General features: G+C 39.6%; 11 protein-coding genes and 1 long non-coding RNA gene across 19 annotated transcripts in view; 9 read left to right on the top strand and 3 right to left on the bottom strand.

The window, feature by feature from the left end:
* Positions 1-7,439, top strand: part of nectin4b (nectin cell adhesion molecule 4b) — a 21,137-nt gene extending 13,698 nt beyond the window's left edge. For 2 of the 3 annotated variants that reach the window (XM_049598146.1, XM_049598145.1), the window contains exons 5-11: positions 605-722; positions 2,367-2,518; positions 2,870-3,035; positions 3,329-3,404; positions 3,678-3,737; positions 4,770-4,970; positions 6,144-7,439. In XM_049598146.1, the coding sequence (XP_049454103.1) occupies positions 605-722; positions 2,367-2,518; positions 2,870-3,035; positions 3,329-3,404; positions 3,678-3,737; positions 4,770-4,970; positions 6,144-6,410 (1,040 nt within the window). In that variant the 3' untranslated portion in view covers positions 6,411-7,439. The remainder of the gene's footprint in view (positions 1-604; positions 723-2,366; positions 2,519-2,869; positions 3,036-3,328; positions 3,405-3,677; positions 3,738-4,769; positions 4,971-6,143) is intronic. The other variant, XM_049598147.1, reaches the window with a different exon arrangement.
* Positions 7,440-9,213: 1,774 nt separating this feature from the next.
* On the bottom strand, positions 9,214-12,707 carry LOC125902051 (zinc finger and SCAN domain-containing protein 5A). Its single transcript, XM_049598148.1, has 2 exons — positions 12,230-12,707; positions 9,214-10,640 (listed from the first exon to the last, which is right to left on the bottom strand). The coding sequence occupies exons 1-2, from the start codon at positions 12,510-12,512 to the stop codon at positions 9,721-9,723; spliced, it is 1,203 nt and encodes a 400-aa protein (XP_049454105.1). The 5' UTR covers positions 12,513-12,707; the 3' UTR covers positions 9,214-9,720.
* A 2,216-nt stretch (positions 12,708-14,923) lies between these two features.
* tesk2 (testis associated actin remodelling kinase 2) lies at positions 14,924-46,457 on the top strand. Its single transcript, XM_049598009.1, has 13 exons — positions 14,924-15,320; positions 18,499-18,936; positions 19,557-19,676; positions 26,012-26,133; positions 29,719-29,767; positions 35,449-35,595; positions 36,929-37,011; positions 38,844-38,928; positions 39,705-39,788; positions 40,751-40,837; positions 42,828-42,966; positions 44,772-45,305; positions 45,600-46,457. The coding sequence occupies exons 2-13, from the start codon at positions 18,814-18,816 to the stop codon at positions 45,902-45,904; spliced, it is 1,878 nt and encodes a 625-aa protein (XP_049453966.1). The 5' UTR covers positions 14,924-15,320; positions 18,499-18,813; the 3' UTR covers positions 45,905-46,457.
* Positions 46,458-48,216: 1,759 nt separating this feature from the next.
* Positions 48,217-53,213, bottom strand: si:ch211-155e24.3 (uncharacterized protein LOC100150696 homolog). Its single transcript, XM_049598010.1, has 4 exons — positions 52,662-53,213; positions 52,452-52,561; positions 51,930-52,023; positions 48,217-51,410 (listed from the first exon to the last, which is right to left on the bottom strand). Exons 1-4 carry the CDS (start codon positions 52,873-52,875, stop codon positions 50,467-50,469), a joined length of 1,362 nt encoding a protein of 453 aa, XP_049453967.1. The 5' UTR covers positions 52,876-53,213; the 3' UTR covers positions 48,217-50,466.
* A 1,715-nt stretch (positions 53,214-54,928) lies between these two features.
* si:dkeyp-68b7.12 (uncharacterized) lies at positions 54,929-67,064 on the top strand. Its single transcript, XM_049598621.1, has 14 exons — positions 54,929-55,224; positions 55,790-56,168; positions 57,873-57,975; positions 58,087-58,231; positions 58,424-58,506; positions 59,055-59,162; positions 60,053-60,171; positions 60,273-60,447; positions 60,741-60,838; positions 61,020-61,091; positions 61,567-62,301; positions 62,407-62,594; positions 62,711-63,303; positions 64,786-67,064. Exons 2-14 carry the CDS (start codon positions 56,081-56,083, stop codon positions 66,254-66,256), a joined length of 3,978 nt encoding a protein of 1,325 aa, XP_049454578.1. The 5' UTR covers positions 54,929-55,224; positions 55,790-56,080; the 3' UTR covers positions 66,257-67,064.
* Positions 67,065-67,753: 689 nt separating this feature from the next.
* LOC125901944 (zinc finger protein 568-like) lies at positions 67,754-71,796 on the top strand. 2 transcript variants are annotated; one of them, XM_049597986.1, is made up of 2 exons: positions 67,754-68,128; positions 69,575-71,796. In XM_049597986.1, exons 1-2 carry the CDS (start codon positions 67,858-67,860, stop codon positions 70,570-70,572), a joined length of 1,269 nt encoding a protein of 422 aa, XP_049453943.1. In that variant the 5' UTR covers positions 67,754-67,857; the 3' UTR covers positions 70,573-71,796. The 2 variants fall into 2 exon arrangements, with proteins under 2 accessions (XP_049453943.1, XP_049453942.1); XM_049597985.1 differs by having other exon boundaries at positions 69,569-71,796.
* Positions 71,797-72,790: 994 nt separating this feature from the next.
* On the top strand, positions 72,791-83,393 carry LOC125902494 (zinc finger protein 181-like). Its single transcript, XM_049598876.1, has 4 exons — positions 72,791-73,221; positions 76,190-76,783; positions 77,876-78,631; positions 79,655-83,393. The coding sequence occupies exons 1-4, from the start codon at positions 72,984-72,986 to the stop codon at positions 80,452-80,454; spliced, it is 2,388 nt and encodes a 795-aa protein (XP_049454833.1). The 5' UTR covers positions 72,791-72,983; the 3' UTR covers positions 80,455-83,393.
* Positions 83,394-84,119: 726 nt separating this feature from the next.
* Positions 84,120-89,482, top strand: LOC125902703 (RB-associated KRAB zinc finger protein-like). The gene is made up of 4 exons (XM_049599242.1): positions 84,120-84,479; positions 84,718-84,779; positions 87,052-87,145; positions 87,245-89,482. The coding sequence occupies exons 1-4, from the start codon at positions 84,272-84,274 to the stop codon at positions 88,300-88,302; spliced, it is 1,422 nt and encodes a 473-aa protein (XP_049455199.1). The 5' UTR covers positions 84,120-84,271; the 3' UTR covers positions 88,303-89,482.
* Positions 89,483-91,879: 2,397 nt separating this feature from the next.
* pnp5b (purine nucleoside phosphorylase 5b) lies at positions 91,880-99,578 on the bottom strand. Its single transcript, XM_049598707.1, has 6 exons — positions 99,419-99,578; positions 96,458-96,627; positions 96,213-96,316; positions 95,455-95,630; positions 94,390-94,580; positions 91,880-92,951 (listed from the first exon to the last, which is right to left on the bottom strand). The coding sequence occupies exons 1-6, from the start codon at positions 99,436-99,438 to the stop codon at positions 92,731-92,733; spliced, it is 882 nt and encodes a 293-aa protein (XP_049454664.1). The 5' UTR covers positions 99,439-99,578; the 3' UTR covers positions 91,880-92,730.
* A 497-nt stretch (positions 99,579-100,075) lies between these two features.
* On the top strand, positions 100,076-109,297 carry LOC125902398 (uncharacterized). Its single transcript, XR_007451091.1, has 4 exons — positions 100,076-100,233; positions 105,614-105,681; positions 106,212-106,364; positions 109,059-109,297. It is a non-coding gene; the product is annotated as an uncharacterized LOC125902398 (long non-coding RNA).
* A 410-nt stretch (positions 109,298-109,707) lies between these two features.
* Positions 109,708-124,759, top strand: LOC125902543 (ATP-sensitive inward rectifier potassium channel 10-like). 3 transcript variants are annotated; one of them, XM_049598985.1, is made up of 6 exons: positions 109,708-110,390; positions 117,746-118,091; positions 120,076-120,287; positions 120,585-120,716; positions 120,858-121,035; positions 122,660-124,754. In XM_049598985.1, exons 2-6 carry the CDS (start codon positions 117,746-117,748, stop codon positions 123,052-123,054), a joined length of 1,263 nt encoding a protein of 420 aa, XP_049454942.1. In that variant the 5' UTR covers positions 109,708-110,390; the 3' UTR covers positions 123,055-124,754. The 3 variants fall into 3 exon arrangements, with proteins under 3 accessions (XP_049454942.1, XP_049454944.1, XP_049454943.1); XM_049598987.1 differs by lacking the exon at positions 109,708-110,390 and adding an exon at positions 111,038-111,582 and having other exon boundaries at positions 122,660-124,759; XM_049598986.1 differs by lacking the exon at positions 109,708-110,390 and adding an exon at positions 112,846-112,929 and having other exon boundaries at positions 122,660-124,759.
* A 645-nt stretch (positions 124,760-125,404) lies between these two features.
* On the top strand, positions 125,405-137,876 carry LOC125902416 (CD48 antigen-like). 3 transcript variants are annotated; one of them, XM_049598737.1, is made up of 6 exons: positions 125,405-125,586; positions 126,469-126,780; positions 126,854-127,141; positions 127,778-127,897; positions 128,574-128,617; positions 137,573-137,876. In XM_049598737.1, exons 1-6 carry the CDS (start codon positions 125,532-125,534, stop codon positions 137,753-137,755), a joined length of 1,002 nt encoding a protein of 333 aa, XP_049454694.1. In that variant the 5' UTR covers positions 125,405-125,531; the 3' UTR covers positions 137,756-137,876. The 3 variants fall into 3 exon arrangements, with proteins under 3 accessions (XP_049454694.1, XP_049454695.1, XP_049454693.1); XM_049598736.1 differs by lacking the exon at positions 137,573-137,876 and adding an exon at positions 130,210-131,299 and having other exon boundaries at positions 125,409-125,586; XM_049598738.1 differs by lacking the exons at positions 128,574-128,617; positions 137,573-137,876 and adding an exon at positions 130,210-130,399.
* The last annotated feature ends 4,375 nt before the right edge of the window (positions 137,877-142,251 follow it).

Below are 142,251 nucleotides of genomic sequence, written 5' to 3'. Positions count from 1 at the left end.
ATTGCCTGAGCAGAAGGAGAGGATTTGTCTGGCAGTGCAGACCAGCAGTCAGACATCAGATAATACCTGGGATTGTCAAATTCAGATGGAAAGACTCTGCTGTCGTCAGCAACATGCAAAACACTTGACTCAGAAATAACATAATTCCAGTTGTGTCATTGGATTGGCATACTGCACCAGAACAGAACACACCTAATTATTTCGCAATATACTGACTGTTATAGATAAAATAGCATTACATTCTATGCATAAGGACTCAAAACACAAAGTTTACTATTTAGACTTGACTCTGGACTTCATAGTTAGATCTTGAGACTTCTTTGTTTCTTGCGAAACAGTAATTTTGTCGCAATGCTGCAGACTTATCAGTGTGAGAATGATGAGTAGTGCTGAAACAACTGTTTTAATTCTGATGTAACTCTATTTTTGGATAAATAATGACAAAAACAGCCTCATCTGTGTTTATAGCATGAACAGATTTCTTTAAAAGGCCATCTCAGTTGATAAAAGTACTAACATACAAGGTTTTCTCTTTGCTCTGCCATGCAGCATATAGGTACATATTTTGTGTCAGTCTGTGCTTATATCTGTGTTTCTGTGTCAGACCCCCCAGATGCCACCATCTCTGCTGGTACAGGGGACTGGTTTGTGGGTCTGGAGAAAGCTGAGCTGGTCTGCAACAGCGGAGGACACCCCAAACCTCAGAATGTCACCTGGACACGGTACCGTCACCAGCCTGTCTGCTGCTCATACATATCTACAGTTTACCTCTGTCTGACTGCCGGCAAGAATGTGACAATTACATGTTAATTCCCCCCACTGTGATGCTATTTGCACTGCTAAATTGCTCTTTACATGGCACTGGAATGTGACTCAAAACATACATAAGCCACAAATGTGCATACACATGGACTTACACACATGCAAACAACAAAGAAGTGTGCTTGAACCTACAGGAGGACGCCTTTCTTTCCCGGCTCAGTTCATGGTGGAATAAAAGCTGTGGTGTCGTGTTGCGCAATTCGAAGTCAGAAAAAGAGTGAGGGAGATATTTTCACACGAGGGAGGGAGCATGCGGTGTGAGGAAGAGCAGGAGACACATGCTAAGCACTTAATCATAGTGCCATGCTTTAAATATCACTCTAATGCCTGGTAAAACACAGGGTCTGTACTTAAATTAGAGACACTGTACCAGCCATTACAGCTACGACTGAGCACACAATGATCAAATATTGTGTGCTGAGTGAAAAAATACTTAAGCTGTGAGGCAATCTTGAAATATTGAGATTATTGTGGATTGAATCCTTTCAACCCCGCAGACCGTTCGGCGCGTTCATCAGGACAAACTGATACTGTGTGGACAAGCAGATGCTTCATAAAGAAGATAAAGAGATACTTCAACATTATTAAAAATGCACACATTTACCTTATTGTGAAGAACTGGATGAGTAGATCTGTTAAATGTGAAGTGACAGCCAATAGCAGTTTATTTTAGCTTAGCATAAAGACTGGAAACAGGGGAACAGTTCGCCTAGCTCTGCCCAGAGGTTACAAAATATGCATACCTGCATCTCATTGCATTGATATTGTTATGATTCCCCCGTAAAGATGCAATCGATTTAGTTTGCGAGCCAACAAAACAGATTACAATCTTTTTGGCTGCTAAAGGTAGAGCACTCACTTCATCTGTATCATTTTCAACCATCTACTCTGTGTCAGATGCAATCTCCACCTGCCACTCGATTATAAAGGGCTGGGTTGAGCAGCTAGGTGGGGTTTTGAGAAAAGAAATCTGAGCTGGCTCCAGGTTGGGGGTTAAAGCAGCAGTTAAATAGCTGCTGCAGCAGCACAGTGAAACCAAGGGCAACATGACCCCTCTCAGTGGACCCGATCAGAAACTGGCTCTCCATTGTGTGGCCTGTGATGTCTTCAGCTGCACAGTGTGGGACTTGCCGGACTTGCTTAAATCCCCCAAACCTGGTATTTATTTGGTCTATTCAGATCAATGGGCGCCAGTTGTAAGCCCAGCAGGTTTGTGATTCAGGTGCACGCGAATTGGTGGTTACACTCTGCGGTGAACCTGATCCTGTGTGGTGTTTATTTTAGCTGAAAGACTTCCTTGATGCAAGCCAGTTGCTGCATTTCATAGTGCTGTTGTAGTTCAGATATGACACCTGTGTGTTTCCTCCTCTGGTACGTCAGCAGAAATAGTTTGAACTGGAATACAGGTTTGAACTATGTTCACTTTAGTCACCAAAATGAGTCACAGATGTTTTTCAGGCAGTGAGTCACAGGTTTCTGTACGGTTCACCTCTGTGAAACATCATTGTCAATTAATGGAGACCCTTTCCTCTGATTATCCACAGGAAAGGAGGGGCTTTGCCTGATGGGACGTCTGTGGTTGGAGGAAAACTAATTTTTGGGCGGGCCCTTCGCCTGAATGACAGTGGGGTCTACGAGTGTGTGGTCAAGAACAACGTGGGAGTAGGAAAAACAGACTACACGTTGACAGTAACAGGTATGTGCATATCAGCCTTGTCAGTGGTCAAGATCATGTAGGAATAAAATAAGAAGCTGTCCTGCTGCTGTATGTTGGTATTGTAAAAGGAAGAAATGAGAGGACAGATACTTGGAATCATGAGACAAGTTGAGTTTTAAACAAAATACTGAGCAAATTATCATTTTGATTTGGAGTAATTGTGCAATTTTGCTGCCCCCTTGTGATGGATAGAAGGCATGAACAGATGCTATGTAAATCAGTCAGGATCAAAACCAAAAAGAGCTGTAGCCACTGTAGTTTGTTGCTGTGTTAATGTGTTTGCATGAGAGAGAGTCATCAGATGTCTTCCTGTCCCCATCTGTCATCCAGAGACATCTCAACGCAAGGGCGAGTCCAACATGGACAACCTGATGCTGATCATTATTGGTGCTGCAGCTGGGACTTTGGTCCTGATCCTGGTCATGGTCGTCCTGCTGGTCAACCGCCACCATCGTCGGAAAAACAAAAAACTTGAGATGGAGCTCAGTGAAAAAACGTAAGCTGACCCACATTTTCCTGAAAAAGCCATGTGGAGAGAAACTGGAAAAGACTTTCATTTATTGCCCCAATGTTGACAACAGCTGGACTGTGAATGCTTTTGTTGTAAAGTGGTATTTCACTTCACTGGCCAAATGACCATCAATCAATAACTCCTTGTGTGTGTTACATTCAAGGTAACACATGGTGAGTAATTGATACACAAATGGTCATTTGGCAGGTGAAGTTTTCCTTTAAACCAGCCTATTTTGTAAAACTGAAATCCTCCTAATGCGCTGTCTTTTTTCGCAGGGAAGAAATTCAAAGTTTCTCCAGACAAGCCTCCTTCAGGAGACTAAACTCTGTCAGCACAGACCCCAGAGTGCAGGTACAGACACACACAGACACACAACTTGCAGGGTTCAGAGAAACCAGGTCGACACACCCGCCCCGCCCCGCCCGAGTGTCGCCGGGTGGAGCGGCTGGCAAGACAGCAGCCTTGTCTGCTGTGGAGGCCGATGATTACAGGCTGCTGAAGCTTCAAACAAATAACATGCAGTGTTCATATACACTTATTTTTGATATCTCATTCTGGGTGAATCATTTTATATTCATCTTTTGTGTTCATGTTCACTAACTTTACTTTCTTTATTTCTTACAGCCTGAAGATTATGCTCTGCTCAGAGTAGACAGCCGAATGAAAAACAGTGAAATCTCTCTGGTGAGTTTCTCACCTTAACGTTTAACTTCTTATTCAAGCAAACATGTAAAAAAAATTGGCTGACTCTAACCTCTGAAATGTGAAGATATGATATTTTATATATATAAATATCATTGGGCTTCAGAATGATAATCAATCAAAAGAGGCAATGTGAAGAGTTTCGGAAAACTATAATAGGAATTTCTATCTATTTTATGACATTTAAGAGAATATATAATAGTTAATTAGCCTGAACAACAATCAAGATATTATTTAACCATGAAAATATTAGTTAGTATATATAGATAGTTAGTTGCAGCCCTTCTACCATGATTATTGAATCTAATTGCTGATCAAGAAGATCACTCCAATGTGGTATTAGAGGGTTTTGCTCAATGAACACAACGAATTCAAGAGAAACACACATGTAACTTAATAGTCTGGATTTAATGACAACATTAAGTCCCATTAAAAAACAGAATTTAGGTTTAAGGGCTTTTCCGTCTGACAGTAAGAAATATTGGAGGCAAATTATTACTATGATTATTTCAATTTCAAATGAATTTACATTTCAAATATACACCCAAAATGCAAAAAGTGACATCAGTTTCTGTTTTTCACCAGCCATCTTAACTCCATCACAACTAGAGCTGCAATGACTAATTGAGTAACTGTCATCTACTGTATTTACTTCATTGCCAACCAATATTATAATCAATTAATCTGTTTGAGTCATTTTTTAAGAAAGAAAGTCACAATTCTCTGATTCCAGCTTCTTAAACGTGACTGTTTTCTGGTTTCTTTGCTCCTCTTCGACAGTAAACTGAATATGAGTTGTGGACAAAGGAAATACATTTAAGGATGTCATCTTGGACTTTGGAAAACAGTGATGGATATTATTCAGCATTTTATGACATTTTATAGACCAAACAATTAATTGAGAGAAAAATTGACAGATTAATTGACAATTAAAATAATAAGAGAAGAGTCCTTTAAGTGAACAGACAGCTCTTATCATTGTTGTAAATGTTTGGGTCACCTCCCCACCTGCAGGAACGGCCCAGCTACAAAGGCAGTCAGTCTACGCTAGGCGGGAAATGGGGGCCACCAGGAGGGGTGGAGGTGGACGAACTGGGACGTCCTGTTGTCTGGCACGACAGCAGAGAGAGCCGCAGAGGAGCGGAGATGGATGGAGAGAAGGAGGAGCGCAGGAGGAGGGTGGAGTCATACCTGAAGAGTAGCAACATGTCACTGGTATGTGTCAGCTTCTCAGAGATTAGGTTGAAATGCGTTTAGTTTCGTTTGTAATGTGTCATACGGTATCGTGTTTTATTTAGTTAATCTGCATCACTGTCAGACAGTGGAGACAGAACAAAGGACTATAAACAGAAACTGGAAAGACGCCATGATACAATTATAGTAAATGCATTGTTACCTGTTGTTGTGCATATTAACTACCTGAATCATTCCTTTCATTAAAACAGTTTTTACAGGAAATGTTAACTCTACAGGGTTGCATTCTACACTGCTAAAATATAGAAAACTTTTCCTTCCTGTTTTTTAAGTGGAACTAGTATTGACCAACCTGTTACAAAATGATGATGCTATTGCTATAGCAGAGAATAAAGCACTCTGCATGTCCTCTTTGTGTAATTCTTACCACATTAAAGGTACAATTCACCCCAAAATAAAAGACATATTTTTCCTTTTAACCGTAGTGCTGTTTATCAATCTAGATTATTTTGGTGTGAGTTGCCGAGTGTTGAAGACATCAATCAGCCTTAAAGATGTCTGCTGTCTCTCCAGTATAATGGAACTAGGTGGCACTCGGCTTGTGGTGCTCAAGCCGGGGGGGCGGGGGACGACTCAACAGCAATGTCACTTTCCAGAAATCATGACCCCGTTACTCGAGATAGTCCACAGACCTTGTTGTGAGCAGTTTCATGTAGGAACTATTTTCTTTCTACCCAACTACATCCTCCAACTGCATCACTGCGCAGAGAGTTTGGGGTCAACTGCCCTTAAAGTGACTGCTGCTTCAAACAGTATTGTGTTTTTTTACCTGTCTGCTTCAGTTTTTTAATCTGAATACATTCATTTCCACTTCCACCCAACAAGCAGACATACCGCATCTTAAAAGCTGTTGCAAAATGTAGTGCAAATTTGGGTTATGTCTTATTGAACCAAAGCGTTTTCAGTTTGAACACACCATCTTATTTTGAATTTAGGAGCAGGCGTTTTCAGCCTATTTTGCACCATCAGTGACAGTGATTTTTTTTTTTTTAGTCTAAACAAGGACTTTCAGATCTTGCCCCATTTTGATTTGTAAATAGTAACAGAGGTGTAAAAAACAATCTATATCCAGCACTATTATTAGCAATTTTCTATCAGAAAAATAGTAATGTGTGTTTATGCTGTTTATACCAGGACTCAGGTTTGCCCTCTTCCCTGGTTCCCCTGAAGGCCCAGCAGGACGAAGGCGTTGGGCCCAGAGATCCAGAACTAGGCCACCTTAGAGAGGGAGACTCCCCACGTGGAGAGTCGGGAGCAGAGGGACACGAGGACGACGAGGACAGCAGCTCCTACCAGATCTCGGAGGCACTCACCAATCACTTCTACTACAGTAATGGGATCCTCAGGCCCAGGCCGCACTCCAATGCCATTCTGCTGCACCCCAGAGGACAGGTCATCTAGACCACAGACTTTTATTCAAAACATGACAGGAGATAAAGCCTGCCTGCGTTGAAAATGATATTCTTTTTTTAATAGGATGTTTGTTTAGTGCACAGTGACTGCAGTGGGTAATTAGCCCAAGAACAATCAAAACTTTTATTTTTTACCTCTAGCTTATGAGTTTTTTGCCTTTATCCCAACCCTTTGACAATTGGGAAGTCTTTAAATATTTTTTTGGCATTCTATGCCTTTAATAGACAGCCAACAGTCAAGAAACAACAGGAAGTGAGGGGAGAGAGATGATGAATGACATGCAGTGAACGTCCCCAGCGGGCCACAGACATTGTGGTTCACAGCCATCAGGGTGCCCTATCATTAGGAGGTTTCTGATTCTTAATATTTCAGTCATTCCTTGAATGTGCAAGGAATAAAGGTTCCTGTTACACAATGTTTACTGTATTATCTGCAGCCCTGAAATTCTGCATCCACTGCTTTAGCCTGATGAATCCTGACTGTTAACTTAGGGCGCCTTGTTTACATCAAAAACATTCAGGGAGGAACATATGGATAAAGACACAATTTTCTAAGCTCCAAATGCCTGGTGAAGTTTAAGGTTAAACTGTACATAAATCTTTGATACTTTCTGCTTGGATGCACCTGTGGAAAAGATGTTAGTGTATTTGTTAATGTATGTATGTATGTATTATAATATATATAAGGAAGAGCGATAAGGAGATTGTGTGTGTTTATCATTGTGCCAGTAACAGGCACCTGCAGCTACAAAAAGGTAAAAAACGCAGAGGACCTGAGCACAGACAAAGTTAACTGGTGGATGTTCATTAACACATGCAGCAAACTTGTATCTATGACCAGAGCATAGCAATGAACAGATGGGATGAAACTTGTAGAGGATGAACTGTAAAGCAACATCTTGTATTGATGAAAAATCAAAAAGTTGTGTAAATTGTTTTATATTGAGTGTTTTTCTAGGAAAGTGAAAAACTGACATGTACATATTCAAACGTTTATTCATAAAAGTACAGCATATGAGTCATTGTTTTTTAGTATAACCTGGGACAGTTAAGTTTGTTTCACCTCATACATGAGGATCAAGGGCATCGCTGATCTCAGCTACTGCAGTAATGTAGCACTTGTGTAAGACTTGCATTAGATGACCTGGTTTATCCCTGTTCTGACTCCCTGGATACAAGTAGAAAAAGAAGAGTGGATTTTTACAGGGTGGCTTAATGTACTGGGTCTGACAGGGTTATGAGCTCAGTTATCTTGAGAAACTTTGTATTTAACAATTGGTTCTGTCATTTCGGGTAATTTGCTTATTCACTTTCTTGTCGAGAGTTACAGCCTTTACATACTCTGCAAAAACAGAGAAATTTGTTCTCTCTCACAGGGCTCAAAGAAAAGAATTACATAATTCGTTTCTTGCAGCCCTGGTTTGGGAGTTCTTGCAGCTTGTTCTTGACACATCATCTGGGCAGAACTTTTTTTCTTGTGTGATGTCCAAGAACTATTGTGTGATTGGTCAGAAATTTGAAGTGGGCATAGTTAATGCGGAAAAGCATATGTGATGTATGCTGGAGTGGGAAGGGCCTATGAGGACGTCCCAGGAGTTCTGCACTTGAGTTTCTCGTGAAGTATGAAATGTCCTGGCCAGAAAGAACTTTGTACTTGTTCTTGCCACCTCGAGAAAAAGAACAAATTTCTCTGTTCTTGCAGAGTATGTACAGGCTTTAGATGAAAAGAACGATGCCCTGTCCACGTCCGAGAGAGGTAACTATCTTCTCATTTAGCTCTCTTCAAGAAAGCAAGTAAGATCATTTCCCAAAATGTCAAACTAATCCTGTAAAGGAAAACTTCAAAATGATCATTTGTATATCAGTTAGGCTACTCACTGTGTTACCTTTAATTCATGAAGAAAACTTACTTTCTCATGCATGCCTTCACTGTGAACGTAGAATCCAAAAAAGGCATCAATCTTCATGAATTGAAGTAAACAGGGACCACGTTTAACAGCAAAACTAAACCTAAACATCAGTTTACAAACTCACACAAATCAGTATAATCCAAGTCTCATTTATCTGGTCTTATGCTCAGTATTTCCGTAACTCAAGCATTTTTGCGAAAACATGATTCAAAACACATCAGTACAGTCTCATACACGGCTGAGTAGCGTGACTGGGCACATGCATGCTGTTCATAGGTGAAAGTGTTTTATATTTATTCCGTGAAAACGCTTGTGTTTGGGAAACACTGAACATACGACTGAATAAATGAGACTGATTAAACTGCAAGAGTTGTATGTGAGTTTGTAAATGGCTGTTTTGATGTGGTTTTGCTGTTGTTAAATATGGTCCCTGTTTACTTAAGTTGATGAAAAGTGTTTTTTGGATTCCTCGTGGACGCATGCTATAAAACAAAGTTTCTGTCAACACAGAGAGTAACTAATATAAAAATGGTCATTTTGCGAGTGTAGTATACTTTTACGATGCTGCTCCAATACTCAGAGCAGACACTTGGGGTGGACACCTAAGACTGCCTACAAGAAGACCTACATCTCTCAGCATGCTATGGAGCACCTGCAGGTCTGATTAGGAAGTCTCCTATCTGAATCAACTGACCTGTAAACTCCAAAATGGCAGCTCTAATAAAATGATGCAAGGTTGCGTTCTTAAAATGCAAAGATGAGGAGTGAGTGCTTTGTTTTCTGTCTTTGTTAGCCTTGGATAAATATGACTTTCCTTTACAAAAGGAGTCTCACAATTGACATTAATGAAATGTACCTGACCACACTTACATTAATCCCTGTTTCGGCAGCATTACAAAGAAAACACTCAATTCTGTCATGGTCATCGTGTCATGGCAACTGTTGATAACACAGTCTAGGCTGCTCTATTTGCTCAGATTTCACTGTGAGCCTGAAAATGGAATGTGGATGGGAAAATGGAAATGCTAAGGGGTATCAGAGGGTCTACAGTCATCATACACACAGAGGTTTGCTTTGGGGTTTGTGTCCTCATGTATAACCTGTAAAAGTAAATACTCAGCTATGTCACTGGGGCTGGATGTCCCCAAATTTTTTTTAATAAATCTGTTAACTGGCTGGGTTTACAAACAGCACATAAATACCAAAATTAGTTCTTACAGTCCAAGCTATGTCAAACTTAGAATTTACCCACCCCCTCAAAAAAGAAGTGCACAGTAAAATCAGTCAGCTACATCACTTTCCAGTAATATCAAAATACAAAGAGAATTTGTTAATTTATCTAGCCACACAGATATTTCTAGCTTTTCTCACTCTTCCAAAGCTACTGAATCAAACTGCATTTTGGGATAGAGCCTCTTTGTGAGTCCGTTGGTGAGTGCGAAGGTTGCTCCTCTGAGAAAAACTTTTGCCACATATGTCACATGTGTACGGTTTCTCTCCTGTGTGAATTCGCTGGTGAATCTCCAGATGGCTGACGCGATCAAAGCTTTTGCCGCAGAATGGGCAGATATACCATTTCTCTTTAATACGGCGACTTGCTATCGTTTTATGCAACTCAGGGTCATTTAAAAGAAAGAATCTGCTGTCTGGGTTAAACGCTGACGTGTTTTTCATTTGAGGCTGTTTCTCTGACAGGAATCTGATGGACACTCCTCTCTCTGGGTGATTTATTGCTTCTATAGGCTGACTTGTCTGAGCGTGGCTAGAACTCACAGGAGTCCTTGATTTACTTGATGCACCTTGTCCATTATCCCTCATAAACCTGTCAGGGTATGCTGTCTCTGGTGAATTATCAAAAAGGTCCAAAGCGTTCTGAATGAGCAGGATCTCCGAGTCCAGATTTTGTGACAGCTGCTTCGGTTCAAAAAAGCAGTCCGAGTCATCAGCAGTGTCGCTGTCTCCCACTGACACTGACGACCACTGCTGGCTCTCTTGTTCTACCACAACCTCGTCAGGTTGGACGCTCAGTTCCATCTCACAGTGACCTGCTCCGTCGTTACCACTGGCATCGGAGTCCACTATCTGCTCCACGATCTGAACGTCGTCCTCGTCCTCTAGCTTGACTATTAAGTCCTCATCATCATCATCTCTGCAGTCACTTTCACAGATGTCAGACTTGAGCTGCTCGCATTGTTTCTCCTCTGTCTGTGATGGTGGTGGTGGTGGTGTTCTGTGATTCGCTGAGGTGTCCGCTTTCTCTCTGACGTTCTGCTCAGGTGACAACGTTTGGACTGAATCTATAATCGGCCCTGAAACAACACAGCAGGGTCATTATTTACATGTACTCAGATCCAAATGGTGGTTTGTACGGGCTTTAATGACAATCACCATTTTTATGAACGAGATTTCCAAGCTTACAAGTCAACATAGAACACGTTATACTGGTACAAACGGGCCAGTGTTCCGCCTGAGACACATGTCGAACACAGTGAACCTGCACCACAAACAGGGGTTGCTGGTGGATCCTTACCAACAGGGCTCCAACTATTCATTTTCATTATTCATTAGTCTATTGATTATTTCCCTGAGTCAATGTGAAAAATGTGAGTGAAAAATACTCACGTTGACATATATAAAGTGCTTATTTTGTCTGTCTGACAGTCCAAAAACCCAAAACTATTCAGTTCACAAAATCCTCATGTCTGAGTATAAAATATTTTTTAAAATGTAACTTTTTTTTTTTGATTAATAACTCAGACAATTTTCTAAATTGTTGTTGAGCAATTTTCTGTCATATGACTGGCTATTTACTATATAACTGGCTAATTTTTCAGCACTATACGAGCATTCAAAAAGTAGCCTCCAAGGTTGAGTTAAAACACTAATAATATTCTTAGATATCATAAAGTATAAATATGAGTTGATGTTACTGAGAGAATTTTGGAAGTTCTTTAGAAACATTTGTAGAGGTTTAAAATTAAAATTGTTGTTGTGGATGTCTAGTGTAGCGGCATCTGTTTGATAGTTGAGTGATATTTCAAGCTTAAATACCAACAGACGATAGCAATATATAATAAACACCAATCATTCTTTGATTTTGGCCTCTCAAATATGTGGATTTGCTGCTTTCCTTTGTAATATGTAGGCTATTAGTAAAGTAAATATCTGGGTATTGGACTGTTGATTGGATCAAAAAAGCAATTTGATAGTGCCACTCAATTTTTTTTTACCACACACATAACATATTTATTGATAAACTAATGAGCAGATGAACTGACAATGAAAATTACTGTTACTTACAGCCCTAGCCTATTTATCTACAATATTATTTAACAGAGAAAAGGAGAAAATCATCACATTCGAGTAGCTGGAACCAGAAAGGCCAATCCCTGCATCTCAGAGGAAAATACTGTGGTTTTTACTTAATTACATTGATTTTACAGCTTTAGTTACTAGTTACGTTGCATATCCACACTATTAAAACAGAATATTAACTATCTAATAAACTATTACGTATAATTATAGATTAAATTACCCATCACTATATAAAGTAGATTCAACCAGCTGCAACATAAAGGTGATGTGCATCAATAAATACAATCTAACAGAAACACAATAAAGATTATTCTGAAGTAGCTTATTTTGCATGATGAGCACTTTTACTTTTGGTGATTTAAGTATACTTTTATAAGATTTTGAATGCAGGAGCTTAGCTTGTAATAGAGTATTTTTATTCTGTAGTATTACTACTTTAACTTTAGTAAAGGATCTGAATACTTCTTCCAACACTGGTGTATAATGTTACACTGTTGCATGTAAAATGTTTTACCTGCCGTGATTAAGTTTAAAATATAATGGTTAATATAGTGTACTGTCTAGTCAGTGTGGTCATCCTTACCATCGCCGGTGGGCGGCAGCAGCTTGTTCTGCTGCTCTCTCTTGGAGGAAGATGATGAAGACAGATTTGTAGTCTGAGCCTGAGACATGACCGTTAACCGCTCGGTTTCCATCAACACCAACTTCCTGTTCAGGGCTTCAATCTCGCTCTCTCTCCGGCGGAGCTCGACCTGAACCAGGGCGAAGCCGTCCTCCCACAGTTTGCTGATTTCCACCACGGCAGCTTTAGCTAGCATTTCCATGATCGAGGTTAACTTGCTCTGGAAAGCCACACAGTTGGCCATGTTGGCCCGGGTCAGCAGCTCCGCTAGCTGTGGCGACGCGAGAGGACTGTAAACTAACTTTCTATTTGCAACAAATCACACGACAGTCACTGTTTCGTCCGGTGTAGTTTTACATTACGGTGTAAGTACTGTTTGGGGCGAAAAACATGGAAGTGTAATACAATAGCAACAGGAAACGCTGGTGGTCATGTGACAGAGGAGGTACGGTGCTCATAGAAGGACAAAATTCATCAGCGGGGACCGTACATTGAAGAACCTCCTCCTCATCTAGCTTTTGTCTGCAGTGCAATAATTAACAATAAACAACTGGTTTATAACGAACAGTTCGTCAATAATTAGGCTAAAACACCAGTAACTGACATTTGGGCTATAATTATATGTATGCCTACAGTTTAGCAGTGTTTAAGGAAATGTGTATTATATTTTTCAAGAAAGATAACATACTTCTTTAACTTAATCTCCATAACTGAGACTTTCAGAGTCTCAGTTATTCTAAAACTATTCTTATTTAATAATGAGAGCACATCATTTTATTTCCACGCTGCCTTTTCTTTTTAATTTATGTCTTTTAATCTTTCATATTACTTTTGGGTATTTTATTTCCATTTAACTTGCATTATTCCATTTGTCTGTTCAACATGAGTTTTGAACACATGCACATAGACAATCTTAAACTATTTGTGCATGTGCATAAACAACACACTGTAACATTTATTTATGTGTGATATTAATGCACTTTTTAAAACTGTGTTCTTTATCATATTTTGACAGCTTATATATCAGTTAAGTATCAGCTGTGTTTTTCATAGGAGAAACTATAATTGTTGGCAACTTTGAATCACTATAACTACATTGTAGTGTGTTATAAACAATTTATGAAGTGTTTCTGTAGGGTACTGCTTTTAAATCTAAATAGGGGATTAAAGTCAAGTGTTACAGTTTTGGGTAATCTGATGTAACAAATGTTAACTTACTTATGAATACAGACCATGTAATGTAAATTGTGTTACATTGCTGTTTCCAAGGTCAAAAAGGAACTTGACACAGTGCCACAAATTCAGGTAATATGCAGGTTGAGTTGATGGTTGTTATTGTACTTCATTGCTGCAAATTTTTAACATTAGACCCCCCCCCACTTCACCCTACTTTGTTGATATTTGTCATTTGATGTTTGCAACTGGACACTGGACAGCAAAGAACACCTGCACCAAATTATCGCGTGACACATGCATGAAACATTTAAGAACACTTGTGGATGGACGTATCTAACAGTGCTGCCTAATTTTGTCCACTAGGCGGTGCTCTATTTCCATGAGAGAATAAAAGCTAAGGTCAAAGCACCTACCCTTGTAGAAAAAAATCTATTAAATTAGATCTGTTTGGTAATCTATGATGCTACAGTTTGTTATTGTAACTTTTATTTGCTAATTGTGTACCAGATTTTGATTATGACCCCATGAAATGCATCTTAGGTCTATAAATAGGCCCATTAATGAATAAAATAGATCACATGTCTATATATGTATTTTTTAATCGGCCAATTATTTCCCCAAATACTGTATTGCACTTGTATTAATATTGTATTACAAGTCACTCTCAAAAGTTGCCACATTTTAAAACAGTGGCCATCTGTTAACGTGATCTTTACACTGAAAAAAAAAAATAGATAGATTAATAAAAAAGCAATAAAAAGACTAATTTGTTGCACATCAAAGAGCTTTTTAAAGACACAATGAAGATGGAAACAAAAGCAGTGGTGGCTGATGTTGCATTTGTTAAGTAAAACAGCTGAGAAAGTTTGCCACAAGAGTATCTGAGCTACTTAAAGCTTTAGTCATGTGTGAAAATGTATTTTTGAGCGACTAAATGTTGAAAACGAAGAATATTGCATTCAGTATTTAACTTTTTTAAATTTAGTTTAGCATTCCTCAATGTAATTTGTATCAGTATTGTTTTTATGTATTTATTGTGTTTGCTGCTTTTGGCTCTTCTCTTTATTTACTCTTTATTTACCTTCTTTAATGTTGTTGTATGCCTCCTTTTCTCCTTATATAGCACTTTAAACTTCATATATGTGAGAGACGTGCAAATAAACTTGTACTTGAAAACTCAGTTATGATCATAGTTGATGATTCCTCTTTCTGTCCCTTGAATTTTCCTTATCAGAAATTCGAACACCTCCCATATGTACGAATAAATCAACTTTTTTTAAATATAATTTCATGTTTCAGTTGATTTTACAGTACTTTAAACTTGTATTTTGTTTATTTTATTTATTATTATTATTATTAGGTATCCCTCTGTGTGAACTGTTTGGGAGTTTAACAGGCGCGCGCACGCACAAAGATACCTGGCCATTGGTTGATTTAGCTGTCGATCAAATGTGGGCGGGGCTAGTGGGAGTACTCGGCTGAGAGCGAAGAGACGACGGAGCTGTCAAACAGCAACAATCGCCTGAAATATCATCTCGGGCGGTACTACAAACATCGTACTTTGCTCTATTGTGAGAACAAGGACGACAGAAGCAGACTTCGAGTTCACTTTGAACACTCAGCCTTTGGGAATTTGGACTTTTAAACCGTCCGCGACGAAAAACTTCCTGTTTTATGTGTGTTGGTGGATGTCAAGCTAATGTTTGTTAGCTCTTCGCTTAGCTCGAGTTTTATTGACAAACTAGCCAGTCAGCTAGTCACAGAGGAGCTGCGTTACCAACTTTGCTGTCTTGTAGTTTTCGATAAATGCTACCCGGGAAAGGCATGGAGCCCAGCTTGAAGTGTCCCTACAAATATCTCCATGAATTAACAACAGGTAAGTTTAGACAGCTAAACTTTATCAAGGAGTAGAAGATAATACTGACTGTTGCTGCTGTGGTTTGTTTACATTGACTGTCTGGTGTTGACCCAGCTATTCTCTTCATCTGACCACCTCTACTTAATATGATTTGTTGTATCAAGCTGTCTTGGCAGCACTGACTCATTAATTGTCTTTGGTATCCAGATAATGGACAGGTTTTTTTCCCTGCCCTATGGACTTGTTCATTACTCTAAACCCTTGAAGAATGACAGGTATGCAGCAGCTCATATATCGTTGCAGTTAAGCACAATAGATGGTAGTCAGATAAGAGGCTTCTATTCACTTTTGTTGAATGTGACCTTGCTCAGATACTCGAAAAAAGATTGCTCTTTTAGTGAACAGAGAACTCTCAACCTTCCCTGTCGCTCACAAGAGCAGATTAGTAAAACACTGACATTTATTTTGAGAGTATTTCATGAATAGTTTATTGAAATGATCAGTAGATGTTCTCATGTTTTAATCAGTGTGATTATTTCTTGTTGTTTTCTTTTTGTCATGGAGGTATACATACACAGTCATACACAAATGATTGTCTCTCACATACATTCACACACTCCCCTCTAATACCTCTTGCCCTTCAGAGACACTCTAACCCCGTTGCTGCAACCTATCATTATAACATCACTTACGTTTTGATTTATTGCTGACATTTTCTATTAGTCTGTAATCCACCGGGACACAGCTGGATAGTGTTCAGTCCCCCAAACTACTGTTAAAACATTTGGCCCGAGGCTGCTTTGGAGATGTCCCATCTGTTTTGGAGTAGCTACAAGCCACATTTTACAGACCGAAAAAAGAGCCGGCTTTTAAAATTCCACCCTTTTCCATGCAGAGTCCCTTTGCTGTGGTGTCTTAAATGCATGCCCTGTGGATATGTAGGCAACAGGGTATAGTTTAGAAACAAATATAGTAATGCACACTGGTGGCTTGCCTATTTTTTCTCTAATCACTTGCATCAAGAGGATTTCCTGCAGCATAGGTCACTGAGGGTCATCATACTGCTGAATATTACAGGATTTTTTAGTGTAATAAATTTGTTTTATGTTATGTGCCTTTGGTTGTCTTCATTGTAGATTGGACTGATGTGAGTTGCTGTCTGTTTTTAATGTTCACTGTTGAAGTGGGTGTAAAACTTCCTCTTGGTGGTCAGCATACTGCAGTATGCTAGAAGATCATCCTGAATAAAGTTTTACCCACCCGCAGTGTCTTGTAGAAAAACACAAAGTTCTGCATTTTTATTTGTGTGCATCATTTGCATGATTGAAATTCTAGTAAGCGTAGGAAGTTTGTGTTTAGTCAGAATCGGCTGCCTTGACCACTGATGTGGGTGTGAGGGGACAGAAGCTCTTTTCTGTTGCTGCTGCTTGGAGTTGTGCATCATGAGTGAATATATATCTTACTTACTGACCTATTCTCGTCTACTCAGATACATTGACATTGATGAAATGTGTGTCTCTGTTCCTGCTCTTATATAGCTAGTGAAAAGAGAAAGAATAGCCTAAGCCTGGCACTTGTTTTGGCTTACATTTTTCTTGGCTCTGGCACTCTTATTTCTGCCGTACCATTTCAGCAAGGCAGAAAATGAGGTGTCATTGGAGAGAAAAAGGAAAGTGGAGGATGAAAAGCCTTTTAAGGATGTGGCTGGGACAGAGAATGATGTCAGAAGTTGTCCAGTAGGTCTACAGTTACTCTCTGGTCTAGTGTCTGTGATGTAATGCTAACGGACCAAAGCAGAATCTGGCTGTGTCACCTCAATGCTGTTTTTAGCATCTGATCTAGATCTAGACCTCTTCTTGGCCTGTCATTGACCTTTGTGTTTCTGCTTCAGTTTGATGTAAGCTGGTTGAGTTTATTTCTTTTAAAATTTGCCATGATTCCTCCCCATTTATTGGAACATGTTCTACTGAACTATTACAATTACAATTATTACAGTTACGTGTGTACGCACATGATTACACCTGGCATAGTATATATATATATATATATATATATATATTATATATATACATATATGTACATGCTGCAATGTGTTAATGCTGTGCACTGGGACAGAGATCTCAGAGAATACCATGGCAGACTTTGTAGTATTAAAAGCGATAGTGTGAACTCTTTTTTTTTTTATGATATGCACAAGCTCATTGCGGGACATGGATACTTAAAGGAATAGTTCAACCACAAAGGGAAACATAATCATTGTTTACTTTCTTTCCTGCATTTCCACGTTAGTGCAACTCTTTGTCACCCTTCTTTAACACAACTGAAGTGAATGAGAAGCTGCAACTTTAGTGAAAACGCCTGTCATAATTTTCATAAATCCCAGAGTGACATCTGCAAAGTCTTATTTTGTCTAACCAAAGATCCAAACCCTGCTGATTTTCAATTTATCATAGCGTGAGAAATAACTTAAATGATTAATTCATAATCAGAATAGCTGACAATTAATTTTCTGTCAGTCTGCTGATCCATTACTGGTGCACCCAGGAGTTTTCTCATGAATAAACTAAAGTTATGCTCACATCCAGTGTTATACACCAAAGTTGAGTTTTACTCCACTTTTAAATCAAGTATTGGAAAAATATTCACAACAAGACTCAACATGTTTTATTAGCCAAAGAGATCTTTCTTTCTTTCTCTTCTTGGAACAAAGTGTTCTTAAAAGTAAGATATGAAAGCCACATTGTTTATGTGTGTAAAGACCTTTAGCCACAGACTTCCTTTCCTGTTGCCCTTTGTACCCTGCTGATTTTGTTTTGGATGGCAGAAAGGTCCAGGACCTGAGCTATTCCTTGGCTACCCTCCCATAATTGGACAATCAGCCCCTATTACAGCCATTACATTTGGGCCTGTTGAGCAATGGTGGCTTGTCTCATCCATCCTAAGGCAAGTCTCAGTTTACAGCCACAGCTGCAATAGCCGAACCTTTAAGGAAATCATAGCATGGCAGCTTTTGTTGAAAGTGTGAATGTGAATATAATGTGATTTGCCTCGCCATTCTTTTACAGTAGGATTCACAAGAATATGTTACCTTTTAGGCATAACAATGAATCTGTGAACAGAACCCATCTGCCATTATATCATGTCAATATAAAACCACAGACATACCTTACAATAATTTTTCTCTTTACTTTCCTAGGTCTCCATGGGCTAACTATACATCTGTCAGACATGTGAAAACCCTGGTGGACTCCCCAGTCACAAGCAGTCAGGAACTGGACTATTAGGAAACATCTTGGATCCAGCCAGGGTGTGTCACCAGGGGTGCCCTAAACCAGATTTTACACTGAAGTCTATGTGTGTGAAATATTTTCTCCCAGGACACAATCTGACTACATCCTGGGCTGCCGTGGAACCCCTTGGCACCATTAAAACATTCTAGTCCTCTTGTCATGTGGGTACATTACAGAAAAAGGTCCATATTACCCTCACTGGTATCATCTTTAACATCACCATGGATCGGAATAAACGCAACTCAATCGCTGGGTTTCCTACACGACCGGAGCGTAACAATGAGGACAGAGATGGTATCGGAGGGGTAGGGGTCTGCGAGATGGGAATGGGCCCGCCTTCACAGGTCAGTCATTCTTTATTTTTATGTGTAGGATGCATTTCACTTGTGCAAACCATATGTAATAATGTACAAACTTCTGTGCATGTATTAAATAGCTAAAAAAAAAGTATTGATAATGTATTGTTATAACTTTCTAGCTTTGGATAGATTGATAATGTAAAAACAGATAATGCAGAGTTCTGATACACACACACATTGGGCCTATTATAATTATGATTTAGACTGATCCGACCAAGTAGGACTGAGTCGGTTCAAGGCTGGGTCAGTTGCTGACAGTCTGGAGATAAAATCAGTCACACAGTGTCTGAGGTTTGAGGATTCTTATTATTCACCATGTTCTAATGCTGTTTTGAGTTTTGAGGGGTCTGCATGGTTGCCTAGAGAATTCAGTGTGCGCTCCTCTTTGTCTGTCTGGACTGAGAAATTCAGTGTATGTTAGTGTAATCACTTTTTATCTCTAGTTTCTAGTCTTTTAGTCCCTTTCCCACTTAAGAGCTACAACACTGTCTCTATCTGTCATTTTTCTGCACAAACGACAAGTCTTTGCAGCAGTCATACAGCATGCCCATCTGATAAAGTCTTCATCTTAATGTCTTGATACCATCTATTTCTGCCTTCTCCAGGTGGGCAGGGTGTGGCCATCGTCCTACAGAGCCCTCATAAGTGCCTTCTCCTGTCTTACACGTCTTGATGACTTCACCTGTGAGTGGATTGGCTCTGGATTCTTCTCTGATGTCTTCAAGGTGGGTGGAGATCTGTGATCACAATTTTTTCTCCTCTCTTACCTGGGTTTTCCTCAGTTTGTCCTTGATTTCCTTGTCTTTCCTTGCTTGACTTCATCTTTTGCTGCTTTCCATTCCTTTGATTGGCTAGATCTTATTTTCTATTCATGCCTCAACCCATCCATGCACCCAGGGTGGTTTATAATTTGTGAGACAATTACTCACACCGATTAACCTCGGGGGTTTTTTCTCTGCTACATGACACAAGTCATGCTAGTGCACTGGCCAAGAGGATTAACAGTCATAGAAATAAAAGGGAACTTGTGGTGCATGGCCTTCCCAAGTAAATGACATTTATACGAGATTAAACTGTTAAACACCAAAGTCATTTTCAGTTTATCTTGTCAAGTCTTTTCCAGACATTTAAGGTCAAGTTAGACTGCAGTCACTTCAAAGACACAACTTAAACACATAGTTGTTAACACTGTTACTCTTGTTTCCTCACCCTCCAGGCATGTGAATGGGAGTCACACAAGCACGGTTGGCATTATAAGTATGGTTGGTTAGGTTTTGTGAAGCCTTTCCTTTTAACAAGCATCAGCAGATAAATTTAATTTCCTGTATTTCTTCTTGTTCGATGTAATAACAAGGCTGCTATGACTGTGTGAAATTTTGGCATGGCTTAGTTTGGCTTAGATAAGCAGTGCGAAAGGACTGCTCAGCTCGGAAAGGAACTGAGTTGCACTCGTGTGAAATAAACAATCACGGCCTTGTTATACTGATAGCATTTGAATTTTAAGTCGGATTGTTGTGACTCCTGGATCAGATGTTTTTTTGCAATAGCTTTTGTGTGTATGTAGGTGTGTATGTAGGTGTGTGTGAGTGTCTCCTATACACGAAGGGGAATCGTCTGATTAATTAAAATAATGGCCTAGAAGATTTGAGTGACATTAAGCCAGGCTCAGTTTCTTTCCACATTATTTGTTGTATCAGATTACATTTTAATATACAAGGGTTTCTATTTTTCTTGTCACTCCCTGTGTGTTAAAATTTCCATGAGGTCGAAACTCTATATCTTTGTTACAGATCTCTATTGGATTGGTGATCTGCTTTGAAATTCAATTTCCATTGTGTCTCTCTGTCAGGCTACAGCTTGGGGTTGGGCTGATTGATTGTACTGTTGATGGTGTCTGACAGCTATTGGTGATATTAGAGTCTTGCACATTTGGTTAGGTATAGCCAATCTTAAAGATCTTTATTGGAGGAGATGGTGACATATTTTAAATGGTTTTTATCAGCCATATTAAGCCTATATTAAGTCACTTGTTTATTGTAACCAATGTGTTATGCATATGCCAGCTGTCAAAAACACCCCATTGTGGGATTTGTAAACACTGGAGCTTATTCATAACACACAGACCTGCGAGTGAGTGAACTGAAGAGTGGCACACATAAACAGCAGCCAGCAGTTTTAATTAACAATATCCACATTTACAGCATGTATCAGTGAGTGAAACTCTTTGGATTAAACAACAGTCACTGTGCCATTGTGCTGCTGTTTTAAAACCGCATTTAAACTTTAGTATTTTGAGAGTAAATGTCCAAATATTGTCTTCACCTTTCTATCTAAAATACAAAAAACCATTACTCTATACCTTTTTAAACACTGTTGGACATACGCTATACAAAACACGTTAATAAACTATACCAAACAAGACAAACCATTTATTGTTAGGAGAGGAAATAAGGATGGGAATAGAGAACTGATTCCTGTTGAATACTGATTCTAAATTGTCCGATCCATCTGAATTGTATAGCTCCAAGCTTATTAATTGTTTTTCTGACAGTTTGGCAAAACATTGATGTCAACTCATGCGTCCACACTGCTGAACACTTGCAACAAGAAGTAGTAAGAGCAGAGAGGAAGAAACGGTCTAAAGCGTGGCTATATTTTGCAACGAAAAATGACAACAGTGCTGCCGTACAGTGTGACTTATAGTGCAATTAATGAAGTTACCACAGTGGCACATGTGCGATACAGCTTTGTGCTGCCTGTGTGTGACATTTCATCAATTCTTGTTCATTAAAGGAACATTGTGGTGCCATCTGTAAATTGTCTATCATTTATTTTGTCATGTTAAAGCTATGTGTGCATCGTACAGCTCTGTTGTTCAAGAAATCGTATGCTAATCAGAAGTGACGGGGAAAAAATGGTCTTTTTCTTAATCTAATGGACCACTTAAGTGCATATTTTGACTACCTAAGCCAAATTAGACTATAATAAATATTTTATGAATGATTTAAACCTCCAGCACACATAATCAAACTAAACAACACCTTTTTTTTGTGGACCAGGCTTCCTGTGTGCAGTTTATTATAAGTACCACCTTAGCCTTTAGTTGAGTAATGGAAATATCTGTTAATACTTCTTTTCTGTAAGAGAGAGGAATGCATAGGTAAACAGAGAGAGAAGAGGAAATGGAGCAGAATGATGAAAAGCTTAGAGTCAAGAAGGATGACAGAAAGGGACAGAAACAAAAAGGCGGTGAAATTAATGGTGACAGAGGTTGAGGCTAAGAGGAGGAGGAACCAGAGGGGAAAAAGCCTCTGATGTTGGAGAGCTGGGGTGGCAAGACTGTTGAAGGGGATGAAAAATGAGGGTTGAAAGGAAGTTTTAGGAGTTTACGGAGTACAGTTCAGGAGAAGATTGGATATAGAGGTTTTCTAGAGCTTGGGTTAGGGGGAGAAGGAGAGAAGGGGGACGAGGGTTGGTGGACAGGGACAATGTGGGAGTATGTTTTCCAGAAATGTGCAGGAGATATTAAAGAAGTGGAGGACCATAGAGCAGAAAGACAGAGGATGAGAGGAGAAAGAGAAGAACTTGGGGTCGACTACTGGGGAAGAAGAGGATTAGGGACGACAGTTTGTTGGAGGCCACAGTGAGGAGAAGAAAGAGGGGGATTGGGAATATATGCAGATGGGGGGATGTGAAGAGTGAGGAATGGGGGGTCGGGGGAGGATAGACGGATGTGGGGGAGGAGGCCTGCAGAGGAGTGGCCATCTGTTGTTTCTGCTGTCCTGCGGTGGAGAATGTCGGCTCTTACAGCCAGGCCCCTTCCTTTGAACTTGAACAGAGCAATTTTTGTGTCAGTATCTATGAGACAGAGAGAGAAGAATACACAGAGAAACCCTATAATCTGAATCCAAATCCATGAGCTGTTTTTCTTTTCCTGCTATACATTATATAGATAATATTGAGAACTTTAGACTTCACAGAGATGTCTCCAAATACCCAATTTGCAGTATAGCAACAGTTTTGTCCATTAACTTTCAGTGTTATTATCCACCAGTGCACTGTGGCTGGGATGATGGAAGAGAGCCATTGTTAGAAGATGATATGAAGCCGCCTACTGTTGCAGTAAACATGATTAGGCAGTGGTGGAATGTAACTGAGTACATTTACTCAGTACTGTGCTTAAGTACAAATTTATGCTTGAGTATTTACATTTTATGCAACTTTATTCTTCTGCTCCACTCAGAGGCAAATATTGTACTTTTTACTTCTCTGCAATTATCTGATAGCTTAAGTTATTTTTCACATCACAGTTTTTCGTATGCTTCCTGTCAGTGTAAATGTGTAAACAATATATCTCCAAATGTCCTGATTTAGAATTTGATTGTTTCTGATAAACTGAACTGTAGTTGGTATAACACCAGATATAATAGTAACAGGGACTGACAGGGACCATTTTATCACACAATGATTACTCTTACTTTTGATGCATTGTACATTTTGCTGATAATACTTACACTTTTACTTAAGAGATACTTTGCTGATTGTCAAACACATTCGTTAGCTCCTCTTCATCTTACCAGCGCCCAGATCTCCGTGCTCATCTCTCAGCTCATTGCACCATCCAGTAGATTTTCACTGGCTCTATGGCTCATGCTATGGCCGTTGCCACCACTGACACAGAGACTATGGAAGCAGACCAAACTCTGATCAAATGATGAAGCTATGCAGTGCTGATCAAATATAAACCAAGATTTGTTACTGCAGTGACTTTTTCTTGCCTAAAATGTTGTCAGAAATGTGTTTAAGCTTTTGATTTAACTGTAATTCGAGATTGCTTGTTACCATCCGGCCGGCATATTGTTTCCTATGGAAAAACGCCCCAGCTCGCATTGCGTCACACATGAGCTGGAGTGTTCACTGGTCCCGTGCAGCACAGTGCATTCTGGTATTGTAGAATTTCTGCCTCTTGAGCAAAAGCAAATGCCACAGCTCTTTTACTTTGTTTTCTCTGGTCATATAGCACTAATTTCAACGTATTTTATTAAGGATATTTCTACTACACAGACAGTCTAGTGTTGTGAAAAGACCATCTTTTCAGCAGTGAAACACTTCTTTAAGTAAGGTATTGAATGCAGGGCTTTTACTTGTTAACAAGTATTAAACAGTGTGATATTAGTACTTTTATTTCAGTGAACAATCTGATTACTTCCTCTTGCCCTGCTCTCTGGTTACATAGATGAACGTTTTCAGGATGTTCTTTGCCTGAATTGCTCTTCTGAGAGAGCAGTTTGCAGTGATCACCCAAGGAAAATGTGGCCTGTCCAAATTATCTTCCACCATTTTTGTTAAGGATACATATTGAATCATGTCTAATCATATATTATCATTTTTGTTTTCCACAACTAAGTGCACATTAAAAGCATTGACACGTCCTGTTTAATACATCACGTCTGGTGTGGTTTAAAATAGTCATGGCAATGATGTATAATGTCATGAGTGCTGTTGCATAGTTGGGATCATAGCTGTCATACCAATGTGACAGTAAGCAGCTCTGTTTTGCATGATATGTGTGATGCTTCAGGATTATTTTCTGTACTGCAGTTCCTGTCTTGAGCTCTTGATAATGTTTGAAAAGGCTCTTTGTTGCTAAAGGCTCTCCACGTAGTCACAGTATCAATTTAGCCTCCTTAGACTACTGCTTTAAAACCTGCATCATAGTCTAATTATGTTTCTGCTGTCAGGAAGTGAGTTAGCAAGTGTTTGCAACAGCGCAGTCATCTGATGTGCTGCCTTCTGTGGTTTGCAGGTTGATATTTCCTATTAGCATGCATATGAGTATATTCAGAAGAAACCAAATTCTTGGTAATTAGTGCGCTGCGTTGCGGTGTATCTGAAACCTGTAGTGTGAATGACCATTTTACTATTTAACTAACCTTAGATAACTGCCTGTTTAAATGATATGGGCAATGAATAGACATGCAACACTGGGCACTCTGTCTTTAACAGTAACCAGCAGAGGAAAAACTCAATTGTATCTGCTTCATTAGAGAGATTAAATGTTTTAAGTACTCTCTCAGAGGCTTTGCACCCTATTAAATGGACTTATTTTTGGAAGCAAATGTTAGTGTGTTCTTCTAATTAAAATCTTTGAATGTCAAATACACTCTTGAACACATAACACTGCCAGTCTTATGCAAAAGGGATCTAAAGGGCATGTTAGGTTTATTTTTTATTTTTTACGTATGTTCACTACATGCTGCCATTAATACATGATTTTTGAATTTTTTGTTTTGTCCCAGTTTTTTCGGTTTTGTCTATTAAGGCTTAATCTTGAGACTCATTAGCAGAATGCCACCTTCTGTTCATAGAACTGGTCGATACTTTGAATTTACTGCAGCCAGGCAATGTTTACATCTACTACATCGACTTTTTGTAATATCAGTGATCCTTATTATAATTTAGTGACAGTTGGGAAACGAAACAATTTCACTTCCCTTGTTGTAGCCACATGTGAAACTTCAGCAGGAATGGCTTTGGCGTTGTCTTCATGCTGTGACCTGTCTAGAGTGTTTGCCTGCCTTCCACCCAAGGCATGCTGGGATAGGCTCCAGCCACCCATGGATAGATGGATGGATGGTGATGCCACTGCTATCCAACAGCTTAATGGAAACTAAAATCCCAATGCGCGATAATACAAAATTGATTGTGCAGCTCTGGATTGACACATCTACTTTGTCATGGCTGGTCACCAGTGACTGACCTCATTTCAGTTCTCGTTTATGAGCTGCCTTCCTTTTGTGCTTCCTCTGTTTTTCTGCTGCACAAGCCAGATATTTGTTTTAGTATCCATCACAGAAAAGCAATATTTCAAACTGTTCAAGGCTTACCTGTAGTGACCCAAGCTGAACATTATTGTGTTGATTTAAAGTGTTATACAGCCCCAGTTTTACAGCTATCAGAATATTAATATAGAGCAAATTTTGGGATTTAGCCTTTGTTTAGTTGTATTTGAATGCATTTGCAAAATGCTGAAATGTGGCATTATTTGACTTTTTTACAGGTACGTCATCGAGCTTCAGACCAAGTTATGGCACTAAAGATGAACAAGCGCAGCAGCAACAGAGCTAACATGTTGAGAGAGGTTCAACTAATGAACCGGCTTTCCCACGCACACATTCTCAGGTAGGTAACTGAATGTTTATTAACTAAAAAATTTCAGCTGGATTTAAAAAATGTGTTAGTTTCTTCTCATTTTTGAACTGAGCTTGCTCAGAAGGAAAGGATCCTCACCATCCAATTTAAAAACCATATGAATGCAGCTTATAAAACAAAGCAAACAAATACTGTGATTATTTTCCTCTTTGTTCTACTTGATTATTGCATTATCACGTAATATCTGCTACTTTGTGAAATGTGATGGCGTAAGACAGTGATTATTGGTAGTGATTTCCTCTGAGCATTTTTAAAGGTCTAATCCAAAAGGCCTGTTACGTATCATCTGATTGTAACAGATTCAGCAACAAGATGCCAGTAATAATTTGGAATGAGCTCGCTTTGATAAATTCACAGTAGGCTTATTTTAAGGCTTAACAGTGTAGGTTACTCAATAACTGCTAATAATAAATAAAGAGGAAATCCTATTTTTTCCACACATCTGACGTTACACATTACCTTAGCTATGTCTTTTAACACCTGCCACTTTCGGTTATTACATATATAAATTATACCGTCTGCTTCTACTTTGGCCTCAGTGTTCTCTCAGTTGCACATGAGTCTGTGGTTGTGACCTGTTTCCTTTGGGGTTGGCTCGAAACTGTGTCAAACACAGAGCCTATTAACAATGGATTTTCTAAACTGCCAGCTCCTGTTAGAGCTGCAGCAGCTGCCTAGAGGCAAAAAGCGAGGAGGACCCTTTCTGTCACAAGGGAACAGGACAAGGCTATGAACAATCAGGTTAATTTTGTAGAGATTTCCGGTCAACGGTTGGCCAGATTAAATGTGCAAAGCATGATACTGTGACGGCCCTTTACACCTGGCTCTGTGGTCCTGAAGTGACACTTTTTTGTCTATTGTGTGTTCCCTCTATATCTCTGTGACTAAAACAGAAACTATCAGCAGTAAACAGTTGTCAGAGGAGCTGAACAAAGTATTTTTGCAAGCTGACCAGCCACAATTAATTGGTGGCTGTGACTGTTATATGTATGAAGTGAACAATACTTGCCTCTGACATTGTAAGCTTTAAATACAGTCAAAACTGTGTTTTCCAGAGTGCATAATCGTATGAACAAGCCTTTTGATGCAGTAACATGTACATACACAAAGTAAAGGACATATTTGGGTCTCTATTTGAATCCTTGTCTTGATTTGTTTTTGGTCTGGTGAGAATGTAAAATGACTTGTCCGTCACCTTATTATTTTTTACAAGAGCTGAGCACAGTACCCCTGTTCTTAAGTCATTACACATGCTACTAGTTATTTATAGAGAAGGTTTTAAAGAGCTGCTGCTAGTTTGGAAGTTAACAGCCTTGGATCCAAATTCATGTTAGATATGTTTGAGAAATATAAACCCAGTAGGTCTCTTATATCTTTAGGAAACAGTCAGCTAGTAGTGTGTTGAGTCAGAACCAAACGCAGTGAAGCTGCTTTTAGCTACATTGCTGCTCACAGACTTCCTGATGATCTTAACTGCGCCCCAACTTTAGCCACTTAAAACTCTAAATTAAAAATTCCCCTGTTCCTCTGTGGCCGTAATTTATTAATTTGTACTGCGTTTTATGTCCTTCATTGAATTCAGGGCAACTTATTGCATTTTATATTTATTGTTTATTTAAATTATCTTGTAATGCATTTTTCCCCTTATGTAAAGCACTTTGAACTGCCTCTGCATTTACAAGGTGTTATACAAATAAACATGCCTTGCCTTGCATTTTATGACAGGAAAAGGAAAAGTCTGTGGACTAAATAAAACTTTATAGCAATGAGAATTCAAATGGCTACGAAACCCCAGAATAGTATTGTTGTTGAATTTTTGTAGTAAACACTTTCTGTCAAGTTCACATTCTGCTCTGGGCTCCTGGGTGGGAGAGTGTGTGTGTTTATGAACATGCACATACATGCATAAATGTGTGTGTGTGTGTGTGTGTGTGTGTGTGTGTGTGTACTTGTACATACACACATGCAGTATCTTTTACAATGCCATCTTTGTTGAGCCTAGTGGATTGTGTGTGTGTGTCTGTGTGTTAACAAGCAGACACTGAGGGGCTCATTGTTAGCTAAAACCCAACAAGGACCCACAAAGTTGACCTTTTCATTGCGTTCAGAATTACGAGGCCTTCAACGCTGCGCGAGAACAAAGTTGGTTCACATGTTGCTCTGCACACACACATTGTTTCACTTTAGTTAAAGGGGAACGCTGTCCTTTCTGGGTTAAGGATATTTTCCAACCTCTCGGGCTTATGACGATTCTTAAAGGTAGACTATGCAGGAACAGACTATGAAGGAATCGTCCTTCACCCCAGATTCAATCTCATTTTGGAACAAGCTTTGTCCACTTTCCACTTCCTATTGGATATGTGCTATTGGCTACCTTATATAAAGTTCTGACCTGCCTGCTGTTTCTGGCTGGGGGCTACATGCCCAGTGATGTCCGGAACACAAGATAACAAGAAAAAAAACAAACAAGAAAATACAGGCAGAGGACAGGGTCCCTGCAGATAATCACATTGCCACACTCTTACAGTGGTTATAAGTGATTGAGAGGGATTATCTTCTTAAGAGTCCACACATTGTTTTTTAGGAAATATACCTTAATATGCCTTTTACGGGGTTTCCATGGTCATGGAAAAACCTGGAAAACTCATGGAATTTTTGCTGTGTAATGACATTGTTACAGTAATCCTCTGTGAATAAACTTTTATGTAGAGTAACATAACTGCAAATTTATTTTTTGAGGCTGTCGATGTATCGTAGCTCTAATATGCGTCGATATGTGACAATGTTTTGTTTACCATCACGTACATTTCTTCATTTTCTTCCCGTGTTCTGTCTCTCCTCCATGTATGCCAGCTAGTTGAAATTATGTCGAGTATGAATCTGATATGTTTATAAAATGCAGGGAAGAAAAACAAAATCCTGGAAAAGTTTAGAAATTTTGTCGATAAAAATGTGTTGGGAACCCTGCTTTTGAAAATACAACCAAAAAGTTAAAATAATGCATAATCATCAAGCTAAACAAGTATTTTTTTCTCTAATATACTGTGGGGACATCCAATGTGTCAAACTGTGGAGAAACACACACAAGTAAAAGAGCAATGTGATATATTCTGCTTTTGTTTATGAAGAATGTAGATGGTGATAGGCTCAGTAGAGGGAGAAATTGATGGAATGCAGGTGAAGTAACCGAGCTGTTATTATCCCCCTGTTAACAGACAGTCTCGCTGTAATTACTCGTCTGGTCTTGCCCACTGGAATCTTAATCTCTTCTCAGCTATTCTTCCTGCTTTCTCTGTTTGCTTACAGAGGAGAAGGTCATGCAAGTGTTTTGTTTTGATATTTCTACATTATTTTCATTATATGGCCCCACAGAGCAAGTGTGTGAACTAAGAGAAACTAAAAGCCATAAGTCCTGGCTTTTCTCCCAACTTTTAGAAAGTGAAAATAAGTGAGACATGTCTGTGTGTCAGCCTCAACACTCAGTTTCTAAAGAAATGTCCTGATGCTATCTCAGAACTTAAGAGAACTTCTTGCATGTCTTTTGCGGTTTTGCAGGTTCAAGGGAGTGTGTGTCCATGAGGGCCAGCTCCATGCTCTGACAGAGGTAGGAAAACACACCATTTCACATTAATGTTTGGGTACTTACCAATCATATCTGAGATCAAAGTGCCTCTGCTAATGAAAGGTAGTGTACTGCTCTGCCTATGTTCTAGTGCTCCCTGTGAACTGACACACCCATATGTTTGTATACATTCCTACTATTTTCAGGTGAACATCATGTCATCTAGGAGCACAACATATAAGCACACTAGTCTGTAATTGTAGAAAACCAAAAGAACTGAATGTTCTTAGGCGGTTTGTGTATGTGTGTTAGAGAGGGGGGGGGGGGTAATTTGAAAGCAAGCAGGTAATAAAATCCTCCAGAGATGCTCGATGTTGGAACATACACCATTAGGGTTACAGGTAAGGTAAGTTTGTGTTTGTGATAATCATTTATTAGTCACAGAATGTGCTTGATAAGCAGAGGGTAATGTCTAAGTCTCCTTATTTGGAAGAGAAAGGAGATGTACAAGGTGCAAATACAAAGACTTAGTTTTGGTTTTCTAAAAGACACTGAGCCAACGTGAAGCAGATGCACTTTGACAGAATGTGAAAGAGGATATTTATGGTGGCTCTTGTGTGGATATTACTGTACACTGAGCCTCTGTCAGGATTTCTGCAACAACTAATATGAAATTTCTGCTTCTCCTTCTTGCAATATAGTAAACCATAATATTTCTTTTGGACCATTGGTCAAACAAAAAAATGATATGAAGGCATCACTTCGAACTTAGATCGTATTTCAACAATTATTTTCTGCCTCTTTATGGACCAAGAGATTCATTGAATAAATTATCAGCAGGTGACTAAAAGCTGCAGCTCTAATTTCTTGCTATGTTCACTTGCTGTTGATGCACAAATTCAGCTTTGTTGAGGGACGGTTACATGACTGTGTTCATTTGATGTCCTGAGCTGTGGAATGACATTTCTATGTCCTGTGGGCATTGTATTTCTACACAAAGTGCACAAAACTGCATATTTTACAACAGATGCACACATGTACATACATCCAACAGTTTAACCATGGGCTTAAGATGCATCCATACTAACACGTTTGTGCATGTTAATGTGGGCAGAATGTACAAAACAGACAATTCATCCCACTCTGAAGAAAGCATACACTGTTAAAAGATGCTTCCAGGCGCACGCACATGTACGTGATTACACTGTTACATTGCACAGTGAATGTGCTTATTGTACCCTTGACAAACACAGACAAACACCAATTTTCTGCAGTTGCATGAGAGAACACTTGCCTGGGTCCAGACCTCTGAATCCACCCACTCCACCAAGCTGGCTTATTTGTCTGGCATCGCAACATTAAACGCAGGTTTCTCAAATGACAGTCCATCAATCCAGTGAGAGTTGTGGGGGGCCTCACAGTGAGCCAATCAGCACGACATGTGGGACTAACGCTGTTGTCAGGCGGTTGTCAAGCACTGTCAAGCTGTGTGCTAGTGAGGAATAGTAACAACCATGAGGATGGTAGAAGACAAGATAGACACTGCTACAGACAGCCATGTCTTCACAATATTACCTGACATTGTAGTTTGCTTTTACTTCAGTCCGCTCCAGTCTTAAAACCCCAGCAAAACCAGTATGTTGGCATGGCTACGCATCAGCGCCGACCTAAAATGACATTAGCTTCAGGTTGTTACGTTGGTCTCAACCAGTGATGGGCTAGGGGAGATTGAATCCCCCCACAGATATCAGTTAGAGTGGAGCTAATGTCAGATTGAAGATGGAAACGGAGTGAAACGAGTTACTATTTTGTCTGATATCAGGCAAAGAGAACACATCTCACAGATGACACATGTACACACACACACACACACACACACACACACTTATGCTTCATCCTAAACTGTAGTTGCAAAGTGAACCCATGCGTTGTAAGACACACATATGAATATACATACACACACCGCGGTAGGTCTTGTTTTCCTGCTGCAGGGTAAACAGATCCTGTTGTGTCATGTCAGGACCAAACTGAACGCTCTGACCCGTGTAGCATGCTCATGCTGTTTTGTTACCTGACCCTCACGATGAGGCCGTACTCAGAGGAAATGGAGAATTAAGTTACTGTATGTGTATGTATGTAATGATGTTAATTCAATTCAATTCAATTCAAAGAACTTTATTTTTTTGTTAGGAACTTCGTCTGAGAAGAGCAACAGTGCATATTAAACAAAATAAATACAAATAGATAAATACAAATGTTAACATTAAGAACAGACAAAGTATTGGACAATAATGGATATCTGCCTTCTGCAAGCAGCCAAAAGCAGTTCATTAAGTTGTCAGCTGAGTGGTGTTCGGTCCGATTTTAGTTTTATTGGTCAGCTCAGATTCAGATGTCTCAGACTGTTGAGGGCTGAGATGTGTCAGTTTTCTTTTTACAGTGTCAAACCTTTACCTCACTTGCTTTGACGGTCACTATTTTTCCCCACATAACTGTAAATTACTCCTGTGATTTTAATATTTATTGTTTTTTTCTTTTTTGATGTGTTTGAAAACACTAAATGAAATGTTAATGTAAATGATGCCGCTTTTTATAATGTGATGAGACACTATAAATGATTTGATGCATTTTGTGGCACCCTTTGCCCATCTTCAAGGCGCCCTAGGATGTGGCGGTACCCACTTTGGGACCCACTGATCTAGAGCACTGAGCCTTGTTTTGTCTCTGCTGAATCTAATGCATCTCATAGGAAATGCTCCTGCAAAGATAATCTGGGCTAATGGTAATTCATGACCCATGGCAGGATTATACTGCCGTTTGAAGCTGCTCCCAGCAGCAAACAAGGATCCTTTTGTTTAATTCCAGGGTTTTTAACCTGAAACACAGACAGTGTAGCAGAGCAATTTCCACAACAGTATGTTTCTCATTTCCTTTGCGCTCCATGTTATACACGATTGTGGTGAGACACATATATCTCATACATGAACTATGTCAAGTAGTTACTTTTGTATATCAGTAACTTTACAAATAGGATAAAGCAAATTCCAGGAAAAAATACCATGCCTGAATAAGAGGATTTTTTTGAGTGCGACTTTACTTCCATTCAGCTACTTTTAGTTGACACAGCAGGTGCGCTCTTCCACTAAACCACATGATTTGCATTTTGGACCAGGCACACTCTGCACTTGCTGCATATTCTGTCAGTGTGAGAATAAAATGGGTGCTCTCTAGATTTTAAATGAGATGATAAAGAGATGAAGTTGGATTAGTGTGAGTTTTAATTGTCTCCAGGGGAGTTTTCCCCTGTTGTATCCCTCTCAACCTGGCAGACAACAGATGTTGAACTCTGTGGCTACTGAGGAATCTGTTGGACAAATACTGTAATCCTCTGATGACTTGAATTGGTGTGTGTGTGTGTGTGTGTGTGTGTGTGATGATTGTATAAGACTGCACAGAGTGTTTTGGGGCGCGTTAAAGCATTGCTTTATCTTTTATTTCATGACTCCTTAAATTTCATGACTCCTTAGACCTTTTTGGCCTTTTAAAATAATAGCAACTGTGCAAGTTCAGAGCCCTGACAGACAATTTTGTTCAAACTGTTGATTAGGAAATAAAATAAAAAACACAGACAACAGATTGTTCATGTCTGGTAGAATATTTTAATGAATGTTTCACGGTGTGGGATCCTAGGATAGTGAATTACTTTAAATTTAGTCCTGGGCTGACAAAAAATTGTCCAGCAACACTGTTGCAGGTCTAAATGTTGCAGGATGTAGATCATACGTTACACAGTAATTCCTCCTCATACCTCTTATCTTCATGAGGCAACATTCTAGTTTATTATTATAGAGATATTTACTGTATCGGTAGCAAACAGTTTGTATAGATCACACGGTCAAAAAAAAATCCCCAAAATTTCCAAAAATGAGGTGACATTAGGGCTGGCATGATATCAGATTTTCAGTACACAATTATTGTGGTCAAAAGAGTACGCAATTACGCCATAATTGCGATAGCTATAGTAAATGTAAAAAATAATCATATTAATGCTATCAGTTAAATTCATCTTTAACTTTGTCTGTTGTGTGTTTTGTCTCTTTTTTTTTGACAACTACACACAAAATACAAGTGTAGGGGCGTGGAGAGATGGTCTGTAACCGTACAAAAGTTTATAAAGAGCACATTTACTTAATGGATAGTGAAAAGGCAACCAGATGGTGTTTGGAGAGGGAGACTAAGCAAAAACGGTAAGAAATGCAAATTATTTAAGAGGGGCTGGATTATTTACATGATTTTATCATGTGTGTGTTATTAACATGATATCAAGATTTCATTTCAAAACATCACATTTATCATCAATACCAGTATATAGCAACACCCCTAGGTGACATACCTACATCTACTTCTGAGCTTACTGTATCACAGTTAGTGTAACTTGGTTGACAAAGCAGGTTTTACATATGAGCTTTAATGCAATGTGAATCTATTTAGAATCAAGTCAGTGATATGCATGTTGATTTTCTGTCGTTTTATACTTTAAATTCAGTACCAAATAACCTTGTTAAAGACACCACTGATTAAAAGCGCAATTTATTTAGCATCTTTTGATGTTGTAATTGTCCTTTAGAGGCTGGACCATTATGGCAATTAAGATTTGAGTGGTCTAGAGAGGTGGTGTGATAAGGGATGTGACCCTGCATTCAGCTGGAAAAATCACACACAGCTCATTGAGATATTGAGTATTAAAATTGTCTTGGTCAGGTTATATTGCTATCATTCATACATAGTTTTACATTCACTGTAAAAATATAATAAGATTATCAGAAAATTAGGATTAATCTGACCAGAAGCCCAGTTTAATAAATCGTGTGAAGAAGTAGTGACCTCCTCCCCTTGCCATTGGCCCCCTGTGTCCTAATTCTGTGCCTGTCAGTCATAACGATAACCAGACCATCTCTTTATCCCATCTCAGCTCTATCTAGTTAACCACTGTTGTTCGTGATATGTTGACATGGGATTAGTGTGTCTGTGTGTTTGCATGCAAGCAGCGAGGTCAGACAAGTTATTCTGGATCAAAGCTGACAGACAGAATGAAGGACCCTGGCCACTTTTAAACCCACTGAGCTGATTTGTCCTCTTGGCTGCCCACTCTTCGGCGCGATCAGGCGGTCCACATTCATGCATGTAGGAAACTAGCAGTTCTGCCTGCCAGATTTTATTCAGCCAATTGCTCGATACACCAGCTAGCCCCCAGGCCGGCAGGCCGGCCGTCTGTAACCCAAGCAGTCCACCAATCAGTCATCCACTCTGGGAGCCAGCTGGATAGGCAGTTGGTCTGTGTAATGTGTCAGTATCTTTATGTAGTTTGAGTGTGTCACCAGGTGACCAATGGATTTGCAAGCTAACTAACCAGTCTGTTGTTTCTGTCATAGGGAACATGGAGTGTTATATTGCTATGTATGGAGTATTATATTCACTACGTGTCACATTTAATTCCTGTGAAAAATCATTTGACATCTCCCCAGCTCGCTGATAACATGCTGTCAGAAATTAAATTTAAAACAATTTGTTAAATCCATTTGTTGGCCTAGCACCTTTTTTTTAATTATTAGAAATTGAAAACTGAAATTGTATATTATATATTCTAGTAAAATGAAATACTTTGTGCTCCTTTTCTTGTGTGACGAAGTTTCAATAATGTGTCTCTCTTTGTCTTTCTCCAGTACATCAATGGTGGAAACCTGGAGCAGCTTCTAGACAGCAACAAACACCTGAGTTGGCCCACAAGGGTGAAACTGGCCTGTGAGATCGCTAGCGGTCTGGCTTACTTGCACTCCAAAGGCATATTCCACCGGGACCTCACCTCCAAGGTTAGCTAGACAGGCTAATTGCTTGTTAAGAGGAGAAAACAATGCCAAAAATAGAACTGTAGGCCCTCTCGTGTCCCCAGGACAACACAGAAACATTTCCTGTAGCATCATATATATATTTATAACCTTTGTACATAAAACATGTGTGTTAGATCTAGGAGACAAATGTTAAAGATGTTGGGTCTTAATACACTTATGTGCTCAGACTTTTACTTTACAGACCTGTTAACCTCTCTGTAAAGAACACAGTGTCTGTGTCACATGTGATAATCTGTAGCAGGCACCTTCTAGTTTTCCGACTTGACCCAGAGCCTGTTGGCATGGAGCTGGCAGGGAACGAGGACAGTATGCACCCTGCTGTAAACTCGTATCCATTACCTGTATAAGCTTATAGTTGTTCATTAGTGGGAGAATAAAAAAGTGGACAGAGAAATATAGAGAAGCTTTAGTGAAACCTGTTTTAGTAGACAATAGCTTTGCAGTTTACCCTGAGGCTTAAATGGTGCGGTCATAGCGTCTCAGATCATAGTACCTCAAATTAATGCAAAGTCCATTTGCCTATGACTCACACATCAGTCATGAAACTCAATGGACAAAGCAACATTCTCTTCTTGTTTATTCTAATTATTGCTATGTACTTGTTCCAAGCACTCTCTTCCAGCTGTAACTTCATCCTGTTTTGGAGATTATGCTTTGTTTTTATAGAGCTACATTTCAGTCTAACCTTCCATTCTAAAGGAGTTATAAGCCATAAATAAACAAAGTACGAGACAGGCCCAGGACACAGAGACATAAAGGGCAATGTGACAGTTTAAGGCGTATGTAAACTAACTCACTTTACACATTAAATATGTACTGTGCATTGATGTACACTGAAGCAGCATAGTGCAGTGTGCTAACCCAAGTAGAATGACATGTATGAATGAATTGTGAGTATATAAAACATTAAGCTGAACCTCTTGTTGCATGATGTAATGAATGTAATTTTGTCAGAAGTGCATGTACTATTTTCTGCAGTACAATCACAAAGCTGCTTGGGTAATATTAAAGACTGTTGCAACAAGCACAAAGAGTAAATTTATAGATGGTTCTGTTTAAGGTGAAGAGGAAGAGTCCAAACTTCATAGCAGTGCATATTGAAATAGCCTATTAATACCCATTTTGAAATGTACAGAGAATGAGAATGTAAATTATACTGAAGGCCCAAGTTCATTAAGGAAGAGGTTTGGCTGATAACGTCATGCTGTAAAAATGCTTTTTTTAAATACCTCAGTGTCACTGCTTCCTCAATTACACATGATAAATATCTGATAATGTTCTTCTGTGTTCACAGAACTGTCTGATCAAATGTGATGACTATGGCTACACAGCAGTGGTAGGAGACTTTGGCCTGGCGGAAAAGATCCCCACCAATCTGTAAGGAGTTCTCCACTCATTACTGCTCTACATATATGTACCCAGTCCCAGATGATTATACGGAATTACAAAAGGATTTTAATCAAAGAAAGAAACCTTTAGGAAGCTCATTTTGATTATTCTGATTGCTAGTGAGAGTAATTCCCTAAACTCTGTTGACACACACTTGTAACGAATGCCTGCAGGTGAGCTCACCGCATCTTTGGCTGTGGCTGGTTAATGTAAAACTCACCATGCGCAGGAAAGTTCCCACAAAACTCTTGTGTAGTGCGACATACATGGCGGTGATGCGCTTAATCAGCATGGTGTGAACTCATTTGGCAAGCACTTAAATGCAACATAATGTTTTATGTAAAAGTCCCGCACTCTTGCTTTAATTAATTATTGATTACTTTTGATATTAACATTGAATATAATGAATATGGAGTGTGAAAGGGGCTTTCATCCGTCTCTTGATTAAGGGAACTTAAGGGGCCTTTGTGGCACAGTAACTCTGTGGTTGAGTCTCAGCTGTTCTCATCTGCTCCTGTAGCCGGTTGTTTGTTCATCTGTTAGCAGTAACAATTTTATAGTCTGGTGATGTGGTGGTAAAGTAGCTGTGTACTTTGAGCTTATTTGGGTGTTTTCTCTGCCCCCTACTGACCAAAAACTTCATGAGGTGTCATCAGAAAAAGTTTTTGCAGCTCCAAAACAAAAATATTTACATGGTAACTCTAATATTTTGGAATATGTGACATTGAATGGGTCAGTGTATTTGTTAAAGTAGTTTTTTTTTTTTTTTTTAACCTATTTTAGTAAATTAATTATTCACCATTAGGCCCTGTTTTTGTTAACTGTCGCTGCACTCGCCTCATTTTACACCAGAAGTTAATCTTTGTATTGACACTTTGGAAACCGGTCAAGCTATAAAGTATCACATCTGGTGCAAGTTATTTATAAAAAGGGAGAAGATGTCCAAATGTCCACGCCTGCTCTTCACTACAATGTTTTTATTCTTTTCTGTTTTTCCTATTACAGCTATTTGTAACTCACTTAAGTGTGTGCCTCCTCCTCATACCAGGCGCAGGGTTATTTATTAACACATGTGTCTGGCACTGACATTAAGAGCATGCTGTACAGTTCACATTCTCAACTTTAGTGTTTTGATAACAGGAGGATACTATCAGTGCAGGGTTTTGGTTTTTAATGCGACAGTAGCACAGTGACGGAGGCAGGTTGTTTTCTCTGCCATGAAATGCCTTCAGGGGCACAGTTGATGTGACTTTGACAAATGATAATTTCTGCAATCTTGTGTTATAATTCTGTAACCACAAAGATCAGAGATACAAAATTTGGTCCAACTTCACCCAATCTAAATCTAAATAAAGTGAAAGCTACTGAATTTGAATGATCAGAGAGCAAAGTTCATTATACAGGCTATCTAACATGATTTTTTAAACTGATTGAAAGGTAAGACAGCAGTCATTCTCACTTTAAAACTGCATTTATTTGTTAACTGGAGGGTACACAGAGACCAGAGGGTAATTTGAGTGAAAAAAAAACAGGGCGCAAGGAGCTTATCGGCTTCGTTTATCTAGAAGGTTGTTCATATTACCGTTACAGACACAGGCCGAAGAAATTGTTTTACACCCTCCAACGAATGCACTAAACAAACTGACACTGAGTCTGCTCTGCCCACATGATTTTATTACACTGTTCGACTAGCACACACAAATTGGCACCAATTTTAGCACAAATTACTTCCTTGTTATAAAGGACCAGATACATCAACATGTACATAATCTGTGTGTGTGTGTGTGTGTGTGTGTGTGTGTGTGGTTTTTTTTGTGCAGTGCTGAGGTAGAGAAACTGTCCGTGGTTGGTTCTCCTTTCTGGATGGCTCCAGAGGTGCTGAGAGATGAGCCCTACAACGAGAAGGTAAAGTCACTAACTTTGACCTCTAACTTTAAGTAGCAAGTAGTAATATAAACTGAGATGACATGGAAAATCAAATAAGATTACGTTAAATGACTTTGATTAAACTTAAACCCCTGGATGGATCATAAAAGCAGCAAAAAACAATATGTATATCAAAACAAAACACTAATGATGCATAGTGAAAGAATGAGTTGGGAAGAAGATGCATGGTTTTCACTGAACATTGAATTTCTGGGGAATTGTTTAAGTTTATTTACTTTATTAATCCCCCTGAGGGGAAATTCAATGTTTTCACTCTTGCTTGTCAATTACACACAGGTCTGAAAGACACACACATGCACAAACAGGACCAAAACATGCACAAAGTGGAGAGATGTCAGAGTGAGGGGGCTGCCCTTGGTGAGGCGCCCCGAGCGGCTGGGGGGTTTGGTGCCTTGCCCTTGAGCAAAGCACCAAACCCCCCGAGCGGCTGGGGGGTTTGGTGCCTTGCTCAAGGGCACCTTGGCAGTGCCCAGGAGGTGAACTGGCACCTCTCCAGCCACCAGTCCACGTTCCATATTTTGGTCTGGACGGGGACTCGAATAGGCGACCCTTCGGTTCTATGGACTGAGCTACTGCCGCCCCCAGTATCCCCCCACTGTGGGGGATTTTAGAGTTATATTTCAGGCAGGAAGTCCACAAATGTGTCAATTTATAATAAACCAGACAGATTGCCATTACTGAAAAAACAAATCTTTGGTGTTTGCTCGTCTTTATGTGTGTCTGTGTGTTTTCAGGCCGACGTATTCTCCTACGGTATAATCCTGTGTGAGATCATTGCGAGGGTGCAGGCTGACCCTGACTTCCTTCCCCGCACAGAGGTGAATGCACATCTACTTCTCACCTCTTTTCCACCCTTTAACCTCGTATCACTCCATCTTCCTGTTTACTTTGTACACCGGTTAATCTGTTGGTGTCCCATAATTAACGCTCTGTTTATACTGTGTTGCATTCACATGACTCATACAGACCTAAGAGTGAGTGCTCAAGTCTGCATTTTACTTTTGCAAATGGAAAACGTTAATGGAACTGGAACCATCAGCCAATTTTATTGACTAATTATAGCTCATAAGATGTAGTATATGAAGGTATTTGTGTAAATGTCATCCACCAGACAGTAGTTTGTGTTTTAAATTTTAAATGTGTTGGTCAGTACATTTTGTACCTAAATTCAAAGGATCATTATTAATTTTTTTTATACATTTATTTTAAAAATGAAAATGAGTTATTGTGGAAGACGCAAAGGTGTTTTTTTGATATGGGTACTGGCCACAATAGTCCAGTTTTGGCTAGGCTCAACTATTGTGTAGTTTTAAGTCAACTTTCTGATTAGATTTGTCGACATGCTCCTAATATGAGATAAATGTTATGTTTTCTTATTCAATATGCAATGAAAGGGCATCTTAAATTAAGTGTAGAGTACCTTTAACACAGTGGAATGCAGCTCTTTACCCCAAACACTTTGTTTTTTGTCTTCAATTTAATTCTTAACATATTGTAAAAATATTTTAGCTTTTTTCTATCACACATCCTGTGTTATTTAAGATATCAGTGGACTGAAAGAGCCAAAACACAAACTTATCATTCAGCAGGACCGTGCCAGACGGATTAGTTTGACATGAAGCTGGTTTTGGCAGAAGCATTGCAGTATGTCAAACATCTGATGAAGCTCTGTCTTTTTCTGTCTTTATCCCACTTTTAGAAAGGTAAATAAGAGTTTCCTGTTTAACATTCATATATCCAAAATCTCTCTGTCTCTCTGTCTTCTCTCCCTCCTGAGCAGAACTTTGGCCTGGACTATCACACGTTCCAGCACATGGTTGGAGACTGTCCGCCTGACTTCCTCCAGCTGGCTTTCAACTGCTGCAACGTGAGTCCACCACACTCCTGTCCAATCGGTTTGTCATAGTCTCTGTCAATTAAGACATTACAATTTTGTAACAAGCCATGAATCTGCTGAAGTTAGTGTCAGGTGTTTGTGTTTGGTCATGTTTAAAGGAATACTTCACCCTCCAAATGACCATTTGTGTGTGCTACCTTGTGTTTGTGAGGAAAACTTTGTTTTTCTTGTAAGCCTAGGGTGAACAACAAATCCAAAAATGGAGAAAATTCTTGATGACTTTGAGTCAAAGAGGTCTGTGATTAACAACAGCAAAACTATATTAACACATTGGTTTCTCCCAACTTGTGCAGTGTAATACAAATCTCATTTATCCCATTGTAAGCTCAGTACTTCACAAACACACAGCCCTTTCTGATGGTGGACTGACCTAAAAGTAAAAATTATCTATGCTCTCTTCAAAGCCAGAGTCCATTGACACAAACAGTGATTTAACCTCGCAGAATGGGAGCTGCTGATCTACTACTGCCTTGACTGGTAGTTTGTTTGTTATTGTGTGACTTTGGCGTTTTAAAGGTGTTTCAGATTCAGCAAACCTTCATTTTGGATTCTTTGTTCTCAGGAGGCATGTGAGACAAAGAAAGTTCTCTTCATGAATGCAAGTTAGCACAGAGTGAGTGAGTGATATACACTTGGTCATTTGGAGAATGACGAACTCTGTGTTGGGAGAAAGACATTTCCCCATATAGCTTGTCTTGGTTGTTACTTTGGATTTCCACGGTTTTATTTTTAATTTCTTAAGTAACTATTATTTCCTTGTTCAGAAGTAGGGGGGCAATCAGATTATCTGAATAATCTGATTTAGCTCACTATCCGGGGGGTCTTCTGTTCACTAAAAGCTGGATCAGTTGGTTCTCAGCTTCGCTCAATGTTCATTCATTGATTTGCTGTCAAACTATTGACATAAGGAGGAACATTAAGTAAATCAAACCTAATCAAACATTCTTTTTTCACGAGAGATTAGTTTTGCTCACATCACATAATAATCACTGGACTGAAATAGTGTTTTTTCCCCTCTCTGACATAATTACAAACCACAGAGGATGAAGGCATTAAAGATTTTGGAGCACCCCGCTGACTGATCCTATATTGGCTCTGTCCATCCCTTCTCATCCTTGTCTGTTGTCTTGCTTTTATCATCCTTTTCTCCCTTATCCTCCACCCAAGTCTTTTCCAGAGCACTCAAGTGTAATTTCATTTTCTCAATAGTCAGTTTTACAGTGTCTTTCTAGCATCTGATTTCAACCCCCTTGAACTTGTGTTAGCTGCATGTCTATATCTTTCAGTCACGTTTTTGTCTCCTGTCTTGTTTTTCCATCTGTTCTTTTTCTCGCCTAACAACAGTCTGCCTCATATAACTTCTCCCTCTTTCACACTGTCTGCCTCTCCTTATTTCTTCCAATTTTTGTCTTTCCCTTCCCTTCAACTTCAGCTTAAGTTTTCTAATAGTTTTCCTCACTTTTAAATACTTTAAATAAAGATGCTCGATGTACTGTTTTAATTGTGAGGGGAAAAAAAGACCCAGATATTATTGCCATAGATGTCTGAAAATGTAAACACGTGAGTCATGTTGCTTCCTGTCGCAAAGAGGACTTCATTTACACGTTCAGGTGTTTTGTTTTTCACAGGCTTTTCTTTTGTACCACTTTCTCTAAAGAAACTTAATGTTTCAAAATAAAGTGCCAATAAAAAATGCCAGTTAACAATCTTCTTTGTACCATAAAACATTATAGTAGTCTTCCTGGAAAACCAACTTGTAAAATACAATACAAATGCTTTTAGAAGCATCAGCTGTGTTCTTGTTTGTTTATGTAAATTGTTTTAATGCTTTAATATGGTTGTATGTTTTCCTTTTCCTGATAATAACCTGATGAGTGTGATCCCTGCTCCTGCACCATGCTATGGTATATAAACACAAGTCTTATAAGTGTCCATATCGTCCGTCCACCCCCCCCCACAGATGGACCCTAAACTCCGTCCGTCCTTCCAAGACATCGTCAGGCACCTTGAGGAGATTGTGGCACGCCTTAAAGTTGAAGAGATGGAGCATGAGTGTGTCCCTCTTTCTGGGGACAATGACAAGAAGACCATAACAAAGAGTAAGAGCACTGCACAAAATCTCACTCTGTGATGCTGTGATATGTCGTTTCAGCTTTAGCATTACAGACAAATAAAGTCATCTCCTTTTGTTTATGAGAAGATGCCTGTGAAAGAAGGTGCTAGGAAGTGAGGGTAATCTATGTTATACCCTTCTTCTGGCCTTCCAAGCCTTTCACCTCCAGGGCTGCCTGTATTCTTATGTAGTCAGACTGCTGCCAACTGCTCAGTGAGTCAATATTTCACTTGTTATCCTGTTGGATAACTGTGCCTGATAGAAACTTCTCTCCTCTCCTAACACCAGTTCCTCTTGCAAAGCACAATGGTGATTCTGTGTTTGTTCAGTCATTTACAAGGACACTGTTGACACTGTCCTCATCCAAACATACAGCCAGGTTTGTTCAAGCCAGATTTAAACTTCACTTCCTTTTTAGTCATACGGTCAGCTTGCAGGAGAGTACTATTCCTATTTCCACTATTATATCTGGATCCCTCATTATTTGGGATCATATACGCAAAGTCAAATATCTTCTAACATTTATCTGTGTCACACTTCAAAGAACAGTCCTTGATTGCTGATAATATAAACTTCACTATGACTTAGGAGGAAAACTGGTCTGAGATTTTAGATGCCTATTTTGAGATACTTGATCCATGCAGGCCCAGGTTTCACTTCTAATTTGGTCCAGTGTACCGCCGCCTGCATGTCTGACCATCATGGAGTCAGCAGGCAGTAATGTTTTTGTTTAGACGAGCCAAACGGCTTCTCTTCCTTCGTGCTGCAGTGTGTGAAGAGGGAGAGCACGAACATATGACGTCACAGGATGCAAGAGTGAGCTATAGTTGTGACACAAACTTGGTTTCTTACATCTGGTGTTGTTAATCAAGATCAAGCTTACACAGTTTATGAAACACAGTCAGGGCCTGTTGGCATAAGAAATATCTCTTATGTAGCTTTTATTGTGTGGAAAACATGGCCTAGGTCTGACAGTTCTTACTCCTCATCTAATGTCGTTTGTTAGAGTACGTCACAAACTCTGTCCCTCCAGCTCCCCCTCTCTGTTTACCTGATATCATCAGCATTTCCTCAAAACCACAATCACCCTCATAGTAGGAAATCTGTTGCATAACAACTTTTTAGCCAAACATTTTTGTAGCTTTGTAGCTTTTTTTGGTCCTCATGAGTCAGAAGAGTAATTCTTTCATTTGTTTCCTGGCATGTCAAGATACATGATCTCTCAGAAGTTCAACAGAACTTTGAGATTTGAGAGGAGGATAAAATAAGATGTTTTCTTGGTTAGCTCAGCTGCTTCAATGTATCATCTTTGGGAGGTGATTTTTGTGAACTAGGGAAATTGCTCTTTCTTTCCTAACGATGTAATCAATGGCTGCAAACTGAGAATAACTCCTTTTAAATCCCTGTTTCTGTGGTCCTCAAATCTTTCTTTCCTCTTAATGTTTTTCCTCCTGCACCAGTCAAAGTTGAGACAATATTAAGACCCTACCAAACTTCATATGCTATTTTTGTATAATAAAGATAAGGTCATCCCGTGCCTTTGGAAACATCTTAAGAACAGAGATTTAAGGAACTCATGTCTCAGTACTTTATGAAGGATTAAGCCTGTATTGCCACCTAGTGGTTACAACAGATTCTCTATTTTACCATCAGAATTAACAAGATATGACAATGAAAAAACCCCCACAACATTTCACTCTAGAGTAAAATACATGATACTTTAAATTTTATAATTTAATGTAAAATCCGTGCAAAATGTGTCACAAAAATGTATCTGTTTTTTTGTTCAAGGTGAGAAGATCCAGGGCTTCAAACGGCTTAACCCTCTTGGTTTCCCAGATGATAAAATCCCCCCTAAATCCCCCCGCCCTCGACGAAACATCTGGCTCAGCCGCAGCCAATCAGACATCTTCTCCTGCAAACCAGGGAGAAAAGTCAACGTTCAGGACCCTTACTATAACCCCCCCATCGCTCAGCGAGCTTCAAAAGCCCACAAGATCAACCCCTTTACTGCTCGAGAGGACCTGTGTGGGGGCAAGATTAAGTTTTACGACGTGCCCAGCAAGTCTGTCTTCTCGCTGGTGTTTGACCTGCACTCACCTCCGGGAAGTGCGTTCAGTAACCAGCCGTCTGCTCATGGACCTGGAGGACCCCAACAGGAGACGTCTTACTACTGGCAGCAGCTGCCAGGAAGACAGTGTCACTCCTTACCGGTGTCTCCCCAGCTGCCCCGCTCCGAGGTCTTTCAAGTTGTTGCTGCTATTAGCTCCAATAACAACGGTTCTGTTACCTGTAACTCTAGCCAGCTCTCCACAGCGCTGCCAGGTGAGTTGGTCTGATAAGGATGTCCTTTTAGCATTTGTGATTTAAAAGTTAAATGTGGCAAAAATAAACAAAAAAAAAACGGCTTTTTTGACATTGGCATTTGGCATTTGAAAACTGAGTTTTATGCCGTTATGGCTGTGGGTTGTGTGTGTACATGGTTTTTGGCAGTTGGTACAAGAGGGAAGCTGTTGCAGGAACTAAGCAACAGGCACAGATTTTTTTTTTAACTCGATCACCATATTAGTCAATAATCGTTCCCTTCCTCTCTTTCCTGTTTCTCCTTTTTTCTCTCAGCAACTAACTCCAGGTCTGACGCAGGCCTGATGGGGAATGACGTCCGGCAGAAGGCAGTGCTGAGCGGCTGGGCGAAGAAATATGTCGTGGTTGAGATCCCACCTTACTGCAGGCAGATAGGAAGGGATGAGGACGAAGAGGCAGAGGCAGAGGAGAGAAAGGATGTAAAAGAGGAGGATGAGCTTGGGGAGAGCTGGTCTCCGATGGTCCCCAGCAGCGAGAAAGACAGTGGAGAGGCAATGGACTGCTCCAGCAGCTTGGAGGAAGAGGAACAAGAGAGAGGGACAGACACCTGCCCCATGTAATGCACATGTAAATCCACATGGACACACACACACACAAAGGAGGTTGTGGATTTTGACAAGAGAGGAAGACTTTTACCCCTGGATGGAGGACGTAAACCGACAGACCGGATACATTTCAAAGATTTTGGAAAAATAAAATGTAAAAAGAAAAGACACTTGATTTTTTTTATCTGTCAAGTGAATGTATCACATGTTGACTCATAAATCAAGCACACCTGATGTAGATAATAACTGTCTTTCAAAGATATTATCACCCAGGTGTGACGGGACAAGTCTCTGTTTAGCACAAAAAAAAAAGCTTTTATCAACAAATGGACACTTGGCATAGAGATTATTTTTTATGAAAAGGTTGTTTATATTTAATATTGTGAGATGTTGTAGATTTTTTTTCCTTTCAAGGTTTCCTTTATTAAGCGTCTTGTCTGTGACAAGGGGTGTTGACGATCCCTTTTGTTGTGTATGTGTGAGTGTTTAAAAATCAAAGCTTGTGTTTTGATATTTTCCCTGTGCTCTTTGTTAGACGCATGTTTCTACTAAATCAAAACAAATCCCATATTTTTCTGATTAACGTTCAGATGAGAAAACACGAGGTGATTTATAATAACTGAGTGCCTGAAAAACAACACTCACGACACAGATGTTTCATCTCAAACCATCCTAGCAACCCAGAACTAGACTGCACTTGTAAAATATTTTACACCATCAAGTCTCGTCTAATCCACAGGGAACTAGCTGAGCAACGGCAAAAGTGAATTTAGAGAGGAGGTGGTTTTAGTTAGGATTTCATCTCTCCACGTGACGACACAGTGGAAAAATCAAACACCATTCAAGAGTCAAAGCTCAGCATTTGCAAGCAGCATTGTTCAGACATCAAATCCAGAACACAAAATGTAGGCAAACATGGATGTTGTAAAAAAGGACCTTGCAAAGTTTTTGTATTTAAAAGTTGCTGCTCGAAAGCCCATGCTTAAATTTGCTTAAAAGTTTACTTGAACGCAGCACAAGTTTTGAAAACAGCCCCCTCTTGCAACTCTATTAACACACAATGAAGCCAAAACAAGTTTTAAAAAATCAAATTTAAAGCAAGACTATGTAACTTTTGACAAAATTACATCTTAGAAAAAATAGCTCAGTTCACAAACAATAACACGCATCCTTACTCACTTCAGTACACTCAGGGATTTAGCTGCTACAGCTTTTTTGGTCTGGTGTGACCAGTAGCACATGGTGGCTAATGTGAGCAAGCTTTAGACATTGCTGAGTAACTGACAGTCATTTTGTTGACTGTCTTCCCTCTGCTATTGTGTGCAACATCATTTGGTCATATAGCACATAGCTTTGGTAAGATATTAATATATTAACTCATATTTTCTACGCTCCAAAAGGTAGTCATTAAAGCAACTTCAGAAAATCTTCAAGATGTTCATATTCAATATGCTATCATGCTATAATTACCTCTTAAGGCCACAGTGGACGCTGTTTTTCAAAAGTTGCATAGTCTCACTTTATATTCAAAACTAAAATGTATCAATACAAGATGCCAGTGTCAAACTTCTGATAAAGGCCAGCAGTAATGTTAATTATACATAATAATTCATTGTGTGAAAAAGCTGAAAAATGTCCTAAAACAGTGTTATAAACAAACAACGATTCGTGCTGTTTGTCCTTACAGATTTTTCAGTTCTTGTCAGTCGAACAGAAAGTTGCCTCGGGCTCATTGTTTCAATTTGACATTGGTGCTGAGATGACGTGAGGCTTTCCTGTTTCTGACTATGCAGTGTACTACTACCCTGTTCTTACTGTCCCATGCATAAGAGGGAATCAAAATTTCATGTGGTGAAAATGAGTATAAAAGACTACATTTTTTTGAGCAATAACTTCCCACACAGACTCCAATTAATTAATTCCACTTCAATTCCAGTGTCTTTAAAAAAGAAAAAGAACCCGGTAAATTTCACTTACTTAGAGAGCCAAAAGAGACTTCAGTTAATCAAACCATTTTACTCAAAAGCAGCCGTGACTCAGCTTGAGTTGGATGAATAATATTTTGATTTGGGGGAAACAGCACAACCTGGTCTTTTATTTCTTTCCGTTCAGATGTGCCAGATGTTCAGTTTTCACTTTGTTGTGCGGAAAATATCCAAATCAGACAGAGAGCCGAGCTGAGTACTAAATAAATGTAATGTTCGTTTTTCTCTCGAAAAGATAAGCTAAGTTAAAGTAGCAACATTTTACTTAAAATTCAATGTATATATTTTTTAATTGGGGCACATTTCCAATCTGAAGCTAAATGTTTTACAGCAAGATACTCTGACACACTCCCTAAGTAGTTGCTACTAACATTTGGTTCAGTTTGTCTCAGTGAAGGTCCAGTATGTAGGATTTAGTGGCAGCTAGTGGTGAGATACCAGAAGTGAAACTTCTCCCGTGTGCCAAGAATGTAGAACTGCTCTCCCCAATGTGAAAACATAAGTGGCCCTATCTTGAGCCAGTGTTTGATTTGTCCATTCTGGGCTATTGTAGAACAACATGGTGGACCTGCTCTGTATGTAAACATAAACATCTCATTCTAAGGAAACAAAAGCACAGTGGTTCTTATTTTCAGGTGATTAAACACTAATGAAAACATAGGTATTTATACTGTATGCCATTTCCGCCAGTATATGCCCCTAAATCCTCCACACTGGACCTTTAAATGGTCTCATCACGGCATTTTCTACTTTTATCAACACACTCCAGTAAAATTTCTGAAATCAACTTCCTTGGGATAAAAGCCTTTTCATTTATTACTCAGTCTCACTGGGACGGCCAGTGTAACATCAGATCCGTTAATCAGTGTTCATCTAAATGTTTTCACTGTACAAACTAAATGACTTATGAAATAAGATTTATTTTTGTCGAACCACGTTTGTCTCCACTGCAGCACGTCCTTCTGATGCTCATGTTACATTCTGCTGATCTCAGTCTGATCACTTCAATCGGAACTAAGATGCACTTGTACAGCGATATACGTGGGGATGTCCTCTGAACTACTTATCACTACTTTTCTATGCAACCAATGTAACTTTAATGACACTGTTTTACAGTATAAAGGATCTGATATTTATGAGAAAACATTTTTCATGTCTTACCTTTGTATATTTGTGTAAAAATTTTGTGTTACCTGCCTTGATGAATACAGACAGATGTTTTTGCTGATTGAGTAACAAGGCTTTTCTGATTTTTCTTTGTGTTTGTCTCTTATTCTTATAAGCTCAGACAGCCTGGACTGAACATCTAGAGGCACATTTGTTTTGAAATAAGTGTGAAAACATTTGCTTTCAGGCCGACAGTTGGTGTTAAAAGATCCACACTTTACGTCCTGATGGAGTGTCACAGTGGAGCCTCAGCTCTCTGGTTTCCACAGGTTGGTTGCACTAAGAAATATTTGACTGTTTCAGTCAGGCAGCCTGAACCCCAGTTTGTTTCTCTCTCTCGTGTCTCAGAGCTAAGCTTCCGGTTTCCTGAAAGATACATTCCTGACGATATGTAAAAAGCAGCCTGGAGGTCATCTGACAAAACTTACTGCAATTTTGAAGGTATTTCCAACATCCTTTAAGCCTCCTCTGTCCATCTGGACGAGAAAAGAATGTGCCTGCTGGCGAATGTAAAAGATATTTACCAAGATTTTTAACATTTGGTCATTTTAGTTGTCTTCTACATTTCACCTCTGGCATCACTCAGATTTCAGCGTTTGGTGTAACATGGAAAAGCAGACTACCTGATGCCCTTATTGAAAAATATTGAAAAAAGAATCAGAATTTCATTCATTATCTGCATCATTTTAATGAGTGAATCTTTCATGTTTCTGTCTGTGTGGAGTTTCCTAATGTGCATCATTTTATGTCACAACAGTCCAACATAAAAAACAAGTAGTCTCACAATAAAATGTGACAATGTGACTGTTATACACAACATATCAGAAGTGCTGATCTGAATAAAGTAGGTGTGTGTCACTCATTTTACAGTTACAGAGCCTTTAAAAGCAGGGACAACAACCACACCAGTGCATTGCATTTTCTGACACATTCCCTACAGATTGGATATACTGACCATTTACTGTGGTTAGAAATCTTAATGTGTTATTCGTCTAGTTTCAGGGAGTCAGTTAAATTCTACACAAGCATTTTTGTCAGCTATTGTTGTGAAAAGTGTTTGGTGTGATGGATTAAACCACACATGTAAGGTTCAAGAGTCCACTGAGTGTTTTTAAAACAGTGTGAAAAAGAATAGATGCTTTTGGCTGCCTGGAGCGGTAGGAAAAATACTAGGAAAAAAGCAAAGATGTGAATCTGTGTACATGATTTGTACTTGAACTTGCCACCACACTGGAATGACCCTTTAAGTTTAACAATGATACTGTGTTTCCAGACTAATCTCTTTCATTATATCAAAATTTTAAATATCATAATATAAAACTGTTTTAAACCAAAGTAATACAATAAAACAACAATAAAAACAAACAATAATTTTAGCGATACGTCGCCAAACTATGTGATATATTAAATAAACCCCATGTGAGCTCAGTGTGCTGTTTTCTGATGTGACTTCAGGCTGGAGCGCTGGGTGAAGCACTTCCCACACAGCGAGCACTCATAGGGCTTCTCTCCGGAGTGAACGACTGCGTGTCTGATGAGATTGCACTGTTTGGTGAAGCTCCTGCCGCACTGCAGGCAGCTGAATGGTTTCTCCCCCGTGTGACTCCTCAGGTGCTCTTTGAGCTGACTGAACCTCATGAAGCTTTTGTCGCAGTACGTGCAGCTGAACCTCTTCTCGCCAATGCCGGACCTCCAGGGCGTCCTCATCCTCCTCGCCAGGCTGAAGCCACTGCGGCTGTGCCCTGGGTTTGGCGATGTCAAATCCTCGTTTGGGTTCCTCGTGTGAGGAGAGTCTCTGTACTGATGTTGTGATTGTTGAGGAATCAAGCACTGATCCATGGTGTTTATCTGAGATAACGCACTATGTCCTTCGTCTGGTTGCGGTCTCTTACATCCAAACGCTCTGGCTCGTCTTTTCACTCGTGCTGCGCTCACCACGACTGACTGTGATTTCCCTGTGTTCATTTGAGGCACCATGTCTTGCAAATGCAATCCACTTTGAGACGGGAACACAGAGGGGATTGGCTCAAACTGCTGCTCGGCATATGAGAAGCTTGGATCAACAGCGTCTCTGCACACATCGGATGACCACAGCTGTCCATTACCTTCCTCTGTCACAAAGTTGTGGGCTGAATTGAGAGGAGCTGCGTTCTCATTGGGCTCTTCCTCATTCTCGTGTTTCACTATAAGCTCTGCCCCAGTTTGGTTTCTGTTCAGCTGCTGCTCTGGGAAAGCGCTGTAGCCGTCTGTTGGGGAAACTAGAGAGCCGTGGTCAGCTGGGCTCTCAGCTGAGTGGTAACGCTCTACAAAGCTGTCAGCCTGGGCAGGTTGTGAGGCGTCGAAACATGGCGGCTGCTCGGCTTCAGAGACTAAAGAAAGCACAGGAATGACACACCATCTTACATTAGAGGGTTTTCAATCTCTAAGTCTAACACATCTTTTAATTACTCCTCTTTTTTTATTGCAAAGAGTAATGTACAAAACATAGTCATTTCAACAGAACAAGAACTTTTAGGTCTTGGACAGATTCTCCAGGCACACTACTGCAAGTGTTGACATTATGTAGGCAATTCTTACAGAATGAAAGGCTGCCAGCGCTCCTTGTTTCTCTAGATGGCTTTGGGAACTAGTCTCAGGGATACATCTTGAGAGACTCTGAAACAATTCACTGGGTTTGCAGGATAAATTTTAGAGTGACACCCACTACTAAACTGTCTTTTCTTTAGCTCTATTATGTACTCTAAATCAGCGAGCACATACTCTAATGCGCCGAGAAATTTGGATATTTTTTAATCACATGTTCTGAACAACAAGCTTTAGAAGTACTCACTTGTTGCTGATAGTGTGATGAGCAAAGTAAGTGCCTGATGTTTGTGTTTTTAACTCACTCAGTTTGTCCTCTGAGTTCCACATGTCCTCCTCCGCGCACTCCTCTTTGATCATTATGTGTTCAGCTTCATTAGCAGGCTCTGCATCTGCACACTGCAACACCAGGCTCAACATTAACACTCACACAGGGGAGATGAACTACCTCACACACTGTGGAGTCATATACACACAGGTTGTGCAAGTAAAAGGAAAACACACCTGCACTAAGTTTACATCTCAGTACAACAGACTTACCACAGATATGGGTACATGAGCATGTTTCATAATCAGTTAATTATTTAAGTCATGTACCAAGTGAAGATGTAAGACATTTATCTGTTTAATATCATGGTAAATTTAACATACTTGGGCTTTGGACTGTTGGTCAAACAAAACAAGCAATTCAAAGACAACATTTTGCTCTGAGAACTTGTGATGGGCATTTTTCATGCTTTGCTGGCACTTTATGGGCTGAATGTGCAGCTGATTAATCAAAAAGCAGGTGAAAGCAGAATCAAAATAATATTTTGTAGTGTTTATACCTGTTGGGGTTGATTTTGAGCCTCAGCATCCCAGTCTGTGCTCTGTCTGTCTTTGTTCAACACTACTTTGACTAAAGAGGTGAATCTCTCTGCTGCTGGAGGATAAAACACTGAGGAAGAAGAGGAACAAAAATACACAGTTTTAAAAGCAGAAACTACAGACAGTAAGTTGACACCAGGGAAAGAAATGATCATGCCACCCGTCCCCACCTTTCCTCCTGGCTCTCATCCTGGTCCTCCTCAGCTCAGCCTCCATCACCTCACACTTCCTCTTCAGCAGGTCGATGTCCCGCCGGCTCTGGCTCACCTCCAGCCGGAGCACCGCGCAGCTGTCATCCACACGCCGGTTTATCTCCGCCACGGCCGCCTTGGCCAGGACCTCCATGACGGACAGTATCTGGCTCTGGAAGCCGCAGTTCTCCATGTTGACGCCGACTTCCGCTTCTTACTCAAACACAAATAAATATATTCACCTGCACACGCCTGTATGTCACTCACTTTAGGATGATTGTGTACAAATTGCTGGTCAGAGGAGCGGGAGATGCTCTGTACTTGTTCTGTAATTTTTTTCCGTGGATTGTAGAGGGAGAGGGTCGCTCGGTTTTAACACCCCGCGGTTCGCACGGGCGGTCTCACTCCCTCTCTTCTTTATTCCCATCACTAATAATGCATATTTTTTCCAAACTTACGGTAACACCTTTTGCTACGTGAAATTAATACAAATTGGGAAATGTTTAAGTATTTTTTAACGTTAGCAGTGTTGTTAATTTAACGTCACTCCGCTACTAAGGGACGTAATGGAATCCAAAACGAGGTTGGCACAGCAGCGTCATTTGTTGTGTTACCGTAAATATTTAACTACATGCGCAGTATGACACCAGCGCCGGAAATAGAACTCCAGCTCCACACGGTGAACTGAAGTGATTTAAATATTGACAAATATTACAAAGTTGCTAATATAGCAAGATATGTTTCCATTTTAATTACACAATAGATATAACCTGAAATTGTTTCTGAATATAAAAAATAATTTTAAATTTAGAAGCCACACATTCAAGCATGATCACCATGCCATTGATACGCTGATACGAAGATATAGATCCAATCAAGGCCATGTTTAATAGTAGCACTATTTGGATATGTGTTTGTGCGTGACAGAGACATTGAATGCATTTTATAGTACCACTTTCAGTAAGTCACCCTTTATAAACAGTGCAACTAATGGTTAATACTTCATTTACTCATGATTTTGCATCACTTATGAGGCATTTATGGTCTAAAAAGACTATTTCTCAAGTATTTGGACCAAAAGCAATGTATTAACAGTTAAGGGATTTCTTTTAGTTAACTTGATGGCACATTAGAAAATATGAAAGCCACAAGTATTTATTTATGGATTCCCAACATTTACATCTGCATTATTAGATATTATCCATAGAAACACCAACCAAAGGAATTTTTCAAAACCTAGCATTCAAATGGTTATTCTTAAAACTCTGATTGATTAATTATTTATTAACCAACAATAAAGCAATTTGTGACAACTTACAAAGACTTAATGAGGGGGTTTGATTCATGACCTCTATCCAGGATAAAGGCCCAGGAAATAGATATGGCCACAAACTGCCATACAGGGCTACACTGTATCAGTATCAGAGACTATCAAAATAGTGTATTATTATTCTGTTCCATACAACATTGCACTATCCATACCTGTAACACTGATGTCCAAGTAATATCCAGGTGTCTACTTGTTACTGAATGTCTAAAACACAATGGTGGAATATGACTATATACATTTAGTGCAGGGATTAAGCACAGATTTGAGGTAGCTGACTTGAGCATTCCCATTTTATGCTACTTTAAACTTCTTCTCCACTATCATCGCCCCCACTACTACAGTATAGATACTTCAGGTACATTTTGTTTCTAATACTTGTGTGCTTTTAGATAAGATTCTTTGTGATTCTTTGTTGTACTTTGTTGTAGAATGCCAGTCGTTGTGAATATTTTAGTGTAGGCCATTTTTGCAATCTATGGTAGCACTTTATGGAAACTCTTGGTACTCTGGGCTAAGTCGGTTGGTATTCTCTGTGGTTCTCATTTGGTATTTGTTGCAGGCTTTGTGGTTGTTTGCAGTAGATTCTAGTGATTGCTGCACAGTGTGTTACTGTTTGGTAATCTGTGACCATTTGTGCTAAAATGTGATTTATTTGTGGTAGTTTTAGTTTCAGTTGTGGTGCGATGTTTGGGTCATCGGGATAGTTATACTCTGTGGCACTTTGTAGCATGTTGAAACTAATTGTGACACATATATTTTGATGATTGTGCCTGTGCTTTCTGAACCTTTTCCACACTTAATGGTACTTCTACAGCACTCACTGAAGCTCTGTGTGATGCTTTAGTTTGTAGGGATCGTATTGGCAAGTAGCATTGATGCACAATAATAACTAAATCAAAGGAAATAGACTGAAATTAGTTGAATTTGTCCAGTACATACAGTTTCTGTCCATTTCTTGCTGCCAGTGTGAGAAGCTCACATGGAACTCAGTCGATACAGAGACAAACGCAGCACATAAAGGGAAATAGATGCATTGTACAGATACACAGAACTGATTTCCCTACTCAATCAGCGGAGGCGGAGAAACCGTGGGCCACATACAGAGAGAAAGCACAAGAGAAGGAGAGACACTCAGGAAGTTAACAGGGGAAGTTTAGTGGTTTCTTGCGTCATCATTTTATGCTGCTACTTGTGTGCCGATGCAGAGTGAAGGTAGGAACACTTGCTTTTTTAGTTTTTATTTCCTCACATTTCTATATGGAAACTCTTTCTTAAAAGTGGACAGATAGGAGGGATGGCGGACAGAGGAAGAGCAGTAGCAGGTGTCAGGAAGATGGAGGGGGTGGGGAGTGAGTTTGAAAGTCTGTATGAGTCTATATGCTCAGGCTTTAAGAGTGCTCGACTTCCGCTACAGTGAAAGAAGGGGGCCGCAATGGCCGTGACATGCGGGCATTGAGGACACACTGTGACTGAACAGAGCTCAGTCCTCTGGTTTAAGCTGAGAGTGGAGGTTTACATGGGTCCACCAGCACGGAGTGACATTATAGTGTGATTGGAGTGAAACATTCAGAGGCACACTTCTTTGAATAGGAGAAGTACAGAGGCAAGGGTGTGGCCTTTCATTCGAAAATAAATTGAGCGCATCAGGGGGAAGTGGAGAGCCACATATGCCTGCTGAGGATTCAGTGCAATCTGTTTGATTTTTAAGGGGCGATATCTGTATGCAATGTGAAGCTTGTTTTTGCACCAAGAAACTTTTCTTACTCTACTTTTGCAGGGTGGAAGACAAACTAAAGTATGTCCTAACACTCCAGCTTTGACATATCAACTCCAACACAGCTTACAGAGGAAACAACCTGCACCCAGCAACATGCACTGAAGCAAAGGAAACAGAAGCAGCAGCACGGTCAAATCTGTGAAATGTGCAGAGCCTCTACAAAGTCAGTGTCACGTTAACTGAGTTGGGCAACACATCCAGCAGCCACACAGACAGTCAGTTGGTCTGACGGTCACAACCAGAGCAGCTCGGGCAGGTCTGAATGTGAGGTGATACAGCAGAGAGGAAGAGATGCGGAGGGTTCGGAGAAAAGGAGGGAACAAAGAGAAGGTGTTTGGATGTGATCTGTTGGAGCACCTAACTGCCTCCTCTCACGAGGGTAAGTGATCAGACTTTCCTGTTACCATTTCCTCCATGACAGGCATATTACAACACAAACTAAAGTGAAATAGCAATACACGTGAATGTCAAATCACCAGAAACACAGTGTTGCCTAACCATGGACGTCTGAATAACCATACAGTGTTTATATTAAAATGTATATGAATATAGATCGCTGTCCTCATCAATCTGGTAAGACAGAATTGTTTCAGTGTTTCTTTAAATATTTCAAAACCACAGGTGACATCCTCTAAATGTCAGCCTACAGTTGGTGAGAGAAATACTAAACAGGAATGATCGTCAGCAACTTTTGACAGCTTTTATTTAGTCATGCCATTTGTCATGTTTTTAAAGTGCTTAGTTTCTCTTTTTTTCCGATGATACTTCTCAGACAGATATTAAGTCAAAAAAAGTCTTGCTTTTACTTTTTTTAAAGGACGTGTCTGCATCATGTTCACAGCATTACCACACCTCAAATACTTGAAAGAGCAACTCTTGGTTATTTTATATTGTAACACTCTTGAGTACATACTACTTTATTATTTCTTGCAGTAATCCGCATCTTATTCAATCTGCCATGCCATATTCCTTAAGAGTGGATTTTGCATTTTAATTTTCCTGTTATAGTAATAAGACTAAGTATCTGCAGTCATGCTAGCAGCTCTGTGATGCTGAACTCGTAACAGCAGTGCACTGAGCTAAATGGTAACGCCAGTATACTAACATGCTCTCAATGAAAATGATAACATTCTGAAGTTAAGCAGGTTTAATGTTCACCATATTCACAATCATAGTTTGTCATTAGCAATAAACACAAAGTGCAACCGAGGCTGATGGGAATGACATTAGTTTTGTAGGTATTTGGTCAAAACCAAAATATTAGACAAAATCAAATTTTGACCCAGTGATGGCACTTCAGGATCACTGAAGTTTATAGAATCTTGCTGGGAGGAACATGAATGTCTGAATCAATTTAAATCAAAAACACAAATAGGAAGCTCATGATGTCATTTAAAGAAAAGCCAGAGATCACCAAATTCTGGACAACTCATCCTCTGTGAACCTTGAATGTCTGCACAAAATGATATGGCAATTCATTAAATAGTTGTTGAGATATTTCAGGCTAAAAATGCTTTTACAAAATCATTTAATTTATGAATAGTTTAATCTATAAACTTTAAATGTACGTCTATGAACACATATTTGTATAATTGACATTGATTTGAATACAGTACTTATACTCCATGCTTTGAATATGTCGTGATTTGATGCTAATGCATATTTCTACGATATATTTTGTACCTGACACTTTTGACAATCATCAGGAGGTACATCCATACTATTTTCTGGTGTATAAAAGCACGAAATAGCACATCACTATCTCATCTCTGAAGCTCCTTTTATTTTACATATACAGGACATTTTGACAACGATCAGGTGTCCATGTAGAATTAAAGAAAGATCAATAGCGAGATAGCAGTGAGAGGGTATTTTTTGTCTTTCTGTATATGACATATGTGTCATAAACAAAACAGATGGTAGGGCTACTTGACTATATGAAACATTGATCTACAGAAATGTACAAAGAAACTACAAAAATTCCTGAATGTGTGTGTTCAAAGTTAACAAATCAAATATTTTACAAGCTGTTTTTATGTTATTATTCATCTCATTAATTTTCATCATTTCTTGTTTCCCACAGTTCCTCAGGTGTTGCAATGTTGCAGTGAGTTTGTTGAGAAAAATGGAATCGTGGATGGCATCTACAGGTTGTCTGGAGTGTCGTCCAACATACAGAAACTGAGGTAAGATGTGTGTGTGCCTTTTGTTGAACCTATATCTGTATCCTCCAAGACTGTAATGAGGTGTGTTGTGTTTATATACTCTAAAATGAATCTATGTGTGCAAACAACCAGGGGTGAGTTCGAGAATGACGGGAGTCCAGATCTGAACAAGGATGTGTACCTGCAGGACATCCACTGTGTCAGCTCTCTGTGCAAAGCTTATTTCAGGGAGCTGCCAAACCCTCTGCTCACATACCAGCTGTATGACAAGTTTGCCGTGAGTAGCTCCGACACGCAAACATTTCACAGTTTCCATCCTCATGCGTGTCTTTGCCTTTCCTGCAAAGAAAGCGTGGAATATATAAATCAGAATAAGTCTTCCCTATGTGCCATATTTCCAGCAATTAAATTGGAATAAAAGTGATAAACTGCAATGACGTGTTGATTCAAACATACATCTGTGTTACAGGAGGCTGTGGCCATTCAGCTGGAGGAGGAGAGGCTTGTAAAGATCAGAGATGTGCTGAAAGAACTTCCAGCACCACATTACAGGTACAGTCATCTGTTGCCCTTCTTAAATAATCCCATGCAGTTTTCACAGCTACATAAAACCTTTTCTCTACCTTAAGGAAGCATGTGACAGTCCGTATTTCTCTGCATTTATAGCATTCAGTGGATACCTTTACAGATTTGTTACAACATTTTTATTCATTGGATTAGTTTTGAGGGTTTTACAAAGTCCACGCTATTTTGGAAAAATGGGGACATCCACATGCAACCTGCCTGACTCTTTGTCAGTGAACTTCCTGTATAGGTAGATTTTAGGACTTTCAGAAGCCAGGTAGAGGATAGGTTGGGCATCATTTGGGAATTATACTGTTGCTTCAGGTAGTACACACACAGAAATACACAGTAAATCTCAGAACCCCCATCTGATACAATTTTGTCCGAAGAAACCCTGTACGATATGATTTTAGTTGTTAAAGTAATTAATGAGGTCATCGACATAGAACTAAATTATTCAGTCAATTCACACTTTTTTAAGGGTTTTATTTTGCTTCTGTCTTACCGACTTTGACGCTTCACTTTCTTATCATCAGGACTCTGGAGTTTCTGATGCGCCATCTTGTCAAAATGGCTTCGTATTCCTCAGAGACCAACATGCACTCCAGGAACTTGGCCATCGTCTGGGCCCCCAATCTGCTCAGGTTTGCTAATATCCAGTGGTGTAGTGCAATTTAGAAAATAGACTATACACATACATGCGTAATACAGTTAAAAGTGATACACATTTTTTAAGCGCTTGAAGATCCAAGCATCACTAGAGTCTATGTTATACAAGAGAGCCAATAAAAACAAATAGAATGGAAAGTTATCATTTTAACATTTAAGGTGTGGTGACTGATTTGTGACATCAGCTCATGCACTAAGTAATATGCAAGAAAACATTCCACCTTAAAAGATGCTGGTAGCTGCCGGCAGTAGAATGTGAAATAAATTATTTTTTCTCAGTCTATACCTTAACGATGAAAAGGCAGCAAAACATCCTTTCATTTATAGTTATCGTTGATTACATTTGCCACTGAAACAGTACATGATTGAACTGTACACATGTGCGTGAGTCATAGGTGTGCTCTGGTGCTTAAACAAATAGTACTACACCCCTGGTAATATCATGATATATAATAATATATGTATGCATTGACTCTGTCTGGTGAAGTTCACACTGACTCACAATCTGCCCTGACTCTGCTGTTTGTGTTTTAGAGGGACACAAGACAGTGTTAATTTGTGTTCTGTGTGTAATGTGTTAACCATTAAGTTGTAAATTATAGTTTGATAACATGTCTTACTACTAGAGCAGTTTTATTTGATGATATCATAAATCATTGGATGTTTCCTTTCCTCATTTCCTTCACTCTCTTCACTTGTTCCAGCATTCAATAATTTCTTATACTAATCTGTCCATTTATTTATTCACTCATGTTTGTTTGCCTCTCTTCCAACATAGATTTAATTTCCTCCAGTTTCAATCAATCAATCAATCAATCAATCAATCAATCAATCAATCAATCAATCAATCAATCTGTATGTTAAGGTCAAAGGATATTGAGGCGTCTGGGTTTAACGGAACAGCAGCCTTCATGGAGGTCAGGGTCCAGTCCATCGTGGTGGAGTTCATCCTCACACACGTCCCTCAGCTGTTTCCTGACCCAGGTAACACACCTCATAGTCTGATCATAAGACTGAATTTCCATTTTGTTTCACACACTTATGTGTTTCGCACTGTATCACTGACTCACCTCTGCTGTTTTAAGGTGTATCTAGTGAGAGGAGGAAGTCTCTCCCCTCCCCGTCAGCAATGCCCAGTCAGGATGAAGGATTTTTCAGGTCGGCTCCTTCTCAGTCTATCCCCCACTTTGGCAACATCAGCCCAGGAGATGGTCCTCTAGCCATAAGACCTTACCATGCTATCATCGAAGGCACTGACAAGTGAGTAGACTCATTTACCTGTTATTGCTGATTTGGTTGATTGTAAAATTTTCATACAAAGGTCAAAGGTCAGTGATTATAAGCTGGTGATTAATCAGGATACCAGGAAAATAATCAGATTTATAAAAGTGACATTTACCATGCAGGCATTTAGAGAACCTTTTCCCATGTTAGGTCTGATGTAAGTGTACAGTGTGGTGTAATGATGCTTACAGTGTTTGCTCAATGATGACATCACATCATTGAATCTTAGTAAACAAGTTCTTGAGACTTCTTCTCTGTGACTTATTCAGGAGGAAAGGATCTCTTAAAGGCAGGAAGTGGATGTCCATCTTCAACATCGGGGGGCGATTCCCTGACCCACGGCGGAGGCACAAACACTCATCCAAAGGTACAAAACATACTTGCTCCCAACCTGGATGACTTAATTATTTGCATTTTTTACTCTGTCTTTATTGTTAAACTATGTATTACAATGATATATTACAACCGTAAACTCTCTGTGTACTTAGGTTCTTTATCATTGCACACTTTAATATACTTTTTCTTCAATGTTTGGTTCTTTGTTTCAGAGAAAGAGAGACCTGCGTTGAGACCAGCAAGAAGCATGGACTCCCTCAGCACCCCTCCCTATCCAAATGAAGGTGCTGCACTTGTCACACTTTAATTCATTTCAGTTTGTGTTGTTCAGATAATTGGAAAATGACATCTGAAATACTCAAAAAGCCTTGTTCTTACACAAACCCTGTTACTCTGAATCATCAGTAGGGATTATTTTACAGTACTCACACACTATTTATTTTTTATATAAAGTGGTTCCTGGGAAAAATGTTGGCAGTGAAGCCTTTTTTCCAAGCAAAATCTTGCAATACTTAGAGTGACACAAATAAGAGTTTATCTGGTGAAAAACTGCACATAAAACTGAACATTTTTCATGACTCAATAACACTAAGTATTTGTGTGTAATAACCCTTTAAAACAAATTTGTCTGCCTAAAGATGCCCGACACAGTTTTTTGTTAAGATACAGATGAACAGTCAGACATAAGATCATATTTAACTATTTAAAAAGAGGTCACACCTAGCCTGCCTCAGGTCTCATCTGTCTGTTGTATTCCAGGTACCAGACGCACTGCTCAGCGCCCTCCTTCCACCAACATGTCTTCCCTCGTCACCCCCTCCCCACAGCCTGGCTCCGAGGCCACGACCGGTGCAATAGGTGGCAGTGAATACGCTGTAACCTACCGCAGGGGAACAGGGTTAGTAAGCGGCGGTGCAGGGACTCAGGGCACTTACACTTCTCTTGACCCTGAAGGTTTAGGACTTACAGGCAACGAGACTCTACAGTCTAGATCCCCAGGACTCTCCACTAAAGTAGGACGAAGAGCAGCCATGCACATAACGGGGCCCACCATGGTTACTGTGCCCCTGCACATCACCTCTAACCTGGCATTAGGGGTGCTGCAAGGGGGTGGGGGTGACAGAGTCATCCACCGCAGCAGGGATAAGGATGTAGGGGACAGGGTGGAGGGTAAGGAGACGGAGAGGAAGGAGAGCAGAGAAATGGAAAGGAACGTGGAAGAAAGCAGGAAGGTTGAGAAAGAGGAGAAGAATCACAGTGGGAAAGTGACAGATGGGGAAGGAGTCATGGAGGCAGAAGCGAATACAGTGACAGGTGGTGATGGTGAGGAAGAGAAGGAGAAGGAGGAGGAGGCGAGAGAAGAATGTAGACGGAAGCCAGAGGAGGTGGTGGGGCGTCAAGATGTGTTCAGAGAGCAACGAGCCAAAAGCCGGACCTCCAACACTGAGGAAGATAACGCTGTCGATGATGACAAGGATTTTGGTGACTACATGGGTAACTTTATATTTTTCATAACCATATGAGTTTTTTTGTGTTCACACCACATGGATATAAGTAATTTAAGCTCACCTATAATCTTGCTTTGTGCTTTATTATTAGTAATGAAAGGGGTGGAGTCAGCTGATTGTCAGCTAAAGGAGACTCAGCCTGCTCATGACGTCCTCAACTCGACTGAGGTGGAAGGGGACAACCAGGAGCTGTCCGGCTACGTTCAAGATAACTTTGAATTCCTGGACCAAATGGACTGCAGCATCCTGGACCACATGGACTGCAGTGTCTCCTGCCAGGTGTGTGTTGTTGTAGGTGGAAAATATATCTTAACACATTTTCTTTGGGGTAAAGATAAATAGAAAGTTTTCTCTTTTGAATTCCTTTCCACTTCCTGTGTCTTTGTAACTCTTAGGTAAACGAGTTCTCCGTTGAACCTCCTGGTCACTCAGATGATGAGTATGAAGTTATGGCACAAGCTTCCCATCATCCTGCTGAGCCACCTCTGCATCCAAGCCCTGAAACACGAACCCGGAGCCAGACAGAGTTAAATCCACACAGGCCGCTCAGTATTGACCGACACACTAAATCCCTCAGCTTGCCTTACATGACCTCACCTGTCCACGGATTGGAGGAGTCCTGCTCTGAAGACGAGGCTGTAGTGGACGACAGTGATGATGATGATTATAATAGTGAGGAAGATGAGATGTTTTATAAAAGCCTTCCCGCTGATGTCTTTTTAAGCGATTTGACCTTTGAACCAGACACTGAGAAACTGGACAGTTGTACTCTCGGTGGAGTTTCTGTACATCAGGCGCAGAGCTCTGAGGACAGAGAACACCAGACACTGAACCTTGAAAATTCTGCAAGTAAAGAATTGACTGCTGGTGATCAGGAACAGGGGGAAGTGAAAGAAAAAGAAGATAAAGATGGACTGGAAGAAAAGGAGATAAAGGAGGAAGAGGAAGATGAGCAGGGAAGAGACCAACTGGAAGAAAATTGGCAAAGGTGAAAATGATTCTTATTTGAAATTTAAATATATAACTCCATATGTGAAACAAACCTGTAATCTCAGTTTTCATGCAAGGGCATTTCTATGAGCCATAGGCTCCACTGATTAAGTCTTTTTACAGTATAAGCATACACCTTTAACCAATATCTTTATTTAAACAATGGGTCAGATGTGAAAGGTGCTTGTAGTGATGAACCCACAGATAATTATGGAGTGTTTTAGCATCTTTTGGTTCATTCATGCAGCAGGCAGCTGTTTTTATGGGAAAAGTGCTGATTAACCCACTGTGCACTACTTTCTAAGCATCAAACTGTAGACTAGCTGGTGAACATAGAAGATAATTTAGCAGGTATAGAGCTGGATATGCTGAATGTGGAAATAGCAACTCTTTTTTAACTGTCTGTTTTTTAACTTATCTTAATATATCAAAGTTGTGTTTAGGGCTCGTTGGGCTGCTCCCAAGTGGCCGCAGAAAAAACGTGCTTAACAGTGCTAATAGTGGCAACCATGCTGACAGAGCTAACAGTGTTAACCAGGAGAAAAACTGGAAGGTGTGTGCCACACTTTCGCTATGCGCTGTGTCAGCGGTACCCGTTACCGCCATATAAGTGCATTGCAGAGCGGCAGCGATTAGCTAGCTAGTGGGATACACACCATAGACTGTATACAACAATGGACGACACATCTCCACATGCCCCCCACTGAACAGAAATGAAGGGGGTACAGTTGCTGCCTTCTTGCACTGGTGACGTCATTTATAGCCAGAGTCAGCACAGTAGCAATCTCCGTGGTGTCGAGTTCCCACCAAAAAACCCGTACCACCAATCATGAGCAGCGTCACTGATCGCAAGCACACCAATTGACACACATAGCTGACGTCCAACCCCGTTTTAATAGTGTCACATAACTAAATTAAACCACACTTACCAGAAAAACAAACACTTGAACACACATCAGTGCGATGAGAATTACCTGAAATGACTGTAACCATCTCTGGCTCATGTTCCATCCACTAACATGGAGGGGGTGGGCCTAATGACCTGTACTGCAGCCTGCCACCAGGGGGCAATTGAGAAGTTTTGTCTTCACTTTTGAGGAGTTGTCATGTCGTCCATCTTTATTATACAGTCTACGATACACAAGGACTCACATTCACTAACATGTTTGCATCGCCGGAGTGGCTTACCACAACAAACCACAGAGAAGCTCAGATTGCAGCACACACAGAAGGAGTGTGATTTCATTCTCTGCTCAGGACGCCATTACCCCACTATATCTTTACATAGCAAATAGTTGTTTTCTGATATATTAATGCTCTAAATGTCATATACCGCTCATTTAAAGAATCAAAACTGACTGTTATCCGATGTTAAATTTATTGAACGACCACTGAAACTCAGTTTCACAAACCTCAAAACCCAGTTATCCAAAACAAGATTTCTCTTTCTGAAATGTTTCTATCTGTCATCCACCTGCAGCAAAGCAACAGAGGAAGACGTGATGGAGGATAGTCAAAGTGACAAAGAACAACCTCCAGAGGCATCAGCACACTGCTGCGCTGAGTTTCCACTGCCGAGCGATGATGAATCAAGCGCTGTGGCTGACATGACAGTCAAGGAGGAGGTAGACATGTTGGACAGTTATCACACTGATTACCCACCTTCTCAGGAAGGTTCTTGTGCTACACAGAAAGAAACTGAGGACATTTTTTTAGAGGAGTTCAGAGACTTTTCTGTAAGGCCAACAGAACAGCCCAGAATTTGTGATATAAAAGAAAGAGAAAGGGAAGTATACCAAGAGACAGAAGACACATGTCAAGAAATAGATCTGCAAATAATAAATAGTGCTGAGAACATGTGGGAGGGAACCACTGGGGAGGGCAATGAAGCGATTGCTGAAGAAAAACACGAAGAAAAGATACAGGGAGACGAAAAGGAGCAGGATAGTCCAATCTGTGGGACAAACAGGGAGATTTGGGTTGAACTTGAGGAGGTTATATGTGAAGTGATAGAGTATGAGGAAAGTAAGCAGAAAGAGAAGGAGGGTGAAAGAGAAAGGGTTGCTGGGGATGAAGATATGATCGAAGATGTCAGAGTTGGAGAGGAGGAAGAGGAGGTTGCAAATGTTTCAGGAGAGAAAATGGTGGAAGTTGATGGAGGGAAATATGAGACAGAAGTAAGGGAAGAGGTAGTGGAGGAATCAATGAGGACGACTGAAGAAAAGCTCACAGAGCCAGAGATGCAGCAAGAGGACAAAGAGGAAAACTTACCAAATATGAATGAACCAGAAGAAGCAATTCAAGGGAAGCATGCCATCAATGATGGAGCACAGCATCCTGGTAGAGAAGAAGAAAAAGAAAAAGAGATCTATGACATAGAAAGAGCTGATAAGCAACATCAAACACCAGCAAGGGTAGATAAACAACAAAAAGAGGGCAGGTGTGATATGAAGGAAGTGAAAGAAGGCAGAAAGTGTGAGGAAAGTGACAGCAGCGAAGGAGGAGTGGGAAGGAAGCTGGTCATCTCCAAACATCCGAGGGTTTACCAAGTAAAAGCTGTCCCAGTCGTGCCTCCGAAGCCGCAGCACTGCAAAATCACCGCCCTGACCCTCAGACAGCAGCAGCAACAAAGAGAGAAAAGAGACGGCGACAGAGTGAGAGAAAACACAAGTCCAAGAGTCCCAACTGAGCAGGACAGAGCCTGTGCAGGAGACAGCGAAGATGAGGGCAGGAGGATAAAGGAGAAGCCTACACTCAGGGGAGGGGAGAGAGGAGAGAGGGAAAGGAGGAGGGATGGAGAGGAAAGTGCCTCGAGGGACTCGAGCAGAAACAGTCCCCTCAGCATGTGCTTTGACGAGGCTGTTGCCATAGCAACCATGAGGCGAGAAAAGGAGAAAGAGTGCGAGAAGGAGAAGGACAGGCAGAGGGATTGGGGATACGAAGTACAGTGAAGTTTTTTTTAATCTGTATATTGATTTAAAGTAATTTGGCTGTACAAACTATTTTTCTACATGTAGCATACAGAGCTGTATTTTTCTGTCAGTATAAATTGCAGTATTGTCTATGCAATGCTGCGAAAGATGATGAGGTGGATTTTTTTCTACCATACACAAACTTGATGTGCAGCCAGGAAACTAGTAGGTTTTTTAAAAGTATTTTTCAGAGGAGGAATTTTCCCCTCTAGTTGAGATAGATAGCTGTGGAGAGCTGACAGGGATGAGGGGAAAGAGGATGGGGTCCAACATGAAACAAAGGTCCCCACCTGGATGGACTCGAACCAGACGATGCTATTACATGGTCAGCACGTTAAACCCATAGGTCACCAGGATACCCCATCAGCAAGTCAATAACTGAACAGGTGCAATTGTGCTACCTGATATTGTGTTAAATAAAACTGAAAGAGAACAACAAAGAAGGGATTAAAGGAGAACTGCTGCTGAGAGATATTAAGGATGAAATATTATATGCACAACCTTGAACTTTCCATCGAATTTAAGATCCCACTCAATTTTGATCAAAAGTTAAAACATTAGCTTTAAAGCTCTTTGTGCACTAGTCGTCCAATTTTACAATTGTTTGTAGTTATATGAAGTATTTTTATGTACACAGTATATGTAAAAATAAAGGGTTGGCAAGTATATGGTTAAATGATAGATTTAAAAGAGCAGGGATAATGAATGGAATGTATCATTTATGAAAATTATAATGCCTGCAAAACTTATTTTTGGGATTATGTGAATAAAAAGATGTTTCCAAGTCTTTCCTCTATTATTATTATTATTATTATTATTATTATTATTATCATTATCTAGCTGTTAATGTGTTGCTGATATTCAGGGGTGTCGTAGTAGGTAAGTAAGTAAGGAGGTAAGTAATTAGAGCCTAATTATATTAAAATTGGCTGAATAAATTAGTTGGAGGACTTAGCTTTGCATAAAAAAATAGTGGGAGCTCCCTGAGGCCCCTCTCACCCCTTAAAGGTGCAAAATGGTTTAGTTGGCCCCTGCAATAAATGCAGCTAGGGAAAAGTGAGTACTGGGGCACACGTCTTTATTCAAGAAAGGGAAATCTAAGAACCGAGAAAGAAAAGTACATAAAGGAAAGGGAAGGAGAGCAAACTGACACTGTAATAAAAAAAGGTGTGTAAGAGAAACATGGAACAAGAGAAGGGGCAGGGGGCCCACAGTTAGGCTACTGCATACTCACAGGGCCCAAAATTTGGTGCTCCGCCCCTGCTGATATTTAATATATCACATCGCTGACATCAGAGTTGTAATATTTGTCTGTGGGTACAGTCAAAGAGCACATAAAGTGCAGTTCTTTTTCGTTTTTAGATGTTTTCTAAAATCAGAGATAGAAATATCGAGATTTGTAATTCGCGTTTATTAGAAGAGTTACGTCAGTTGCCCTTACATCACATCCGCTCTTTAATTTTCCCGGAAGTAAACCAAAATAAAACAGCTGGGAAGGCGCTTTGCCTCTTTACAGAACCCCAGTTGTTTGATAAAGGTCGACATTTGCTCCTACTGTGTTTTAATTTTCGCTCGACAGGATGTCTTTTCCTTCCTCTTTCGGTACGCAGGTCGCCGCCATCATGGATGTGTTAGCGAAAGCTGCGGTGGCCGAAATAACGAAGCTGGTGGAGGACGGGAGTGTGGTTCTGCGCCTGGAGATGTGTCGGAGGGACAATGAGATTCAAGAGCTCAAAAGAAGTTTGAAAATGATGGAGGTTGAACTCAGCAACGCTCAAGAAGCAGCCACGACCCGAGCTACTGAGGACAAACAGATCCAAACAGCAGCCGGGAGACAGACTTCCCGAAAAGGTGAGCAACAACTGGGGTAATCTCGCTGCGCACCAAACCTCGTTCAAAAACGCTGAAATTCTGGTTTCTCTACCTTATTAAGTTCCACTTTTGCATGGTAGAACATAACTTAAGTTTCTCAAGGATTTTGATGGGTTCCTGTTTAATTCGGCATAAAAATACACCACTTTTTTCCACGCAGTCTGTACAGTACAAAGTACACATTTCTTCATATCAGTACATTTAGACACTCATTGTTTTTTTTTTTTTCATTTTATCTATAAATTGCCAAACCCAAAGTGTTTCATTTGGGATAGTGATTTCAGAGGACTAACTTAGTTAATTAGAAATTCATCTGTAGTTTTCAGAGAAAGTAATGTAATTTTTCTGCAGATATGGACACCTTCCAGTAAACACAATAGGTAAATAGCCACGGGCCTGTACTGTCCCAATGAATAACAGACAGGGTTCCCATGCAAATGAAGTGCAATGAAACGATCAGTCAAACCTCAAATGGTGGAAAACAACATGGAAAATCGGATGAAAATGTAGCCGAAAGCAGGGGTTCTGGGTTCAGCCCTTTTTATGGTCAGCAGAAGTAGTTTTAATGACCCTTAATTAAAGCACAAGCAGTATTAAGTGGGCTTCAGGCCTTACAAAGCCAGACTAAGTCACTACAGCTTTAATTCTGTTTAGAGGAGTAGTTAGACCAAGCACATACTTACTTTGTCATTACAATGTATGGAGTGTAAAACTGTTTTAGTATCAACACAAAGTCCCTACAGCAAATTCATTGGGGATTTTTATTGAGCAAAAGTTAATAATTTATTTGGCGCAGTGAATGCAAGCTTATGAAAACAGGGTAAAAAGATAAAGCAGTTGAAGGTGCTATCACGATGCTGTGCAATTTTTTTGCCCTGTTTCGGCTACAGTTGACCCAGGTTGTATGGTATGTTTATGTTGTTACTGTCACAACTTGGCCGTAGAGTGTCAGAATAAAGTTGTTACTAGACTAATATGAACCCTGAGATATGAAGTTATTTCAACCTTGACAAGTTGATAGTTGGACCTCAAATTTAACTAAATGGCATCTTTGTTTTTTTTGGTGTGAATATTTGAACAGTGCTATGAAGTCATATTACTGTGTGTTGTTATATTTATGGAAAATAAAAAGGAATTAACTGATGTAATTACATAGGTTGTACTTCCTATGAACATGTACTTGAGGCAGTGCCAAATAATGAGGCAGACATGGTGTGTTTGTGTTATAATTTATTTATTTGCTTTTATAGGTGCAGCAGCATTTCCACCTCAGCCAATCATAAAAAGATTTCTGTGATATTTTGATGTTTTTTTCCTCTCAATTTGTTTTTCTATCAAAGCATTTTTATATGCAAATCGAAAGCCTGACCTGAATTTTTGCAGCCAAATTAATCTCTACCTGCATTTTATTTCTGTCAGTTGCAGATGAAAAAGAAGATCAGGAAATGTGTGCTGTGTATCAGGAGCCAAAGTCTGGCCAATCACTGTGTGAGCCTGGACACGGAACAGAGGAGAGCCATGACACGAAGCCCGCAGTGAAACACGAGCCGTTAGATGGACTTGCCACCCCAGAAACGACAGACAACACTGTAACAGCAGACGTTTGCTTTGAGGCGGGAGAGAGAGATGACCTGATCTGGCCTCCTCCTGCTTGCAGCATGTTTGAGAAAAGCTCTGTTGCAATGCAGCAGCACATACAGATTTTCCCGCCTCACGCTGAGCAATATGCTGCTCATAGAAATACAGAAAGTTCCTATAGCTCGTCATCATCCGCAGCAGAGAAAATCGCAGATGATTCCTTAAGTGTGCCGATAAAAGTAGAAGTAGAGGTTCAACCAGTGTGCATGGGAAGTACCACTTCAGAGTCTGTTCATAATGAACAGTTCAGACACGCTTCACACCCTCCAGTCAGTCAGGAGCAGCGCTTGCAGTCTGCTTTACAGCAGGCTGGGCCCTCACTAGCCCCACCTCATGCACAGAGGTCCACAGCAGATACGTCAGGATCAAACACAGACTATCACATCCTCAATAGAAACAACCTGAGAGCAAAAAGGCAAATGAATGTTTGGAGAACGAATCAGAAACTGTTCATCTGCCTGGTTTGCAACAGGGGCTTCCCTCGCATGTCTCAGCTAGAAGAGCACAAGGCCTCCCACCAGCCCTTTAAACCTTTCAGGTGCCTCGAGTGTGGAAAATCTTTTACCCAGAAGACGCGGTTGAAGACGCACCAAAGTGTGCACACAGGGGAGAGGCCGTTTAGTTGCAAAATCTGCGGCAAGATGTTTTCGAGGCAGGACAACTGCCTGAGACACGAGCGGTTCCACAGTGGGCTGAAGCCCTACAGCTGTGGACAGTGTGGTAAAAGCTTCACTGTGCTGGGTAACCTCAAAATACATCAGGAGATTCACCTGCAAGGAAGATAGCGCTCAGGGACAGGGGCTCTAAGTGACTCAAGAAAGTTAGGAGAATTTGCACGGTGTACTTTGGCAGTTGTAATGCAGTGAATGCAGCCAGAAAATGTGGACCTTGTATTCCAGGTGACAAGGCAGGGTTGCTGGCAAACTCTGTGCAAAAAATGTTACCATTAATGGTGTTATATTTATGAATTTTTATAACGAGTGTACTGAAATGCAGACTCATCTTATTGCCCAACCATACCCCAAACTCACACTGTTTGTAGCTTGGCTATCTGCCATTACATGACCGATCCAAATTAAATCCACTGTCTTTGTCAGTGTCATAAAATGTAGTGCCTCCGCTACCAGTTAAATGAATTCAGTCACAGCGGGCTGCCAGCTCAGTTTTTCCTCTGGGCTCTGGTAGCTTACATAATCATTTTTCCAATTAGTTCCACAGAGTTTCAGAAAAAGACAGAACAGGTATCAGGCCAGTACTCAGTGTCTGCAGATGTCCTCAGGAGAGAAAAGGTTGGAGCTGTGCATCCCTAGTTTTTCCAGTTTCAGCATTATCGCACTGTACTGAGAGGTATTTCAGTGCCTTGGACATGTCACGGTATCCTCTCCCTGATTGGTACGTTTTTTAATGTTCCTTGGTCTTCATAATGTGGGACATCTCCAGATATGGACATTGCATTTAACCTAAAATTACATGTCACACTTTGATTACACACAAATCATGTTAATTCAACTTAATATGTGGCCTCTAAAAACAGCAGGGCGATTGATGATTTAAATGTGTCACAGTAAAAGGAATGTTGGTGTTTGCCTATGCAGTAATTTATTATCAGTAGAGATTTGTTTTATATTATATTAAAGTTTGTTCATACTCTCTTTTTTTTCTCAGTTTTGTCTCAAAGGTTCCAACTTAAATGTCTTGTTTCCCCTGTGCTTTTAAAATGTCTTTGTTTATATAAAAATATATATAATTTTTAAAAACATATACAAACAAAATACTTAGAATTTTAAATAATTCTATTAATATATAAGTATGCCTGCTTATTTTTTCTCCAAACGTATAAATGTGTCTATTTATTTTATATTGTTTATTTTATTTATTTAATTATTTCCTCATCTTTGTTTTAATTATGAACTTGTTATGAGTTAGTGAGTATAGCTGAATCAAATAATATTTTGTTGTGAGAAAAGGGGACTTAAAAAGGTCTTAAAAATGATAATAAAATAAGGTAATGATTGTCAGACTACATTCACTGTGTCTCAGTGTGTGGGGACTTTTAATACACGGTGTCTGAAACAGGCCAGTTCACAATGCTGTTTGTAAAGGGTGGCTCAGACTCAAATTTCCTTAAGTAAACTGTAAAACCAGTTGGCCTTACAGTGCTACTTTTGCATTTTGTTTGCTAAAATAAGTTGTGCTTTTACTGAAAAGTAAAAGATAAATAATTAGAAGAGAAACAGAAACAATACAAGAGCAATTAAACTTAATTTACCCTCTCAAGCAAAGTGACAAAGTGTCATGTAACTGGAGGTGTTCAAACTGTTTATATTCTGAGCACTTCAGGATCAAGGCCTAAAAGTTGAACTTGACGGGTCATTGTTGACCTTTGAAACAGCAGCTGACAACATCTCTATTCACTCACTGAACTTCAAACTTAACTCAGCTTTTGAAAATTGACTTTAAATCTTGAAGAAAGCTAAAGTATACAAATTCCTTAAGTTTATACAAAGAAATCTATGCACTGCATGATGGCAGTTTTTTCCTATAGAATATCTTCTTACACCCCGGCTTTATTTGTTTTTATTTTTATTCATTTTGACAGGGGTGATACATAGACTACAGGCATTATTACACTTAAATTAAATGCAACCAATGCAATGTATGTAGGACTTCTAGCTGTATCTAATCTGCAGCCCGTGTTTAGGTTTAAGGGTAACATATAGTAGTAGTATAGTGTAATAAAACAAACACTATGGAAAATTTTACCCAATTACCTAAAACATAAATTAAAAAAAACAAATTTATAGTTTACGGTTGCTTGGGTTATTGCCTGTGTGTTTTAAACTACTACAGTGTCTGCATATTCTTTTTTAATTTTGAACAAAAAACTGGGCTAACCTCGGAAGTGCCTCTGTAATATGCTTTGCGCCTTTCAACCTGTATTTACGGTATCCATGTCATCACTTCCGTTAAACGAGAACTTGTGTTTATTCTTTGTACCAATTAGCTGCAGCTAGCTGAAAGCGGTACACTATAAAACCAACACCGAGCTAACCTAGAAGCCTAGCTGTAGTTTGTGTACAGTCGGCGGCTTCAGCAATGACCTGTCTCGGTTAGTTAGTGGGACTAAGTTAACAGGCACTTTTCTCGTTTTAAAGTTAAAGCTTCCTTGCCACTTTGTTGGTGTTTTCTTTAAACAATGTTGAGCAGCGTTGCTCTGCGGGCTCAGATTGCCTCCATCATCGATGCCTTGTCCAAAGCAGCCGTGGAGGAGATCACCAAAGTTGTGGAGGATGGCATGGTGGTACTGCGGCTGGAAATGTGTCAGGGTGAAAATGAGATCAAGAAGCTGAAGAGCAACATAGAGGTCCTGCACAACGAGCTGAGAGCACTGCAGGGGAGGGTGACCCTGCGACCTGACAGCCGTGGGAGAGATGGTGAGATGGACCTCACACAGATAGACCTAAAACACACTTTACCTAACCTGTTATCCCTGTAAACTGACAGGGATGCACTCTCACAGTACTCCTTACTGTTACACTGATGTAGGGCACAGTAGGACAGGACTTATTTGGCACTGATATGCACAAACCTCTGCTTCCTTTACACCCATCTGACCTTGTTTGCCTTTGAGATCCTTAAACATTTCTGCTTGTTTGTCTGCCTGCAGGGGATTGACTAAATAAGCACCTTTTAAAGCAGGACCTGCACACTGAAGTAACTTGCTCACATTTATTAACAAGGCTGTAAAGGTGGTTGAATGCTGGCTGCACTGTATCTGCTTCTGGCAGTCAGCTGTACATGTGACAGCTCCAAAGATGCCTCGACAAAGAGAAACAGCAATAATTTGTTAAACTGATAGAGAAACAATGGGTGTATCCACAGTATTTGATGCTGATACAGTCAATCTTTGTATCTTTACACTAGCAGCTTCATTTCAATTCAATCAATTCAATCAATTTTATTTATAAAGCCCAATATCACAAATCACAATTTGCCTCACAGGGCTTTACAGCATTCGACATCCCTCTGTCCTTATGACCCTTGCAGCGGATAAGGAAAAACTCCCCAAAAAACCCTTTTAACGGGGAAAAAAAATGGTAGAAACCTCAGGAAGAGCAACTGAGGAGGGATCCTTCTTCCAGGACGGACAGACGTGCAATAGATGTCGTACAGAACAGATCAGCATAACAAATTAACAGTAATCCACATGACACAATGAGACACAGAGAGAAAGAGAGAGAGAGAGAGAGATGCAGGTAATGACAGTAGCTTACAACAACATTAATGAAAGTAATAATATTATGATTATAGTTCTGGCTACTGCGGTACAATATGTTGAAAGTATGTATTAATATCTGGCAGTATACAAGTGTGACAATAGTCATATGTGTATAATAACAGTAGAAGTATGACTAATGACTAATGATAACAGCAGCAGCAGGAGGCATCTGGCAGGACCACGGCAGCAGCACAACCACACATGTCACGCTATCCAGGCACCGCTGCGATATGAGTTAATCTGAGAGACAGTGGAGCACAAAGGCTCCGGAGGAGAAGTTAGTTAGTGACATTTCACGATAGTTTAAATAACTTATGTGCTTACTTTTAATTTTTATGTCATTTTGACTACCCTGTGAATCTGTCTTCTGTGTATACTGCTTTTAATCCTGTCCTACCTCTGCCAAACTTGAGTGTGACAGGGGCATTGCTATGAATTGGAGATTGCTTAGGCCCCACTCTTCCTTCTCGCATATGTACATCTACTCAACAAAAAATTAAAACATGCCCTCATGCATCAAAGGGGCTACACCTGACATTTTATACCAATATATCAAATGACTGCAAAAGAGGTCACTTGTCATGATGAATCTTCAGAGGAATATTTCATAAATCTCCAGTTTTATGGAGCTTTATACTACGTTTTATCTTATTGTTTAGCTGTTAAATTACTGTTCTAGTTCACTCTCTGTGCTGTCATAACATAGTTTTCAGCAAGAAAACTCTTAAAACCCCTCAGTACACTGCCTTCCCAGCACCAGGCAACAGACAGACACAGTCAGCGACTAGCAGATTAACATAGTGGAGCATTTAGCAGCTATAATATATAGGAGTGAAGTTTTCCAAGTGGACACAAACACCAACTCAAAGGTTCAGTGTGTAGGATTTAGGGGGATATATTCGCAGAAATGGAGTACAGTATATTAAGTATATTTTCTTTATTGTACAGTCACCTGAAATAAGAATTGTTGTGTTTTCGTTATCTTAGAATGAGTTGTTTTTATCTATATAAGGGGTGGTTCCTCATCTACGGAGATCACCATGTCGCACTTGGGGGTGTAAGTCAACAGTTTCATCACAATGCAATGTTCTATACATTCTTTGGACAACGATACAATATTTCCTGATGTCACAAAGTCTGCCACAATATTATTTTGATTTGATTCAATTCAGGGCCCTGAAATCAATATGAGACGTTATCAGTAAATATTCTCTTTTTCTTGGCTGCTTGCCAGTGTGTCTGCCTGGCATCAGGCAGCTAGCACTGTTTGGATGTTTAGGAATAAGTTGTGCTTGGACAAAAACTGTGGCAGAGAGGTCATGGGAATTTCAAAATAAAGAAAACAAAGAAATATCTTAAAGATGATGATACTGATTTTTTTCACTTTGCACTGAAAATATTGGATCATCGCCCATGTATCGATCCAGGTCGTTGTATCATTGCACTCCTGAGTTGCACCGCTAACATCAGAAAAACACTGATTTCTGCATTATTCAGCGATTTCCTGGTTTAAATCAGCTGGTTAATTTGTTTTGGAGAGAAAGAGACCTCAGCAAATATTTCAGCTTCTGGTAAAAACCTTCTGAACAACAAACATTTTAGTTTACTGCAACCTGCAATCCACACCAGTAGATTCCAGTAAATCCCCCTAAATCTTATACACTTTTAAATGAAAGCAAATGTTGCTCAGTCACTGCTGGATGATTAATATGCCAACAGTTGTGTCAGATCATCTTAAAAAAATGATCTTATGTCACTATTGCGTCAGTCATAGCCGAAATGTCATAAAATCTCGGTTTCAGGCACTAGCTGTTATATTTCTAACAGTGGTCTTCTGTTTTTATGATTGCACAACAGTTATGTCACTTTTTTTTTTTAGAAATTGTTATGTAACTGATTTCAGATTTCACCAAAACTTGGTTTCAAAACAGAAATGGTTCAAAATTAAAGTTTGAGATAGTCATACGATTGAGGATCACAAAAGGTGTGTTATTAGTGTGCTTTGCTGGTGTGGTGTAAATTAAGTTACTGACCAATGTATATAAACACATTTAATTATGACATTAAAACATTACAATTTGACCTGCCTTTTAAAAAACATCTTAATCACTGCCTTTCCACAGAGAGTCAGAGTGACGTTCGTGATGAGAGGACCTTGCTTGAAAAGGGGCACGCTGATAAGGACCAAAACGGCGTGTCCGTACCTGAGGTGCAGGTGAAATGTGAACCCGTGGAAGAAGGAAGTGAGGAGGCTGCAGGACAACCTGACCAGCTGAGGGAAGAGTCGGCCACGTATGAAAGGGACAGTGCACAGTGGAGGCAGACAGCACAAGCTCAGACAGGATGCAACAACTCAGATTATTTAAATTTAGGCCAGAACTCCTTGTCGTGTGTTCCTGAATCGTCTCTGGACACGGGACTGGCTGTGCCCTGCAGCAGCTCTGGTGTGTTTCAGCAGAGCTCATTCAGCCGCGGGCTGCTGGGTTACAGTCAGTATCGTAACTTGTACAACACGGTGCGGAGGAGGACGGTGAAGAGGTTAATGTTCAAAAAGGGCTTCATCTGTCCGTATTGCGGTAAATGTTTTGAGCGTTCTGGGCACCTGGAAAGGCATAAGAGGATTCACACTGGTGAGAAACCTTATCTCTGCGAGATATGTGGGAGACGGTTTAATCAGAAATGCAGCCTGAAGGAGCACATGAAGATTCACAGAAGATGTAAGTACAAGACTTTATTTTCTAAGCAAACGCTGCAGGAAAAAATGAAGAAGTCCTCCCTTTTGTCAGCAGCTGCTTTGAGAGTTGACCCTGAGAAAAGCATTTTGTCCACTGACGCTTGTCATCAGGAAAGAGTGAAAGACTTTTTTAAGTATGAGATTAGATCTACCTGCAAAGCAGGGTGTTGCCCCCAAAGAGTCTCTGCACTTAGGCATTATTCTCATAAATGTCTGAAAATAAATTTTAAAATGAAGAAATTCTTCCCTCTGTTTTGCAGCTCAGGGCGGTCAGGAGCCTTGGCTGGGGAGCTGGTGGGGATTAGTGTCTCCATCAAGGTCTCTTCAGCAGAGCAGGATTAGGGAGGGTCTCAGGGTCGTGGGGGCTCAAACCTGAATGTCTGGGATCACTGTAAATACTTCCCTTGGACCTTCAATAACATGTGTGTCTGTCCATAGAAAAAAATTATGTGGAGAAGTAGTAAATGTATCTCCTCACTTGAAGGACCTCCAGGTCTCCCCAACATTGTGGTAGCCACTTGCACTCTTCTATGTGGTATTTTTGTCCTCTGTCTTGCAGTCTTAATTCACTTGACAGTTGAAAGTCTCTGGCTGCGACATTCCTCTGTGTCACAGCAAGCAGAGAAAAACTCTGTGGTTTAGGCGAGACAAGAGTAAAAAGGGGGGGATGGTGACTTAAAAGTGCCCCGCTGACAGCTGTGTTCGCCTGGCTGGCCGGTCTTTTATATCCTCTCTGCTTCCCAGGGGCAAGACTCATTGGATATTAATTACTGGGGTCACATCTCAGTTCATATTCATGCTGACATTTCTGCAGGACGAAGTGGCGACAGACAGATTTACCTTTATCCATGATTTTTCCCATCAGTGGTGGTGAATCCAAAATGCCTTCACACATTTCCTTTCAGATGGTTTGGTATCATGATTTTGGTCGAGCTAGTTTTTTCTGTTTTGTGTAATCGAAGAGAACTTGAAGAGCCTGATTTGCTGAGGACAATAATGCATGACAGTAAGAAGCTTTTGACTTCGTAGATGTGGGTGCTAAAGTGCATATGACGACTTCTTTCTACTCAAACAGGTGTTCAGCCCACACCACTTGAGATCGAGGTGTGTGAACAGAAGCAGATTCCTGAGGTGAATCCATGTGCTGATACTCTTCGCCCCAAGGAAGAGAGCCAGGTGAAAACTGAGGATGGCCTACCTAAGAATGAGGACATTCTCCCAACACCCATACACATCAAATCTGAGCCTGCAGAGGAGAATATAGCACAACCGCTGTTTCATGGAGGCAACGAGCAGACAAGGGAAGGAGGGGAGGACTTCGCAACATTCGAGAGAGACAGCCAGCAGTGGATGCACAGGTTACAAGGACAAAACAACACGGACATCAGCAGTACAGAGTATATCAGCAGCTCGGCGCACAGTATGACGTCTTTCCCAGGAATAGCACAGTTACTGCCACCACCAATCGAAGCTTCTTGTAGCACGTTCTCCTTTCCAGGGAAACCATATGGGGAGCTCAAAAACAGCATGATGTCTCAAACACCATATGGATCCTCAGACACACTTATGATATCAAGTGAAGCAGGCTTGCATGGTATGGCAGGAGCCACACTGAATCACCACCGACAGAGAGGATGCAGGCCATTTCAGGTGATCAAACCAAAGAAATGCTTCGCCTGCTCGTACTGTGGCAAAGTCTTCGAGCGAGCTGGACACCTCGAGAGACATTTACGAATTCACACTGGGGAGAAGCCGTATGGTTGCCATATCTGTGGGAGGTGCTTCAATCAGAAGAGTAGCCTCAAGGGCCACATGAAAACGCACAGAAATGGTAAGAGAAAAACAGTGTCATTCCCAGACAAGATACCAACTATGGCTGCAAGTAACAAGTATTTTCAAGGGCGTAACTTTGGTTTGAAAATTGGAGGGGACACAATAATACGGGGAGTGAGGGGGTCTTCCCCCCAGGAAAAAAAATTGCATTTTGAATCTATTTCCTGCATCTTTACGTAAATTTTGGGACTATGGTAACAGAAACAAAATCCAGGAAATAATTAAGTTGGTCATTATGCTAAATTCTGCCAGTATAGTATTAAGTATGCCAAATATGCTGCTCTTCTGTGGCATTTTTGGAGTATAGAAGAGCAAAATCGCCAGATTAATTCACATCCTCAGCCAGGATCTGATGGCTGGCCAAATAATATTAAGCATGATTATTGTGGTCAAAAAAATAAAATAAAAAATCAGTTTTGAAGGGGTATTTTGAAAACTGGTAATTACACCTCAGATCATTGTTAATATTAGTAATTTGTATTATTTTCTTGATTAATTGATCACTCAATTCATCCGTAAAGTGTCAGACAATGGTAAATAAATACCCGACACATAAACCTAGTCCAAGTTGCCATAATCAATTTGCTTGTATTGTTCAACCAACATTCTGATATGCAAAATGTGTACGATATTAGTTAGCATTGAGGACCAAGAAACCCAACAGTTATTTACATCTGAGAAGTTGGAAACAGAGGATTTGTGGCATTTTTGCTTAAAAAAAAAAAGACTTACTACCTCCAAAGGTGTCACACAGGGTGGGTTTTCTAAACTTAAAAAAAATAGGACAGACATATTTTCAAAATTGGCATGTCATGATACAGAGCTCTATATGAAAAAATACTAAATCAAGAGTAAACTTAAGCCAACTTATAGTTGTAAAATATTCATTTTTAACTCCAGCATTTACTAGAACCATACCGTGCACACAAGCACCACTGCTTTATATGAAAGCACAAGAAGCTCAAGTTCATCTGTTAAAAGTATTTGCTCATTTAATTCTTTTGCCTTTTTTTCTGATAAGGGGAGAACACCGAGGTGCTGGAGGCACATCACCTGATGTTTACAATGCCTGATAATCAACCGTTGAAGAACCTGGCAGAACCCAAGCCCGGACTGGCAGTTTTAGAGGAACACTTACTGGGCACCACATACAGCGAGGCAGGTGGTGAGCAAACAGTGATGGTGAAACTGGAGCCAAATGGGGAGGATTTTCAGACTCTAAGTCAGGCAGGGGCTGATAACAGCACAGGAGCACCAGATCAAAGTCAGCTGTGGACATCTGGGATGGAGAGGAGTGGTGATACTGAACAAACTGTCTGTGTACTTTTACATGATGTCAAGTATCACCTCAGTCCTGCTGTTGGAGAAGCCAGTGAGCAGCAGGGATATACATCACCAATAAGGGATCTGCCTTTTCTAGACACCAAAGAAAAGGAAGAAATGATGCACAGTGATCAGTATTCAGTAATGCAATCAAGAAGCTCCGATATGACTTTAGCGCCTGAGCTGCAAGATCAACATATTGCGCCAGAGGTGGCTGTGAGTGAGTACACAGCTGTGAGTGACAGGACTCATGAGGGAGGTGTGTTTGAATTTAATATGACTGCCTCAGGCAACCATGCGGACAGCTGTGGCGAGGACGCCACCAGGCAAAATTGCTTTATATGCTCAGCTTGTGGGCAAAGCTTTGATAGTTTCAGTCTATTTCAGAGGCACCAGTGTAAAAATATCACAGCGCAATCCTTCAGCTGTGAGATATGTGGTAAGGTATTTAATCAGATGAGCATCCTGAAGTTGCACCTTAAACTGCATGTAGAATAAAATTATCTGTGATGCACACAAGGAAAAATACTCTAGATGATTCTCCAAGGAGCTTCATCACATTCAGTCGTAACACAAGTGCACAAGTTAATTTATAACGGTTGACGAATCAATGTAACATATAACTAAATACAGAAATGAATACTTGACGTCCTAAAACTTCCAACAGCTAAAGCTTAAGAACAAAAGGCATTCGTTTTTTTTAATATTCAGTACTACTTAGGTCCAATCTTTCAAGTACTTTGCACCAAATGTTTTCCTGCTACTTTGACCTTCTCCATCTTCTCATTTATAGAAGACTTTTTTTTTTTTTTTTTTTTTTTTTTAAAGATGATTGATGATTGTTGGCTTTAACTGTTGCTCCTTGCTTGCTTGAAGCTGGCCAGAGCTTTGGTGTGGCTTTTATAATGACTCAAACTACTCAGAGAACCCAAACAGTGTCAAGTGTTTGAATTTGCAATTAAAGCCGCCACATTTTCGGTTACTCAGACTGATAACTAGTTTTGCTAAATTATTTCAATGATACTTGTCTTTATTTTGAGAATGGTAATGGCCAAATAACATGAGAACGTGATTACATGCTGATTATGTTGCCTACTGAACCATTGTGTTTTTGCTGTTTTCACAGTTCAAAACCAGCCCAAGTCAGTTTGGTCTATCAAGAAAGTATGGTGTGTCATCACTATAGACTGTAACTCCACCTTTTTCTGTCCAACTAAACGAACCTCACCTTCTCTTTTTGTTTAGAGACATTTATTTTAAGATACGTCCTTTAAATAACAAGTAATGAGAAATAATTTTGCACTGTAACTGAATTTCCTGATTGGAAACACATCAACATGCTTTTTTATCACCGAGGATATGCTGTTAGCATATTTTTTGTTCTTTAGTGTGAGGTAGGCTGTGATGATATTTGAAAAATATCAATATATTTTTTTGGCTAAACAATATTTAGTGATCTGGCTGAATTGGAACAAATTACAGTATGCATTATCGACAAAAAAAATTAGTACAGTTTTTCAGTGGCACCCCCAGAAATGTTTCATAGGGGTGGTCAGATGGAGCCACTAAAAATCTTGGGGTGGCACACCAAAACCAAAAGCCTTAGCTGAATTTTAGGAATACCATAATGCTGTTTGAGTATATAGGCTAGTAGAAAACTATGTGAAGAGGCATCGCATACTGATATACTTTGGTTTCTTATTTTACAGTTAATGTTACTGATGATCTGATGTGCACAGACAAATAGAGCTAACATGTTGAGTTCCACAACAGTCCCATAAAATGGGTACCGTTGTTAGGTTTATTGCTCTTCAGATAGGTTAGTTGTCCTTTTCCTTAAAAAGATACATACATACATAGAGATATATACAGCTTTAGTTTGAAGGAGTACATTGATTTTAAGGAGCAAAGTTTCTCAAGTTTAGGGAGAATGGTTGGTTCCCATAGAACCCATTTTCATTTAGATATTTTGAGGTGAGAGTTCAGGGGACCTCTTTAAAAATCGCCATGCCAGTTATTCCCTTGTCAAAGTTTAGCCAAATTTTCAATCTTTTCTTAAGCCTTCTTGCCATCAAGCTATGGTAAAATGGTTGGCACCAGTGGATGCCTTAGATGGTCTAGGTTCACAACATACCACTTCCTTCGCACTAGCTTAAAAACTGAACGCACCACAGCCTCACCCACGGGGTCCAATGGGGTGGCCAACAATTGTATCGGGGGGTCATGGCCCCCTGTGACCACGCCTTGGGGGTGCCACTGCAGTTTTCTTTTTTAGTTAGATTTGTTAATGTGCCATTGTTAAGGGAAATGTGAAATCAATCAGTTTCATCAAGCTTTGATAAGGCAGTGACCATATTATACTATGACACACTTTTGTGACGCGGTTCCACATCAGTATACTAAAATATGGAATAATGCCTGGTTTTTCTTTCACGGAGGATACAGTGAGGGTACTACTGTTTTTTTTTTTAAGTTGAAGACATTGTTAAAAAATTTACAGAGATGTGTACTGTTGATAAAAGAGATGAACAGCAGTGTCTTTGTTTTAAGTTGAATCAAGCAAACCCTATCCTCATAGAACAATGTGCTGTATACCTCAAGATACCATTGCCTTGAAGGCTACATGCAAATATTTCTGATAATGTTGGCTCAATATTCTGCTGGTTAAGTCTTTCAAATAGCAAATTTAAAGCAAATGTTGACAGGCCAGGATTTCAAATGTACCAGGTGTCCCACTAATGATAATACGGTGATAATTTTCATGGAGAAAGGGAGAGGACTACAAGAAGTTAATGCTAAATCATATGCAGGAAACTTTTGCATTATGTGAAACTTAAGAAACATCAAATACCTCAGTGATACACAGGGTACTCATTATAATCATGTATTTGGAAAAAGACGTAATATGAAGTCTCTCTTTGGTTGTGTGTTCCCTTGGACTGATATTTATTTTTTGGAAGATTTATTCTTTATTTAATTTTATTTTATTTTTTAACAATGTATACCCGAAGTTACTGACATTGGTTATCAGATAGAACGTATGATGCATTAAGCATTAAGCATGTGGAAAGCTGTAATATAAAAAGCCATTAAACTGGTTGAGTAAATTGTTGGTTCTGAATGAATGGCGCACTTTGCATTTGTTTGGAGCAGGTGGCTGGACCTGAAGAGGTCATTAAAATAGTTTGACATAACTAACCCTCCAGCTGAGCCCACAAGAAGGGCACCTGTCTAGGGCCAATACGGTGACACAAAACCCTTTACAGTACAGTGTGATGAGTGCCTACATATTTCACATGGGAATGAAATCCCTAACCCCACCACTGCAATGTTTTTTCTTTTTCTTTTTTTAATTTAAAATGTTCACTGATGAATAATTGTCAATCTAACACCCAACTGTCGCATGATTCACAGACATCACAAGTTTATCACAATTTACAGGATGCTAGATTATGTTTCAAAAGATGAATGAAAAAAAAAAACAGTTTGTCTTTGTTTAGCTTTTTGTATTTTCAAATACATTAAAAACTAAGTTTATCACTTGTGGAGTCCAGTACTCTGGTTATTTTAATAACAGTGTAAATAAATCATTGTTTGATGTTAATATTTCCTGCACCATTTCCTCCTCCTTTGCTGTCTCTCACCTCGCATCCTTTTCTTTCAGGATTTGCACATTTGCAGAAAAGATTTGTGATTCACATAAAACAGAAGAGGACCCCAAATGGATCCTTGGGGAACACTCAATTTAGATTTCAAATTTCTACAGTCAAACAGTGAAGATTAAGAATTAAGTTGTCGTAAAACACTAAAAATGCAAACAGATCAACTAGTTTATATGTGACTATTTAATCAAGCCTGTTTTTTTATAGGTTATTTTAGGTGACTTGTTCTGCAGAGAAGGGTTATGAAATGTAGGGCTACTAACTGCTGTGAATTTGTGTTTGAGGGATATTTGTTTGCCAGATGGCAGAGTTGATAGATACAAACTGTTTAAAGCCTGCGCAGCTGTCTAACAGACTAGTAAAGGTAAGTTACTCATGTTTTACCCGAAACACCTACGAGTGATAGCAAATAAACGTGAAGGCCATCACCTTACACTGTTCCTCTTTTCATTGTTGGTTTCACTGTGTGTCTACGCATGTATTTACGGTAAAGCCCTCCGCCACACGGAAGAAAAGGTTCCAGCTAGCTAGAAACAGGGATGTAAAATTTTCTAGTGCGTCGGTTGTTTTCGCATTTTTTTTTATTAAATTCATCGCGAGGACGGACCTATTTATTATATTTTGTTCTCGCATGTAACTTTGCATGAATAAACATGGCGACGTGCATTCCCTTTCAGACCCAGTTATCCTCTATAATGGAGGTTTTGGTTAAAGCAGCAGTGGCAGAGATATCCAAACTAGTCGATGACAAATGTGCGTTTTTGCATCTTGAAATCTCTCGAAAGCAAAGCGAGAATGAGATGTTGAAGAGGAAATTGGTGATGATGGAGAATAAAAATGCACAGCTACAGCGGGGGTTCGGTAAGACTAATTAATGTATGCCTTTAATTGACGACTGGAGTAAACTAATGTATTATGCTTAATAATGTGTCATGTGGAATGACAAACGCATGCATATTTTGTAAAACAGTAGGGATGGTGTGGCTACACTTACATAAATCCATGTACATTGTTAATATTATTGGACGCATTTCCTGGTATAACATTTGATTTCACTTTGGTCTAGATTTTTAAATGTGTTTTTCATTTCTTGCACCAGAAAACTACATGGACCGAGGGACTGACGTGGGGAACTGTCCGCACCCCACAGGAGATATTAAGGTCTGTGTTAATTTCATAACAACTTTGATCTATGTCAATAAAGTTACTCAGTAATTTATGTGAAGATGGGAAGCAAAGGCGTAGATTTTGGGGGGACACATAAGGGACATTTCCCCCTCAATATACAGAACATTTAAAAAGAAAAAATGAAATTCTCATATTATTATGATTATTTCCTTGAAATACTACAACTGTATTCTTGACTTCTTAAAGAGCATAGGTATGTGGGATGTGTTTTGAATGTGCAGAAAGTTCTGAACGTATGCAGAAACATTGCTGAAACACATATGAGCTATTAAAGCCCGGGAGTTTATAAATTGATAAAAATAGGTGAATTTATCATTTACATAGGTGCCACATGCACATTTAAAAGAGGTTATGTTCCCAAACAAAAGACCGAAACTAAGAGGGAAGAGTAAATAATGCCTGTGTGTGTTCACTCAGCAGAGATAACATAAAATGAGAGAAGTTGAAAGCTGAGAGCCTTACTGCATTATATGACATTATATTTTCATGTTTTTAATTGTCACCTGCCAACAGAATGTGGTTTTCCATTGCGTAAATAAATGCACTTCCACCATAAAATGGAACGAAAACATTTACCAGAATGAAATGAAATGTCTAATGCTCATAATATTTAGGTGGAGAATTCCCCAGCTCACCCTTTTATATATGTCTCCCCCATATTGGAACCAAACCCTTGATCTAAATCAACGCTGGATTACCAACCAGGGGCCCAGACCACAAGGAATCCCAAAGCCCCAGGTTCCCTATGTAGACAAATTGGTTTTTAGTAATGTCTGAACATGATGATCAGAGAAGGGTAGAAATGGGGCTAATAGAGGCCCAGTAGCAATTTTTTGCCCCAGGGCCACGAAGTAGGAAGCATAGCATTAGCCAATTTCACCTGACTAGCACTGACAGTGGTGTGGGACATGCTTTTAATGAATGAAATATGCTATAAACACCAGAGTCATTTTCACCAGCAGCAGCCGGCAGTAAAATCAAATCAAATCAAATCAACTTTATTTATATGGCACTTTTCATACAGCAGTAACACAAAGTGTCTCACAGAGGTTAAAAACAACAAAGATCCAAAACAGAAAACAAAAAGAAAAGAGAAAACCCAACCCTCCCACCCGACATAGAGATACGTAAATATACATATATGCACACACACACACAAGCTATCACTAAAGAGACATGGCCTAGCACCAAGACCCGAGGCAAGGAAAAAGCCACCTCTGGGGGCCGTCCACACTGAGAGGGCCCATGGTCCACGGCCACAGGGAGCGCCGCCATAGAGACACCCTGACCTGGGCAGACATGAGGCCCCACACCGAGGTACAGTGCCTTACAGCCACCCAGGTCAGAGCGGTCTCCCGACGGCACCCCCATCGGGAGACCAGGAACAACTCTCAGTGTGGTAGGCCCCCATGAGGAAACACTGGAGCTAAAAGCTGAGGGACTAAAACAGTAAGATAGGATAAAAGGTATAAAAAGAACCAAATAAACAAAAAGCTATTTAGCTCATAAAATTGAGTTAGTAGCTAGGTAAGAATGATCTAAAACAGAGACATAAAATGCATCAAAACTAAAACCTATAGGCTAACTAAAATAACAAAAGATAAAGGTTAAATGAGATAACATAAAAAGAGGAAGGGTAAGAATATAAAAAATAAATAAAAAATAGATAATAGATAGATAAATCGGTTATAAGAGGAATTTAAAATAGATAAATAAAGACATCAGTTAAAAGCCTGATTAAAATGAAAAACCAACAGCACGCTAACTTCCTAGATCCAGACAAATATAATAAGGAGCTAGCTGGTGAACATGGTGGACAATTTAGTGCAGAAAGAGCCAGATATTTCCCTCAGGAGACGGTGGAAAGCAAACAGAGCTAAAAGGAGAGTGTATATTGGATTTACAGCCGCCAGGTGGCCAGACACACGACTCAAAATTAATGCTAATGTTGCTGTGTGTCTGCTTCATGTATAAATAAGTAAATATCTGCTAGCTAGTTCAGCGAATCTACTTCATAAGGTGATAATATACAGGGTGACAAATCACTTTTTTGTCGACCAGCTGAATGGTTAGTGAATGTTCAGATTTTACCCCAGTTTAATAGATTAACATTTGTTCTTCAGCTGGTGAGTGAAGCAAATCTACCAGCTACTTGCATTTTTTTTTACCAACTTTCATGTTGTTCCCTGCAATATGTCCGTGTTGTGTTTACAGTTAAAGTTTAATCCATCCTCTCCCTGTCTAGTTTCCTGATATTGACGACGCCACTGTTTCTTTCACAATTAAAGAAGAAAGTCCAGATGAGGCGCTGTGGATCAGTGATTCTGCTGGACCAATTGGTGAGTTAAAGAACTGTATTTTGTGCAAGAATTATATCCAGCAACATAAAGGCTCAAATTAACTACATGCTCCCTCTTGAATGTTCCTAACACTGTCAGGTTCTGCTGTACAATACCGCAATCCAGCCAACGTTGCAGAGAGCCAGCAGCTTGGAGAGGACCGTCGGTTGAACCACCCAGAGGTCACTGCGCCGAAAACATCAGAGTTTGGTGAGTTGTATGACTCTGGTCAGCATGCAGGAGACATCAGTGGCCTTCAGTTTACTGTCAAGACCGAGAAGGAGGAGAATCGATCAGGATTCAGTCAGGATAGATGCCAGCACGGCGCGGGGAAGCACACTCAACATGCAGCTGACTTTTCCATGGACGAAAGGGAGGATCAGCTCTGGTCATCCATAATTGAAGGTGATGATATCGATGCTGGTTTTCCTGATTTTTCGAGTGTGGTGGAGGAATACTCCAACACATTTCCGGACGATTCTGATGTTCATGTGGTTTCTAACACTACCAAGTCTGTTAACGTCCAGCAGCTGTCCTCTCAGAGGCCGTGTAATGGGATTTACAACAGTGAGTATCAGAAGGATGTTCCACAGTCATCCAGTTTTCAACCCAGACCTCAGGGTAACCTATCACAGCAAGACAGGCAGAAGGAACAAGTTTACTCGCAGAGAAACCCCTCGCATGTTGCACATCTGAGGCAGCCAGATGAACACCCCGAGAGGGAGACTGCAGCTGGAGATAGAGCAGTCGTAAGTCACTCGCACAACACTTTCACAACAAGCAGCTTCCACCCTCACAAACCTCTCTCTGGCACGGCACGGGGCTACGCATGCTCACACTGTGGGAAGACGTTCGGCCGTTTGCACCAGTTCAAGCTGCACCAGCAAAGTCATAAGAGAAAGCGGGCGTTCTGGTGCACGGTGTGCGGGAAGAGCTTCCAGTGTTCGTCCCACCTCAGCATACACCACCGAACACACACGGGCGAGAAGCCGTACGGTTGCGGACAGTGCGGGAAGAGGTTCACGCAGCAGAGCAGTCTAAGGGTCCACCAGCGCACCCACAGCGGGGAACGACCCTACAGTTGCTCGCTGTGCGGGAAAACCTTCATCCTGATGCACCATCTGAAACGGCACAGAATCATTCACACATACAGCTGAGGGGGAGATGTTTCAAGTGAAGCTGCTCAGGTGAAATGACAAAAATGAACCAAACCAAAAAGCCAGGGAGCTTTTCGGGGACTTGTGACTTTGTGGCATTGCTCACAGACTTTGTATATTAAAGCATATTCTACTATGCAAAATCCATCTGGATGGATTTTAAGATGTTTGCTTCTTTTTTAAATACTTCTAATTATTAAAACAAAACTGAATTGCACCCTCAAACAGAATTCACACAAGTCAGTATTTTTAAGAAACCTCCAAAGCTAGAAATCCAAAAAAACAAGGTCTAAAATGTGAAGTCATTAAAAGAAAAACCCTGCGGATTCCCTCTTACAGTTACCTGCATACTGATCTTCACTCATAGACAGTTTGTTTTAGCTCTTCGTGTAGAAATATGCCTTATTTCATCTCAGCACTGAAACTGTAGAAGCACAAGATGCTCATTATCCCCATTAAGTCTCTCCTTTACAGTCACAAGAGGGCTCTCCATTCAGAGACAGAGAAGCACCTCAGGTTTATGTTTCAGTGTCAACATTGGTGAAAACCTGCCTGACTATTGTTCTGAGTTGAATTTGTCCATAAAACATATCCCCAAAAATCCTTTGCTCGTTGTTATGATTTATAAAGCTCCTCGATTTCTTCACTGTATGTAACTCTCAGGTAATTCTTGCCGTTGGGTATCATTCACTGTATTTATTTGGTATTCAGAATTTGAATTGAAGCCAACAATTTCAATTGATCTTTATTAATTATTTTAGTATTATTTAGTATGTATCCCATTTTTTTCAAAGCCGAAGATGTAGCCTTTGGATTGTTTGTTTTCTAACTAGCGCTATAAAACCCAAAGCTGTAAGATTTATAATTATGTAAAATGTGAAAATCAGGAAATCCTCACAGCTGGATCCAGGGAATGATTGGCATTTTTATTTTGATAAATGACAGATAATTGATCAAAATCATTACTCATTACTAACTGTTTCACTACTACTCAAATTACGGCCTCATTCAAGCCTGTAGTTTTGTCACTGTGTAGGTGAATTGTCAGCAGAGGGCAGTGTAACTCATCCTTTTAAACATCACAGTTGCAGTGAGGGAACTAATTTTCCACAGTGCTGCTGCCTGAACAGGAACAGGAGCTTCATGCTTTAAAGTTCCTGTTGCAAAAAGTAAAGGTAGCCTCTCAAGTGTGACCCTCAGTGGTTTCACAGCCTTTATTATAAACCTGAGGCATTGGCTCTCAGCACAGTGTTGCTGCAATGACAGAAGATTTTATCACATTTTACTTTGTATTGATGACATTCATGTTATACTGATTCAATCCACTATTGATCCTGTTGCTGTCTGCTCAGTATTCAGTGTTTTTTTTAAATATTTGATCCAGTTGAGATGTCAGTTTAAGATGTGTAGAGGATGTAGCAGGCCTGAATATTCTGTAGCACCTGTAAATCTAACCTGTAGAACTAGAAAGGGAACTTACGTCAGTGTGTGTGAACAGAGTGTACTGTCTGAGCCTCGCTTTGCTTCCCAGCACTACAGTGCATCAGCTGATTTTGTGCGGACACGTGGACCTGCTCATTCCTTGCAGGGAAAAAGACAGCTCCTGTAATTCTCACGACCTTGTAAGGCTATAAACACTGCTGCCCGAGTGTCATGGAAAATGTCTTTTCTTTTTGTGGAGAAGGAGTAGGAGGAGGAAGGGGACAAGTGACAGTGATGCATTTTGGGCTAGAAAGTGGGAACAGGCAGAGTATAGACTTGAGTGTCCCACGCCAGTGGATTGAGTGGACAGAAAAGAAAATGGGAGGGTAAACATGGCTGATAAGGTGAAGGACAAACAGACAGTAAAAATGTCAACCATCTTCTCTCTCACAGAGGACAGCTGTGGACACCACCTGTATTTATGTGTTGGTGTTCTGACTTTGGGAAACTTAGACTGAATTTGCAGGTTGTGCTACTGTGAGAAGACAGAGCTTATGGGAAAGTGATGCCACACACCATGGCATTCATAGCCTCAGCTAATTTGCGATGCCTGCCTGTAAAATACCCTCTAAAATACATTAAGCCCAACAACACATACACAAGAGACAGTACAAAACACAAACTCAACAATAAATACATAATAAGAACATAAAAAGTCAGAACTCAACAAGAAAACACAGACATGGTTTTCATGGTTTGGGCACTTTGGTAACAGGAAAAAGTGCAAGAAATGTTTTTTTGTCCATATATTTTGGACTGTGGTGAATCTCGAGGAGTTACTCAGGATCTTGAGAGAAGATTTTATAAAATTTTATGTCTGTTCCTGAGAATCAAAAAGCAGTTCATCATGTGGGAAGAAATCCATCAAATGGAACCGTCAGGGTGTTATTAATATATCAGGCTCCACTGCAACACAGGACATTTATTATAAATTGTAAAACCAGATATGACAAAGGCCAGCAGGTTCAGGTGTGTTCTTTGCAGAGCTGGATGAAAGTGCCAAGAGGCTCCCTTTACCCCTCGTCCTACTGCTCTATGTGCATTGCCTTATTATGTACACGGCAGACGCGTGCTAGTTATTTGCTATGATAGCAGGGCTGTTATTTTTTTTACCTTATGAGTCTGTGTGTGTCGTCATGGCAAAATATGGTCCTGGAGAAACCTATTGTAGCGGGAACCACCAGGTTTGTCAGGTGTGTGTATGTCTATTTGTCCCTGGACAGTTTTTAGTGTCACAACTACGCAAGCTACAGTCATGAAACTTTATAGATGAGTGGTTGAGATCGAAATAAAGCATGAAGATAGCTGTTGTCTAAGCAAGGGTGATGGAAGTAGGGGGTTAGGAAGTAGGGAAGGGGCCATTTGCACCTGTACTTTATGTCCCTGGCCCATATTTGTTTCAAGTCGCAGATTGCTGTATTGTTGCTGGAGTGATCCCATCTCAAGATGGTCTCTAGATAAATCATCCATCCATCCATTTTGTAACCGCTTATCCTCTTGAGGGTTGCGGGGGAGTTGGAGCCTATCCCAACTGACATTGGGTGAGAGTGTACACCCTGGACAGGTCAGCAGACTATCACAGGGCTGACATGTAGAGACAGACAACCATTCACACTCACATTCACACCTATGGACGATTTAGAGTCACCAAGTACCCAGAGAAAGGGGCTCCCACACCCAGGATTGAACCAGTAATTGTAATCAGATTACACACAAATTGCTTCAGAATATGCATTGTATAAGCACAATATAAAGATGTTATATTAAGATTTGACAGGGCCTCAAGGGATTAGCTAATTAAAATCGTTGAAGTTCTTGTGCTACTTTAGACTTGCTGAAGTGCTGCAAATCACCAAACAAATGTGAAATTATACTATGAAAAAAAACCCATGTAATATACCTGGGCCTTTTGGGGCCCTGGGTGGAGTTCCCTGCTTTGCCCAGTTAGTAATCCCTGATTTTGTGTGGGCTTGTATGTGGAAATCTTTTCTAGATCAGGGGGGGTAATCTCACACATCCCACCAACAAACTCCAAATGATCACAGAGATATCAGACCTTATAGTTTCAAATATATCACACATAGAACCACATTGCTTTGAAGCTGAGTTATTTTATTGTAAAAGATCCACGGTTTGTACAGTATTTAGTAAAGTACCTCTAACAGCACAGACAGCCAACATCCCAGTGTGCTAACCTGCTAACACAGTGATAAGGCAGGAGATTTTGATCAAATCTATGTACTTTGGTACCTGTCCCATGCAGGTTATTATAATCCCTTTCTTCAACAATCTATCAAACTCTCAATATATTATGAAAGCAAAAATAAAAACACCACTTAAATACAATTAGTATAAATATTTCAAGACATTTTAAATCTCTTTTACACTGTATGAAATTATCATTTCCACCTTTCAGCCATGATCTCATCAAGACATACAAGATAAGTTGGTCCTCTACATTAACTAATGCGAATCTCACTGTATTCATATTAGTTGTTAAATGATATTGAGGAATGTAAAAGAACTGAAACAATAAATATGTATACTGTATTAAGTTAGAAGTTATTATTTTAGAAATTACAATACAATGCCGCTTCACGGAAACACTACTTAGTACAATATATCACAACAGGGATCTGTCAGAGAATTACTGCGCTACAGTAGCATCATTCATCTGTACACCTCCAAAATGTAAACATTGCCGAAAGAGGAGTGTATAAAAAAAGTGGACCAGTTTCCAGGATTTTAAGACGAGACTTACATAACAGTCAGTGGAAACAAAGCAGAGAAACTAGTTTATCAAGTAGTATACCCAACCTGGGGGTTTGTAACTCTACAGCTTTTTTAGCGTTCTAACAAGCATTTTAAAAAAACCCTCTCACTGTGACGCAGAGATACAGCTGGACAGCTGACCTGGGACCAGGTACAGCGGTGTGAGTCACATGATCAGAAGGAGTTGTTGTTATTGTTCTCCAGTCGGGCCACTATGGTGGACACCATCTTCTCCAGTTGCTCTGCTCTCTGCCTGCCTGTCTCCAGGACTTCTTCGTGGTTGGCCTTCTCCTGGCTGTCGTAGTCCATCACCGCTCGGTTGCTGATCAGCGACAGGGCGAAGCATCGCATCCCGGCATGGCGGGCAACGATCACCTCATGGACAGTGCTCATTCCTGCAGTAAAGACAAAGAGAAGGTGAGAAGTCATAACACAAACACATTATTTAAATGGTAGTCAGTGTCCCTTTGAGTTATCCAGATTACTTTTTATGGAAACTTATTCTCATTTTACTAAATAAGATTAGAAAGTGCGAATGTTCAAATATAAAAGTCTTGGTTCTCTGTCCCACTCAGTATTTCCACACTGCAGAAACCTTTGTGTTATTTTTGATCAAAAATTTAAATCCAGTATTCAGTGTTTCCAGGAACAGATCATTCCTTTGCAGCAACCTTCTGGAAACTGTTATTCATGTATTCATAACCGCTTGATTAGGATATGCACTTCCTGATACCAGCATCTGTAAAAAATCCCTCTCCTGCCTCCAGCTCATCCAAAACTCTGCTGCCAGAATCTTGACACAGACTAGAAATCATGACCACATTGCACCAATCCTGGTTACCTGTTGCTTTTAGAACTGATTTTAAGATTTTATGAATTACCTACAAAGCCCTGAGAGGCCTTGCTCCAAGTTATATAACAGATCTTTTATTGCCATATGTTGCCTCTTGCACCCTGAGATCCTCAGATACATCTTTTCTCGTTGTTCCGAGGTCTAGATTAATTCACAAAGGTGACAGAGGAGAGCCTTTGCAGTCAGAGCTCCTCGACTCTGGAATGTCCTGCCCGAGGAGATCAGGGCTGCATATTCTTCTTCTGATTTTAACTGCTTTATTAATGTGTGTTTTACTCTGTTATGTGTATTTTGTTATCACTGCTTTTTTCTTGTTTTATTTGCTTTGTCTTTTATTTGGTTTTGTAAAGCACTTTTGAAAAGTGTCATATATGTTTAAGATTTACCTGCAATTAAAATTAACTTTGTAATGCACATATATGTAAAATCTAAGGTAGGTAACAGCAGTGAGAGTGAGGTTGCAATATTAGAACTTTTAAGTTGCTTAAAAGTGAGGTTTTAAATGACTAATACTGTGACACACTTCCTTCTATGTGTCACTAGCAATACATCCTGTGTATTGCTAGTGACAGTGTGTGTGTGTGTGTGTGTGTGTGTGTGTGCATGTACTCTTGTACTTCTGCCTTTGTGATGACCTGAATTTGAACGTCAAGATTAAGGACATTTTCAAAGTCTTGGTTTTAGGGATATAATGGGGGTTACAGTTGGGGTTAAGTGTGTAGTTGTGATGGTGGAAGTTGGGGTCTAAGGCACTGGTTCCCATCCTGAGGGTCCTGAACCCAATAAACAAGAAGTTATAAGACACTTTTTTGTCTTTAGTATAAAGTTGGCCTATACTGTATATCAGCATTTCAGTCATTTCTGCGAGCAAAACGAAATGAAACTGTTATTTTCAATGTTTGGATTATTAGGGAATGTCAGTGACAGTCTTCACAAATATAGAAGTATAAATGTGTGTGGGAGAGAGACTTGACGCTTACCAACAGCGTCAGCGCCCATTCTGTTCAGCATGCGACACTCAGCGATGGTTTCGAAGGAGGGACCTCCCAGGACGCAGTACACTCCCTCCCGCAGGAAGTCGCTGTAGCCCAGTTCTGATGCCACATCATGGGCCAACTGCCTCAGCTCGCGGTCGTAGGCGTCAGACATGCAGGGGAAGCGGACGCCAAACCTGAAGGGAGGAGAAGGGTGTTTACTCAACTGTGGGATTCCAAACAACTCAATAATGAAATTCCCCCTGATGACTCAGGTAACATTAAAGCAATACAGCAGCTCTCTGAGATTTGCTAATGTCCTCAACAACAAGAGACAGTACTTGTGAACACTGTGCATGGAAGATCAGTCCAGCAGGTCACCCATGCAGCTCATGAATGCAAAGTACAAGTCATTTGTTTCCTGCTTGATAATCTGACATTACACAGAGTTCTGCTCTGAAGCTAGAAGTAGTGTTAAAGAGTTTGGATGCACGTTAAAGCCTCCAGCCATCCAGAACAATACGTGCTTTTGTTGAGACTGACATCAGCTTGTTGCTCCAGGGCTGGAGTGTGGCACTTCTGTGTGGGAGACTGGAAAAATGCTAATAAAATACGGACTAAAATATGTAGGGGGAGGGAAACTGGATACAGCTGAGTCATTTGAACAGCGAAGGAGTCATGGCTGCTTTCTTGAAATTGCTAGAAAAATAAGAGTTTTCTTGATCTCCAGTGGGGAAGTTCGACAAAAGTGACTTCTTGGCCTCACTGAGCTGATTACAAATTTCTTGGATTTGGGCAAACCAACCCTTTAATGTGCTAAAACCCTTCTTAAGACTCTGTCGTCACTGATTCGCTAAGTTCAGTTTTATTGTTGAATAATAATTGAGTTTTTTCACTATGACAAAATCACGCAATCAACACGAAAAGTTGATTGTTTTGAGCATTACAACATGTACAGTTTTATGTAAAATATCAATCACAAGCTGCTTTAACACAAATACAATGTTAACAGTATCTACCCTCAAACATCCAGCCATGCATCCATCAGTCCCTCTCCTCTCCTCCACCTACCTTTCATCATTTGGTCCTGCCAGCGGGTTGTTTCCAGCAAACCCTGGCATGTTGATGTGGTCCTTAATTAACATAACGTCTCCCACTTTGTAGTCCTGGTTGAGGCCTCCGGCGGCATTGGTCAGGATGATTGTCTCCACACCCATCAGCTTGAAGACACGCATGGGCAGCGTGATCTGCAGAACACAGGGTAATGTGAAACACTTGTACACACAAAAATAATATTTAGAAATATAATAAAAAAGGACTATTAGCAGTAAGGGTGTAATCATGCAGGCCAGCTGCACAAACCTCGCTTGAGACAAACACAAGGGGACAGGAATGCAAAATGTGTGTGACTTCAAATGTGTTTTGAGGGAACATATCTGTTAATTAATCTACACGTCAAGTTGATGACAGAATGCAGAGCATTACATAATGCCACTGATGTGATAACACTTCAGGCACTAAGATGTTATCATGTTTATTGCATTGGACAATCCGTCTGAGGTTGTTGTAAGAACAAGAATGAACAGGTGGCTTCTCATCGAACACACACACTGATATCTCCAGCTCTGCAGGCTGGGACTGTGTCCAGACACCAGCTGAATAAATAAAAAACTCCAGTAGATTATCAACAAAACTTATGCTTCAGTGGAAGGCTTGGTTCATGGAGTACTTATACTCCATTGTTGTGTTGGTACTTTAAAGTAAAAGATCTGAGTGCTTCTTCTAACACTGCTAGCCTTGAACAACCTATACCTCTGCTTTCAACTCACCTTCTGGATGGGGTAGCCCTCGTAAAGGTGGAACCTGCCCTGCATGCAAACACACGGCTTCCCTTTAAGTGTTCCAAACACCAGCTGGCCAGCATGACCATGCACTGTAACACACACACACACTTCGTTAGTCACCCAGTGTTATTGCGTAGAGCCCACAAACATGCACACACACACACACACACACACACACACACACACACACACACACACATTACCAGCTGACAGCTGCAGGCTGTGCATACCTGTGCTCCGGGGGAAGTTGGGAATGTCACTGTATTTGAAGACCTGAGGGTCCTTGAGCATCTCAGCCAGCCCCCCGAGACCCGAACCGCACACGATTCCCACAGTCGGCCGCACCTGCGTGTTGGACAGCAGCCATTCAGCTGTTGTCTGACACTCCTCGTAGCTTTCACTGAGGGAGTCAGAAAAAAACAGATTTGATTTATTTTGTATTTAACTTTTATTTAACCGGGAAGTCCATTAAAACTGCTAACTCTTATCTGAGGCTGAGACAGCACACCAGTTACAATTTAAGTAGAAATAAAACATAGGGAAATACAATCAGCAATTACACGAGATAGAGACTAAATCCAGCGCAAACAAAGCAGTTGTATTTCTCTGCTACATGGACTTTTAACATGGCTTTGATTTTCTTCCCAAGGGGACTTGTTAATAAAATGTAGTATGCTCTGCAGATTATTCCAAATCCGAGGAACAGCTTTTTTCTCCAGCTCAGTGCAAACACTTGACTTAAGAGTCAAAGGCAAAGGGAGGATTCAACAGTAGCTTAGGTACTAAGCTCTTGTATCAACAAAGTTTATTTTCTGTAATGTTTAAATATCTTACATGGCCAAAAGTATGTGAACACCTGACCCTGAGGTGGTGTTTTAATTCATCTCTAAGGTGTGGGAAGGGGCTGAGGTGTTATGTTCTTTTTTTTTTTTTTATCTATCATAACACCAAAGTTTTCTCACTTTGTAAACACAGTGATGTCCTCATTTCCCCTCTCTGTGTGTGCAGTCATGCTGCATTCACTTATAAGGAAATAAACCGGGATATCTGATTTCACAGGAGGCATCTGGGAGGTGGGGGCATCTTGCAGAGTCACTGAGCTGAAATGAATATCTTTCCTGGCTTTGAGTCACATTCATATAAACACACACACTAGCACACACACAACATGCACACACTAGCACACACAATGTCCTGTTGTGTTTCTGTTGTTAAAAGGTTAGCGTGGCTTCACTGTGCAAACAATGCGTCATGTTCAGGTGACGGAGCACTGGACTTAACTCACGTCGACAATGAATACAGTCTGGAGTATTTCTCAGGCACACATCCTCTCATATTTCTGTAAATCTCTGCTGTTAATCCCTTCCTTCCTTTTGCCTTTGACTCTTAATTCAACCTTGACCTTTTATGAGGATAACTCTTTAAATACTTTTATTAGTCCCCAGAGGCGAAACTGGTTTGTTTGCTAGCGCACAGCAAAAAACAAACATGACAAATGTTAGACGGGTCACCACAAACAACATATGCACACATACTACCACTATAGTACAAACACTAATACCCAAACAAACACTTTCTTTGAGCGAATATTAGTGTAGCACATACTTTGCATTTCTACACTACAATTTTTTGTCAGCTGTCACATATGATACCAATAATGCAACCATGTTGATGACTGATTAATTCTCATTTTCAAGCACAAATACCAAAAAAATTCCTAGTTTATTGCTGCTTTTCTTTGTCTTTTATTACAGTCTAACTGAATAATCTTTGGCTTTGGACGGCTGTTTGGACAAGACAAGACATAAAAAGGCACCTTGTGCTTAAATTAATTATAATGGAAACATTTGGAAAGCTCAACAGCAATGTCTCTTTCCAGAAACCATGACCTGGGTACTCAAGATAATCCATAGACCTTGCTCTGAACAGTTTCTCTATCTTCTTTCTTCTGAACTACACCCTACAACTGTATCACCATGCAGTAGAAGCGTGCATCTGCAAGCTCACCCAGCACCACTGAGCTGGCCAAGGAGGACACCATTCATTAATGTTTACAATGCACGCTGTTATGAGCACAAGTCTCTCGTCCATGAGCAGATGCACGCTTCCTTCTGCACAGTGATACAATTAGCGGGTGTAGTTTGGCAGAAAGAAAATAGTCCCTACATGAAACTGCTCACAGCAAGGTATGTGGATTATCTTGAGTAACCTGGTCATGATTTCTGGATAGAGGCATTGCTGTCAAGTTTTTTAAATGTATTGTTTTGGCGCTTTGAGCATCTCAAGCTGAGTGCCATCTATTTCCATTATACTCAAGAGACAGCAGACATCTTTATGGCTGATATCTCCAATTCTGGGCAACTCACACCAAAACAATCTAGACTGACAAACAACATTATTGGTAAGAGGAAAATTATGAATTTTTGGTTTTGGGGTGAACTGTCCCTTTAAGTACCTAGCCTGCAGCAGCCTATTTGTGTAGATGTACTAAGTTAGGCTTTATTACATCACTGCTAAGAGCTTTTTCTGTTTCATAGACCTATCAGTAATTTAATCATCCTGACATTTTAAATTAACCTCAAGTTTGTTCATCTTATTTTGAAGTCTTTCAGAATGTGTCAGGTAGTTTTGTGACTAATTTCAGTCACTCCGCAAGTCATTTCTGTGAGTAAGGGGTCAGTAGGTTTGTAGAAGTGACGTCACGGCGGCGCACTCAAGCCAAATGGGGTTTTTCCATCCCATCCGTGAGCACCGAGTTGCGCGCTTTAACTGTGTTATCATATTTAACAGGAACACGTTTTTTATACTCAGTAAAACAACCCAGGGCGAAATGTGTCTCCTTCCGCGTCATCCATGAGAAATAATATGAATCGAGCAGCATCCCCTGTCAGGAGCGTGACATCATGGCGAGGCAGCGCGCGCTTCTCAGCTTCTTTTTTTAATTATCAGTTTAATTATAGAGTGTACCTGTTCCTCTGGGTGTTTGGGGGAACTGTAGCTACATTTAAGGATATTTCGTCACAGTGACCCAACCTCGACGTGCAACTTCTCTTTTAAATGAGCGATGGAAACCCAGAATGAATTTCAGACCGAAAAGTCAACATAATCCACATCACAGCATGTAATGTATAAAAATAAAATAGGACCATCAGCCCATATAAGCTTGTAATAATAAAAAGTTATTTACTCACCTGGACACAAAGTCGGACATGATGACACGTGATGCAGATACAGTCGGCAGGCTATTCCGCGTTAAAGTGAGCCTATCAAGGTTATCCGGAATTTCCTGACGGAGGGACCGCTTTTATGTTTACACCCCACCCGCTCACGACACGGCTGCCACACTCCTCTACGTCACAGCCCGCTGCAGGCTCTGATTGGTCGAAGCGCAGGCGTTGTTCCGATGGGCTTTTGATGGTGTAGTCACACCAACCATTGATGCGTTCAGGAGCTCCCCCGAAGAACAAGTGAGGAGGCAGATGTGTCTAGACGGAAATTATGACAAAGTAAACACAGGGTAGTCAAGGCAACTATTTATTTGGGCCGTTTCAAACACAGAGGCTATTCACATGCTTTACATCGGTAAAGTCATTAAAAACAATCAGAAAAAACACTTAAGATAGATTTTAAATTTTTGCATCTTCGTCCTTCGTGTTAAAAGGAAATGTGCTCATGTGCAAAGAAAATACCAGAAATATCCAAAACTAAAAAAAAAGCCAAACAATAGCCTACATAATTCAAAACTACGTGGTTGTTACCTTACACTTCTGAAATATAGTCCATACTCTTCAGTATCATCCACCACGTGTCCCACAAATTACAATTCTCAAAGTCTATTTTTGTTTTGCAGCCTTTTTTTTCCCATTATGCAGACTACGTGACCATCGGAGTGTACTAACTGTAGATTTTTCGACAGTACTTGAAGGCAGCATACCGCAATTTCCCACACACAACGTGGTGGTGCTTTTGATGCTGATGCAATCGCCCTGGAGGAGACAAAAAGGATGTGAGTTGGTGTTCTAATGGTAAATTACTAAATATGAAAAATACGTGTAACTACCGGTATATTTGTAAGACAGCTTCCTGGACGTATTTGATCATGAAAGAGGGGGAAGGAGAAGGAAAACTCCCCTCTATATACAAGCAGGCACACATTGCATTTCAGAGAATGTGGAAAACAAAATTTAACTCAGAAATTAGAGATTTGCATTGTAAAATTGATCTATTTCCATTTCAAGTTTCAATGACACAGGATTGCCTGTAACCACATCTTTACAGAAATAACAGAATGAACAAAAAGAACAATCATTTAAACAAACACCTAGTTTGAAGGCAAATCACTCTTCCACAAAACAAATCTATAATCATTCATATATATATTTTTTAAAACAAGTCTGTGTGTCCCTCTTTGATAGGAAGAAATAGGACACCATATTCATAACAGGAAAGACACACTTTTACAAAATCTACATTCCAGGTGTTGAGGTATTAATCACAACAGGGCAAAGCCTAGGTTTGGACATGTGGTTTCTTTAAAACCAGTTGTGGAATGTAACCAGTACAACTATCCCTACCCAAGACATAACAAAACACAACCATGTTTTTTCATAATCTTAATACGTTTGGGTGGTCAAGGCAATCACTCAAGTTTTTGGCCAAATCAAAGTGAAATGAATTATCATTAGAATAACACATTATCTAATCATTGTTGTATCGGTTGTAATATACCAGCAGTGTAAAATATACTTCAATGGCAAATCAGGACTAAGCATAAAAACATAATTCAGTGTGATGATGTTACAGTAAGGTTTAAAGGAATTATATCACATTTCATATGCAAGCAAACATAATACTGATTAATAATATAGGGAAATATTCATGTATGCTACCTGTAGTTTTATAGGTGGTGTCTTTTAGCACCATTGTGGGCAAATGACTAGAGACCACTACAATTCAATAGTTTCAGTGAGAGCAACAACAACCCTGTGAATGAAAAAAAAAAAAATCATATTCTTGCTCAGATTTTCTGTATCACTGATACCATCATGACAAGCAGAACTGTATACAATATATAGTAGGCCTATATATATATTTTATTTTTGTTTGTTTTGTTTTATTGAATCAAACAATACAGGCATCTTGCTGGGCCAGCATGCGATTTTAGACAGCATGCCGGTGTTCTGGAAGCAAAAGAAGTGTGATTATCATGGGTTTGATGTGTAACACAGCAGAGGCGTGCTCAAGTGTTGACATATAACATGCTGATCAATGCTTTCTTATCAATAACAATGGTATAACATGGCAATAACAATCATTTACCATCCTTGTTATATGAAAGTTCATCTTGTCCTAAGGAGCTCCCGGTTTGTGGACATTTTCAGTTGCTGTTCTTCTTCATTGAGTTAGCTGCTAACTGCTGTTAGCTGCTTTTTAAATCTCCCTTCGGTGGGTCGTACACATAACACGTCGTCAAAATGTCACAACTGTCCTGTCCATGGTCCTGTCCTGTCAGCTGTCCCCTTTTACACGGATGTTGATTCAGTGCTGTTATTACCTCCACTGTCAGCTTAGAGGTGAGACAACTCTGTACCCCCATTCTGTGATCATACCTTTTACACAGAATGGTGAGGTGGAATTAAGGTGTGACATTCCTGCCTTGAACAGGCAGTGTAAAAGGAGCTATAGAAATATATATAACTACATATAACTACTGTTTTCTGAAAAAGTGCACCCCCCAAACCCCAATGCATTGTTGTAGATTAAACTATCCAACGGAATTTAAAGGAGCTAAAATCAGCACAACTTTGAACATCTGCAGCAGTAAAATGCAACATACACTTTAATGCAGCTGTAAAATGAATCCAGAAACAACATATAAAGTAGTAAAACACTGACTCTGTCTTTAAATGAAATAGGGTTTTTAAATACAGGATTTATTAGTATTTACACAGTATTTTAACATCATTGACACATTTATTTACTTTTTTATTAAATGATCTGTATATTTCTTCAGCCACAGATTGACAAACAAATCATTTACAGCACTACTGGACAGTGAATTGAATCAGTGCCTGTGTGAGTGTGTGTGAGCAGCAACAGAACAGAGACATACCAGACGTGAAACCCACTAGCACCTACAGTAGACATGCAATTATTACATTCCACAAGTGCAGCATGAAAAACAAACAAAAAACACCGTACTGATATTTTTACCAAATAATTAACCTGGACTGTAAGTTGCAATGGAAAGCTCCAGATAAAAAAGACATTTTTTTGCTCAATTAATTAATTAAAAAAGATATTTCAGACAGCTGGGCTAAAAGGCAAAGTTTGTCAGGGGGGTGTTTGAGAAAAGGGCATGGTTTCAAGAAATTAAAAGGTTTAATTACCTTGGGAGTGAGGAAAAACACCACAATTTGTTGTCGGCCTCTTAGATTTTTAGACATACTGTGTGTAGAGTCCACATATTGGTGGAACTAGTGGAAAGCTCGTGGACTGTCTGAAATGGAGATGGTTGTGCTCAGTGCATTGCTCAATTAGGAAATTTTACCCTGATGATGGTGTTAGACAAATAGCCAGGGGAGTTACTTCAAGGTTCAGTGTTTAGGATTTAGTGGCATCTAGTGGTGAGGTTGCAGATTGCAGCCAACTGAAACTTTTCCCATGTGCCAAGCGTGTAGGAGAACTGTTAGTTTGGTTTGTTCTGTCTGGGCTACTGTAGAGACAACATGGTGAAACCTGTGAGGCATTGTTTGGTAAGCAGATATAAATGCCTAATTCTAAGGTAATGAAAACACAACAGCTTGTATTTTCGACTGACTATACACTAATGAAATCATAGTTATGAATAATGTATTCAGTTTCTGCCAATATAAGCCCCTCAACCCTACACACTGAACCTTTAAAATGTCAGGTCTGACCCTTTTGAGATGAAAGCCAATTTCACATAAATCTGGCCATTTGTGTTCAGAAGAAGTATTTATATAATTCTACTTATTATTGATGCACTGACAAGTTGTGGGTGGTTGAGGTGGAGCTAATTTAAACTTCTTTACATAGAGTTGGGTAGTACCTTAAAAGTAGTAATACCTAAAATTGTATTTAAGTACAGTACTTGAATGGATGTGCTTCGTTACTTTCCACCAAGGGCATGTGTATATACAGTATATCTTTGTGTGTGTGTGTGTGTGTGTGTGTGTGTGTCTTCACGTACCTGCTGCAGCACAGAGCAGCCAGTGTTCTGTTACAAAATGTTATGTAACTGCTGATTAGCATTCACACAGTTGTCTGGCTTTTATACTGGAGCACCAGCCAGAATCTGCTGCTCTCACTCTGCAAACAAATTAGAAGTGTAAGACTTCTAAGACTTTCTTTTTACATCACAAAGTGTGGCAAAGCTTATTTTGCCCTCACGAAAAAGTTCATGCTCATGTTCATCTTTATCCTGTAAACATTCTAGACACGCCCTTTAAGCGTTATTACTATCCAACGTGTATGTGACAAGTTTCATGTTACTCATAGTCTTTCTTATTGCCATATATGTATTTGCTTCCTTATTCACTTGTACCACTCCCTGGTGGCTGTAGTGGCAAAATGCAAAACCTGATTTTTTGTTATTGCAGCTCCAGCTACATATTAAGAAATCAAACAGCAGTTTTTACATTCCTGTAGCTTCTAAGTTGCAAACCCCCTTAGAAGTTCTTTTTTACCGCTTGTTTCTGTGTAGCATGCAGATGCAATGCTTATTAAGAAACAGCAATTTATTGTTAGGAAACAAACTGGGTCATCTTTTTGTGTTGCACCACCTGATCCTCTCACTACCGGCATAAGCAGTGAGCTTTTAAATCTTTTTTAATTATCGTGGCTGGAGGGGTGATAGTTTTGATTGATTGATGGGCTGTCCTTTCATTAATGTGGTCCAGTATTTTGACAACTATTGGATGGATTATAATAAAATTTGCTACAGACTTTGATTGTTCCCAGAGGATGAATCACAATGACTTCGGTGTACCCCCTGACATTTCATCCAGCGCCACCAGCAGGTTAAAATGTCCACATTAGCTTGTTCATATAACACTGTAAATAATAGCATGTTACTGTAATGTGTGCCAATATGACAATTACATATGCTAGGCTTTACAGGGAGTCAAAGTTAAAACTTGAGAGAGAGGTTTACTAATTTGTTTTTCTCAGTTCAGACAGGACAAAATACTTTACCTACATATTAAGAGGGTGTATTGGATGAACAGTAAAACTAGCATCCCTACAGTCTTCCGGGGGTTCATCTGGAATGTGCTGAACGGTGAGGAAAATGACAGTGGCCTGGGGGATCGGCTGTGCCTCTCTGCAGCATTTCAACTCACGCAATCACATGTGGTGTCCTCACCAGCATTACCCCGAGCCTCTCTATCCTTGAACTCTGGAAATAGTTTGTGAATATGCTGCAGGGTTTTAGATCGTATCAATCATATGTGCTTTGTTAAACATGAGGCCATTTATAAGGATGTGGCATGTTGCAGCAAGAGATAGAAAATACATCATACTCTGATTCTGACTGTCTAATACAGTTCAGCTCAAAGATCACTGATATTGTTTTTTAAGCTAAATGTGTGATTTAAATCATTTAAACATCAAGTCCTGGCAGCACTGTTTATCATACTGTGACGTCAAGGTGCTAATTCAGTCTGTTGCTGGTTTGCATAAAACTGGGTCCATATAAATTAAATTAAATAAAATTCACAGTGATTATTTCTGTGACATCGTTGGCCTTTCAGCAACCTCTTAACAAGGAAGCAGCCTAACATACCAAGTCACAGTTGAGCTGTGGTGCTTTCTGTCACCAATGAGGGGAGCTCTAATGCAAAGAGTTGCTGATTCAGTCAATGACACTAATGATTCAGTACCCTCAGTTCATCTGGAGGATTTGATCTTAAAGATGTATATCCTGAGCACCTGTAGCTGCAGCACCAGCCTCTTGGACTAGTTTATTTAGGACTTGTGTAGAAGTAGAACAAATATGGGAAATTCATCTTGTGGACGTTGGAGCTTAGATTATTTTATATTATATGCTTTTGAATAGTTTATTGATCTGTACAGAATCACAGAAACAATACAAAACATCCTGGTTTGGCATCATATGCAAACCAATGAGCCAATTTCAAATGCATATATAAATATCAGAAATAAATGTGAAATAAATAAATGAAAACTTTAACTGGTTGGAAATGGACTCATGTGACCTTGTTGTTTTTTTGATAGGAAAAATACAAATTTTTATTTCAAAGTCTTCATACGTATTTGCAAAGCTTGTTTAGAGTTATATTTTGTGTAAGTTACATGTTGCTCTTGCCAGAAATCTGACACCATAATTGTATATCTCCTTTCAGGTGAGCAGCCTGAAGCCATGTTCACACGAGAAAGCAGAACAACTGTACTGAATGTCTGGGAAGTTTGAGTACGCGCACACACACACACACACACACACACACAAAAATACCCAGGCAGACAGACACACATAACCAGACAAACACAAACACAACCAGACAGAAACACATATACACATAGAGGAAGTCAAATGCGTATGGCCGAAAAAAGTTATATGTTATCTGTTGCCACCTGCTGGCTGAACTCAAACTTGCAACAAGTACAGTGAAGAGCTGCTGCTCTTACTTAGTAGTCAGTTTGGCATCAAGTTTTGGAATAGCAACAGATTTTGGCATTACACTGCTCCCATTATTGTGTTTCTCAAAACAATGTAATAATCTGCTGTTTATTCTAATTGCTATGTATTATCTACTGCATTATAGCGTGTTCAGCGTGGTGCATGAAAAGCTGACGGATGGCTGATAAGTTAATTAAATACTGATAGATGGCAAACAGAATATATGAATGAATGAAACAAATATAACATTTGCCACCTTCACAGGTCTGTTATTGATGGAAAATCGCAGCAGGTCTCTAAAACTCTCTCTGACCCCATGTCAGGTTTCACCTCTTCTGGGACACCGAGGCCGGTAGAGGAAGGAAGTGGACCTGCGAGCAAAACAGCAAATAAATATGCAAGAGACGGAATAAAGAGCTTGAAAAAAAGGCTGAAGAGAGGGAGAAAGAGAGTTTCTAAGGATGAATAAAACGGAGGTAGCTCCACCAAAACCATCACTGAGATGAGCCAAAAGCACTTACTGACCCTGAGACACACACACACACACACACCGCCCTTCTCTGGCTCCCCATTTTGCAAAACATCTTGTAGCAGAGCAGAGGAAGTGGCTAATTCTTTCTCAGGCCTGAGTTCCCGTCACACAGGTCACATGTTCATGTAAAGGGTTGATGTGTTGTGAGATATCACGTACACGTTAGATTTATCATCTCCATAAAGGCATAACAACATCACACCGAAGTCATGCTTCAGGCTCATGTCTAATGTCATGTTCCACGTTTAAGTTAAGATGCATTATAGTTCAGTAGAAACATATACATTAATGCAGCATCTGGTCCCGCACCACCAGGCTCTTCCACCAGGCTTTTGTAATATATATACATATATATACGTTAATGTAGGATTTGTTGACTCACCTTAAATGACCGCTCTTGAGATGCAGTATAATGTATGCTGCATACTTTTAATACAATGTGGCCTAATCAGTGTTTTTACTGCAAACTTTACACCTGCTGTCACAGCTTCATCTCACTTCAAATTGTCCCCAAAAACCTGAATCAAGTAGTATCAAATAAGAGGAAATGCAGTGGTGGATGAAGTAATCAAGTCTTTTACCTTAGTAAGTGGAGAAATATTGCGGCACAAATAACAGTCAAGCATTTAAGTAGAAGTACAACAGTTTCGGCATCAAAATAAACTTAATGTAGGCCTAATTTATGTATTATAGTGTGCATCACTTTAATGTAGCAGCTGGTTAAGGTGGTTAGCATGTGAATTTCCCCCTGGAGATCAATTGTCTTATTTGATCTTATCCTACTCTAATACATCATAATCTATTTATGATTTTATTTTGTGTTAACAATCTGAATATGCAGAGTAACTAAAGCTTTCGAATAAATGTGGTGGAATAAAAAGTACAATAATTGCCGATGAGTTGTCGTAGAGTAGAAGTATGAAGTAGCGGAAAATGGAAATACCTGAGTTAATGTCAGAAAATGTACCAACTGTTTAGCTGGCCATGACACAAAGTAGTTAATTCCTACAGTAAATGCTGCCATGGGGAACTACAGCAAATGACCTGCAGTAAAGGGAACACATTGTTCTTATCTCGTAACGGCCTGTATCATCCAGCTTCCCCATAAAATCACCTGTATACCTGTAATTTACAAGAAACAGGTGCAGGGGTGTATCAGGAGTTTAGTCCACATGAATACATAATGATAATATGTATATTTTTGAAGCACTTTCCTCACATAGTTACAAAGTGCTCTAACAAAAATATGAGAAACAGTAAATTAATTTTACAGTGAAAATATAATCAGATAAATGAGATTAAAGAAATAATAGAATGATATATCAGAGTCCATCTTTGGATGGGATCACTCCAGCTGCGATACAGTAATCCACGATGTAAAGTGAATGTCGTCCAGGGGTATAAAGTGGGGTGGGGGGCAGTGGCCCCATCCCTAGGTCCAGCATCCCCGTTCAGGTCACACCTGTCTTCGATCTCGTCCTTCATTCTGATCTCAGGTACACACCTGTAAAGTTTCACAACTTGATTCTCAAAACACATTCTGTGATAGTCACAGAGTGAAAACAATACCAGCTGTCACTACAGTGTCGCAGCTGGTAAATATTCTCCAGGATGTATAAAATCATACAAGTCAATTAAAAGCCAGTTTCAAATGATTGCTTTCAGCTGATGTGAAAAAGGAAACATGTCGGAACTGACTTTTCTCTGCTGACCAAGGCGTGCACCCTTGTGAACACGGGCTAAGTATTTAACGTCTAAACTGAATGACCTGAGGTTGCCACTAGTCATTTCCTTTAAAGGGTGTGGATGTGGATGTTCACCAGGCAGGGAGACTCTAATGAAAGATGCTGTGAAGTTGCATTATGTTTAGTTTAGTTTAGTTTTTGGTGCATGACTCTACAGACTAAGTTAGGGTATATCACCCTTTGCTGCTTTTATTTCTATCATTCTTTTTTATCAAACCTGTGTCACATAAATCCTCCAATTTTGTACAAAAAAACAAGATTGTACTCCCCCTTTAATGGCGGCAGTTAAGACGCCACTTGAGTATGTGGAAACTATGGTGCAGGCAGTTGATTAGCGAGAGAGAGAGAGAGAAATAGAGGAAGAGACTGTGATTGGGTGTTGAACCTTGTCACTCAGTTGTTTTTACACATTCTACTGTATGTAGTTCCTCTTTATCTTTATCTCTATCTTTCACCCTGCCTTTTCTTTCCTCTTCAAAAGACTGCAGGCCCACAGAGCATGGTGGCAGTTGGCACTTTTTTATCATAATTTTCCACTTGTAATAGAGCGTGTAGAAAAACTGCTACAAAGTGAGAAAACAAGCAAATACAGAAATGCACTAAAATACGCAAACGCGACCAAATATAGAAACACTGAACGTCGCACAGACGACAGAGGAAACTGTCTCCAGGAGATGCTGAAAAGTGCACTGCATTTCTGATATTAGTTGTGTTTTCTCAGGTTTTATAAGTGTTTTCACATTGCAGTGTTTTGAGCTCTCAGGGCCACCGTATGAAGGGACTGTTAAAACAACTTCAGAATGCTGTGAATATATAGTATCTGTGGTTTGGGTTGTCTTTCCGTGATGCTGACTCCCCTGTTTCTTCTTTTCTTTTTCTGGTATCTGATACAGACTCCTGCTTCCCACCATGATGTCAGCTGCAGCCTTTGCAATATGTTTCAGTGCAACTTTAACAGAGGAAGTAAGAAGTTAGTATGAAAGCTACAGTAGGCGTTGTGTCACAGCCCCGATACGAGAGTTGAAGTTCCCTATGCTTACATGAAATTACACAACCGCTCTACTGACATTCTCTCCAAGATTGCTGCTGTGTTACACGCTAGCATCTCCTCCATCTTTTCTGACATCCCTCAATGTGCATTGTAGGTACATGGTTATTAAACGACACAAAAATTCCACAAAATGTTTTTAAAGAAGTCCTTCTATGAACTTTGCATCAGACTCTTCAGCACATTTGACCAGTGGTCCTCATCAACTCTCTGCACCTCTCCCTCGTTCAATTAAATAATGCTTTGTCACCCTCTTCTGAGGCAGAATAAGGGGCCGTATTCACCTCACGGACGCCCCTCTTTATGTGATTGAGCTTAACAGGACGCTCAGTACAGACGCTCTTGGACACAGCAAACGCCGACCACAGAAGTTATGAATAGGGGGCTCTGTGGTGCCCCCTAAAAGAGTGTTTGTGTGTGTGTTTCTGTGTGTGTGTGTGTGTGTGTGTGTGTGTGTGTGTGTGTGTGTGCTGCAGGGGGTGGTCTGTTAGAGCCATTTGTTGACGTGTGCTTGTGTGCCAGAGTGCATTTCGGGAGAATGTGAATGTGAGGCCCCAAACATGTGCATCTATTTATGTGTGAGTTTCTGTGCACACTTTGTACATTTGGAGGTGAGCGAATGATGCAACAACAAATGCAAAAAACCATGATGACAAAAAAGTAATATTTTGAACCCTAACTCTTTCAGCCCACATCTCAAGGCCACAGTATGATGCATTTTTAGTCTCTTGTGTTACTCTGATTCTAAATTGAGACTAGGGGGAGTGGCAATCAATTATTGCAGCAATTACAGAGATGTGAGGAGGACACAACAAGAATTCAGGAGTGAGGGGGAGAGAGACGGAGGGAAAGAGTAAAAGTGAGAGAGAGATGCCTCTTATAAAGCCAAGTCCTGTCTGTTTGGGAAGAATTTGCAAGCAGTGAGACCGCCAGGGCTTTGGGTCAGAAGCAGGAGCCCAGTGAGCCAATGACTGTCTCCATAATTCTCCTCAATGGTGTATCAGTGTCGTAGGACGCAGGCTGCTGAAGTTACTCTTCCTGAAGAATTACAGTCCCAGTTGTGTGCTGTGTGAGCATGCGTATGACAACAAAGCAGACATGTGGACCAAAGGCTGAGGCTCCGGGCTCCTAACTCCTCTCTGCACGGGTCAGTTAGATTGCAATCCCAGCTGTAAAGGTAAGCAAATGAACTTCTCAGAAAATGCAATGAAAATAATGTAAGAAATGAATAAAGAATTTTGCACTACAACAAAATATGTTTAAGAAAAGAAAAATCTTTCTTGTACAGTTACGTTTTGTGCATATCGTAGTACTGATATATAGCTCTGATTTGTTATTAATTTGTTTTATTTTTTATTTCTTTGTTTTTATTTTCATTTACTAACTAATCAATAACTAATATATGTATTTATATTGCATTTTCCCCACTGATAATTGTTATATTTCCACTTGTAAAAAGCTAGTTAACGAAATTATTTAAAGAAATATCTTGTAAATCTTTTCAAGTTTTAAGTTTTTTCAGTAAGTTTTTAAATTACTGTGAAATTCTTATGTATTTTACTTTTAATTTAACCTTTATTTAACCAGGCAAGTCATTAAGAAGAAAGTCTTATTTACAATAGCGGCCTGGCAAATGGCAAAGTCTCCTGACGAATCATCTATAACTCATAGAAGCCACATCACCTTGAATCATTCAACACGTAACTGTGGGGGTATAATGTTCATTTTTCATGTTCAAATGGACATATTTAATAGGCAAATTACGTGACAGTAAGCAACGTCAAAATGATGTAAGCTACATGAAACTTAAGGCAAAAAAAACAGATCTCGGTTGTTTTCCTCATGATGACCACTGACTTGCTCCCACTTCAAAGCGTATGGTTTACCTGTACAGCCCCATAATGAACTGTGGTAAGTTTAAAACTGTCCTCTAAATAAACCCCATGTGTCATTTGATGCAGAGACATCTGTAGATGTTTAACAGGATACATGTCAGCGATGAATGAAGCATAAGCACCTGATTTAAGAGCTCAGATTTGACACATATTATCAATTTTCAAAATCCCGTAGTTGTGAAATACACACACTATTGTCCAAATGCAGCAAATAAAACTGAACAATTCTTTAAGTTGTTGTTAAAAAAAGTTAGTCAGTGAGACAGGGGAAATGATTTCAATAATAGCTTGGTTTACAGCTCTTGTGCAGTTCGCTGCAGTGTAGTAGTCAGTGGTGTAGCGGAAGGTATACACAGGTATAGGGGGTATACTCACCTCTTTTTCTGTCTGTTTGCAGTTTACCCAACTATCAGCCAAAAAGCCACTGGAATATATAAGAGAGTATACCTACTCCCTCTACTACCCATCTCCCTGGTAATCCCACCTCATCAGCTACCGCTTCACCACTGATAGTAATGGAAAGAGTGGTAAACTATGACCAAAAATATACAAACTTCTTTTTAAATTTCTGAGATGTTGGAGGAGCACAATGGACATTTATCAGTGGGCTAAATTATGCTTTGATCGTTAACAATTGTGTGCAGAATCAGTGTGTTTCAGTCTCGAAATCAAATCAGTAAATCAATCAAGAAGTGATTCATGCATCATTAAAAACCCTATCTCCTAACTTATATCAGTTTCCTGTTTGGAGCACTTTTTGGCAATTCAGCATATTCATTTTATGCTTTTATGCAAGTTTACCGTCACTACATCCCCATCACTACCAGAGTAGAGTTTTATATAGTCTAGTATCCGTCTTTAACAGTTTCAGATCTGATACCAGGAGGAATGAGTATTGAAGAAATCTGATACATGAACTGAAAGAAAGAGAGGGAAACAAGGAGATAGAGGGTAAAGAGGATTAAACAAGTGTTTACACATTAAGTGACAACGATTGGACAGTTTTGTTTGTCATTCCTTTTCGAAAAAAAATCCCCTTTGGTGTGCAACTGGAAATACTGATGACATGAATTGATGTGAGGTTAAAAAAGGTAAAAGAGATAGAAAGGAAGCTAAACAATGAAACAAACTGAGGGGGGAGAGAAAGAAAAAGTGTGTGTGTGTGTGTGTGTGTGTGTGTGTGTGTGGGGTGGGGGGGGTGAAGGGGGATTACTCTTCACTCCAGAATACTAACGAGGGCCTTTTGTCACAGATCTCTTTCTCTCTCCCTTCCTCTCCCCTGTTCTCTCATTGCTCCTTTCACTCATCTCTCACACACACAAATACACGTATTACTGTACACCCTTTTTCAAGTAATTGCACACAAGCACACATACATGCATACAAAGTCACACATGAACGCCCACAGTCACACACACATACGCAGAAATACACATGTAATTGCAATCCCACTCTCACATAATCACTCACACACACACACACACACACACACACACACACACACACACACACACACGTACACACATACATGGATGGGCACAGAGTCGTTTTTGTCAATGGCGCCTTTTGTTTCTTTTATCTCAGCTCCTAACAAAGCATTCCTGTGTACACAGAGGAGAGAAAGAAGGAAGGAGAGAGAAAGAGGAAAGTAAAAAAAGAGAGAGTGAAAGAGAGAGAGGGAGATCAGGAAAACATCCAGCGCCCCTTTGTTTGGCAAAAAGAAAAAGTTTTGATTCAGTTTTTGGATCCGGCTCACTGAGGCAGGGCAGTACAGTGAAGTTGTCACGTTGCCATGGAGATGGAATACATCCTGCTGGAGAGGTTGGTCCAAAATATTTTCCTCTTTTCACTCTCATTTACTCCCATTTGCTCTATTAGTTATCTGATACATGCCTGTAGTGGAATTTGTGTTTTCTCCTCTGGGGCATGTGAGTGTGTCAGAAGATTGGGTGAGAGGGCGATGCAGAGTACAAAGCGTGAAGTTTTCAATGGTGTCATTGTAATTATGAAGCTTTCGAGGGGCGCACCCTTGCATAATCACAGAAGTGTGATGTAATTAAAGCTGATTGGTTATGTAATCCATAATCAGCACTGCATAGAAGCTATTTTGATTCACACTGTATGGCCAAAAGTGTATAGACACCCTGGTCTTTTTGGCTGTGTTTCACAGTTTTGATCAGGTCATTTTGGTCCAATACAGAAAGTCAGATCAACGTTTTACAGTTGTGCACAAAGTAAGGCAAGAAATGTTTCTTTTTCATGTCTGGTGTGGAAGACTTTGACTGGTCTGTCCAGAGTTACTGAAAGGCATTACTGCATGTCAATGAAAGCAACCAATCAGAGGCGAGGAGTCTCTAACCCAGCTGTCAATCCTGTCAATCACTGCTTGTTAAATTCATTTAAACTGTCAAACCAGGCAACACAGATCAGTTGCATTGCTTATTTCTCACCTCATATGTTTTGAGAAACATATTTTAGTGCACTGTTTAGCTGTAAAATGAGAAAGTTGGTCCAGCGGGTGCTCCATGATTGGTACTTAGGACTGTTTTCAACATGGTGGCACAGACAGTCTCATTTTACAGCTAAACAGCACACTAAAGTATGTTTTTATGTGGCTGAATGGGAGCAAATCTCTGCAGCCAGGCTCCAAAATCTTGTGAAGCCTGACACCAGAGGGGAGGAAGCTGGATTAAGATATTCAGCAATCACATATAAGTGTAACAGTAGGATGCTCATATACCTTTTGTCATTTAGTGCACTGCGAACTTTATGTTGTATGTTTTGCTTTAATGTGTGTGAGAAAAGGAACAGAAAGACCTTGTGAGGATCCAGAGTATAAAGCCGCAGCAAAAAAAAAAAAAAAACGCCTGAGAGAAAGCTTGCCAAAGGACCCCTGTGTCAGACTAAAAAAACGTTCTGAGCAGGACATCTAGAAAGTCAAACTTTGGAACATGTCCCACCAAACTCTTACCGCCGTCTCCAGTTACCAGTCAGAAGTTCACTCTTTGTCCACTAAAGGCCTTGCTGATTAGAATCAACAGTAAAGCCTTAAAAAAAGTTATCTAGATAAACGTCTGAGTTTCAAACAAAGACTTTTTCACCTTAATTGATTCATTCAAGTTTCCTCTCTCTCATCTAGCTGACAAATGAGACTCTGTGTGGAGGGTTTGTGGAGTTAATGCAGTGCATCTTCACTCTAATTCTACTCTTCCTTCTTTTCTCTTTCCTCTTCCTTATCGTCCTCTCTTGTGGGTTTTCCTCTCCCCACTGGCCGACATGATTTTTTGGACGTAAGTGAGCGTGTCAGATGTGTGGAGATACATTAACTGTGTGTGTGTGTGTGTGTGTGTGTGTGTGTGTGTGACAGGGGTGCACTGCATCTGAATGTTCTGACAAGGGCACACATTCACTCAAACATCCCACAGTGTAAAGCACTAAAAACACATATATTACAGTGAGAAAATTGTTATTTTCCCCCTACATTAAAACAACACTGGGGTTTGTCTTGTGGTTCAAGCTCAGAATCAGCCCTGCAGATATCACACTGCTTATCAAATAATCTCTGTCTGTATATGTCAGTAAAGATCATAAAGTTTATATGCTAAACAGGAAGTGATTTTTGTTGTTGTTCACACTTCTTTATCCTGTGATCAAAACCAAACAAGAATCTACAGACATGCAGATTTGTGAGGCTTTAATTATCTCTCTAAAAAACTAATTGTTTGCACTCACAGTCAAGTTAATGCAAAGATGCAAGTGGTTGTCATGCTAACAGGCTCAGAGTGACAATGGTAACATCCTGTAACACTATGTGAATAGCAGTGAACACAAAGTACAGCTGAGGCTGATGGGAATGTCATTATGCTGCATGTATTTGGTCATAAACTAAAGTATTGGAGGCATTTAAATTTTAATCTGTGGGTAGCGCTAGAGGAAAAGTAAGGGGATCAAATTTATTGATCTTGGGACCATAAATGTCAGTACAAAATTTCATAGCAATTCATCTAGTAAGATATTTCACTGGAGCAACATGGTGGACTGAGCAACGAACACTAGTGTGGCTAAAAACCTTTTCACTTGTTTAAAACATTTTTAACAACATATTTGAATAGACAATAGGCCACCAGTAAAGTTCACGTCTGACACACACTATTTCTTTTCTTGTCTCACCGCAGTGTTTCATTGTAACTGCTCTCTGGTGTGGTTTCATGGTTTGTCATGGTTCTAAAACTGGTGATTCACGGGGCAACAACAAGATTCTGTGAAAATGAGTCTCTTAATCTTCATGGTTGTGTATGATTCACAGTTGAGGTCGGTTCATATATTTGAGCCAATAGTGAGTTTTGTTTACATAGTTAACTGGTCACATGTTACATGTATCACATTTACATATGTAAATACTTTCATAGGTGATCTTAAAACAGTAACAATAGCCTGCTGAATCTACCTCTAGTTTTCCTCAAATATACCTCAGTCTAAGTCCTCTTAGTTTGTGATTGGTTAGTTCAGTCACATGTGAGTCAGGAACAAGGAAGTGTTGTTGTTTTGAAGCTGATGAAGAGGAAGATGTTTAATAATGTTTAATAAAGTTTTCTGTCTCCATCATGCTGTTTCTTCTCAAAAAGAATTATCCAACCAGCACATATCCAACCCTCATATAAATAAATTTCTCTAGCCTCCAACCTATTTAAACAAATTTCTTGAGTACTTCAACATACTTGAAAAAGAGAAGAACAATTCCTAGGAATAGGTGCATATTCTGAAACAGTGGTTAACACAAGCAGAATTGCTTCACATTGTGCGGCTATGCAATGAAACAGCTTTAGATGTTGAAACCAGTCTTCTTCCTCAAAAAATTGTTGAAATCAATTGAAGAACATCTAGTTGTGCAGCTTTCTTCTCATGACATGATTGTCTTTTAGTAGCTTATGTTACTCATAGTGTGTCTCTTATTTATCCTCGTTTGCCCTTATTAAGGGCTTATTAAGGGCAAACAAGAGCCTAAAACAAATCAAACAGCATCTGAAATCCCCTCCTGAAATTTCCCCATGTTGTAATAGGGAGACAGTTTTCGTAAATTTCCAAAACCTGTCACACAACAAGCATGTCCACTTCTCGGAGCAATAGGCCAGGTGTACAGAGGTGGGAAACTGGCAGGATTTGAACTTTTCTTTTTCATTCTATCTATATGACAGGTTTTTTGGCCCTGCCTTTGGCCGTTGTACTACATAGTTTGTTTTAGGCACACTCAGACCTTAGTGCTCGAAGAGAGTTGAAGAGAGTATGTTTTGGGGTCGTTAGCCTTGACTGACAGTTCCCTCAGGCTGCAAGAATCAGCTCTGGTGGTCATACTTGACCCACCACTTTTGATTTTCTGGTTCCAAATTACTGACGAACTGGCATCCCTATAATCCCTAGAATTTCAACTGTATGCTGTAAAGCCCTGTGAGGCAAATTGTGATTTGTTATATTGGGCTTTATAAATAAAATTGATTGATTGATTGATTAAAATTTCATAACACAGGCCAAAAGGTTGAGAGTCACTCACACAGTGCACCCACACAGGTGTTTTTACTTATTCTGGATGATTAGATTGAATACATCCCAGCTGGCCACCAACATCGTTAGACACTGATATTTGGTTGAATTTAGGTTGTGACATCAGGTGACCAAAGTTCAATGTTAGGATGTCTATTGCAAACATCAATTTGACGACAGGTGACATTGATATTTTGTTGATATAAAGTTGTGTTGTCAATTTACCAAAGTCCAACGTCCTCTAAATGTCTCATGCCAACATCATCTTAATGTAGAATTATGACATTTAGTCGTAAGGTATGGAGAACAAAGCCCAACGTCTGTAAAATGTCAAAATGTTAGCATCCGCACAAAGTGAAATTTCAACATAATTAGATAAAATATCGGTAACCTGATTTTCATTCCAACCAGAATTTAACGTCTGTCCATCGTTAGAGTCCAATGTCTTTCTGATGTGCCAGCTGTGAGGGTTACAGAAAATATTTGGCAAAATCTACTCTAAATTCCCAGAAAAAGTACCTGCTATTACCCAGTTTTTTAGCATATCATTATTTGATTTTGTGGGGAAACTCCCGGTACAGTTCAAATTTCAACTGAAATACTTGCGAAAAAATTCAAAAACACTTGCGTGGGTGTGCGTGGTCTTTCATGGTTGTTTTGAATTTTGTTAAAACTGTAATCTCCAGTTTACAATTCAGAACAGTTTGGTGTTCACTACTATTAGTCTACTAATAGTTTTATTTCATTTTGTGACATCAGTCACAGGTTTAGTTTCAAGCATTATGAGGTTCACTTGAGATGATTTTCCCATGAGACTAAGAGCAGGTGGCTGCAGGGTGAGTAACGGAAACCAACAGTCATCATGAGAGGTTTTTAGCTTTCCCCACATGCTACAGGAAGTGACCGAGATCATGAGGCACTGCTGATGGTGTGACTACTGTAAGATGTATCAGTCCTTTCAACCTCTGTCAGTAAACTTAAATGTAGGATATCCCAGTCCACCCCAAACTAATCTCAAATGAGCCTATTAAGAGCACTGTCTGGTTAACAAGTTAATCAGAGAAATGATTTAACTCCTCCATTTTTTTTTATTCACCAGATGACATCTGCCACACCTCCGTCCTCTCGTAGCTCCTCTCCTCAGAAGGTGTGCCACTCCCAGACACAGACAGATGTTTTAAAACCCTTACTGGGTGGTGGTGTATCCAGTGGAGGTGGGACTCTGAGGAAGAGGAGGCGTGTCCTTTCCAAAGATGGACGTAGCAACGTGCGCATCGAGCACGTCAGCGGGCGAAGTGCTTTGTACATGCGTGACCTCTGGACAACATTTGTGGACATGCAATGGCGCTACAAGTTCTTCCTGTTCACAGCCACGTTTGCAGGGACCTGGTTCCTGTTCGGGGTGCTGTGGTATCTAGTGGCACTCGTGCATGGAGACTTGATTGGTGAGGACTTGGGGGTGTCGTAGGTTTACAGGTAGTTAAATGTGTCTTCCCAGAAAAACTTGTTAGGGTCACTTTAGATGATCCACAGACCTTGCTGTAAACACTTTTCAAGTATTCTCTCAATTCACTGGGACATCGTTCCTGCAATTACTGTTGAGTTTTGCTAAATTATTTTTTCGTGAGCTTTGAGCAGCATAAATAAAACTCCTTTCACCCTCACTGTATTAAGGCCCAGACACACCAAACTGACATCAAAGAACTAGTGGCAACGAAAGCTTGTATCACCTCATATTACCTTTGTCTTGGCCAAAAAGTTGCACCTGAACACACCGCAGAGACTAAAGTCAACAAACTAACACATACATTCAATGCTTGTGTGAGAGGAAATAACTCTGGATACCAGCAGGAAGCAGTAGCCTAGTCTGTATTCATCACTCATAGCTCCAAGATGCTAGTTAGCCTGTTAGCACATCAATAATGCAACTCAGTAATGAGAGAACAAATGATATTTACCGTGTGCTAATGAACCATAGCATAGTTCCACACCGTTTGGGCTAAAGAGCTCAATGGCAAAAAAACCAAAAAAAAAACAAAACAACTTTACCTCATGTTTACCACAAGTTTGTTTCAGTCTCAGGCCCTCTTGACTTGAGTTGTTTGTCTGCTTTCTTACTTTTCTCTTCTTGTGCGTTGAGCTGAACTCCACATCAGAGGGATTTTACTCACCAACTTGCTCTGCCATCTCCAATGTCGATTCAACATGCTGAATTTGCTGAAAAAAGGCAGACAAGGTACAGGATGCGCTGCAAAAAACTAGGGTGACAGACACTCAGCTGACGGCCTGACATTGACCAACGGCCAGCTGTTGGCTTGGTGTGTCAGGGCCCTGAGGGTCAAAGCAGAAAATCAAATTTTCTCTTCGCTCTCATCTCATATCTCAAAACCTCAGCAATAAAACTGAAAATACCTGCACAGGGGTGAGTAAAAACAAAATCTGTGGCTCAACATCAGGATTTAGCAATATTTGAATCAGACTCTGAGAGGTAGTTTGATCACAGTCAGTCAAATCTGATCATACTACGCCCAAACAGTCCTCATAAAGCAGAGTTTTTAAGTTTAAAATGTCAATTAATAATAACCAAAGATAGTTTTTAAACCATGATTGTTGGCTATTTAGTCATAAATATTTAATGTGTTCAAGCAAAATTCTCAGGTTTTACATGTCAAAATATTTTGCCTGTCACACAGAATTCATGTTGCCAAACCTCTTTTTATGTGACTTTTGACATGATGAAATAACAAAGTCAAGCAAACATCTCCAGCGTCCTTCACACCAAAGAAAACAGAAAAAATGTGTGAACACAGTTCACAAACCAAACGTGAGAATAAGATGACTAATATGGTGGCGTGGTGGTGTAGAGTGTCATATCTGCAGCGGGTACTGCAAGGTTTGCTGGAAACGCTAAGAGCTGCTGTTTTAAAGCAGCCATCTCTTTAATGTGTCTTTCTGATTGATCTTTTTTTTTTTTTTTTTTAAATCTACTGTTTCATTAAATTTATGGATATGAAGTACTTTGTAACTTCATTTTTGTAGGTGCCGTATCAATAAGTTAATACTAACCATGCACTGTAAGATTAAAATACACTTCATTCATGTATATACTTTGATAGAGAGTGAGTGTTATTTCAAACAGTGTTTATTTCCTGAACAAGAACTTGAACTGAAACTAACCGTGATAAGATCAAACATTAGTGCTGCTGACAGTAGAAATGATATCTATTGTTGCATATCAGCAACATATTATAGATATTCTGCTCTGGAAATATTTAGATTTCAAAATATTACAATGATGGACATCCCATAATAAAGTGCAAAGAAGTAAAAAGAAAAACAAACAAACAACAGTACACAAACTGCTATTTGTTTTGTTAACATAAGTCATAAGAATAAGCTTTTGTCACCTTTTCAACCATGTTCCTCCAGAGTTCGACCCCCCATCAAACCACACACCCTGTGTGATGCAGATGCAGACCCTGACGGGGGCTTTCCTCTTCTCCCTGGAAACCCAGACAACCATTGGGTATGGTTTCCGTTGCATCACTGAGGAGTGCCCAGCTGCTATCATCCTCCTCATTGTCCAGCTTGTCATCACCATGCTGATGGAGATCTTTATCACTGGTACCTTCCTTGCCAAGGTAGCCAATGCATAAAACGTACAGCTGCAAATTGAGACTCAGTGAAAATAGAGAACTGCTTTTATACATAGATCCATGCTGGGTTTTTTTTTTTATAAAGTATTGTCACAGAAAATATAAAACAGGCTTGATTTTTGAAAAGCATTGTCAAGTAAAAGCAGGTGTGTGTTATTCTACTTTAAAGCATGAGTGCACACAGTTCATTCATCTGTTCCTGTGTTGAGTGAAGACTCTTACACGACCCTTATCAAAAATGATCAGGCTGAAACCAGGACTGATTGAGCTTTCTCTGCTCAGGTTGCACGGCCAAAGAAGCGAGGTGAGACAGTGAAGTTTAGCCAGCATGCAGTGGTGTCGACTCACGAAGGCCGACCCTGCCTGATGATCAGGGTAGCCAACATGCGCAAGAGTCTCCTGCTTGGTTGTCAGGTAAGTATGCGCATAGATAAAGAACACAGATTAGCACATATGTCCACCATACTAGTTTATCTAAATGCATTGACAGTGACGTTAAACAGGTCATGATACAGTATGTATAGATTTCATGTGTATGCACATTGTCCCCCCCAGGTGACTGGAAAACTGCTCCAGACGTCTCTGACCAAGGAGGGTGAGACAGTTCGTCTGGACCAGAGGAACGTGCCCTTCCAAGTGGACACATCCAGTGACAGTCCCTTCCTCATCCTGCCCCTCACCTTCTACCACCTCATTGATGACAGCAGCCCCCTGCGAGCCTGGGCAGCCAAAGGTAAGTTTGATGGTGAGGGCAGGAGATTTGGTGCAGTATTGCAAGGTCAGTGGCTCTCGATTGGCAACAAAGATGAGAGTTAGCGCAAAAAGCACCAACGGAGTCATTTATAATGATTGGTTTTCAAGCTCAATATTTATCTGGTTCGTGTGCTGCTTTCCAAAATCCAGTCTCCCACTCTGGACCTGACAACAGCCCTCTGGCTAGGAGCCCTCCCTTACCTACTCCTCTGTGCATAATTAAGTTAGCTAAAGAGTGCTAACAGAGAGTGCCAACATAGATTCTCACTGCCCATTGGTAATGAAGGCTGATTTGTGGTGTGTTGAAGCTACTTTTGCACTGAGTGTCTGTAGGGCCTCCAAAGACCATCCAGTTTGTTTCGACAAACCAGAGATATGTTACATTTATGTGTTTTATATGTGGTGTATATGTCAAAACTTAACATTTTTAAGTGGTGACATTGCTCTGGATAATGTGTGGTTAGGTTTAGGCACAAAACCCACTTGGTTAGGCTTAGTAAAGCACTACGTTTGGGCTAGAAATACCCAGTTTGACCCCTACAGACATGGTGGGACATGCCCTGGATACAGGTTATATTTGCATCAAAATCTCGCCTAGGTGTCAAGCCATCCACTATCTCCTCTTCCTCCTCATGAGAAAATTTGCTTGTACACATGTAATCTGAACTATGTCATACTTATGAAATGTAACATCCATGATTTGCAGACATGTGCAATATCAACATTTTACTGGTGACTGGGCTGCCAAAAGGAACATTCTTGCCTATGTGCATCTCTTTTCACTCCTTGCACCATTGTGTTTGCACTTCTTTGTTAACTGCAGAGCATCATACTGTCTTGCAATGCAGCAGTTTATTGTAGTTCTAGGTATCTATGGCCTATTGAAATAAACTTGCTTCATGCTAGTTACACCAATATTTCACCGTAAAAGGTTAGAGTTTTAGTAATGAATTCTGACGTAGAAGGAGTTCATTACTGAGAAATGTATGACAAAATGGTAAACTGCAAACCAGAAATATAGTTCCTATTTTAGTGGTTGGGAGCTCAAATGGTGTGGAGCACTTGTTTGTTCCTGATAATGATGCATTGCTATATTTCTTGGTGCATACAAACAGTTGGTCAGTGCTGTAGTGTTGAGCCATTGCCATGCATTTGTATCAAGTGCATCCTCGTGAGCATTCACGAGATACAAACAACATGGGGACCTACTCACAATGTTACTCTATAGCAGTGGTTCCCAACTGGAGGGTTGTGGTCCAAAAGTGGGTCATGGGCCCATTTTGAATGGACTGTAATTGACTCGCAAATGTGTCAGGTGCTGTTTTCTGCTGTAGAGTGAGTGACTGACAGCTACTTGACAGAGACAGCAAAGTAGCTCAACGACATGGCCAAACGGAAGTATGACGCTGAATATATCAAACAGTGGGACCTTGAACTAATGACTAAGGAGAAATCTGGACCCCATGGCTGGACCAGTTGGGAACCACTGCTCTATAGCACTGCCAGTGAATAAAAACTCTGCTTTGTACATTCATTTTCTGCCTCTTCTTTCTACACCCCTCTGTAATGTACCCCATCTCCTCCTTCTCATTAACCTCCACCAGGTGGGGGCTGGACTGATCCAGAGTTGGCAGACTTTGAGCTAATGGTGATCATGAGTGCTACAATTGAACCGACCTCCGCCACCTGCCAGGTCCGAACCTCCTACCTGCCGGATGAGATCCTCTGGGGCTATGAATTCCCCCCCGTAGTCTCCCTTTCCCCATCGGGCAAATATGTAGCGGACTTTGCTTTCTTCGACAAAGTGGCCAAGACGAAGACAACGCCCATCTTCAAGCCATCCAGCCCTCAGCATGGGTACCAGAGCAACGGGGGTGGGACTGTGCCCGAGGCATCCGATCCAGAGAAGATTCGTCTGGAGCAGAGCTACAGGGAGAGAGGGGACGAACGTGGCCGGGTCAGAGACACCGCTCTCAGTGTTCGCATCAGCAACGTGTGACCAGACGACATGGTTAAGAAGGGAATGTTTCGATGTCATAACAGCTTGGGTGACTCTTTTTAGACTGTTCTGAACTTCTGAAAGATATCTAGCTCCCAGTAGCACCAAATATGGACTACTGGAGTACTGTATGGTCAACTCCAAGTTTGTTATATGTTTGCTGGGAAGATACATGTTCTACACTGGTTTGACTGAATTCATATGACAGCTTAACACACTTCCAAACTGCAGCTACTATTTACATTTGAGTGTGGCGACCTCACATATACTGTACACACTTTTATAACTAAGAAAATAACAGGTCAGATTATTTATTCGTGCAGAGAACATAAAAACAAATAGAAACTAAACAAGCAGTTGAGAAGACAGAAACCCCACTCGTCTGGTTTGCGTCCTCCCACTTGTGTCAGTCAATATGAGTGTGGTTTTTTTGTATGTCAAGAGTAGAAGTAAGGTTAGTGTGATAACGAGGGGCAGGAAACACACAGACAGAGTAGAACTTCCTATACTTCCTCTAAAACAATGCGGTTAATGAATACACAGTGTATTTTTTACACATTTGGAAAAAGTCATATTTGAGTTTCAGCTCAGTTTGCTTTTATTACTGTAAAAACACTAATGCTAAACCAGTTCATATAGAGCTCATAAAATCCCCACCCCAACTCTTTTGCAACACTCTCATGCGGATATTTTTACATTTCCTGTTGTAAAATGACGGAAGTACTTGTGTTAAAGACGATAAACAGAATGACAGCTCTATGTGTTGTACATGGTAATGCACTGTAAAATGTTAGGTAAAGCACTTTCTGTTTAACAAATGTAGCACTACAACTGGAATGTAGACAAACTTCAGATGAATATATTGAGTTCAAGGTGCTCTGTGTCTCTTAATGGTGTGGGTATTTCATGTGTGACTGTTATTGCTGTTTCAAGAGAGACGGTTAGCACTTTATGTAAGTACATGATGTACATTTGCACCTTAGGAGGATTAGCTGCTTATGTTTGGAGCCTTACCATAGGAAGACATGTTTTTGATACTACTAAAAGCACTTATACAATAAATATCACTGGATTTGAAGCAGTTAGGATAAACCTAAGATGCATCCTTCCTACAAAGACAATTGGAATTCCAGTTTCTCTGTCTCACTGGCTTTAATCTAACTAACGAATACAAGTGAGATTTGAAACCATCACATACAGCTGCTGGACGTACATGGATGTAAATGCCCATCAGGTTACTGTTAACATCAGGAGCTTGCTGCGTGAAGTAGGAGCCTTCTGTATGTCCATGTGATTTTTGAGATACTAACATTGTCAAATTAACAGTAAACATTTTGTTGAAGCCCTTTTTTTATTTTCCACTGAAGATGATAAGAACATGAGGAGGACCACCAGAGGTGAGTGCTGAGAATGTGAAAGTAATCTTGTAAATCACTGATAGTGATTCTTTTCTGATGGAAATGTGTGACAATGATGAAGCAAAGATGAGTATGATGGATATGAATATGTTGGAAATTGTAACATTTTCTTAATTAACATCAAGCTCTGGAATGTTAATAGTGTTTACAATGCAGATGGAGAGAAACACGTATCTCTAAAAAGTGGTTTAATAAAGCTGATTATGAGTTATTAAAGGCCATATTTTATTTCATGTCTTACACAGGCAGGTAGAGTAGAGGAGCAGCTGAAGCTGATGGGATATTTTAAATTGGTGGTCATAGGAGGCATGGCACAGGCCACACTGTATGCATCCTGTGAACTACACTGCTCGAAAAATGTTAAGTTAAAGTTTAAGTTAAAAATCTTTATTGATGTACACTGTATTTGTTGAGAACAGAATGACATAACAACAGTCAGTGGAAACCAAAATCATCGACCCACTGAGGGCTGGATTCAAAATCACACTGAAAATCAAAGCAAAAAATTGAAATCACAGGCTGATCCAACTTGAATTTCGTCACGGCAACTCATAACATGACTCAGTAGTGTGTATGGCCCCTGTGTGCCTGTATGCATTCCCAACATCTGGGCATGCTCCTGATGAGTAGGCGTTGTCCTGAGGGATCTCCTCCCAGAAGGGCATCAGTGAGCACAGGTCCCACTAGAATGTGTCATCCTGGAGGAGCTGGACTACCTGTGCAACCTGACTGGGCTGCAGGTACTGCCTCATGCTACCAGTAGTGACAAGGACACTAGCAGAACACAACACAGAAAGAATCAGTCAGGATGGATCAGGAGAGAGCAATTGTCTGTGGCCACCTTGTAAAACCATTCCCTTTTTGGGGGTTGTCCTTCTTTTGCCTCTCCTGGCTCCTGTTGTCACTTTCATTTGCACCAAAGCAGGAAACAATTAGAAACAATTGCATTAAAAACTCCTCTTCGTATGGTATTGTCACAGTCATTTCTGAGAGATTAACCTTCCGCTAAGCACGGCTTACAAATAGACAGACCACTTCCTCATATGGCACATTTTCAGAATGGAGCTCATTGTACTTCTCTTAACGGTCTCGCTTCTATCGTGTAAAGCACAAGGTAAGAGCTTGTTTTTTAAAAAAATGTTTATTCCCCATTGTTGTTTCAAAGTCAAAGTTTTGCTGTAGCACTATTTCAGCAATACAAGTAGGTAAGAAACTTAAAGTTTCATTACAACTAATATTTGAATTATATAGTATTGAGAAATGCATACAATCATCACCGACATGGACATTGTCAATTTTATCAAAAGTGATGCTTATAAAATCTGAAAGTATACGATTTCATTTGAGATATAGTGAGATATACAGTTATGTCCGTTACTACCCCACCTCTCACCCATGGCTCACAAACAATAGAGGTGTGTCTTTCTTGCAATCGTCAGTCTAAGAGAAAATAAAATACAGCAGTCCATTTAACAAAAATTCACATTGCCCATTTTTGAACAAGGATCTAAAAGTGTATGTTGAGACAGAATCATCATTTTACCAAACAGATGTGCATACCCTGGCAGAGCTACACGCCCTTTGTGTCATGTCTAATTCTTATTTTGAAATTTCCTTTAATTTCTGCTTTGAATTTCAGTATGTCTTTCAACATTTATAGTAAATAACATCAGTGGCACTTTTAAAAATTGGGGAATAGGACAAGGTGAAAGGAAGTCCCCTGTTTTCCAGAAGAGAGACAGTGGAAAGAAAAATAAAAACTGTAACATCTCACTCTCAGTGGGCTTAGTTTCAGTTAAACTCCTCTATCCTGAAGCATGCTGTGACACAATACAAGCCCATACAAGGCATTTTTAAAGACATTTTCTAACCCTTTACAAGTCATGATAAGGTAGGTGATTCAATGATAACAGGAATGGAGTAACATTTAGTATTGACCAAATAACCACATATTCTGTGAGATTTTTATTGTATGATGTGTTCACTGTTTTTACAGGTTCCAGTGCTGTGACTCCTGTGTTTGTGAAGAAGGGAGAGGATGTGCTTTTGAACATCACGAGAGCTGATGGTCTTGAGCAAGTTATTCTTTTTTCATGGAAATTTAATGAAAAGGACATTTTAGTAGCATTTGTTCCTAATAACAATCCAACAGTTTTTCCTAATTACACTGAAAGGATTGAGTTTTCTGTGGAAAATTACTCTGTGAAACTGAAGAATCTACAAAAGACAGACAGTGGAGTTTATACTGCACATGGGACAAGGGTTCCAAAAGAACTAAAAGTAGCTGAATACAAGGTCACAGTTCAAGGTAGGTTTGTGAACATTTCAGACACTGATAGTTTCTGCTGTCATGTTTCTAAAACTGCCGTTTCCCCTCCCAGATCCAGTGTCTCCAGTTGACCTGACAGTGGACTCTGTGTCCAACAGCTCAAACTCCTGTAACGTCACTGTGACCTGCAGAACACAGGACTCTCACATCAGCAGCACTTTTAGATGTGACACCCAGACCTGCAGTCAGGAGGGAGGAGAGCAATCAAAGGTCACAGCCTCTGGTGCTTCTCTCAAAGTCTACTTGGAACCTAACGGCTCAATCATCTGTAACCATAGCAACCAGGTCAGCTGGACCGAGAACAAAGAAATAATTGAACAATTATGCCCCCGACATTCTGGTAAGACTGAAAGACAAATTATTAACTGCTGATAATAATTTACAGTTTGGAATTATGTTAAACTTGGAGCATATGTATTTCTTTTTTTAAAGAAAACCTTTATATGTCCAAGTAAATAAGTTGTGATTTCTTCCATGGCAAATATAGTTAAAATCCATGCATTTTTTACAGTGTTGTCAGAGGTGCATAAGCTATAGGATTTTAAGAATTTCTCAGTGAAGACAGGAAACACAATACTTTGTGTGTAGGAGGAGGGATATATAATTTAAATTCAAAATCAGTTTAAATAGTTGTTTTTTAAATGGAAAAAAGATGTATATTTCAATGAGACCTACTTAAAAACAAAAAATTATGCACCTTATCAATTTGTTGATATAAATTAGTAGATTATTTTTTTAGGTAATGAAGCTGAACCAGAAAATGGTCAATGGAATTTTGTCAGGGTGGCCTTGTAAAACTAAGAAGCAGGTGGTATTTAAATTAACTGATGCAGTAAGTTGTGGAAGGTTGGTAGCAGCAGTCTATCGCAAGTACAGGCTGACAAGATGTGATGCTACAGAACACTTTAAGTTATGTTGCATGGCTTAACCAGAAATACTTCACTCTAATTTGGCTTTTATTTTTTATTTTTTACAGATGTTAAACAACCTCTCAAAGATGTTGCTGGTACTGTGATTGCTGTGGTGGTCTCACTACTTTTTATTCTCATCATCATGATTGTTGCAGCAGTTGTTTATCATCGAAAGAGAGGAAAATGTAAGTCAAGCGTGTGTTTTTCCATAAAATTACAAGTAAAATCTGCAAAATCTTATCTATTTACTGCATATAGGAACATAGTGTTCTAGCAAAATTAATGTCCTGCCACAGTGCTAAATCTCCCTTGTGTTACTAGGCAATGCAATCACAACAATTATAGACTTAACAATATCATGGGCCCTTCACACAATGTAAAGTATGGATGGGAATCCAGTGATCATTATTTACCGTTGCCAGTGTTATGTGTAACATTCTGTGTAACTTCAAGACCCTGTGTGTAGATTTTTCATGTGGTATATTACCAGAATTGATTTTAATTTTAGAAAAAAAGAAACAACCTCAACATTGGTGCAATCCGTATGCTTTAGCCCAGCCATAGCATTTCCAGGCCAGATCCCAGGGTCATCTTTATGCATTGCTGTTCGCCAAAGCACCTTTTTTGGCACAACCTCCAGGGGGTTGCCAAAACACAAAATATCAAATCCTGTGCATAGAGTGTCCATGTGTAGGTTTTGATATTTTTAAAGCTCTGCTGTGTTAAGATGGGATAATCTAGATACACCAAACCCTGAATTTGATGTATCTGCAGCTCAAGTAATGTAAATGTAATGCAATCAATTAGCAGATAAGGTGAAGCTCTCAAAATGATTAAATCAAATCTACATGCATTTTGCAGATAACAGAGAGAACATCGAAAATACAGTTTATGAAGTTCCTCAGGTAAGGGTCAAGCTTTTCTTTAACATCACTCTCCCAAATTTGTCTGACACACCGAGGAACAGAGTTTCAAATTTTGAGCAGTTCATCAGTTAAGTCTGGATTTTAGGAAATGGGCAAAATTAAGAAATGTTTTCAAAATCAAAAACTGGAGCTTCACATGCTGCTGTTGGCTATCCCTATGCACACCAATCACTGTACATTCTCCTGAAAAGGTGGTCTGTCTATGTAAAGGGCCTGTGACTAATTGCTGCAGCAACTTCTGCTCCTGTCTGCTGCTCCAGGTTCTGCTGATTATTTCTGCCTGCTACATGCACACATCACTGGTTGCACTGCTTGCTTGTGATCATATAGAATGCTTTGGAATTGCTGAGCCTGATACACCAAGATGCATTTCTCCAAACAGTCAGTCAGTCAATCAGTCAATCAGTTTATGTGTCATATTAAATCATTAGAGTACAATATTAGTTAAATGAAATGTTGTCTGGCAATTAGTCCACTAACACCGGAGTATGTTTCTTTATGCTGCCTGTGTTGTTTGCTTGTGTTTTATTATAGTTTTTTTGTCATTTTGATACATTGTTAGAAACAAAAATAACATTTTTGAGTAAAGGGGACACAAACACCAAAACTGTATTTCACTTTGCAAAACAGCAAATGCATGCTCCATGCTCAAGTTGTGGGGCCATTGTGCCCTTGGAAAACATTCAATGTAAGTTGCTTATTGCTGTATCATCGCTAGGGTGATGGGACTTGCACTGGTCTAGTCCTGGACTTGACTCTGTCTCAACCCCTCAGAATCTTGGTCTTGTCTCGGGCCAGATACAGTCTGGTCTTGGTCTTGACTTGGTCTCGGTTTAGGTGGTCCTGACTGTAGCACTGCTCAAAACCCTTCATAAAATATTAAATCACTTGCTGGTGTCTAAAGAGATATTACTGCTATAATATAATTGAAATCAGGTTATGTATTTTCGTCTCCCTTTGCTTTCGCTTTTTGGCACACACCAGTTAATCTAAGCTACATGAGACTTCCTGCTGAGCCAAACGTTTTGTACTTCTGCATTTTCTTACCCAGTTAACACTGTGAGCACAAGACACTCAGGAAAAGCTGCACCTCTTTTGCGAACCATGTTACAGTTGTGTGAGAAGTAAATACCGTAAAGAGAACTGTTTGAAGAGAACCAGATATCTTCTCTTTTAGCCTTAGAAGAAATCAAGAAAAGAAAAGAAAAACCCTGTTATTTTCAGTGTCTTTCTCTAAATGCAACATGCTGTATGTGCTGTCAAAGTGGTGGCGATGCTTTCTTCATGTGACTTTGTTTTATGTGCAGTGTGTTGTGCTTGTTTGGCCTTACTCTGCACTTGATAAAGAACACCTAAAAAATGCCATTTCATGCATTTTGGATAAAATTACAGATTGGTTGTAATGTTATGGAAAATAGGGTTGTCATTTTTGTAGTTAATTTTTTAAAGAAATCATGAGCTGCTGTTAATCATAGTGTGATTACTTTATATTACTGTATAATAGCACCATCAAAAAAGTGTAAAGTAAAGGAGCAAACAATGCTGGAAATGTTGCATGATTTATTTTCCAGATTGCAGCTACAGCCCAAACACCAGTTCAAAGGCCAACGCGTGATGTTTCAGAGCTTTCTCCAACCTCCACATACTGCTTGGTGGGGCCTCACACTGGAACTGTGGAATCCACAGAGACTAGAGACAAACCTCTGCCAGAGAGCCTGTATGCTCAGGTGGAAAAGCCGGCCAAGCCCTTAAAAAAATAATCAGGAATTGTATTTCACAGTCTGCACTTGCCGCTATTTCTAGTTTGTATTTAAATGTTGCCCAAGCTGTCGATGTTTATGTTTACCTGACCTGCACCGGTACGAATAGAAAACAATGCATCACACACATTCAGAAGTTGCTCTCTGTATCAGCTCAGCCAGAGAGAGACTCTCATGTTCAACAGGTCCCAAAATGTGGAAACATTTGAAGAAGTTCTGGGTGTATGCACTGGTGAGCACATTTCCTCTGAATGACTGAAGCACCATCTTGGAACACTGTTGTCAATAATTCTCCAATACATTCAAGATCAAAAGTGAACAAATTTTAGTTATCCCTGGAAGGTCAAACTTGAGTATCTGGGGTTGAGCCTTTATCTCACTTATTCACCTGTTCAGACGTTAACCTTAGCCTGTATTACGGTAAAAATGAGTGCAGAAGAACTGTAACCATTATAAGACACACAGGAACCTCGCTGCAGTGACCACCTTTGAAACTCAGCTCACATGGTCTAAAAGCTTCAGAAGAAGATCATGAACTTTGTGTCTAAGGATGATGGACAAAATGTTGTCTCCTTCTTTAACAAGCTGTAGTTTACAGTATGTAAATGTGCCTTTCAAGGTCTCACATGATTATTGTGATTCGAAGTGATGTGCTGCAGGATTCTTGTATTATTTTATTGTATTTATTTAATGTTATTCTTTAAGATATGTAATAAGGGTGTACTATGTGGCATAACTTTCAGCTAATAGTATCACAACCAAAGATTGGGCCATCGGAACAAAATTACATTTTCTTTACTGTTTATTGTTTTTTCTGAAGACTTGAATTAATTTATTTTGTGTGTTTACACCATGTGTTTTGTTCAACATGAGGCAAATTAGTAAAACTATATATATATATGTAAATGTGTGTGTATATATATATATATACATACATATATATATAGCCTATGTATATATATATGTATATATTCAGATTTTTCAGTTTCTTAAAAAGATACTTTTTTTTAACATTTAGGCTAGTTATTTATACAGATATTATAGGAATAATCCCAGTAGGCTTGGAAAGTGTGCTATGCAAAGTTTGTAGCTGCTCTGAACATCAACAGCAGGGATTATGTTGGAACAAGCTTCAAAGTGTCATTAAATGTTTTATTTTTCCATACAATTATATTGTTGTGAATTCAGTGTTTCAAGTGTGTTTCTTACCACAACAGCACTGATCGATTCCTCAGAGTTCAGTATACCAGAGTGGAAAATAAATCAGTGACACATGATTTCCACCTTTATTAATTAAGAAAGTTACAAAACATATAAGATGAGTATATAGCTTTAATAATAATTGTCCTATAATGCTGCATCTACCACAGACTGCTTTCACTAAAATAATAAGATATACTTGAACAAATAATGAAATATAAAATGAACAAACACATGCATTTTTAAGAATATTGTAAGTAGGATCACATTCAGTGTTACATATAATGTACTGCTCAGTATTTCTTGTATGCTGTTGGCTGTGATCTTACAAAAATACATCTTATTTTTGTTTTTTCAGGTAACATCGTCCAAACATTTTTAACATGGTCATCTATCAGAATCACAATCAGAAAACCTTTATTGTCCCTTGCAAGAAGCAATGGAAATTCGTCTTTGACGTGCTCACAAATGTACATAGAATATAAACACAAGTTAAAACATAGAACATCAATACAGAATAAATACAGTGAGGACATTAAAAGATTTTATTGTGAGTTGTACAGTCCTTCTATTTACAAAGTGAGCACCGTGAATACTGGGTATACTCAATGGATAATAAAGAATAATCAGTGGTTGTATAAAAGGTTTTCACACATATTTTAAATCCTACATTGTTTACATTCGTGTTTGTTGGTTTGAAGGCCTCTTCCTCCTCGCCTTTGTTGCCTCATTGCCACATTTCTTGGTGTGTTACTGCCATCAACTGTCGTTCGGTGAAATAGCATGAAGTCAGTGGCAGGAATGTATAAATGTGTTGGCTTGCAGGCTCGTGTGTACACAAGGACTCAAGCACTGAAAAATAAAATAAAATAGAATGCTCCATAGTGCTAATAGTGGTCAAAATCTACCTTTAATCTTATTTTGTTCTAGATAACACTGTGAGATATTTGCACAGTTGGTAGAGAGCTATCTGTTCATTTTTTCTTCTTGAGTTTGTCCATGACGTGAACAGTGATGACGGCAGACACCATGATGATCAGACCAACAGAGAACACCACTGTCTTCACCAGGCACACAGAGATACCAGGAGAGAGACTCTCTGAATCTGGAGAACAACAAAACAGGTGGTGACACAACAGATCCAGACTGTGACACTGCAGCACAACAGGAGTGAAAGGAACAAATCAGTTATTCCTCTTTTGTGCTAATTAAATAAACAAGTTTCAGGGGCCGACCTATATGTTCTGTGCTTAATATTACAATGATGGAGACAAATGTCACATTCTGTGCCAAATACAGAAAAACTGATTTATTGAATTATTATTGTCATTTGATATTCTTTCATTCAGAACATTTCTGTACTTTCTAGTTTTGTTTGTATTCTCCCTCTACAGCCTGACAGGGTGGTTGAGTCAGGTGCAGACCTTATTTATCAGACATTTAACATACAATAACAAACAAAAAAGCAAAAACTAATGGACAAAGAAAAAGCTTATTTTCTTTAAGTTTAGCTTAACTCCAAATGATTTGTCTTTCAGTCTTACCGGCATGTCGAGGGCACAAATGTTCAATTACCATCAGGTTCTTTCATGGAGTCATTTTCCAGAGAAAACTCAATCCTTGCAGTGTAATTAGGATCAGCTGTTACTAAAAAGTCCTTTCCATTAAATTTCCATGAAAAAAAGAATAAATTGGTCAAGACTATCAGCTTTCATGATATTCTAAAGCACATCCTCTCCCCTCTGTACAAACACAGGAGTCACAGCGCTGGACCCTGCATACAATTAAATAAAAATCACAAACAATATAGGCTAAATGTTTTTGTTTTCTGTTTTGGTCAATACTGAATTTTACTGAACTTGATTTATATGTCACATCATTATTTAATGCAGGATTGTTATTATATATACATTTCCATCTATTGAGGGTCATAGGGGGGCTGGAGCCTATTCCAGCTGACATTGGGCGAGAAGCAGGGTACACTTTGGACAGGTCACCAGACTCTGACAGGGCTAACACATAGAGACAAACAACCATTCATGCTCCATTCACACCTACGGACAATTTACAGTCATCATATATATACTCCTGAGACTCGTATTTTTATTTGGTATGTATTTTGAATTTCTCCTAGCTATTTGGGATCAGTGGGACCCACTAAGTATAAAAAACAAAATATTGTCAACAACAATAAAGTCCCAATGTCTTCAAACGAGTACTTCATAAACAAAAGCGTCTTAGCTTGTTACTGTTGTTAAAATTGGTCAAATTTGTTGGCATATCAAACGATAAACATTACTATTCACACTACCACTAGATGGAACAAATGTGTTTACGAACGAGAGCAACAAGTCTGAGTTAAGTAGAAAGAAGTATAAGGTCAAGTAAACCCAAAATGAGATGTCCTCATATGAGAACACAGGTCTCAGGAGGATATATATATATATATATATATATATATATAATTTGTAACTATGACTACCACTTCTTCCCTCGAGCATAGAGGTGAAACTAAGCCTAATGAGAGTTAGATGTTACTCAAAGGTTCCTTTTTTTTTCAATCTTTCAGTCTTTCCACTGCGTCTCGTCTGAAAAACAGGACTTCCTTCAACCTTCAACTGTTCACCAGCTCTGATCCTTTGCTCCCTCTGTCTGTGTGCCAAAGTGGCCTAGAGCGAGAACCTCAGATTGTTCTCAATGAGTGAATATGAGAGAAAAATGTAAGTCACTTTGAACAAAAGCATCTGACACGTTAATGCAATGCATCAAAACAGCTTTCAAAACTTCACAGTGTAATAACATACTGGTAATATGTAACTTTTTAAATAAAGATGTCTGTCAAAAATTTCTTCTTCTTTTAACTTCTTCTACGTATGTAATTTTTAATTCAGGAGTCTTCTAATGTTCGGCACTGAAAAGATTCAGGCTATTTTTTAGATAAGGAACTTCTATTTTTCTTGACAAGTAAGTGAAAAGTTTATCTTGCTACCTTTCTGATCTGTTAATGTAGTTTGAGACCTAAATGTATTAAGACTGTTTTTAAAACCTGCACAATGAAGCAGGGCATATTCACTGTGATGAAATCACTCAACACTGTGTTTCCTTCCTCTCAGATTCTTAGAAACCAGTCGCTCTCCATAGATATATCATCACTTTTTAATTTTTGCATGGTTATACAATCAAAGGAAGGATCATTAATCTCCTCTTCCCAACTGCTCTGATAAAATAGCACATTCAATCAGATAGCACATGTGTGTTGCCAATAATAAGATAAAATCTGCAGTAACTTGATGATGTTCAGTTAACTGATCACAGTAAAGAAGCCTAACATATCTGTTGACAGTATTTCAGTAGTTGTATCCTACCTTGTGCCTCTGTGCAGACCAGCAGGCCCAGTATCACAAAGACAGACATCATAGAGTCTCTGTCAGTGTCCCTGTCTGACTACACAATGCAATTATGTGTGTGTTCTGTTTTGCTCTGACAAACACACCACAGGGTTGAAGCCTTGTCATAGTTGTGTTCTTCCACTCAAAACCACACAACCTCGCTCATAATGTGAGCAAATGAACTTCTCCTTTCAGAGTTTCTCTCTGAGCTGTTTTACTGCTTGAGATCTGTTGTGAAAGACTGAAATGATGTATTTCAAACCTTTGTCAGGAAAGCAAAGTCAAAGAAAAGATGATAAACAAGAGTACTATTATAGTTTAACTGATCCTACAGGCCTCTTTGAAATAATTTGAATAGTATTTTGTTTATATTTGATTTATTTGCTTAGAGGAGCCAGTTTTGTATGTTGCACCAGAGTTAGCTTAGGGACCGTTTTCAACATCATGTCATTTGATTGGAATTAAACAGGACAAAACATGAGGCGACAAAGAGGGAAAGAAAAATGTTACAGTTGCATCAATATGCTCCAATACAGGATGCGTAAGGGTCAATATGAATGCAACATGGTTTTGTGCAAAGATACTCAGTCCCCTTTTCCAGAATAAATGTGTGTCTTAAAGTGGCCGATGGCAAAAAAGAGTCAAACCTTTGTCACAGATGTTTCTCCTGTCAAAACCACATAAACATTCACCATGTTACCTTGTTTATGGTGTAAAGAAACTGATGTCTCTTTTCAAAGTTCCTTCCTGAGGTTTATGTTACTGCTTGACATCTGTTGATAACGACTCAAATTATTTAATTCAACCCTTTGTTAAGGAAGTAAAGTCCATGAATCATCAATCGTGTAGGCTTCTTTGCAAAAGTGGAATCAACAATAGGATTATATTTATGTTCTCTTTATTCGTTAAAGAGGAACTAGTTAAGAGGAACTCGTAAGGGATCATTTTCATTTTTGGATCCATGGCTAAAGATTATTGGAAAGAAAAGAAAAAAAGAGACACAAGGAATCAAAAGAAGGAAAATACATTACAACTGCATCAACAGACTACAGTACATAAAAACTACAAAAAAAACAGTGTGTTTGTTGCAGTAGTTCAGGTTTTGCTTACTTAAATACCTAAACTCATCACTGGTGACTCACTGCACTGAAAAAAATACCCCTTCCTTTCATGTAGCTCTATATTTAACACCTCTTGCATTTTCACAGAACTCAGTATGCATAAACCAAAGATACCTGTGGTAACTATAAATGTGGCCACTTAAGTGTGCTGCTGTGTGAATATACAGTGATGTAGACACACCCAAAATCTGACTCGATGTTACTGCAGCTCAAGTAATGTAAATGTAATGCAGTCAGTAACAGAAAAGGCCAAGCTGTCAGAATGAAATTAAAGCAAATCAACATGTATTTTGCAGATAAAAAAGGGAGCATGGAAAATACACTATATGAAGTTCCTCAGGTAAGCTTTTTTAAAGCACTCTCCCAAATTTGCCTGACAAAGGAACAGAGTTTTAGATTGTGAGCAATTAAATAATAAAGTCTGGATTTGAGGAAATGGGCAACATTTGGAAATGTTTTCAAAATCAAAAACTGGAGCCTCAAATACTTCTGTTAGCTATCCCTATGCACACCAATGTGCATTCTCCTGACAAGGTGGTCTGTTTACTGTATAATACCTGTCACTTCTCACTCTGCATCTATCTGCTGTTCCAGGTTCTGCTGCTTGTTCCTACCTGCTACATGCACACATCACTGGTTGTACTGATTGCTTGTGCTCAGATGTAGTGGTTTGGACCCAGTGAGCCTGATACACCAGGATCCATCTATCCAAACCTGCTGCTGAAGTCTCGTCTGGCAAATTGTCCACTAACACCGGACTGTGTTTCTTTATGCTGCGTATGTGTCGTTTGCTTGTGTTTTATTAGAGTTTTTCCAGCCTTTTGATGCATTGTTAGAATCAAAAGTATAATTTGCTTCCATTTTTTTGGCAAACACCAGTTAATTTAAGCTTCGTGTGACTTCCTAGTGAACCAATAGTGTGTTTCTGCATTTTCTTACACAGTAAATATTGAGAGCAGAGGAGTCTCATGTGACAGCTGCACTCAGTGTTTAATATTTTTGCAAACATAATTTTCATTCTTAGAACAAATCTGGCAAAGGAGAAGACTGGTTCGCAGTGCCTTTTTCTAATTGCTCTCTGTGCTTTCTACATGTGCTTTTGTTTAAAACTGCAGTGTTCTGGGCTGTTGCGGCCAAGCGGTTCATTTGTACTTAACTACAGATCATTTTCAGATACAGTGAGACAACTTATTCTGCTCTTGTTAATCACACCTAAATATGTATTTTATAGCAATTGCATGCATTTAAGAAATAAATTAACTGAAATGTTATGGAAAAACAGGCTCATTACTTTTGGAGCCAATGACACAAAAGTCTTTAGTTTTTGAAAAAAATCATAAGTGCTGCTGTTTATTGTAGTGAGACTACTTCAGATTAATACAGCAATATAGCATCATTATAAGTACAGTGTAATGTAAAAACAAAGTAACCAGTGCTAAAAAGGTTGTATGATTTATTTTCCAGATTGCAGCTACAGCCCAAACACCAGATCAGAGACCAACACGTGATGTTTCAGAGCTTTCTTCCACATACTGCATGGTGGGGCCTCACACTGGAACTGTGAGATCCACAGAGACTAGAGACAAACCTCTGCCAGAGAGCCTGTATGCTCAGGTGGAAAAGCCGGCCAAGCCCTTAAAAAAATAATCAGGAATTATATTTCACAGTCTGCACTTGCCACAATTTCTAGTTTGTATTTAAATGTTGCCCAAGCTGTCGATGTTTATGTTTACCTGACCTGCACCGGTACGAATAGACTGTAAAACAATGCATCACACATATTCAGAAGTTGCTCTCTGTATCAGCTCAGCCAGAGAGAGACTCTCACTGTTGTCAATAATTCTCAGATACATTCAAGATCAATTTGGAAAAAGTGAGAAAAAGTGAACAAATTTATTGTTTAAAAGCCTTTATTAATTCAGAAAATTACAAAACATATAAGATGAGTATATAGCTGTAATAATAATTGTCCTATAATGCTGCATCTACCACAAACTGCTTTCACTAAAATAATACGATATACTTGAACAAATAATGAAATATAAAATGAACAAACACATGCATTTTTAAGAATATTGTAAGTAGGATCACATTCAGTGTTGCATATAATGTACTGCTCAGTATTTCTTGTATGCTGTTGGCTGTGATCTTACAAAAATACATCTTATTTTTGTTGTTTTTTTCTAGGTAACATCCTCCAAAAACATTTTTAACATGGTCATCTATTTACAATCATTCTATCTCCTTGTGTACACACGAACCTTGCAGGCTCGTGTGTACACAAGGACTCAAGCATTGAAAAATGAAATAAAATAAAACAGAGTGCTCCATAGTTCTAATAGTGGTCAAAGTCTCCAGATGATACCTTTAACATTTTTTTCTAGATAACATTGTGAGATATATGCACAAGCAGCTATCAGCTATTTGTTCATTTGTTCATTTTTTCTTGTTGAGTTTCTCCATGAGGTGAACAGTGATGATGGCAGACACCATGATGATCAGACCAACAGAGAACACCACTGTCTTCACCAGGCACACAGAGATACCAGGAGAGAGACTCTCTGAATCTGGAGAACAACAAAACAGGTGGTGACACAACAGATCCAGACTGTGACACTGCAGCACAACAGGAGTGGAAGGAGCAAATCAGTTTTACAATAATGGAGACAAATAGCACATCCTATGCCAAACACAGAAAAACTCCATTTGCACACACACACACACACACACACACACACATATATATATATATATATATATATATATATATATATATGTGTGTGTGTGTGTGTTTATTGAATTAAATATTTAATTCAATTAAATTTTATTTATATAGCACCAAATCATAACAACTTATCTCAGGACCAGGGCTGTTAACAATAATAATGCATTAATTGCGATTGATTTAAGTCCAAAAATAAAGCGTTAACTTTTAAAAATTGCATTAATCATGTGCTGCTATTTTTGTCTTACAGAGGCTATAGATGACTGAGTTTAGGGTGATGACACTGGGATCACATGAAACTAGAAGACATAAGGAGTCCAGTGGTACTAATCATGTTAGCTTCTCAGGAAGGGGGCTTGTTAAGCTCCAAAGTTAGGCTACATTTTGGCGAGGAACAAACAGCATGGCCATCTTTACAGAGGTCCCCTGACCTCTCACCTCAAGATATCTAAATGAAAATGCTTCTATGGGTACACACAGGTCTCCCCTTTGCAGGCATGTCCATTTGATATTAGTCCCATACAGGTTTGGGTGCAAACTATGCACTTCTTTTTACATGTGATTTTTAATCTTCACGTGTCCAGTTTTTAGGTGATATACGGTAAAACTGCAATTGACAGCCCCGAAATCAACAGTTTTGTATTTGGGGCAGGCAACTATTAAAAATTAATCATTTCACAGCCCTACTCACAACACTTTTCATAGAGAGAAGATCACCATACTCTTTCATTTATAGAGATACAGCAATGTAAACAAATTTTCACTAAGAGTGAGCACTTATTTATTTATTTATTTTTTACTATTAAATTATTATTTTTTTCCTGTTATTGTATGAGTCAATATCACTATGAAGTGCCTTTGGTGTCCTCATTAGAATCACTCAGTTATCATGAAAATGTAGCAGAATAATGAAACTCTGAGGTCTTATTATAAGTGGCCAAACATTTGCACACATATCAGTACAATGATAAGTCTCTTAAAATGTGTTTCCTTCATTTTATACCATTTTTTTTCATTGGATGTATGTGATTTTGGCATGTCCCACACACTGCTCTGCTAACTACAGTGTGTGTAATAAGTGGTTAAATGATACTAAATCAAAATTTTTTTTAACATGGTTTTATTGTCCACAACAAGTTATTTGATAAAACGAGTCATTTTGATCATGTATATTCTATTTTCATAATCATATTGAACATTTTGTATGTGTCCCTGAAATTGCTGTCCACCCTGTCATTATGGCGTAACTGCCCCTTTACGAAACCCTCTGATGTTTTCAGTGACATTTCTACCAGCATTTTGTCTTTCCTTAATGGAGGTTTAAACAGTGGCTAGTTGCAGAGTAAGTATTTACACTTATGTTTCGTAATTTTCATCATATTATGTGTGTAGTTGGATGTTGTCAAGCTTAACATGTCCACTCTGTCATAGTGAAATATCAATTAATATAAAAAACTTTTCAGAAATTTGAAATATATTTGTTAAACAGTACATAGTCAGTGAAGGTCCACCATGAGCTCATTAAATGCTAACATTAGCCAAAAATGTCCACCCTGTCATTGTCCACCCTGTCAGCAAGCCTTCCATGACAGGGTGGACATGGTTCATGACAGGAAGGACATGCGCATAGTTTAGGCCACATGCTGATAATGTTACACATATTACAACAGCTATTACACACATTTTATAACAGTACATGCTATACATAGTAAGAATGGACAATATGGATTTTTTTTTTTGGCGATATCAGTATCAGCAAGCCTAGTTTGATAAGGCAAGCCTAGTTTACTGGACCGCCAATTTAAGTGTGTAAGGGAACATTTTGAATTGTCTTTTTCAAGGAATCTTTTATCTTTTATATTATTATAATATTAATATATATTATATTTATATTTTTATTAATATAAAAGATTTTAGCAAGTTAGTTATCAATATGTCATTTTATGGGGACATAAACAGTTGATAATTGTGCTTCAAATAAATCTAAACTTTTTAGTAAGTCTCATCAGCTAAACTTCCAATGATACTTCCAATGAACTTCAGTGCATTGCAGATATCTAAAACCTTTCACAGACCAAGGTAGGCAGTTAAAATGCAGTTTAAATTGTTTTTTATGATCCAAATTGTGTAGTGAATTTGTTAAATTCACCTCATATTTGCCTTATTTATTCCTCGTTTACCTCTTTTTATTCTGTCAATCTGATTTATAATTGTCATATTGTGTGTGAAGCACAGTTAGAAGTTGTTTTGTCATGCTCTGGGTGACAGTATGATAATGGAACTTTAGTTTCTTAAATTTTGTGTATAACAACATCTGACAGTGTCCACAACATGAAGAGATTTTCTTCTGAGAATCCCAACAAGAATCGACTCTGACTCACGGTGAGGAGTGAGTGAGAAGAAGCCAAATCTGCCAAACCAACAATGACAGATTTGGTTTTGATGCGTCATCTGCATTTTGATGACATACAAGTCACTCATAATCTTTCCCAATCCACAATCCCCAGACCTCAAACCCATGGAGCAGAAGAACAAAGCTTTCTTTGCTTCACTCCAGGTAGGAATGCCAGCACGATGTCTTCAAACAGAATACCCAGTGTTTGCATTTATCTTGCCAATATGGAGTGTTTTGCCACTCTCATGCTAATCCATCTGCTGTTTCTCCTTAGTCACACATGCAGTATGAGTTTATGGAAGTGCTTTAAAGGATCAAATGCTGCCTGTTCATTTTAAAGGCCGAGTGTTGGAGGCTAGGCACCTGCTTGCCAAAGCCTGGACTCAAACCTGAGCAGTGTGCAGACATGCTGATTAGTTTTTAGCCTCATCAGATGCATCTCTGCATCTATAAACTCTTTGTGAAAGAAGAGGCTTTACCAGCATTAACACTCAGGAAGAATGATCTGCCAACAGTTTTCACTGATCAGCCAGGGATTTTTACACTGTGGCTCAAATAATCCGTCTGCAAATAGAGAAAGGATGTAACTTGGATCATTTTCTGAATACATTTGCATCATAAATTACTGATGAAAATGTATACATCAACGTCCAGAAAAGTAAGATCTTTATAAAGCCTGGAATCTGTATTGTTATCCACTTAATATATTCATGTAAACTACGCTAGATCTGCTTAATATCTTTATAGTTTGATATTCTATTTCAGCTTGCAAACCTTGTTCTCACTCAAGGTGTCCAGCAATTCAAAACGAATATGTTATAACGTGTTTTCAGTGACAGGAAGAAACACAGTTACATTTTACTTGTTTATCATCAAGCAAATTGCTGTTTTTTTTTTTCTTTTTTAATCAAACTAGAGGACAATGATAAGATATACCATCCCTCAGTCTGGTGTCTGAGATCACAACAGAGTTTCATATTTGGACCATCAATTAAAGGCTGACAAGTGTGATTTATGAGACTT

The sequence above is a fragment of the Epinephelus fuscoguttatus genome, linkage group LG15, assembly GCF_011397635.1.
Source record: "Epinephelus fuscoguttatus linkage group LG15, E.fuscoguttatus.final_Chr_v1".
Classification (NCBI taxonomy): Eukaryota; Metazoa; Chordata; class Actinopteri; order Perciformes; family Serranidae; genus Epinephelus; species Epinephelus fuscoguttatus.
Note: the sequence above shows the minus strand (reverse complement) of the source record. Positions and strands in the feature narration are given on the sequence as shown.

Excerpts from the sequence above, each read along its gene's own strand:
- LOC125902703 (XM_049599242.1), top strand. The coding sequence starts at position 84,272 with ATGGCGACGTGCATTCCCTTTCAGACCCAGTTATCCTCTATAATGGAG. Across the intron at positions 84,480-84,717 it reads ACAGCTACAGCGGGGGTTCG|AAAACTACATGGACCGAGGG; the intron begins GTAAGACTAATT and ends TTCTTGCACCAG. Across the intron at positions 87,146-87,244 it reads TGATTCTGCTGGACCAATTG|GTTCTGCTGTACAATACCGC; the intron begins GTGAGTTAAAGA and ends TAACACTGTCAG.
- LOC125902051 (XM_049598148.1), bottom strand. The coding sequence starts at position 12,512 with ATGGCCAACTGTGTGGCTTTCCAGAGCAAGTTAACCTCGATCATGGAA. Across the intron at positions 10,641-12,229 it reads GCTGCCGCCCACCGGCGATG|GGCCGATTATAGATTCAGTC; the intron begins GTAAGGATGACC and ends GTGTTGTTTCAG.
- pnp5b (XM_049598707.1), bottom strand. The coding sequence starts at position 99,438 with ATGTCCGACTTTGTGTCCAG. Across the intron at positions 95,631-96,212 it reads AGGGCTACCCCATCCAGAAG|ATCACGCTGCCCATGCGTGT; the intron begins GTGAGTTGAAAG and ends TGTGTTCTGCAG. Across the intron at positions 94,581-95,454 it reads GCAGGACCAAATGATGAAAG|GTTTGGCGTCCGCTTCCCCT; the intron begins GTAGGTGGAGGA and ends TCCTCCCTTCAG.
- tesk2 (XM_049598009.1), top strand. The coding sequence starts at position 18,814 with ATGGATCGGAATAAACGCAACTCAATCGCTGGGTTTCCTACACGACCG. Across the intron at positions 26,134-29,718 it reads TCCCACGCACACATTCTCAG|GTTCAAGGGAGTGTGTGTCC; the intron begins GTAGGTAACTGA and ends GCGGTTTTGCAG. Across the intron at positions 38,929-39,704 it reads ATGAGCCCTACAACGAGAAG|GCCGACGTATTCTCCTACGG; the intron begins GTAAAGTCACTA and ends GTGTGTTTTCAG.
- LOC125901944 (XM_049597985.1), top strand. The coding sequence starts at position 67,858 with ATGTCTTTTCCTTCCTCTTTCGGTACGCAGGTCGCCGCCATCATGGAT. Across the intron at positions 68,129-69,568 it reads GAGACAGACTTCCCGAAAAG|TTGCAGATGAAAAAGAAGAT; the intron begins GTGAGCAACAAC and ends TATTTCTGTCAG.
- LOC125902494 (XM_049598876.1), top strand. The coding sequence starts at position 72,984 with ATGTTGAGCAGCGTTGCTCTGCGGGCTCAGATTGCCTCCATCATCGAT. Across the intron at positions 73,222-76,189 it reads TGACAGCCGTGGGAGAGATG|AGAGTCAGAGTGACGTTCGT; the intron begins GTGAGATGGACC and ends GCCTTTCCACAG. Across the intron at positions 76,784-77,875 it reads CATGAAGATTCACAGAAGAT|GTGTTCAGCCCACACCACTT; the intron begins GTAAGTACAAGA and ends CTACTCAAACAG.
- si:dkeyp-68b7.12 (XM_049598621.1), top strand. The coding sequence starts at position 56,081 with ATGCGGAGGGTTCGGAGAAAAGGAGGGAACAAAGAGAAGGTGTTTGGA. Across the intron at positions 57,976-58,086 it reads TCCAACATACAGAAACTGAG|GGGTGAGTTCGAGAATGACG; the intron begins GTAAGATGTGTG and ends GCAAACAACCAG. Across the intron at positions 61,092-61,566 it reads CCCTCCCTATCCAAATGAAG|GTACCAGACGCACTGCTCAG; the intron begins GTGCTGCACTTG and ends GTTGTATTCCAG.
- si:ch211-155e24.3 (XM_049598010.1), bottom strand. The coding sequence starts at position 52,875 with ATGGAGAACTGCGGCTTCCAGAGCCAGATACTGTCCGTCATGGAGGTC. Across the intron at positions 52,562-52,661 it reads GATGAGAGCCAGGAGGAAAG|TGTTTTATCCTCCAGCAGCA; the intron begins GTGGGGACGGGT and ends CTTCTTCCTCAG. Across the intron at positions 52,024-52,451 it reads CTCAAAATCAACCCCAACAG|TGTGCAGATGCAGAGCCTGC; the intron begins GTATAAACACTA and ends CTGGTGTTGCAG.
- LOC125902416 (XM_049598736.1), top strand. The coding sequence starts at position 125,532 with ATGGAGCTCATTGTACTTCTCTTAACGGTCTCGCTTCTATCGTGTAAA. Across the intron at positions 127,142-127,777 it reads ATTATGCCCCCGACATTCTG|ATGTTAAACAACCTCTCAAA; the intron begins GTAAGACTGAAA and ends TATTTTTTACAG. Across the intron at positions 127,898-128,573 it reads TCATCGAAAGAGAGGAAAAT|ATAACAGAGAGAACATCGAA; the intron begins GTAAGTCAAGCG and ends TGCATTTTGCAG.
- LOC125902543 (XM_049598987.1), top strand. The coding sequence starts at position 117,746 with ATGACATCTGCCACACCTCCGTCCTCTCGTAGCTCCTCTCCTCAGAAG. Across the intron at positions 118,092-120,075 it reads CGTGCATGGAGACTTGATTG|AGTTCGACCCCCCATCAAAC; the intron begins GTGAGGACTTGG and ends ATGTTCCTCCAG. Across the intron at positions 121,036-122,659 it reads GCGAGCCTGGGCAGCCAAAG|GTGGGGGCTGGACTGATCCA; the intron begins GTAAGTTTGATG and ends AACCTCCACCAG.